This window comes from Schistocerca cancellata, chromosome 3 (genome assembly GCF_023864275.1).
Source record: "Schistocerca cancellata isolate TAMUIC-IGC-003103 chromosome 3, iqSchCanc2.1, whole genome shotgun sequence".
In the NCBI taxonomy this organism is placed as follows: domain Eukaryota; kingdom Metazoa; phylum Arthropoda; class Insecta; order Orthoptera; family Acrididae; genus Schistocerca; species Schistocerca cancellata.
Genome location: NC_064628.1, coordinates 759,410,846 through 759,555,024, shown reverse-complemented (window position 1 = coordinate 759,555,024; position 144,179 = coordinate 759,410,846). Strand labels below are relative to the sequence as shown.

Genomic DNA, 144,179 nt, shown 5'->3' with positions numbered 1-144,179 from the left:
AAATATCTATAAATATTGGCTCATAAAGTATGTTTTTAATCTTCCTTCAATTTGGTGGGGATTCTCAATTTCTTGCTTTATGTTAGATGTGAGCTTGTTAGATATCTTACCACCTGAGAACATAACTCCATTTTGAACCCTGGATAAGGAGATGAAGTCTACATGAAAATCATTTTTGTGTGTTATGTTGTGACTGCAAATTTTGCGGTTCAGTTAAAACTGTCTTTATCACATGCAATACAAAGTATTAAGCAAAAATGTACTGGGAAGTGAATATAATTCAAAGATTCTTAAAAAGGTTTCTGCAAGAAGTGCAGCTATCTACTTTAAATAATATTCTTACTGTTCACTTCTGCTGCTGAATAAACAATTAATTTACTTGTACAGGGGTGGAGAAAAATATGGGAACACCAAAAAACAACACTATAATGTCTAATATAGTGCAGGAAACCTGTTGATATTCATAACAGATTGCAGTCTTCTTGGGAACAGATAGACACAGGTCCCATATGGTTTTCAAGGGAATCTTATGCCACTCTTCCTGCAAAATAGTGGCAAGTTCAGGTAACGATGGTGGAATTGGAAGGAAGGAAGACTAAAGTTTAATATCCCATTGACAGCATTGTTATTAGAAATGAAATGGAAGTGAACATTACCTCATGCCTGTCATCATACCCCTTTCTCTCCAAAGTAGACCACAAAGGCTCAGTAACATTGAGATATGGTGACTGTGCCATCCAGGGCAGATGCAACAGTACATCCTTGTGATCACAAAATAAGTTCTGGACAATGCAAACTGTGTGAACATGGGCTCTGTCATCTTGGAACACAGCATCACCATTGGGGAAGGAACATTGCACCTTGGGATGGACCTGATCAGCCACAAACATCACATAGTACTTGGTAGTAATGGGTCCTTGCAAAGTAACCATGGAACCCACAGAATATCATGAAATGACTGCCAAAATCATTGCCAGACCCCATCATGTTTCCTCTTGGGACATAAACTCAGCCAGAAGTTGGAAACAGTGTGAAACAAGGCTCACCTGACCAAATGACTTTCTTCCATTACTCCACACTTCATATTTAAGACTTTGGCTCCAAGTTTTCCTGTTGTGTGCATTTGCATCACTGATAAGTGGTTTTGGAATTCCAGCTTACCCTGAAAGTCCCTGCTTATGGAGCACCTTTTGATGCTGTTGTGGTGCTGACAGGGTTCACGAGTGTGACATTCAGTTTTGCAGTGACTTTTGCAGCTGTCATCCTCATTTTTGTCACAATCCTCCTCAATGATCATCTGTCACAATCACTCAACACAAAATTTTGGCTCTGTGATTCCATTGCTCCAGTCCTGGGTGGTACTGAGTACCTCATTCTCATTCTTCACTACTTCTCCCCAGCCCCCTACCCCTTGGCTGATGGCTCATATACCTGTAACAGACTGAACAGACTGAAATGCAGGACCTGTTCCATACATCCTCCCACCACCACCTACTCCAGTCCAATCACGAGCATCACCTATCCCATCAAAGGCAGGGCTACCTGTGAAAGCAGGTGTGTGATCTACAAGCTCAGCTGAAACCACTATGTGGGCATAACAGCCACCAAGTTCTCCATCCACATGAATGGCCACTGATAAACTATGGCCAAGAGACAACTGGAACACCCAGTTTTGAAAATGTTGCCCAACACAACCTTCTTCACTACAGTGACTACTTCACGGCATGTGCTATCTGGATCCTGCCTACCAACACAAGCTTTTCTCAACTGTGCAGTGGAAACTTTCCCTGCAACATATCCTATGTTTCCATAACCCACACTGGCCTCAACCTTTGTTAACCCCTGTTCTTCATCCACCTATCCCCTTGCCTGCTCCTACTCTAGCACTAAATAGCCTTCTATTCCACCAACACACCCACAGTCTTTTTCCCCCCTCCTCTACTGCTCCCATTTCCTCCTCCCTCCCCCTTCTAGCCTTCGAACTGTACCTACCTGCCGTCCCCTGCCTTACCATGTCCCTGCATGCTTCCACAAGCAATGCTTTGCCATCCCCCAACCCTACCCTGTTATATCACCCCCCCCCCCCCCCACCCTCCAATGCCTTCTCCTTACACCTACCACCCAAATTGCCAGATTGCTTCTCCTATCATGTACAGTCGCTAGCAGTCTGGCCTCAGTGGCCAGAGACAGCAGACGTGTGTGCGAGTCATGCTTGTGTGAATGCGGGTATGTGTTGTCTACTTTAGAAGGCCTTTTGGCTGAAAATTTAGATGTTTAGCAGTCTTTTTGTTGTGCCTGTCTGTGATTCATCATCTTCTTTATATGGTGAGTAGCAATCTAACCTTTTCATAATGTTATCATAATTACATCTGCATTTAGATATTTATTAATGTGTGCAATGTTTGCAGCCATTATGTGGAAGTAATCACTGAATTTTGAGGACAATAATTTGAAAGTGTCATAACTTCTGCCAGAGCTATTTTCTCATGACTCAGTTTATTTTAATAATTAGCTTAGTTTGTTTCTTGTTTAATAATGTTCCAAACAATTTTTGCCTTATTTTTTGAGTGTGTTATTTTTTGAGCATAGTGCATGAGTCCTGCTTTTTTAATGACAGAGTAGAAGATTTGGCAATACTGATGTTAATGGAGTCTCAAAACTCTTTTGTTGCTTGTTCTGTGAGTTACATAGAGCTTTCTCTTCTTAGCATAAGAAAGAGTTAAGTTTATAGTCATCACTGTCTGCTTTACTTCATTTTCTGTAAAGTATTGAATTGTCCTGGCTACATTGGTCAGAGGAATACTGTTAATAATTTGCCAGAATAAAACTAAGCTCAAATGGAAGGTAGGCAGACCCATAAATGAAGAAACAATTACTGTTGTGGCCTTCAGTCTGAAGACTGATTTTGATGCAGCTCTCCACATTACTCTGTTCATTGTCCCCAAATAACTATTACAACCTATATCCTTTTGAACCTACTTACTGTATTCATCTCTTAATCTTACTCTACAATTTATACCCCCCCCCCCCCCCCCCCACACACACACACAATTCCATCAAATACTAAATTGGTGACCCCTTGATGTCAGAATGTGTCCTATTGACAGATCCCTTCTTTTAGTTAAGTTATGCCACAAATTTTTTTCTCCCCAATTACATCCAGTACCTCCTCATTGATTATATGACATACTCTAGATGTGTAGTTACTTCTGTAGCATCACATTTTAAAAGCTTCTGTTACCTTCTTTTCTGAACTGCTCATCATCCATATCTCACTTACAAACAAGGCTACATTCCAGACAAATACCTTCAAAAAAGACTTCCCAACACATAAATCCATATTCAGTGTTAAAAAATTTCTCTTCTCAGAAATGTCTTTCTTGCCATTACTAGTCTACATTTTATATCCTCTCTACTTCGGCCATCATCAGTTATTTTCTGCCCAAATAGCGAAAGGCATCTACTAATTTTAGTGTTTTATTTCCTAATATAACTCCCTCACCATCATCTGATTTTATTCTACTCCATCCATTACCCTTGTTTTGCTTTTGTTAATGTTAATCATATATCCTTCTTTTAAGACACTGTCCATTGATTCAGCTGCTCTTCCAAGTTCTTTTCTGTCTCTGGTAGAATTACAATGTCATTGGAAAACATAAAAGTTTTCATTTCTTCCCCCTGAACTTTAATTACACCTGCAAATTTTTCTTTGGCTTCCTTTACTGTTCACTCAATGTACAGATTCAATAACACTGTCAATAAGCTGCACCTCTGCTTCATGCCTTTCTCAACCACTGATCTCCTTCCATGTTCTTTGACTATTATGACTGCGATCTAGTTTCTGAACAAGTTGTAAACAGCCTTTCACTCCTTCTATTTTATCCCTGCTATCTTCAGAATTTCAGAGTGTGTATTCTAGTTGACATTGTCAAAAGCTTTCTTCATGTCTATAAAAGCTATAAACACAGGTCTGCCTTTCCTTAACCCATCTTCTAGGGAAGTCATTGGGTAAGTATTGCCTTGCATGTTCCCTACATTTCTCCAGAGTCCAATCTGATCTTCCCCAGCTTGGCTTCTACCAGTTTTTCCACTATTCTGTAAAGAATTTGTGTTTGTAATTTGCAACTGTGATTTATTAAACTCACAGTTCAGTAATATTCACACCTATCAGTACCTGCTTTCTTTCAAATTTGCATTATTATATTCTTCTTGAAGTCTGAGGATATTTTTCTTGTCTTACACATCCTGCTCACCAGATGGAAGAATTTTGTCATGGCTGGTTCTCCAAAGGCTATCAGTAATTCTGACGGAATGTTGTCTACTCCCGCGGTCTTGTTTCGACTTAGGTATTTCAGTGCCCTGATGAATTCTTCTATCTCACTTTCATCTAAATCCTTTTCTATGTCTATGATATTGCCTTCAAGTTCATTTCCCTTGTACAGCCATATTTTCAGCTTTCCCTTCTTTGCTTAGTATCTGAGCTCATGATATACATACAGCTGCTTTTCCTTGTTTTGAATGTTTCTTTTGTTTTCTGATAGGTGTTATCTATCTTTCCCCTAATTATATTTGCTTCTACTTCCTTATATTTGTGCTCTAGCCATCATTTTGCACTCCAGTCAATCTAAGTTTTTAGATGTTTGTATTCTCTTTTGCCTGTTTCAGTTGTTGCATTTTTATATATTCTCATTTCAGCAATTACATTTAGTATCTACAGTGATACCCAAGGTTTTCTATAAGGTCTTGTCTTTTTACTTACTTGATTCTCTGCTCCCTTCACTGATTTCATCTCTCAAAGCTAATCATTCATCTTCTGCTGTATTCTTTGCACCTGTTTCAGTCAGTTGACATGCTCCCTCTTAAACTCTTACAGCTTCTGCTTCTTTCAACTTATCCAGGTCCCATATCTTTAATTTCCTACATTTTTACCATTTCTTAAGTTTTAATCTACAGTTTATATCCAACAAATTGTAGTCGTAGTCTACATCTGCCCCTGGAAATGTCATAACAGTTTAAAATCTGGTCCTGAAAGTCTCTCTTCCCATTTTGTAATCAATATGAAACCTCCCAGTGTCTTCAGGTCTCTTCTGTGTGTAGAATCTCCTTTAATAATTCTCAAACCAAGCTTTAGCAATGGTTAAATGATGCTCTATGCAATTAACTATCAGCTCCTCTTTCATTGTTTTTCCCTAGTTCGTGTTCATTCACTATTTTTTCATCTCTTCCCCTTCCTACTACAAATGCCAGTCCCCCATCACAGTGAAAGTGTCCTCTACTTTAACTATCTGAATAATTTCTTTTATCTCATTACACAGTCTTTCAATCTCTTCATCATCTGCGAATTCAGTTGGGATATAAACTTGTACTAATGTGGTGAGTGTTGGCTTCATGTCTGTCATGGCTACAATAATACATACACTATGCTGTTTATAGTAACTTATCTGCATTCCTATTTCATTATTCATTATTACACCATTCCTACATTTCACTATTTGATTTTGTATTTATAACCCTGCACTTGCCACTACATGCAACTTCAACCTATCCATCTCCCTTTTTAAATTTTCTAATCTACCTGTCCAATTAAGAGATCTAATGCTCCATGCTCTAATCCATAGCTTGATAGTTTTGTTTTTCCTGATGGTGACATCATCTTGGATAGTCCCCACCAAGAGATCCAAATGGAGGCTATTTTACATCTGGAATATTTTACCAAAGAGGATGCCATCATCGCTTAACTAGAGAGTAGAGTTGCATGTCTTTGGGAAAAATTATAGGTGTGGTTTCCCCTTGCTTTCAGTTGTTTGCAGTGCTAGCAGAGCAAGGTGGTGGTGGCTGATGTTACAAAGACAGATAAGTCAGTCATCCAGACTGTTGGCCCTGCAACTACCGAAAAGACTGCTGACCTGTATCATGGGCCACATGTTTTTCTGTCCTCTCAAGAGGTATGTTACAATCATCTGTATTATTGAGGCACTGAAACCATCCAACCACAGAAAAGTCCATGGTTCATGGGGGTGGGTATGGGTATGGGGGGAGTAAGAAATGATTAAGGTCTTTAAATCGTGTCTCCAAGATGTAAACTGGAGGCACATCTGTTATGAATCAGATGTCAGTCCAAATATAATATGTTTAGCAATGGAACTGCAGCAATATTTGAAGATTCTTTTCCAAAAAATGTTTATGGGAATGAGCCAAAAGAAACTACAAAAAGCCTTAGATCACAAAGGGAGTAAGGATATTTTACAAACAAAAATGATAATGGTACATTACAGAAAAAATTCAGGCAACCCTACTCATATAAATCACTTCAAAAAATACTCTAAAATATTAAACAAAGTAATCAAACAGTCAAAAAGTTTATATTTTAGCACCAAAATCAACAAACCCTGCACTAAAATCAAAGCAGTCTGGGACATAATAAGGAGTGAGAAAGGTGCCAACTGTGCAAGTCAGACCAAGGATATTGCCTTAAATATTGGTGATAAAAATATAACCAAGTAAGATATAATTGCAAAAATCTTCAATGGCCATTTCTTAAATGCTGCTGACCAAATCAGTTGCAACTATTCCTTATAAAGTGCCATCCCCCATAGCTAGAAATGAAGTACTGAAAAACATTGCCTTTTTAATAAGCAGAGGGTTATGAGATGTAGATAAAATTTCACATAAAAGTCTGCTCAGACCAATTATACAAGGTTTTGGCTCAAATATTTAATACTTCTATGTATCATTGTGTATTCCCAGAGGGAGAGAAACTTGCTATATTGAAGCCTCTCTAAAAAAAAAAAAAAAAAGGACACAACACAAATAACAAACTATCATCCCATCTCCCTCCTGACAATATTCGCAGAAGTTCTTAAGAAAGTACTGCATTCTAGAATTGTTGAGTACTTCAAAAACTTTGGCATCAATAAAAGATGGTTTGGTTTCCAAAAAAGTATGTTCACAACTGAAGCTATATTCTCATTCACAAACAATGTGCTGTAATCCCTAGACAAAAAATGAAGCCAATTGGGACAGTGTGAATCACAAAATACTTTTCAACAAAGCATGCCAATAAGGCATCAGATGGAAAGTGGGTAAGACCCTACCTCCAAGACAGAAAACGGAAAGTAATTTTTGATGAGAACAGCAAAGCAGGTGAGGGGGTTGAGTCTGATTGGGGCACTGTATTCTAAGGAGTTCTACAGGGATCTATCCTTGGTCCACTGTTGTTTCTCATAAATATAAATGACCTACCTTTGTTGTCCAAAGTATGGAAGTTCACTATATTTTCTGATTGTACTAGCATTGCGATGAACAACAAAGAGTCCACTAATGTCAATAAATTACTTTCACAGCTCCTAACTCAGTTCAAAGGTAGATAGTTAGTTTCACATTCCATGGATCACTTGCATGATAAAGTGTAATGATATGGAATGCATAATTTTATTTACTAATAACAAATTAATTTGTAAACATGGCTACATACTGGCCATTTACAAGTACTTTGTTTTCTTTGCTCTCTCTCTCTCTCTATCTCCCTCTCTGTCTCTCCAGTGAAGCAGAGCAAGGATAAATAACAATAAAATTCAATGAAAGAAACATGTGAACTGGTTTGCATGTTATTTATTCCTAAAGACTAACTACTACAACCAAACATAATGAATTTGGATTTTCAGAATTAAGAAGTGCCCTCACTCTTGGTGGAGACTTTTAAATGGAGCAAGGCATTTCACAGTTAACAGTATTTAGTTTGGCAATGTCTGGTGACTTGGAAGAAGAACAAACACTGAAGGGGAAACATTACTGCAAGGGTATCATTGGAACAAGGGAGGGGAAGGGGTGGAAGGGGAGAAACTGGTTCCTAGATGGACTTCCCCAGTCAAGGGAACCAGTGTGATCATACAAAAAAAAAAAAATCATTTCTGGGTGTGCGTGGCAGTATGGGGTGGGTGCAGCACAAAACCATGGGACCGAGGTGGTGGTGATCTAATGCATGGTGTCATGCTGAATGTTTTGGAGGGCTATGGATGGCCACAGGTGAGAAGGGGAAATTTTGCAAGGAGCTCAGCATATGGGCCTAATATTGTCAGCTGTTTGACAGTGAAACAGGTGGTGGAACATGAACTGCAGCAAACTGACCAACCAGAGGCTATGATTTGCTATGTCAGATAGTAGGCAATAATGGCTGAGAAAATCAGCAACCAGAAAGGAGTCAGTAACATCCTTTACTGTGGAGGTCCACAGGAGTATGTGGTGAAAACATAAGTCAAGCAAGCTGGTATGCACCCCGTAAGTAGCTGAATTGTTGGGAGCAGTTATCAGGAGAGGAGGGGCAGGGCCTGGATTCAGGAGAAATTTGTGGGGAAATATAGATAGGTCAGAACTGGTGTCAGTATCGTAGTGAACAGGAGAAATGTCATCATTCAAATGCCAGGTGAGTAGGTGCAGTGAAGTAGTACAGCAACCAGGTGCACCTTAATTCCAGTGGTGTTTGGGACCCAAGGACATGGGGTTTACAATGTGTGGCATGTTCGGTAGTACCAGCAAGCTGCCGTAAGTTGGCTGTGGTCATTAGAGGGCAGCTAGAACTGCACTAGTGGGGGCGACTGTTTTCACCTGGGCCTGTGTTACGCAGTGGAGCATGGTCAATTCCCCTGCCCCATGATATGTGGGTAAGGTGTAGGAGAGTGATACTGCTGGTAACTGCTGCCACCTCAGAGCTCAGTCATTGTTGAATCTGATAGAGGTTAAGGGCTGTGTGCTGGACAGGAGGTTGTTAGCAGCAGGGCTTGTGAGTGACATGGTGCAAGCAAAGGCTTGGAGTAGGGTGGAGGGGACAAGTGATTAGCTGTCACACTAGCAGTTGCTGCTAGATGCTAATGGGTGCCACATGGCGACGGTGGAACACATCACAACAGTAGGTGAGAAGGAATTCAGAGTCTGAAACAGTTTGTTGCCAAGATAGTTGTGTTGTCTTGTGATAAATAAATGTATGCGTGAGGTAAGGGCAGCCTGTATGGGGGGAGGAAGGTGCATGAGCTAGTAATTTAGAAGCAGGCCTTTGGGGAGGACATGTGGTTCAGTGAGTGCTTGGATGTGATCCAGCAACAGATGGCATATGTCACGGTGCTGCTTGGAAGATAACATATTGCATGTCCATTTCAACACTGAAGGTGTGAAATGATGCACTCTTTTAGTTTAGTGTAGCTGAATGGGGAGAGTGGGTGTGAAATGACATCCTGTACCTGGGTAGCAGAGGTCAGATCAGAGTGGCCAATGACCATCCCAAACGTCTTTGCATTGCTCGTGACAGAACATGCTACAAAAACTGCCTCAATGGAAGCAAACCACAAGTATTGATCCTGTGGGTTGGAGGGTGGCCTCAGTGGGATGCACTGGTGCTAGACCCATGGCCCTAGTGGTTAGCTGAGCCAGGCAATTCTGAAACCTCTAAAGTATTCATCTGTGTCAGGAGGGATAATGGGAGGCTGCCGGTTGAAGAGAACATCGGGCATGACTGTCGCAGTAGTGGGGACATGTGGCAATGACATTGTAACTTAACTGTGTATGCAATGTGTCATGGTATGTGTAGTATGCTGCTGGCAAAAAGTAAATAAATAATACTGTGGAACATGAGCAGGACCCATAAGGCAGGGATCAAGCAAAGATAAAGTTCAGAATGCCGCACGATAAAACAGTGACTGCTCCAAGAGTACAGTACCAGGGTGTGTGGTGACACACTCAACCTACTCATTGAGCAGTGGGAATGAGGGTGGGATGATGGGGTGGGCATAAAGTGGTGGTGCAAGCTGAGAGTGGGGTTGTGAGTGGAGGGTGGTGAGGATGGGGACATGAGCAGAATGTGTCCTGTAGACTTAATGAAAAATAATTGCCCTCATGACCATGTGGACCATGCCGAATGAATGAAGTAAAAACCAATGGGTTTTGGTAGTGAGACTTTGTGCTTGTATTAGAGTGGGTCACCACTGAAGGAATGACTTAATGTTTCCTCCTTCACTCTTTAGGATTTACAGGTTTCCTGGCATAGAAAAATTTGGCAAGAATATATATCTATTAATGAAATGTTCTAAAGGAAACGTGGAGACTGAATACCGGCGCAAAATCCTGCTGTTAACACAAACTCCAGTTAAGCACAGCAGCTAACAACAGAAGCAAAGTTGCACTGTGTGAGACAAGCTATTGAGGGTGTGGAGATATTACTTCATCAAAGCAGGAACAGAGATTGGGCAAGTAATGGAGGGGGCACGTAGGTCCAGAAAAGTTTGATGGTCAAAGATCTACCTACAGCGGAAGTGAGCAGTGTGGTGCTGGAGAAATGTGGTGACATATTGGACCTGCATGAGCTTTGGTGATTGTCGGTTTTTGCCCAGCTTGGAACATCATCTGCAGCTATCAGTGCAGCCAAACATCGGGAGTCACCATGGTGTCAAATTCATGAGCCATAGACAGTAGGGCTAGCTGCTATCATCATATCTTCAAGACCATAAAAAGTTTGTCCTCTGGTACTTTTGCCATTGAGATGATCTCATATATAGGACACATCAGTGTCACAAAGTCAACTTACTTGGGTACCTCCACTCTATCATGTACCATGGAATTATCTTCTGGAGCAATTCGTCCACATCAAAGATGATTTTCTTCTTGCAGAAAAATGATGTCCAAATTATATGCAGAAGATGACAAAGAATTCCTAGTTTCATGTTTTTGTTTTGCCTGAAACTATTTTTGTAAATTAACTTTACTACATTCTAAGTAATTGACATTTATATATTCCATATCCTAGTACTGTACATGCACAGAAGAATCTATAGAATATGTATATAAATAAATAAGTAAACTTCTCTCCAGCTGTCTTGGCAAAATTCCTCACTACAATCTGTGATCAAATCATTGTTTATGATTTTGTGATACAATATTTTTCTTCTGTGATCATTATTGTACTAAACTGATCAGTAAATTCTGTGGTGAGCATTTGAACATCATGGTTAAAAACCTGTTCAGTACTAGTGATTTTAGAGCTAAGTGGTTGCAAGTTGTTGAGTCTAAAAACAAACTGTCGATAGCTGTTGCACTATATCCTCCAATCCTTGTGGAGAATTTTGCTGTGGAAAATAATCTAAAGTTGGTCATCAACTACTCTAGCTGCCCTCAGCCAGGTATTATCTGATAGAAAATCAACATTAAAGTCGCCACAAACAATGATTTTTCCACTTAAGTCTGCATAACATCATTAAAACAGATCACAGCTGCTTTATGAAGTTTGTGATACACCTTACTACTGGTCTGAAAATGGCAGTATTACAAGCTTATGTGTTTTCTGATCCCATAATTGTGGCTAAGTATTCAATACAATACTCATTAATGTGAAGGGCCTGGGAATTAACTCCACTTTTTGAATATATAGCCACTCCCCATTTCTTTTCTTATTGGTTCTACAATAGTATGACATCATCTTGTATCCATCAACATGTATCTGTTCAGTTTTCAGTGATTTCTATGTGATGTTCTGATATGCACAAGTTGCTGGAATTCCATCTTCCTTTTCATGAAATTGTGTCTGTTTTAGCTGTGACTATATTTATTCTTCAGCCCTGTCTGTTGGGTGAGTCTATCATAGAAGCAGGCTAGTGAACACAATGGGGTAGGATGGATATGCTTTGGTCACCTCAGAAGCTTAGTTGCTTTTGGCAATTCACTGTGCAAGTACACTGTTGTCACCCGAGTCAAATGCAGTTAAAAATAAACTCGGAGAGTGTAGAGTATTATACTAAAAATAAATGCAGAGAGACAGCTTACATATACACCCAACAGCATCATATCGATATTTCACCACCATCACTCAGTGAAAAACTATAAACCAAAGTGGAAACATGAAAGTATCTGCCAGGGTGCATTATCAACATCAAAGGGTGCAATACCAGAAAATAAGTGAATTCAAATGGATCAGAGTGATTCACATCTGAGAAATGGGTTTGTCATCTAGTGACAAAACCTCTTTTAGAGGGCTGGCTGTTATGAGAGTGATGGATTGTTTGGAACCAGTAGTAATTCCTACAGGACTGATTTGTAGGGGGCTGAAGTAAGTTTCTAAATTCTTCATTTAATACTGGTTCTTGAAACTTTTAAAGTAGGCTTTCGCAGGATACTTTGTAGCTGTCTGAAAACAGACATTTCTCTCAAACTCTTCTGCAAGTCAGACAAAACTATGGTTATTGACGTTGCCTTTCTTTATGTATGTTCAGTATCTCCTCATAGTCTTGTTTGCTATGGGTTCCTTACACTTGAACAGTATTCTAATATGAAACACACAATTTTTTTGCAAGCAATCTCCTTTGTAGGCTGCCTGTATTTTTCCAGTTTGCTGCCAATAAACCAATGTTTGCTACCTGTCTTATCTACTATGTGATATTTTTATTTCATGACCATATAAACTATTACAGTAAGTTATTTGTAAGTTTTGAGTGATTGCAGTTGTGAAGCATTGATATTGTACGAGGCGTGTTTTTTAAGTAAGTACCGTTTTGAAATTAAAAAAAAAAAAAGATGTGCTAAGATATCTCAATAATTTTATTTTTACATGAAAGCCTGTATCTTAATCTACTTTTCTACATAATTTCCATCAATATTGAGGAACTTGTCATAATGTTGTACCAGTTTTTGAGTACTACCCTCATAGAAGTCTGCCGACTGACTTGTTAACCACTGCACCATAGCTTTGCTGCCTCTCGAACATGGGGTCATGTGTTTGATCCTTGGGCAGGTCAGATTTTACCCACTCTAGGAATGAGTGTTGTGTTGACCTCATCATCATTTCATCATCATTGATGTACAAGTCACCAAAGCAGCATCAAATAAAAAAAAATAAAAATAAAAAAAAAAAAAACTTGTCACAGACGGCCAAACTACCTCAAAAGGGTTTCCTGGCCAGTAATGTCATACAATCATTTCATTCATTCACTAACTCTAATCCAGACTTAAAAATGCACTACAAACAGTAACATGTCATCATAACTGCATAAAAATGTGCTATGTATGAAAAATTCAAAATTGCAAGAACAAGGAAAGGACAATAAGAAGAATTGCTAGGCATGAAATGTACAAATTCTGTAAGGCATGCAGTAGTCAATTCTCAGATGACTGTAGCAGTGAGACAGATAATATGAAATTTGAATCCTTAGCTACTAAATCCAGTGAAATCTTCCAAACAGTAGCTGCAGACAGAGGGATGAAAAGTGGGTCCATTAGACTTGAACAGGCATTGGAGTCTCCACCACCAGACATCAGTTTTGCCTGCTGTTACCACAGAAATGACAATATGATGATTATTTATAATGAAGATGAAACTGAAACAATACTGTGTAAGTCAAACAAGGTGAAAAAAAAGTGCAAATTCCACATAACTGCAAAACAATGAAGCATAAGCTCTTTGAGGCTGTTCACAGATGACACTGTTGCCTAAAGTGAGGTTTCTATGCCAGAAGAACAGCAAGATTCAGGAAAACATATAGAGGATTGAAGATTGGAGAAGTGGCAAGAAGCTGTGAATCACTCCCAAAAAACAAAAACCTCTGATTTCATGTGCTACTTTTAATAGAACAATTTCTTTCTATATTCTGATAAGGAAAGTTGCTACTCACCATATAGTGGAGGTGCTGAGTCACAGATAGGCACAACAAACAGACCCTCACAATTACAATTTTTGGCCTTTGTTGACAATAGACAAACATGCACACACACACACACACACACACACACACACACACACACACACACACACAACTGCACTTTCAGGCAACTGAAACCACACTGGGAGCAGCAGCACCCGTGCATGATGGGAGTGGTGACTGGGTGGGGGTATGGGGGAGGCTCGCATGGAGAGGGGGGGGTGGGATAGTATAGTAGGGTGGTGGACAGCGAACTGCTGCATGTTAGACTGAGGGCAGGGGAGAGCTGGGGAGAGGGATGGGGAAGTAGCAGAAAAGGAGAGAAATAAAAAGACTGGGTGTGGTGGTGGAATGATGGCTGTGTAGTGCTGGGATGGGAGCAGGAAGGGGCTGGCTGAGTGAGGACAGTCTCCCACACCCTCCTAAAGTCCCACTGTCCGGCCACAGAGGAGCATTACCCTTGTAACTCAGTACCACCCAGTACGGGAGTAACTGAATTACATTTTCCGTCAGGGTTTCGATTACCTCTCATCATGCCCTGAAATGAGAAATGTCCTGCCACTATCCTCCGCACCTCTCTCACAGTGGTATTCCGCCACCCATCACACTTACACAATATACTTGTCTATCCTTACATAACCTCTGCTCCCAATCCTTTACCTCATGGCTCATACCCTGTAATAGACCTAGATGTAAGACCTGTCCCATACATCCTCCCACCACCACCTACTCAGTCCGGTCATTAACATCAGCCATCCCATCAAAGGCAGGGCTACCTGTGAAACCAGTAATGTGGTCTACAAGCTGAGCGGCAACCCCTGTGCTGCATTCTATGTAGGCATGACAACCAATAAGCTGTCTGTCCGCATGAATGGCCACTGACAAACTTTTGCCAAGAAGCAAGTGGACCACTCTGTTGCTGAACATGCTGCGAATTATGATATCCTTAATTTCAATGCTTGCTTCACAGCCTGTTCCATATGGACCTTTCCTACCAACACCAGCTTCTCTGAAATGCGCAAGTGGGAACTTCCCCTGCAATACATCCTATGTTCCCATAACCTTCCTGGCTTCAACCTTCATTAGTCACAGCCCTCACCCATTTAGCCCTTTCTGTGTTCCCATTCCAGCATTCCACAGATGTGATTCCACCACCACTCCCAGTCTTTTTATTTCTCTCATTTTCCACTACTTCCCCTCCACCCCTCCTCCCCACATCTCCCCTGTCCTAAGTCTAACCTGCAACCCTTCACTGTCTGCCACCCCCATCATACTACCCCTCCCCCTCCCCACTCCAGCCTCCTCCTTACCCACATCCAACGCTACTCCCATCATGCACTGGTGCTACTGCTCGCATTGTGGTTTCAGTTACCTGAGACTGCAATTGTGTGTGTGTGAGTTGCATTTGCATTTGTGTGTGTGTGTTTGTGTGTGTGTGTTTATTGTTGACGAAGGCCTTAATGGTTGAAAGCTATAATTGTGAGAGTCTTTTTATTGCACCTATCTGTGTCTCAGCATCTTCACTATATGGTGAGTAGCAACTTTCCTTCTGATAATATTGTTATATTCCATCCTGCATTTTCCATTGTTTCAAAGTTTCTTTCTCAGTGATAAGAGCATCTTGTGAAGTGCTGTCCATTTCCATGAATTAAGCCTTAGCTTAGGAAATGCTTTCCATTGCTGTGAGATAGGTAACAAGGAATAACAATGTGATATGCCTACGTGTGCTTTTGCACTTATACAGTGAATAGACACATAGCCTGTTATGCAGTATTGCTTCTGCTATGACAATATGTGTATTTGAGGGTGATTTAAAAAGTACAATTAGAAATCCTCTTTAAGAAAAGTTTTATTTGGAAATAAAAGAAAAGTACATAAAGTTATAAAGGCATTGGCACATGCTAATTTTCCACATGATCACTATGATTGTCTAAGCATTTATTCTATTAGTAAAGTTATCTGTTGAACTCAGCATAAAATATATCAGGTTTCAGGGTTAGGAGCCACTTAACAACAGCCTACTGAATGTAGGTATTGGTTTAGTAATGCCAGCTGGCTACATGTTTCTTTAATGGTCTGAAGAGACATAAACCACTTGCAACAAAATCTGAGTTATATGGAGAATGATACAATACAAATCATTGTAAGTAGACCAAATCATGTGTAACATTTGTGGTCAGAAGTCATCATAGAATGTGACATTTTTTGAAAGCAACACTGATCATTTCCTCCAAATCACCTTCTGCAACTGTTCCAGAGAGGCACAACAACTAGTAGCATATGTGGTTTCTCCATTGGTGAGAACAACCACCAGCAGCACAACTTGTGTGTCCAGAAGACTGTGACCACTACTGTCTTTGACTACACTGTTGTTTTAAACCTCTTATGGGTGCGAAATGAGGTGTGTCTCTATGAAATCAATGTTTTCTTCATCTTAGATGTCACAAGATGCACCTGCATTTCGTTCCCTGTGATGATATACTGCAGAAATGAAACCTTACCTATTGAAACTCCCTGTATTATACACTCATAATGACATGCACATACTAAATTGGTGTTTTGTGACCTGATGATGACCTCATTAATCAAAACTTATAGCACAATATGGGGATCCTCTTTGCAACTGCCAGTGTGCTTTACAACATGACTTCCATAAAAAAATTATAGTTATGGATAGAGCCTATCATTTCTGCTTTCAGACTCACCATGTCACATACTTGTAGCCATGAGGTGCAACGAGACAAGAGCCAGCAAATGAAATCTGGTGCAACAAGCCTGTAAGCTCCCACTGTGCTCATACAACTCTTAAGATGCATTGACACTTATTCTATGAATGCTGACCAACATGATGTACACTCTACTGGAAAGACCAAGAATAAACTGGGGTAGTTCCAGTTGGGTAATTTCAAGATACGTAAAAGGTAAAGTTCCACGCACATTCTGGACCTAGACAGACCACCTGGGCCTGCCTATCATCCTCTGCCAATGGGTCATTGGATGTGGTATGGAGGGGGATGTGGTCAGCACTCCACTCTCCTGGTCATTGTTGAGTTTGTTGACTTTGGAATCACTACTAATCTGTTGAGTAGCTCCTCAGTTGGTCTCATGAAGGTGAGTAGACCCTGTACCTGTCCTCCCACCAAAGAATAATCCCTGGTACTACCACAAATCAAACCTGGGTCTTCCACATGGCAGACTGCTGTGTTATCCACTCAGCCACTGAGGCAGACAGTTTCAAGATACCATTTGTTAAATTTTATTAGAAATTTGTGTAATTTCATATCAGATGAATGAGGTACTGAATCAAATGTTATCAGATTTCCCTTAAATTTTCCTTGTTTGCTCTTACAACTGTCTGGAATACGTATGCATGAATTTTATTTTCATGACTCTCAGGTAAATATTATAAAAACTGACGCATTTCTTTTGGTCATATTATTTAATTAAGCTATATTGGTACCACAAAAGCTAAATAGCTCTGTTATTAGGAAAGGTTCAGGAATATGAACAGCTATTACAGTTAAAAAGGATTGAAACTGAAAATAAAATTTGAGAACATAATTAAAAAGTATTCCTTTGATTTAATTGAACAATTTGAATGATATTCCCTATTTATGGAAGGAATCATCCATCAAATTTCAAATTGGAATCATTGTAGGAATCATAATATTTTCTTTTGCTTTTTTCTTGCCCTCTCATTTCTGAGAAAAGTGCTTCATTATCTTAAATGGATAAGAGAAAAAGAGGGAAGCTTATTTGACAGAACAAATTGTAATTATTTAATGCCAGATAATGGCTGAGAAGGATACTTGTGGTCCAGTAAGTTACATTCAGTGTACTAGAGAGGAATGCAAAGCATTATTGTTATACAAGGGAAGCATCATGGGCATAGTAAGACATAACTGCAAAAATATCTAACACTAGAAAACCTGGCAATGCTTCATAATTGCTAAATATGCATAGGAGTCGCTCTAACCTCCCTCTAACTCCTCTCTCTCTATCCCTCCCCTCCTCCCCTCTCTCTCTGTCAATCACCTTCCCCCTGCTCCCTGTACATCTCTTATCCCACACTCTTACTACTCATCTCCTCCTCCTCATCTCTCTGTCCATATCCTCCTCCTCTATCTCTCCTTTCCCCTCTCTCTGACCTTACTTATTGTTATTGATTGGCAACAGAAGTCAAAATAAATTGGTAAATTGGTTGGAATCATTGGTACATGGGGTGTGAGAGAGATCTTTCCATCAGCTGCATCTGAGAGGATAGTAAATTCAATGACAGTTTTCACACAGTTTTAATCTATGAGCAGGGAGGACTATAAAGTTAGCCACAAACACAACTTTCCTGCTTTCTGTTAAAAAGGCTGCAAAAAGAAATTTTTTTTTGCAAAATATCAGTATTCAATGTGGAGCTTGTTGTTGTTATGAAAAATGCAAGAGCAGAACTGTCAAACTGGATGTCACAATTTTTTCTGTTATGAAAACACAGGACAACAGAACTGTCAAACTGACTGACATTTCTCTCATGGCAATTTTCATACAAAAATACCATCCAAATTTCCCACTTTTCTGGTGGATTTTCCAAAAGTTTTCTTTCATACAAACCTTGTCCTGACGAATATGGAGGGAAAAAAAAGAACTGCCACATTGGTCAAGCCATTCTCAATGTTCACCTTTCAAACATGCAGCAATTGGGTTTTATTTATACAGATTCAACATCCACTAGGGTTTTGAAGAGTGATAAAAAGACAATAAGGAACAAGTGCACCCTAGTGTGACCATTAGATCTACATTCCTACAATGTTGTCAGTGATGATGGGTTTATTAGTCTTTCCAAAGAACTAATTGGGATTGGTTCCAAATATGGTGAAGTGACTGCTCAAAAGATTTTATCGTTTCTGAGAATCAATTTTTGACATATTCAAGATGAAGCCAATGAAATGAGATGTGAGATCTTGCCTAAAGTAAAGGAAGCCATTGACCAAAATGAATTGGCTATAATGTGCAGTCTTTAGACTGACAATTATTGCAAGATACATTATCTCGATGTCGTATCCAGTATTATTGTAGATTTTGAGGACAGGAGTGAACCAAGAAACAATGTGTTCCACAGAAGAAAAATATCCTTATGTTATAAAGTCAAGTGAAAATAGTCTTACAGAGTTATATGATAAAATGTTAGAGCTACTTATGTCTCCTCTGGAACTAAGCAAAATGACATTTGTAATGGATCAAGGGCCAAACATAAAGAAAGCTTTTGAATGCCACAATCATCTGCCATGAGCAGAACACTGCCTGAAGTCACACATTAGAAGAAAAGTTTCTTAAAGAAGAGTTGCCTGAGAATTTGTTATTACAGAAAATAAAACAGGAAGTGATCTCTTTGTATCAGCCTGATGTAATGGATGACATAATTAAATCCCTGGTATCTTTTAAAGAAGCCACAAATAATTTGGAGGGTGAAATGAAACCAACCCTGCCTTGTGTAGTGCCATGGGCATTTAGTTTACTAGAGGAGGAATAGGAGGAGGAGGAGGAGGAGGAGGAGGAGATTAGTGTTTAATGTCCTGTCAACAATGAGGTCATTAGAGACAGAGCACAAGCTCACATTAGGGGAGGATGGGGAAAGAAATCAGCCATTCCCTTTGTCAAAGGAAGCATCCTGGAATTTGCCTGAAGTAATTTAGGGAAATAAATAAAAAAAGACCTAAATTGGGATGTCTGGTTATGAGTTTGAACTATTGTCCTCTCAAATGCAAGTCCAGTGTGCCACTCACTCAGTTTAGTTTACTAGATTCATGCCAAATTGAAAATGACAATGCTGTATGTAAATCACTGAAAGGATGTGCAGAAACCCTCCTAACAAGCTATTGGATTCTCATTACACAGCTACACTTTTTTCATCCATGTTCCAGAAAACCCCTAATTACGTGTGAGGAAACTAAAGAAAATCAACTGCTTATCAGAAGCTAGGGAGCACAGTTGTCATAAAAGAGATGAAAGATCATATCTGCTCTTCCATAAACAAGTTCCAGGACTGGTGTTCATCAGCTTCTAAACATAAAGGTGAATTTTAGAGTTATTTGAGCATGGATTTCCCGCATGATAACTTAAAGAAGGTGATGTGTTGCTGGAAGGTTAATACCTGTGCCTTCCCCAAACTCTCCAAAGTTGCAAAAGATGTCATATGTGTTTGCACCATTATTGCTGCAAGTGAAAGAAATTTCATCATGACATGCTTAGTTGTGTCAGAGAAGTGATGCTGTATTGAGCGGGACTGTGTTAGTAAAATTTTATTAATTCATAGCAATAAGAGAGACAAGTGAATTACTGTATGAAGACAATCATATCTTAAGAGGATGAATCTGTGAAAATAGCCTCTACTTAGATGAAATGAAATGTGCATGAGGCTACAGCCTCCCATCAGGTAGACAGGTTGCCTGGTGCAAGTCTTCTTAGTTGATGCCACTACGGTGACTAGTAGGTCAATGAAGATGAAATGATGATGAAGACAACAACCAGTCCCCAGACAGAAAATATCTCTGACCCAGCTAGGAAATGAACTCAGGCCCCTCACATGGCATTCTACCATGCTGAACACTCAGGCGTGAAGGTGGACTCTACTTAGATGATATAAACTTTGTAGCCAATAGCCTTGTCACATTGGTAACACTGGTTCCCTGCTGATCACTGAAGTTAAGCAATGTTGGGCCTGGCTAGTTCTTGGATGGTGGCCATTTGGGGAAAACCGGATGCCATTAGTTTTCAGGACTCTCAAGTTGCCGAAGCGGCATCTTATTGAAAGACTTGCAATAGGCTGTTGTGGTGCATGACATTTATTTATTTTGCATTATATAAAACTGTTACACATAATTTTTTGTTTTCTAGATACTGTCATGTACTATATTATGTTATCTTGAACGACTACTACATTAAAATGATCCTTTCTCTTTTATGATCCAGTTATCTCATATTTAAAATTTTATTTTTCATTTAAATATTGTAAAATTGTTATTCCTTTCATTGAACAGTCATGAAATGACTTCACAAATTGAGTATGATTAAAGAAGACAAAGTTTTGGTTCTAAGCAGATGATCAACAAATGAAAAGTGCGGCCATTTTATTTTCTGATGCTATGGTTTCTAAAGAGGTGAGCAAGAAAATATAAAAGATCAAAATATTGAAAAAATGAAGTCCCATGCTACTTTACAGAGCGTAGGGGAACGATGCGGGAGACCTGCACCGATGATGAAATAATGTAATCACTAAATGTGTATTTGACATACATGCAGTTTTCATTGCATATCACTCATTATCACACTTCCCTGACTTTGTTCTATCCCACTGTCCACCTTCAACATCATTTCAAAACCTTTGTCACTGAAAAATCAGTTTTCAAATAAAATTTAATAGCTAATCTCTGATCCTTCTCTTAGTACATATCCCAAAACTGGCACAAACACCATATTTCACCATATTTGGTCATACCATATTTCCACACATTTCAGCAACAGTGGTTATATTAATCTCTCTCAATATATCTCTTCAAGATGGTTCAAACTTCACATATCAATACCGCTCTGACAGATGGGGTTCGTTGACTACTCACTGGAATAAAAGGGTATTTTTGAACACAACATCAATGGTTTCTCTTTAAAACTTTGGTGAGTCAGAAAGTAAAACAAATGAACATATTAAGAGGATTTATTTATAAATACTACATGCGCACACTGATTATTTCTCAACATAATTACCATAATGATTTTTTCAAAAAAAATGTTATTGCCCTTTTGTCAAGCCATGTCAGCATGGCACTCTTCGTTTCCTCATTTGAGCAAAGCACAGTACTTCTTGCTACAGTGAGCAAAAATTAATATTGCAGCATACTGCTGTCATATTGTGTGTGTGTTTTGTATTTATACATAAGCCTTTTCTGATATAAGTTTTATTTCCTAATGCATGTACATTATTGAAAAAACAAACTGGGGCTGTTAAAACATTTATCTCAAAATATTTAACAATGTGTGAACTGAATATAGCTGAAAACAGAAAACAACATCTCTCAAATTAACGTTTTTCAGTTTGTTACCAACTCCTCACAATAACTGGTTAGAAGTTCAGTACATCGTAACAGGTGATAATATCTTGCTATTTGCCTTGGAGTATGGTATTAGTATATTCTGAGAATGATGTGCATTGTATGACGCTAACTGGCGAAACCAGATTAAAAAAAAAAAAATTTACATGAGGCAGGAATTTTCAGGCAAAAAACTAACATTAAAAGCTGGCCACATCCATTGTATTTGGATTAGCCTTGCGCAGGTCCTCCACACTGCAGGTCTTTGGACACAGTTCAGATTGCAGGTGTCCACAATCACAAAAGAGTTTTTTCATTCTGGAAGCCATGTCTCCACATGTTTTCTTTGAATCTAGCAACTTTTGAGAATCTTATACGTAAAACCACCAGCACCATCATCATCACAATCATAATCATTAACAGCTAAGGCACAGTGAAGCGCAACTACAACCAAGTAACAGCTGGCAACAGTGCATTGCAGACCATGATGCATGTAACTCACAAAAAAATAATTCACTGTTTGTGACCAATGGTTCTTCAAAGTTTTTTGGTGAAATCCTGAAGTAGCCACTATGTATACATCCCAGAAAAATAGTTTAGTCTTTGGAACTGATATTTTGTCCAGGTGTTCAGTTAATTTATTTTTAAAAACAGTTCAATGGTACTAACAGATAATAGCATTGTAGGAGGACACAAATCAGTGTACAGTAAAGTCAAACATTGTAGTTTACAAGAAATAGTATTAAGGCCCATTAATGTATTATAGGGAATGTACCCTACTGTATATTTCATATAAAAACATCTTCACTGCCATTAAATAACTGGTACTCCCAACAGGTGATAAAATATCCAGCTCTATTAGTTCAGTAACTACTATAAGGAAGATTAAAATAACAGCTTGCCCATACATGAGTCTGGTACCACGTGCCATGGAATTTGAATCCCCACCAGACGTCATGGACGTCGAAGACCCCTAGAGGTCTTTGCACCATCGCGCCGCAAGCTGTGACGGCGTGCGCCTCCTGGCCCCGATTTAGTGTGAGGGTGCCACAGCGGCCAATAGCGGCGTCACCGATAGAGTACTTAAGCGCTTGCCTCTCGCTCAGCCAGCCAGTCTAACTGTGCGTACATCTCTGGACACATCGTCTTGCCTTAGACAGCTTATTTACTTTCTTGTTCTGTGTACAGGTGGACGTGGTTGTTACGTTTTCTTGTTACTCTGTTTTTTCGATCTTGTTGTTGTTCGTTCTGCCCTTTGTTGGTCGTGTCCATCCTCTCCTGTTGTGTTGTTGTTCGCAGGCCACTCCATGGGTCCTGCCGAGTTTTCCGTCACTTCAACCCCACGACTGTTCCGATCACCCTTACAACAATGAGGATAATCTTTCAAGTATGATTTTTGTTACACACACACACATCTTAGTGGTATATGTGTGTGTGTGTGTGTGTGTTATTTTTTTTTTTTTTTTAATTTTGAGGAAATAAGTTTTCATATTGTCAGTGAAATCAGCAGACAGCCATTTGCCAATTCCTATGACACTTGAAAGCTAAATTACACCATTAAGTTTCTTTTTTATGTGTTTACCAGCTTTTCATTGCATCTTCTGAAGTGTGTCTTATTTCATTTCTTCATTCCATTACTTGTGATGAGTATTCTGAGTTTCCCTCTGGTTATTTCACTGATACTCTTAATTTATAGAAATTTGAAAATAGGCTGTGGGAATCAAATATGACATACTAATAACACCACAGAAACTGAATGTATTTCATATTTATTTACAGCAAGTTATTTCATACATGTATGTAAATAACAAAAGAGCATCTGTAAAACATGCCTCTCATCTTGTATGTGATGTATCAATAATATACTGATTCTTTTAGTTGATTTTAACTATCAGATATGTAAAATTACACCTAAGGGAACAACAGAAGTGATGTAATACCTTCAGGACATTGAGTTTTATGAACACAGTTGAATTTATTCATGGCTGCGGTATTTACTGCTAAAGGCACTGTATATACCATTGATTGGAATGTTTTAAGTTTTTATTATTGCTGAGCAGGTTTCCAATGCACTTAAAGAAGACACAATATAAATAACACCTTTGCACATAAGTTACTTTCTGATCAGCTGTCGGATACACTAAGAACAAAAAGTGCATCATCTAACCAGTAAAATGCCTGATTGAGATCTCCTTCACACAAATATGGTAGTCTGCACCATCGTTCAACATGAAAGCCTGCTGGTTCAAATAAGTCAACAATGGCTGATGCTGCCTGCTCCTCAAATGTTTCTCCTTTGATGGGTAACCATTCAGTTGGACGATGATCTGCTTGTCCACCTTCCAAAAAACAGAACCAGTTCTTAATGTTAATATTTTTATGCCAGGGAAACAATGTAAACTATCAAAAATAATGATTATTCTGAGATCATCAAAACTAAAAATAATAAACAATTACAAAAAGAAGCTTTTCATCTTACAGGGCTACAAATTTACAGAATACAGCTTTACAAAAAAGCATTACAGGATCACACAAAGTGTAGAACTAATATATGGAGTTTTATCTAATGAAATAACAGTGAAAGACAGGTGAAATCTCAATAAATCATACACAAAAACAAAATTTTCTTTTGAATGCTTTTATGTTTTGCACAAAATGAACACTCACTTTTTGCTACCTTATTTCTGCTGTGTACTGAAGATTTCCATGAATGATTTAATTACAACTAGAAATTATACTTCTTTCTTTATTTTAACCATTTTTATTTCAATGCAGAAAAGTGGAATTTCAGATAATATAGAAAAACTAATGCTTTTGACATAGTGCCTAAATGTGGAATACTTTTAGAACATGGCACTTTTATCAGAACTGTTGTCTGCACAAAAATGTATTTTTTGTTTTGAATAAATGCAAGGAATTTAAGCAGTAGAGATTTAAACAAATTTTGTATCTAAAAATGGTCTATTATACTTTACCAGCCATTCAGTTCTCTGTTGTGGTATATGGTTATACCGCCACTGAGGGAACAGAGTTTGCAGACGATCACAGCTTACACTGACACAAGGGACATATCAAAATCAAATTAAATGCATAAAAATGAAATGATAGATGAAATTCATAATTTTATTTATACTCTGTTACAAGGTAACACATGCATCTCCAGCAACTCAATACTGGTAACGAAGTTAATGTCAGGTGTGGACACATCTTCATATAGTATAATGGTTTCTATTTAAAGGAATTTACAATATACTTGGCACAGAGTGTGGGTAACTTATACTGATATGACTGCTTGAGAATTTGGCTGCCTGAAAGGACTGTGTTTCCATATTCTCCTTGTAGCTTATTCAATATTGATTTCATATCAGATAGTATTGATTGGGGGCATCCAGAGATTCTGATGTCCAACTTTGGTTACTCCCACACAGTAACTTTACCAGCAAGAATAGAACGACATAGTAGAAAAGTGGCTGGTAATTAATTTCTAACTCCAACTGTCTTTCATAAAACAATTGTGAACACCATAATAAATGGTTTATGTGCACTTGATGGTCAAAAGGCACCAATTCAGCACTCTATCATTGAAGATTAGCTACAGAGGGACAGATACTCCACAATGAATTTTCACTCTGCGCAGAGTGTACACTTATTTGAAACTTCCTGGCAGATTAAAACTGTGTGCCCGGCCAGGAATCAAACCTGGGACCTTTGCCATCCACAGGTGACTGTTCTACCAACTGATCTATCCATACATGATTCCTGACCTACCCTCACAACTTTCATTTCTTCCAGGAGTGCTAGTCCTGCAAGGTATGCCAGAGAACTTCTCTGGAGATTGGAAAGGAGGCAATCATAATTCCAAGAACAGAGCATAACTACTTTGGAGCATTATGAAGTGTGAAATAAATAAACAAGGTAGAAGAAATGATAATCAGGGGAACAGATTCCAATGCTAGGGTTCGCAGATGATGTAGCCTATTTGGCAGCATGTAAGGAAGACTTGGAGACCTATTTAAAGGAATTGACATGATAGTTGGCACAGGATGTGGCTAACTAATAAAAAAGCATAGAGGGAAATTATGAATAATAGCAGAACGGACAGTAATGACTTATCAGGAGTGACACAGAAGTGGAAGAAAGTAAAGAATTCTCCAATACAGGAAGCAAGATTATACAGGATGGTTGAAACAAGGAATATATCATAAGTGAATTAGTATAGGTGAAGAAAACTTTTTTCAATAAAAGAGCTCTTTTGTTATCAGATGCTGATATGGAACTAAGGATGACCTTCCTGAAAGTTTTCACCTGATATGGAAGTCAAATATGTACAATTGGAAATAAGGGAATGAAACAACTGGAAGCAATTGGAATCTATTGCTATCAAAGAATGCCTGAAGGTCTGAAATGAAGTACTAAAATGAATAGGTGAGTACATGACAGAAGTAAACTATGGCGTACCCTCATAAGAGGAAGGGGCAGGTTACTGGGACATCATCTATCGCATCCAAGAATAATTAATGTAATGCTGGAAGGATGATATTTGGTATGGTTTGTGGGGCACCCAACTGCATATTTACCAGCTCATACAAAGTCCCAAACTTTGCATAGTACAGTCATGTCACTTCTCCTGAATGATGATGAAGGGATGAGGACAACACAAATACCCATTCCCGGGGTGGAGCTTCTGTAAAGTTTGGAAGGTAGGAGGCGAGATACTGGCAGAAGTAAAGCTGTAAGGACCAGGCGTGAGTCGTGCTACGGTAGCTCAGATGGTAGAGCACTTGCCCGCGAAAGTCAAAGGTCCTGAGTTCGAGTCTCGGTCCGGCACACAGTTTTAATCTGCCAGGAAGTTGCATTAGGACATTATACACAGCCTTAAATTTCATAGTAAATACGCTGACATAATAGACAGGATGACATCATGAACACCTTGACCAAATGCTGTTGAAATGATACTACAGCACTTCCATGCCTGTGTCATATCTGATTAAAATTTCATCCATATTTTTATCCTTATTATGGTGGAGATCACAGCACAGCATATACACAGGACACACACCATGCAGCTTATCACCATTTTTCAGACGTTAATCCTCAACTCACAAGGTGTGGTCTCTCAGACTGTGCAAAAATTTCCAAACTTGCACTCCAAGGTCAGCTGAGGTGGAATGCTTCTATACTCCAACTACCCTCCTTAAATTGCCAACATTATAGTGTTTTGTTGACAGTTGCATTATTACTTTCTTTGTTTGTTACTGACACATGTCATTGACAGGTGTTAGGGTCTCCTAGACCTGTGAAATACATGCCTGTTTTTTTCCAGTACAGTACCATCTAGTACAAAATGTGTTCACAGGAACTTGTCAGTTTTAACTTTTCCAAATTTAATGAAATTATTGGTTGGTGGACAGAGGGAGGTCTCAAGTGATATAGATAAAGAAATAGATGAAAAAGATGATGATTTTACAATAGGCAGTGATCACAGTTCTGCTATGGAACAACAGCATCTTCAGATGAAGAACTTCAGGACTATTGTGATGGGGATCTGCCTGTTTGTCTAATAAAATACTTAAAATGTTAGTTATAGTCAAATGGGTTCTGAGAGGTGATAAGAAAAATGTAGACCCAAGCACTGAATGTCTGTTTTGCAGACTTTCTTTTTATACTTGTCAAGTGGAACTGAAACCTTGGAATTTAGTTTTATGTGGAAATTTACTCGCTGCAAAGATAGAATAATTTTTTAGAATGTAAAATTCAGTTCTCTAAAAGTCTATGTGTGTGTGCTATTTAAAAACCACAGAAATGTATTTTTTTTGTGTGATAAATAGTCAAATTCTTTTGGCGTTTTTTAGTGCAATGAAATAAACAAGAAGCATTTAAACAATACTTAATTAATTGTAAAAATAGATGCTGTATAATAACATACATTAAAAATTTCAATTGGTTTGTGCCTTAAATCTTGGTTTAAACATAATAGTCCCAGAGAAACCCCTCCCTCCCCTCCCCTCCTCTCTGCTTGTAGTATATATTACAGAAAAGCCACCTCATGATTTAAGGATGAAAAAACACTGAATCATTAGCACAAGGGGGGCATGGGAGTATCATACTGAAATGTCTGACTGGCCCTGATGGATGTACAGATGACGGCTGCTGAAACCTGGGCAGAGATTATGAGCGGGATACCACCACAAATTGTTGGGAACAGATTACTGGTATCTGGGTTTTCATTTTGAGTTTCAACAAGCGATTTACCACTGACACCATACTGCAAGCAACAGTGACTTGCATTGTGAACAGCCAAAGGTAACTGGAATGCTGAGTGCTGTCTTGTGGTGTTCAGAGATGAGTCCCATTTCTGTTTGTGCCAACCAACTCAAGGCAAACATGTCTGTAGACAACCTGCCGAAAGGGCACAGATAGCGCAGCGGCTCTTGAGATCCATACCACAATAACTCCTAGAATCATGGTATGGAGAGCCATTAATATGACAATAGGACTGATATTGTAATTATTGAAGGGAGGCTGAATGATCACAGAGTGTGGCAAGAATGGTAAAACCTGTTCCTGTATGTTTCATGATACCAAATGGTATATTCAACATGACAATGGATGACCCCACACTGTATTTCATATCACAGATCCTTGACTGGCTTTTCTGGTCCCCTGCTTTATCACCCACAGAACATGTCTGGAATGTGATGGTAAGAGACATACTTTCATACCAACCTCCATCCAGCAGTCGTCATGAAGTGACACATCATATGTTTCCAGATTGGCAAGAAATTCCTCAAGATCATATTTGGAAGCTGTTTGCTCCACACTACAATGAACAAAAGAGTGTACTTATGCCAATGGCAGTCACACCTCAGACTGACATTGTTGATAGGCATCAATTATGAATAGAATGCAAGTATAGTAATGTAATACCAATAGTTTGATGAACATCTTCTCCTCGAAGTTCGATAAATACCAAATTGGTGCTTCATGGAGTATCACTTTACAATTCCACCAGTGTAGTAATTCTAGTGTGTTGCACTGAGGCCTGAAACATACAACTGACATGATTCTATGCCTGCTATTCACTTCTCCTTTAAGGTAGTTTGAATATATACTGCCTCTAGTTTAGTTTAGTTTCTTACATGTTCTGCGTATCTTTTTCACAACAAATTGCTATGATGTGGAACATGCCAATAGATTCACAAGCAAGTTACATTTTCTTTGTGAAAACATGGCTAGACACTGGCTATTTACAACAAGGATTTTTTTGTTTCAGCCTGAATCTACAACATAATGCAATAAAAGTAACCCAACCACATACATTGTATCTACTCTGAAATGCATCACTGGAGTAGGTGTGGTCAAGTAGAAATGATTTCAATTTGTTTCTAAAACTCTTATTATCTGCCAGCACCTTAGTTCTGAGGGAGGTAATCAAATACTTTTATGACTGCACACTTTGCTCCTTTATAGGCAAGTGGATATTGGAGGCTATTGTTATTCCAAATGATATACCAGTTAACAGCCTTGCCAAAGCGGTAATAGCAGCTCCTATAAGATCAAGGAAGTTTAGTGCTGTCGGCCTTGGCTAGCACTTGGATGGGTCACCGTCCGGATCTGCTGAGTACTGTTGGCAAGCAGGGTGCACACAGTCCTTGTGAGGAGCTACTTGCTGATAAGTAGCAGCTCCAATCGTGAAAACTGACAGCAGCTGGGAGAGTGGTGTGGCAAACACATACCCCTCCATATTGTCATCCAGTGACACCTATCGGCTGAGGAGGACATGGCAGTTGGCCAATAGCATTGGGCCTTCCGAGACCTGTTCAGGTATAGTTTAGTTTTAGTTATATTTCTTAACACTAGTATTACCTTCAAATAATTGCTGACTGTTCACAGAAAACTTAATGATGGAATAAAATTGCTGTGAATCTGTTGTTAGTATATGTAATATTTTGAATGTCAAGAAAGCCATTATCTATACAGCACAATTAATTACTTTGAAGAGATCTGCTTCAGTTGCACTAATGATTATTCACTGTGACTAGTTTTGGGATGTTAAAGACCCCATCTTCAGGTGTATAAAATTATTATATTTGGTAAAACACAACGCGCAGTCAGGGCAGTCAGTGCAAGGGCTCCAAATCACTGCATCTTGGTGGAAACTGCCGTCGGGAAGCTGCTCGGTATGAACACCAGCCACAACACATACCATACAAAATATGTTATTAATACTTTGTCTACAAGTGGAATTGCTCCAGAAATCAATGTTTCATCAAAGAATGAAATTATGCACTGTCAGTAAATTTTCTGCTGCTTTCATCACCAAAATCAGCAATTACACATATAGGTGTGGTGATACTCTGCCCATAACCTCTGCCCAGATGTCAGCAGTCACCATCTGTATAACCATCAGAGCCAGTCGAACAATTCTATGATCTCCTTGTGGTGTCGTCTTTCTGTCGGCATATGTGTCTACTGTTCTTGCCATAAAATTGTCTCGTCCTTCTTGCCACTACTCAGTGTGCAGTCACTGCATTGTTAGATATCTGTGCAACCTGTCAGTATGATGCTCCCATGCTCCTCATGCTAATGATTCAATCTTTTTTAACCCTTAAATCTCAGGTTTACCTTTCTGTACAGTATACTACAAGGGGGGGGGGGGGGGGGGGCTCTGTGCAATCATGATGTTTAAACAAATATTTAAGGCACAAATCATTTGAAATTTTTAATTTATACTATTATGTAACATTTATTTTTGCAATTATTTAAGTGTTGTTCTATGCTCCTTGTTTAATGAAGCATGCAGCATTTTACTACACTCCTGGAAATGGAAAAAAGAACACATTGACACCGGTGTGTCAGACCCACCAAACTTGCTCCGGACACTGCGAGAGGGCTGTACAAGCAATGATCACACGCACGGCACAGCGGACACACCAGGAACCGCGGTGTTGGCCGTCGAACGGCGCTAGCTGCGCAGCATTTGTGCACCGCCGCCGTCAGTGTCAGCCAGTTTGCCGTGGCATACGGAGCTCCATCGCAGTCTTTAACACTGGTAGCATGCCGCGACAGCGTGGACGTGAACCATATGTGCAGTTGACGGACTTTGAGCGAGGGCGTATAGTGGGCATGCGGGAGGCCGGATGGACGTACCGCCGAATTGCTCAACACGTAGGGCGTGAGGTCTCCACAGTACATCGATGTTGTCACCAGTGGTCGGCGGAAGGTGCACATGCCCGTCGACCTGGGACCGGACCGCAGCGACGCACGGATGCACGCCAAGACCGTAGGATCCTACGCAGTGCCGTAGGGGACCGCACCACCACTTTCCAGCAAATTAGGGACACTGTTGCTCCTGGGGTATCGGCGAGGACCATTCGCAACCATCTCCATGAAGCTGGGCTATGGTCCCGCACACCGTTAGGCCGTCTTCCGCTCACGCCCCAACATCGTGCAGGCCGCCTCCAGTGGTGTCGCGACAGGCGTGAATGGAGGGACGAATGGAGACGTGTCGTCTTCAGCGATGAGAGTCGCTTCTGCCTTGGTGCCAATGATGGTCGTATGCGTGTTTGGCGCCGTGCAGGTGAGCGCCACAATCAGGACTGCATACGACCGAGGCACACAGGGCCAACACCCGGCATCATGGTGTGGGGAGCGATCTCCTACACTGGCCGTACACCACTGGTGATCGTCGAGGGGACACTGAATAGTGCACGGTACATCCAAACCGTCATCGAACCCATCGTTCTACCATTCCTAGACTGGCAAGGGGACTTGCTGTTCCAACAGGACAATGCACGTCTGCATGTATCCCGTGCCACCCAACGTGCTCTAGAAGGTGTAAGTCAACTACCCTGGCCAGCAAGATCTCCGAATCTGTCCCCCATTGAGCATGTTTGGGACTGGATGAAGCGTCGTCTCACGCGGTCTGCACGTCCAGCACGAACGCTGGTCCAACTGAGGCGCCAGGTGGAAATGGCATGGCAAGCCGTTCCACAGGACTACATCCAGCATCTCTACGATCGTCTCCATGGGAGAATAGCAGCCTGCATTGCTGCGAAAGGTGGATATACACTGTACTAGTGCCGACATTGTGCATGCTCTGTTGCCTGTGTCTATGTGCCTGTGGTTCTGTCAGTGTGATCATGTGATGTATCTGACCCCAGGAATGTGTCAATAAAGTTTCCCCTTCCTGGGACAATGAATTCACGGTGTTCTTATTTCAATTTCCAGGAGTGTATTTATCACACAAAAACGTACTTCTGTGTGGTTTTTTAAATAGTATACGCAAATAGATGATTAGAGAACTGAATTTTACAGTCTGAAGAGTTACAGTATCTCTGTAAGAAGTACACTGTGTGATCAAAAGTATTCGGACACCTGGCTGAAAAGACTTACGAGTTCTTGGCACCCTCCATCGGAAATGCTGGAATTCAACATGGTGTTGGCCCAATCTTAGCCTTGATGATAACTTCCACTCTCGCAGGCATATGTTCAATCAGGTGCTGGAAGGTTTCTTCAATAATGGCAGCCCATTCTTCACGGAGTGCTGCACTGAGGAGAGGTATTGATACCAGTCGTGAGGTCTGGCATAAAGTCGGCGTTCCAAAACATCCTATTGGTGTTCTACAGGATTCACCCAAAGGTGTTCTGTAGGAATCAGGTCAGGACTCTGTTCAGGCCCGTCCATTACGGGGATGTTACTGTCATGTAACCACTCTGCCACAGGCCGTGCATTATGAACAGGTGCTTGATCGCATTGAAAGATACAATCGCCACCCCCAAATTGCTCTTCAACAATGGGAAGCAAGAATGTTCTTAAAACATCAATGTAGACCTGTGCTGTGATAGTGCCACGCAAAACAACAAGGGGTGCAAGCCCCCTCAATGAAAAAGACGACCACACGGTAACACCACCACCTCCAAATTTTACTTTTGGCACTGCACACACTGGCAGATGACGTTCAACGGGCATTCCCCATACTCACACCGTGCCATCGGATCGCCAATTGTGTACCACGATTCGTCACTCCACACAACTTTTTCCACTGTTCAATCGTCCAATGTTTCCGCTTCTTACACCTAGCGAGGCATCGTTTGGCATTTACCTGCGTTATGTGTGGCTTACGAGCAGCCGCTCAACTATGAAATCCAAGTTTTCTCGCCTCCCGCCTAACCGTCATAGAAGTTGCAGTGGATCCTGATGCAGTTTGGAATTCCTGTGTGATGGTCTGGCTAGATGTCTGCCTATTACACACTATGACACTCTTCAACTGCCAGCGGTCTCTGTCAGTCAACAGACGAGGTCGGCCTGTACGCTTTCGTGCTGTACGTGTCCCTTGACATTTACACTTCACTATCACAACGGAAACAGTGGACCTAGGGATGTTTAGGGGTGTGGAAATCTCGCGCACAGTCGTATGGCGCAAGTGACACCTGACCACGTGGGAAATCCATGAGTTCTGCGGAGCACCCATTCTGCTCTCTCACGATGTCTAGTGACTATTGAGGTCGCTGATATGGAGTACCTGGCAGCAGGCGGCAGCACAATGCACCTAGTATGAAAAACTTATGTTTCTTGGGGTGTTGGGTTGTTTGGGAGGGAGGAGACCAGACATCGAGGTCATCGGTCTTGTCGGGTTAGGGAAGGATGGGGAAGGAAGTAGGCCGTGCCCTTTCAAAGGAACCATCCACGCATTTGCCAGGACCGATTTAGGGAAATCACGGAAAACCTAAATCAGGATGGCCGGACGCGGGATTGAACCATCGTGCTCCTGAATGCGAGTCCAGTGAGCTAGCCACTGTGCCACCCTGCTCGGTCTTTGGGATGTCCAGATACTTTTATCACATATATTTCCACATAAGACTAAATTCCAGCACGTTAAAATTCCACTCGATAGGTACAAAAAGAATGTCTGAAAAATCGACATTCAGCACTGGATCTACATTTTTCTTATCACCACTCAGAACACGTTTGACTATAAGCACTGGAGATGAGGGGTCGCAAACAGTACTGTGCCAGTTATAAATAAAGTACGGTATGTGTAATTATTAGTGCGTTAACCGCGGTAACTGTTATGTTGTTGGCACACCTGTCTCGACGTAGTGGTGGTAGGGCAGCACGAGCGCGACCAGGGCGCGCCCCCCGGGCCTGAGTGTCTCTCGCAGCTGCCGCAGCAGCGTCAGCGGACGGTCGCAGCGGTCCAGCAGGTTCAGCGCGCTGATCACGTGTGGCCGCAGCTCCAGGTACGGCCACTCGTCCGCCTCCACCAGCCTGCGGACACGTTGCACACAATAATAAAACAAACACAAGGAGGAGGGACGTGGTCTCTTGGAGAGGCAAGGGGCTGGAAAATCATTGTGACCTATTCACGAAGAGAACACGGCAAGTGCCATTTCGCGATTTCTCAGAAACTTCAGTCAGTGGAAGACGGGTCAAAATAACCGAAGGTGTGTCTCTGCTTATTCGTAGATACTCGACCGTTTCTGAGAAAACTACGATCAAAGGCTGACCGGGGCGGTCGAGCGGTTCTAGGCGCTACTACCTGGAACCACGAGACCGCTACGGTCGCCGGTTCTAATCCTGCCTCGGGCATGGATGTGTGTGATGTCCTTAGGTTAGTTAGGTTTAATTAGTTCTAAGTTCTAGGGGACTGATGACCTTAGAAGTTAAGTCCCATAGTGCTCAGACCCATTGAACCATTTACGATCAAACTTTTCGAGGTACTGTGCCTTTTAGAAAGTAAACGCGTCGACCAAAGTGGCTAGCGTCGCGGCTTCATACTTTTGCGCCCCATGTTGAATATCCGATTATTAGTTTTATTTTTGTTTTTCATTAATCTACCCACGTCCGTAGAAGATTACTACACAAATGCTTCCCAGTGTATACTGAAATAACGTTGCCGTTTTCGTCTACTAATTGTATGTCTGCTAGATGAGTTAAACAAATACGATAAATGAATGGAAAAATTATTTCAAATTGTTTTCGGTGAAATTCCTGGAGTGAATTTTGATGCTGCAAGCGCCAGTTTTTGGAAAAGCTATCCGTTACGCGTAGTTTGCCGCGAAATTATTGCCAAAGCGTGAAATCTTCAGCAATGTTAGCGACGTTTCTTTTCAGAGTGAGATTAATAGGAATAAATGTCTCTGTGACAAAGTTGCCTTCTCGCGATGCTCATAGTGTTCGGAATTTCTGTTTCGAATGTTTCTACGATCAATATCACCCAGGCGATTGCACTAAATCTCCCTGAAGAATAAGAATAAAAATAAGAATAAAATATAAGAATTAAGAATGAAATTTAAGAATATGAGGAGTTAAAAAAATGGTAACGCCTGAAAATACAAAAACACTTTATTATGTGATAAACGCATGACGATTATTGTGAGACCCAGTTGTAATTTTACATTTAATATAACTCCCTTGTATCCCTTAACCTGATAAGAAACATTCGTGTAGTAACCTTCTACGGATATGGGTAGATAAATGAAAAAATAACATAAATGAAAACAGTGATGGAGTTTCGAACACGGGACGCAAAAAGTGAGAGACTGCGACCCTAACTACTATGCCACCAATTGGGTTAGCTTATAGCGTGTTAAAAAGCATTTAAGTATTTCGAAAATGTTGACGGTCGTTTTCTCACAAAAGGTCAAGTATTTACGTATAAGCTGAGCCACGTGTTCGCTTATTTTGACTCCTTTTTCACCGAGCGAAGTTTTTGGGAAATCGGGGTATGGCACTGCCGTCTTCTGCTCTTCCGACAAACCCTCTCCACATTTGTCTCAAGCGATCTTCTGTAACCAGTAAAAAACTATATCAGTTCACTGATAGAACTGGAACGAAAAACTAATCTAATCTAATCTAATCTAATCTAATCACGAGGCCTAGCGGGTCAGATTAACCCAACTGTACCACCTTCAGGCATGCAGCTACCAAGAAACACCTGGAGACGCAGCAACCGCATCACAACTAAACATGCAAGATTTGTGTCAAAGCATCCTTTTACAAATCAAATCTTGCACACAGCGCTATGACTGTGTTGCGGTGGAATGAATGACCAACAAGAAGTTTTGAAGGAGACTGAAAGCACTTAATGAAGGCACTCATGTCAATGTGCAGCAGGCCCTTGCAGTCAGAGAAAAAGATCATGACTTTCCCAGGGGTGGCGTGCACGGCTTTGGATTTTTCCTGTGAGGGTGAATCCATGTGTCTCCATGGTTGAATATGACGCTTACTCTCTGGCTCAAAATGATGACGCCATGTTTCATCTCCAGTAACAATACGAGACAGCAAACGGTATTCTTCAGCGTGATACCGTCCCAGTCGCTGAAGTGATGCCGACATTCTGTTTAACTTCTGTTCCTCCGTCAGGCTGTGGAGGACCCATTGTGCACAGATTTTCTGGAACTTCAGATGCTCTTCCATCATGGCATGAGCGGTACCGTGACTGATGCCGAACATGAGCCGAATGTCTTTCGCCGTCGGTCATTTCTGACGGCAGCACCCACCACAGCAATGACAGAAGGGTTAATGACACGACGGGCCTGCCCTGGCCAACTGCTGTCTTTCAACGACACCCGACCTTCTTGAAATAGTTTATTCCATGCAAACACACGGACACGTGACATACTGTGTTCGCCATATACATACATAAGTGTACACGTACCTAAGTGTAATGTGAAATGAAATGGTGTTGTTTACACCGTCTGTTGAATTTCATATTGTTTCCTTATATAATGGAGGCCCGATGATGCCTAGTACGAACAGGTGAAACACGTTTGGTTACAAACAAAATAAACATTTATTACAAAAGATGGATTTGTTCTTATCTATGCAATAAGCATAACAACATCATAATTAACTCTCGTACGGAGCGAAGGAAAGCAAAGTCCCTGTATGTCTCCGCATGCGCTCTAACTTCTTTTTCTTACTATTCCTATTTTTGCCACATAATACGATGCAGGCAGCAGAATTGTTGCACACTGCACTTCGAATATTGGTTCTCCAAATATCCCACCATTTTTCTCTGGAACATATGCCTTTCATTGAACGATTTCTGAGTATCCGTACCACACTTTCGATGAGACATACCGACCTGTTCGATCCAAGCCTTCCGATCTCTCGATCCTCTCGACTTATGCCGTCAGGTCCATCTGATAAGGACTCAATACACAGAAGCAATATGCTAGAATAGGGCACACTCAACTAGAGTCTCGTAATGCAGCTTTCGAACATATGTGATAAATTGCTAACTACTTCACCCTTGCCCCACCTCCTAATACTTATTTCATATGTTCATAGTTCATACCGCTCCGTTGTTTCTCTGGACGACCTTTGCCGCTACGGTGGAAAGGCGAACACAATAGGCAATGAAAGACTGACCAGACTAGCATTAATGTCAAGTCTTCACTCGTTTCATTGTAGAAAACTGACCACAATGACACAAGTGAAGATTTAATTACAGAATACAATGGGCAATGAAAGACTTACAAAACTAGCGTCAACATCAGTACATAGTCTTCTTCCTTTTACAACAGAATATTTAAATGTCATTGCAAGAGGAGGAACAAAACAAAGATTTTACTATAGTTATCAAATGAAGTTTTGTGTTGATTATACTCATACATGCACATAAATAAATTTAATGTTAATTAAGAAAAGTAGTCCCAAATTTGAATTACATCAAATATATATTTAAATAATTAATTATATAAGAAGTCTATCTTTCATGTAAAACGAATACCTGTTTAGATGATATATCTATCTAATCTTCAATGAATACTCTGATTTTATGTGACATGGATAGCATAAGGGAATAATATTTTCATTTTGTTGTGCTACATTAAAATATTTTAATTAAACAGGTTAACTCATTTTACAATTTGCCTGCTGCCTTCATGTGAAGATAATTGTTATATAAATCATTCACATAACGATTATTTTTACTCATGTCCTTTTGTTTAGTAGTTTTTATTCTTTTTCAAATGTTCTATAATTGCCATCAAACAGTAATTTTCTAATTTTTAGAAACAATGATATAAAAATTGTTTTCATTACTTTTGTAACAGTACTTATCTTGAGTTTGGGAATATTTCTATATTTCTTGGCCTGACAGTATTTAATTTTAATGTTGGTTTGAGGAAGATTCCCAATATGCTTAGTTCAGTGATATTTACATCGAATGGTGGCTAGTGATCAACAATATGTACTATGCATCTGTGCATAAACAGTGATATATCATGACTTCAAGTTTTATCAGAAGAACAATGTTCCACTGTGAAATGTCTTATTCATAATACCTTGGAACAGTGAGTCCAACCATCACAACCACAGTGGATTTCTGAATGAAGAACATATAAATGACAATATATGTTGTATTGTAGAGGAGTTTATTAGCATTAAAGAGTGTATAACTAGGATATTACGAATAAATACAAACTCTTTATGAGGTCGCTTATATCAGAAGTCTAGTTGAAATCAACTTGTAAAGCAATGTTTAAGATCCTAAAACTGTAGCTCACAATAACTGTGTATTCAGATTTAAATAAAATTGATTGCTATAGTTTCAATCTCACTTTGAATCAATAATCTTGTTCTTGATCACTTAAAGAAACTGAAGAATTTTGATTAAATGAAAGATACTTTACTGAAATTTGATGTTGAATTGAGGAACTTGAGAAGCTTTGATGTGCTGAAGGAATTCTGACTTGGTTTTATGTAAGCTTTAAATTTAAATACAACATTGTAGTAGGAGAAAGATAGCTATTGTCAATAGAGTTTTGGACCCATTTAACTTTACAAGTTATTCACACAAGGTCAAGATTCTTGTCTGTTATAGTGAGTCTTGTATTAGAAGATAGCTGTGTTTTGTTAGCAAAGAGGCAATACTTTATATTAGAAATCAAATTTGTCTGGCAATAGAGTGAAATTATATTACCAAATAAAGAAATATTTACCTTTGCATTGGGGTATTTGTTATATATACGAATACATGTCACACTTTCTTAAGAAAAGCTTTTCTTGCTTAATTTTATGGACGAAATACTATCTGTATGAAGTTCTTCCAAAAGCAAATCGTCTGCAGAAAATTAAGAAATAAATAAATATGTTTTCAGAATAAACAAAAAAACATGAGCCTATTTAAAGTCCTCTTTAAACCTTTGATAAAATCCTGGATACATACTTCGCTTACTTCTGTACATAATTTTAATAGTCACTATACAGAACACGTCACATGAATCAACACTATATTTACAAAGGCTACTTCTACTACGAGCAATGGCAGCTAGTATCGAACATTCTGGAACGGCACGACGTCAGCCGACTTTCACTGACCAAAGAGGGTCAAGTTAAAGAGTGCAACTAATAGTCTATCTGTATGGTATTAGCCATATGGCATAATCAGTCTGTCGTCAGGTGCCAAAGGGGTCACAAATGCTTTGGCAACATCAGCAATTATTTATTTTGCATAAAAATGGTTCAGTTCATATTAAATGTTGGTATAAGAACGGAATAAAGCGACGAAAAGTTTTTGAACGTTAAATACTGCATTTGGCGAATCTGTATGAGTAAAACAAAGGTTTTGAAGTGGCGTAAGTGTTTCGAACAAGGCTGTTCATGGAGATCACGAGTGCCCTAAGCTTTCCAGCACATAATCTGCTAATGAAACTGTGGAAAAAATGAAAGAAATGATTATTAACAGTCACTGTATCAAAATCAAAGAAGTTCTGGATGATGATCTATATCTATTGGTTCATGCCGTGAAATTTTGTCGGAAGTTTTGGGCATGGAGGATATGAAAAAGTTAGATTCGAAATTATTGAAGTTCGAAAAAGAAACCATCGGAGAATGAAAGTTGCTTAGCTAACAACGATGCAGAATTACTGAAACGTATCATGAACGTAATGGAACATGGGTTTACGGATAGTCAGTCGATACTAAGTCTCGATCGTCAGAGCGCAAGCATTTTGGATCGCCAGGATCGAATAAGCTCGACAGGGTGAATGTGAAATGTTCAAAAGAGCTCGGCAGCTGCGGCGAAATGTGAAACGCTCTTCGATTCTAACGGCTTAGTGCACCACGAGTTCTTATTATAGGGTTGAAAGTGCAATACGCAGAGCTACCTACAAGTTGAACGCCCTTTGCGTGAAGCAATACGAAAAAAAAGACTGGATTTGGAGAAACAATTCATACTTTTTGCACCACTGTATTGTAGCTGTTCACGCTGCTTGCTTGTTAGTGAATTGTTGGCCAAAAATATAAAATTAAACTTTACAGAATTAAACTTTACAGAAGCTCTCCTCGCAGGAGATCGTCTGTAAAGTTTGGAACGTAGGAGACGAGGTACTGGCAGAAGTAAAGCTATGAGGACGGGACGTAAGTCGTGCTTGGGCAGCTCAGATTTTAGAGCACTTGCCCGCGAAATGCAAAGGCCCCGAGTTCGAGTTTCGGTCTGACACACAGTTTTAATCTGCCAGGAAGTTTCAGTCTACAGGGTGATTCAGTTGCCCCTTCCGATCAATTTTATGCAACCCGCAAAGCATTCAAAAACCACACGCGAAATTTTGATATACCCTCGCTAACTACGTGCTAACTATTAGTTCTACAGAAAAAATGAACTGCATCTTTTTGTAGGTAATTTAATGTGGTTAAATTGTGTACTGGGATACGTTTTCACTGGAGAACATGGTTTTCGAGTTATTCACGAGAAACGTGTTTGAAGATCACTTTTACGCGTTTTTATTGGATAATTCGAAAACCACGGCCTCTAGCGAAAACGTATCCGAGTACGAAGTTTAACTACATTTCATTTCCTACAAAACAGTCCTGTTTATTTTTCCTGTAAGAATAATAGATGAGTATAGGACAATTTCAACAGCAGCAGAAAATGGTTAAACAGGATAAGGATTCATTACGAATAGGAAGTAGTTCAGAGAGTAAGTTCCCGTGACCAGTTCTGTGAGAGGGTTATTCTCGTCATAATAGACAGCAAACCAGCAACGACAATTTCTAGTATACATGCCGACGTCAGAAGCAGAATATGAAGAGACAGAGAAAGTATATGAGGATATTGAACAGGTAATACAATAAGTAAATGGAGATGAACATCTGATAGTCATCGGAGATTGGAATGCGTTTGTAGGGGAAGGAGAAGAAGAGATTGTTACAGGAGAATATTATCTTCGTAGTAGGAATGAGAGAGGATAAAGACTTATTGAGTTCTGCAATAAATTTCAGCTAGTAATAGCGAATACTCTGTTCGAAAATGCCAAGAGGAGGAGGTATACTTGGAAAAGGTCGGGAGATACAGAAAAAATTCAGTTAGATAACATCATGGTCAGGGAGAGATTCCGAAATCAGACACTGGATTGAAGGGTGTACCCAGGAGCAGATATAAATCCAGATCACAATTTAGTAATGAAGACGAGTAGGTTGAAGTTTAAGAGATTAATCAGGAAGAACGAATGTGCAAGAAGGTGGGATATGGATGTACTAAGGAATGAAGAGATATGCTTGAAGTTCTCTAAGGTTAGGTACTGCGATAATGAATAGCTCAGTAGGCAATACATCTGAAGAGAGCTCTAAAGAGAGCAGTCACAGAAGTTGGAAAGAAAAACATAGGTACAAAGAAGATAACTGCGAAGAAACCATGGGTAACTGAAGAAATACTTAAGTTGATCGATGAAAGAAGGAAGTACAAAAATGTTTAGGGAGATTCAGGAACACAAAAATAAAAGTCACTTAGGAATGAAATAAATAAGAAGTGCAGGGAAGCTAAGATGAAATGGCTGCAGCAAAAATATGAAGGTATCGAAAAAGAAATGATTATCGGAAGGACAAACTCAGCATACAGGAAAGTCAAAACAACCTTCGGTGACATTAAAAGCAAGGGTGATAACATTAAGAATGCAATAGGAACTGCACTGTTAAATCCAGAGGAGAGAGCGGATAGGTGGATAGAATACATTGAAGGCCTCTATCAGGGGGAAGATTTGTTTGATGTGATAGAAGAAGAAACAGGAGTCGATTTCGAAGAGATAGGGGATCCAGTATTAGAATTAGAATTTAAAAGAGCTTTGGAGGACTTCAGATCAAAGATGGGATCGATAACATTCCATCAGAATTTCTAAAATCATTCGGGGAAATGGAAACAAAATGACTATTCACGTTGGTGTGTAGAATGTATGAATCCGGCGACATAACATCTGACTTTCAGAAAAGCATCGTCCACACAATTCCAAAGACAGCAAGTGCTGACAAGTGTGAGAATTATCACACAATCAGCCTAATAGCTCATGCATTCAAGTTGCTGAGAAGAATAGTATACAATAATGAACAAGAAAATTGAAGAACTGTTAGATGACGATCAGTTTGGATTAGGAAAGGTAGAGGCACCACAGAAGCAGTTCTCACGTTGCGGTTGAGAATGGAAAGAAAGGCTAAAGAGAAATCAAGACTCGTTCATAGGATTTGTAGACCTGGACGAAGCGTTCGACAGTGTCAAATGGTACAAGATTTTCGAAATTCTGAGAAAAAGCGGGGTAAGCTATAAGGAAAGACGGGTAATATAAATATGTACAAGAAACAACAGGAAACAATGTGACTGAAAGACAAAGAACGAAGAGCTCGCATTAAAAATGGTGTAAGGCAGGGATGTAGTTCTTCGCCAGTACTGTTCAACATTGCTGTCCTCAGTGAAAAAAAGAAGAATTACAGATTCTGATGAATGTGATGAACAGTCTAATGAGTACATGATATAGATTGAGTGTAAATCGAAGAAAGACGAAACTAATGAGAAATAGTAAAAATGAGAACAGTGAGAAGCTTAACATCAGGGTTGGTGATCACGAAGTACATGAAGTTAAGGAATTCTGCTAATTAGGAAGCAAAATAATCCTCGGTGGTCGTACCAAGGACGACACAAAAAGCAGATTAGCACTGGCAAAAAGGGCATTTATTGCCAAGAGAAGTTTATTAGTATCAAACATAGAACTATAGAACTTAATTTGAGGAAGAAATTTCTGGGAATGTACGTTTGGAACATTGCATTGTATGCAAGCGAAACATGGATTGTGGGAAAACCGGAACAGAAGATAATCGAAACTTTTGTGATGTAGTGTGGACTGATAGGATAAGAAATTAGGAGGTTCTCTGCATAATCAGCGAAGAAACAAATATATTAAAAACACTGACAAGAAGAAAGGACGAGATGGTGGGATATCTGTTAATACGTCACCGAATAGCTTCCACGATACTAGAGAGAGCTGTAGAGGGCAAAAACTTTAGAGGAAGACAGAGACTGGAATACATTCAGCAAATGATTCAGGACATATGTTGCAAGTGCTACTCTGAGATGAAGAGGTTGGCACGAGAGAGGAATTCGTGATGGGCCACATGAAACCAGTCAGAAACTGACGACTCAATGAAAGGTTCGGGCATAGCAAGCGAAAGAATATGAAAAACTCGCGTGTAGTATTTGAATGCGTCGCAGGTTGCATAAAACACAACAGTAGGGGCAGCTGACTCTCACTGTAAGAAAGGTAGTAGGAGTAATCTACTAAATTACAGGCCCATGTCGTTAACGTCGATATGCAGCAGGGTTTTGGAACATATATTGTGTTCGAAGATCATGAATTACCTCGAAGACAACAGTCTATTGACACGCAGTCAACACAGCTTTAGAAAACATCGTTCTTGTGAAACACAACTAGCTCTTTACTCGCACAAAGTGTTGAGTCCTATTGACAAGAGATTTCAAATTGATTCCGTATTTGTAGATTTCCAGACAGCTTTTGACACTGTACCTCACAAGTAGCTTGTAGTGAAATTGCGCGCTTAGGGAATATCATCTCAATTTTGCGACTGGATTCGTGATTTCCTGTCAGAGAGGTCACAGTTCGCGGTAACTGAAGTAATTGAAGGAAAGTCATCAAGTAAAACAGAAGTGATTTCTGGCGTTACCCAAGGTAGTGTTGTAAGCCCTCTGCTGTTCCTTATGTTATAAATGATTTAGGATACAATCTGAACAGACGTCTTAGGTTGTCTGCAGATGATGCTGTCTTTTCTCGACAAGTAAATTCATCAGAAGATCAAAACACATTGCAAAACGATTTAGAAAAGATATCTGTATGGTGCAAAAATTGGCAACGAAAAGTGTGAGCTCATCCATATGAGTGCTAAAAGGAATCCGTTGAATTTCTATTACACGATAAATCAATCAAATCGTAATGCCGTAAATTCAACCAAATACCTAGGAATTACAAAAAAATTTAAATTATGAGGAACTCAAAGCAAATGTTGTGGGGAAGGCTTATTGACAAGACACTTAGAAACTGTAAGAGATATACCAAAGAGACTGCCTACACTACTTTTGTCCGTCCTCTTTTAGAATACTGCTGCGCGGTGTGTGATCCTTATCAGAAGGGGTGACAGAGTACATCGAGAAAGTTCAAAGAAGAGTAGCATGTTTTGTATTATCGCGAAGTAGGGGCGAGAGTGTCACTGACATGTCACAGGATCTCAGGTGGAGATCATTAAAACAAAGGCGTTTTTCGTTGCGGGGGAATCCTCTCACGAAATTTCAGTCACCTACTTTCTCCTCCGAATGCGAAAATATTGTTGACACCGATCTATATAATCATCATAATATAAGGGAATCCAGAGCTCGCAAGGTAAGATATAGGTGTTCGTTTATTCCGCGCGCTGTACGAGATTTGAATAATAGAGAATTATTGTGAAGGTGGTTCGACGAACCCTCTGCCAGGCACTTAAATGTGATTTGCAGAGTATCCATGTAGATTTAGAAAATGACAGTTTTTCACTCTGGTAGGCCGCCAAATTTTCTGCTTGCCCGCGCACGCAGTTACAGGTCCCTTCCGCGCAGCCCTGCAGGTTTCACGCGGCCAGTTACCGCGCACCTTCGGAAGGTAGAAGTTTGGCCCGCTCAAGTCCGCTAAGAGCACGAGCGCAACTCTGGCAGTAATTGTCGCAACTGGGGCGACGCGAGACAGGAGACAAGACGGCGGCCGGCCGGACCTGGCGTGCATTAGCGCTGATTGGCCGGCGCGGGCCAGCCTTCGTTACTGCAGTAGTGGGCCCCGCGGGGCGGCTTAATTTGATGGCAGCGCCTTACGCGGACAACTTTAGTGCGCGGAGGAGGCGGCGCGCGCATTAAGACAGCCGCGCAGTAAAACCTGCCGGGAGGCTCCGCCATCTAATATGCCTGCGACGGTGTAAACACTTTTAAGGCCGGAGGGTCTCGCCTGCATGTAAAACGCAGCCTGGCAGCTACGCCGCGCCGCCCTCGCCCGAGGCGCTGTTGCTTCTGCTTCACGATAGCACGGGACCGCGACCGTAAATTACGTGCGCCTGTACTGACGTCAGTTTTGTTCGCTTCTGCCAACAGACACGACAACACAGTGCGGGAATTTTGTGGACAAATTCGAATACCAATAAACTATCTCTCCGAATGTCCTTTGTATCCACTTTTAAACATGTACGAGGTGTGTGAGGAAAGTAATGAGACTGATTTTTGAAACTGAAGAGCCAGAAAAACTGGTACACCTGCTTAATATCGTGTAGGGCCCCCGCGAACACACAGAAGTGCCGCAACACGACGTGGAATGGACTCGACAAATGTCTGAAGTAGTGCTGGAAGGAACTGACACCTTGAATCCTGCAGCGCTGTCCATAAAGAGTACGAGGTGGTAAAGATCTCTTCTGAACAGCACGGTGCAAGGCATCTCAGATATGCTCAATAATACTCATGTCTGGGGAGTTTAGTGGCCAGCGGAAGTGTTTAAACTCAGAAGAGTGTACATGGAGCCACTCTGTAGCAATTCTGAACGTGTGGGGTGTCGCACTGCCCTGCTGGAATTGCCCAAGTCCGTCGGAATGTACAATTGTCATGAATGGATGCAGGCACATGTCACCTGTTAGAGTCGTATCTAGGCGTATCAGGGATCCCATATCACTCCAACTGCACACGCCTCACACCATTACAGAGCCTCCACCGACTTGAACTGTCCCTTGGTGACAAGCAGGGTCCATTGATTCATGAGGTTTTCTCCGTACCCGTACACGTTCATTAGCTCGATACAATCTGAAACGAGACTCGTGCGACCAGGCAACATTTTTTCACTCATCAACACTCCATTATCGGTGTCGAAGGGCCCAGGCGAGGCGTAAAGTTTGTATCGTACAGTCATCAAGGGTATACAACTGGGCATTCGGCTCTGAAAGCCCATATCGATGATGTTTCGTTGAATGATTCGCACGCTGACACTTGTTGATGGCCCAGCAATAAAATATGGAGCAATTTGCGGAAGGATTGCACTTCTGTCACGTTGAACGATTCTCTTCAGGCGTCGTTGGTCTCGTTCTTGCATGATCTTTTTCCGGCCGCAGCAATGTCGATTTGATGTTTTATCGGATTCCTGATGTACATGTGTGAAATGGTCGTACGAGAAAATCCCCATTTCATCTCTACCTCGGAGGTGCTGTGTCACATCGCTCGTGCGCCTACTGTAACACCACGTTCAAACCCACTTAAATCTTGATAACCTGCCATTGTAGCAGCAGTAACCGATCTAATAACCGCGCCAGACACTTGTTGTCTTATACAGGCGTTGCCGACCTCAGCACTGTATTCCGCCTCTTAACATATCCCTGTATTTGAATACGTATTCCTATTCCAGTTTCTGTGGCGCTTCAGTGCATCTATTACAGTTTTTATTTTTTTTCCAAACAACAATACTGTCCTCTTCAAAGTAGTTCTCTTCGGCAGGTATACACCAGCAGAGTCGAAGTTCTCAGTCTTGGTAGCAGCGCTGAAAAGCTTCAACTGGAATAGCGTTTAACATGTGGGCCACATTCTTTTGAGAGTTCTCCAGACTCCCAAAATTACGCACTTTTAAGACATTTTTCAAGTTCAGAAAAATGAAAAAGTCACAAGGGCTCAGACCAGATAGACATGAGAACTGTGGAACAACGGGTATGCCTTTTGAAGAAAAAAATTCCGTGACGTAAATTGCCGTGTGACATGAGGCGTTGTCATGATGCAGCAACCACTTGTCTGGAATGTCCAGTCTCACTCTATTGACCTCCTTTTCCTGAGACTTTCAAGGACAGAATGCAAACCACTTGGTTGACAGTCTGTCCTGGAGGAACAAATTCCCTATACACAACACCCCTAGTATCAAAAAAGCAAATCTCCATTGTTTTCAGTTGTTCATTTGAGCTTTTTTCCGTCGGGGAAATGTCTCAGTGCGCCACTTCTCACTTTGCCACTTTGTCTCAATATCGTACTGTAAATCCAGGATTCATGACCTGTGATCACATGCGTGAACCATTCGTGGTCATTATCAATCCTCTCAAGAAGATCAACGCACACGTTTTTTCCCTTGTCCTCCTTTTCAGTTGTGACGTTTTTCGGCACCGTTTTGGAACAAACTTCTTCGCATGTTCAAATCTTCGATAAAAATTGGATGCACGGCGAAAGTGTTAAACAAGTCACCCATCATCCGTATTGTAAAACGTCGGTTTGATCTCACGCGAGCACACACACTTTCGACGTTTTCGTCGGTTTTTGAAGTTGAAGGTCTCCCAGAGCGAGTTTCATATGCGTTCTCGGACTTCCAAAAACGATTTGTGCCAGCGAAAAGCTTATGCCATTGATTCGCAATGTTCCCCATAGGCCTGTTTCAACTTTTCAAAGAGCATACTCAAGAATTCTCAAAGTTTAACACGAAACTTTAGTGCATAACGTAGCTCTAAATTACGCTGTTCCATTTTTGCAACACAAAACAAAGACACAGACTCATTGATGGAACTCTCAAAAATCACGTGATCGCTTTACGGAGCTGAAACGTGGACTGAGCATCTGGAAAGGATGAACACACCGGTCTACACATGTAGAACAACACAGCGTTGCCAGATCGCTCACAGTGTTGTCACTCATTACTTTTCTCACACACTTCATACTCACACATTTTATATGCACACGGTAGCCTGGGATGAATTTGGAGTAGTTAACAGGCAGCCTCACCACTCCCAAAGACATATTAATTTCGGTCAAACAGTTTTTATTTTCTTTTAGAACAATCTTTCTCGGGCATATATTTTGAAATAAACTTAATTTCTTACTGCGTTTGCAGAAGCACTGATTAAGAGACTGTAGTTGTTTCAACAACTTCTAATTCAGTTTTACATTGTTCATCAACAGTAGCTAAATTTTCTGCAGAATTCTAAGGGGCCCATCAAAAAGTTTCCTTTCGATGGCTGTACAATCCAGAATCGCTATGCCAGTCAGACAAAACTGCTGTCAGCACTGAGGCAATTATCCAACCACCACAAGATATCCTTTTGGTGAAACACAATGTCATACTGAGTGAAGAATTTCATAGCTGCTTCCAGCACATCCTCGTCCAACAGGGATCGTCGACCCTCCAAGATCTTTATAAGGGGCTGAAGGCGCGATAATCGCATGGAGACGTATCAGGACTACAGGGGGGGATGGGTGTTCGATTGTCTCCCCCAGATCGAGCAGCGCCTTGTGTTGAATTGCGACCAGCACGGAATTTGGCTCACCATTCCACAATGGTAGTTTTCACCAGACAAGCTACCCCATACACATTTTTCATTCTCCGATAGGTCTGCTGGTATGTAAGCTTGCAGGCTTTCGTGACCATTGTCACTGAAGTTAAAATCTTCTGCCATCTCATATTTCCTCTAAGACAAACGATGTTTCGACCCCTCTGTTGGGATCTTCTTCAGGATCTTCCGCTGTCGACTACTGCTAGAACACTGTCAGAGACCAGCGTCGCGTTCTTTTATAAAGAGGAGTTTTCCCGCGTTTGTGCTGGAGAAGTGGTAGTATTGGTTAAAATTCTTATGGCTAACATTGGTGGGCCATCGTCATAAGCTAATGTTTCCGCGCTGATGCAGAATAGGGGGCGTTATTGGCTAAACTCTCGTGGATACTATTGGTGGACCATCACAGTAGGACGAATTTCAAACAATAACCCTTCTCCAGTGTAAGTATGGAATAGTGCCTTTCTAATCAATGACGAAGGGCCACCAATAGTATCCACAAGAGTTTAGCCAAGAACGCCCCCTCTTCTGCATCAGCGCGGGGATATTATCTATGACGATGGCCCACCAATGGCAGCCATGGGAATTTTAACCAGTACTACCACTCCTCGAGCACAAACGAGGGGAAAACTCCCGTTTACAAGAGAACGCGACACTAGTCTTTGACAGTGTTCTAGCAGTAGTTGACACTGGAAAATCCTGAAGAAGATCCCAGCAGAGCGGTCGAAACGTCTATTGTTTTAGAGGAAATAGGACGCGGCCTAATAACCCAGAAGATTTTAACTTCGGGTCTTCTGGTGTTTTACCTTCGGCAGTCAAGAAAAGAATAACAGCACATTGGTCTTGTCTGAACGCGTTTGGTAACGACATCGTCATAGTTCAAGCTTCTGCATTTACTGCACGCATGTCGGAGAGACGTGAATATCACACTCACCCCTTGGCTACATGTCGGTGCTTATACCCGCATCGCAGTCGTGCTAAGTTGCATATACGCAGGAGCAGGTCCCTTAACAGGAAATTTTTCCACTCTTGAAGCAAGGAATAAAATTTCTAGGCATTAGTGTGGCAGAGAATGAAATTTTGGAAAAAAACCGTTGAGTTTCATATGCTTTGGGTAACTTTCAAATAGCATATTGTGATCGCTCACAACAAGGTGAGACTGATTTATTCCTTGCAAAAGTGTTAGTTTTTGGAAAAAGCTCCACGAAGATTGATGGAAAACATAAATCCTACTCAGAGGAGCAGCTGCTTGCGATGGGCTACAGAAGCGACTGAAAATCCCAGTATAAGCATCAGAGATCAGAGGTACACCCAGAAAATATGAATTAAAGAAGGACTTATTTCCTCATCGCAGATTCTACGGCTGGAAGCAAGCCACTTATTCCAGAAGATAAAGAAGTGGAATTAGCAAACTCAGGGAAATGTATCACCAAACGGGGATTTGGACTAACAAAAAAAAAGTCAAAGACATTAAAAAATGTATGCGAGTGAGCACAAAATTAATATTCCTTTTACCAAAAGCAGACCACGAGACGACCCGTTCCAAAACTTTAAGAAGCATCAGTCCATAAGTCAGAGTCCTTACCGAAAGATACAAGAGATGACACAAATGATCCATTTATAATTAACAGCTTTTATGCTTTGGTGAAAGAAAAATGAAGTGACGTGGTACAAAAGACGATCCAAAAGGTATTTACAACCTTTATGAGACCAGTTACTGCCTACAGCTATGTAAAACAAACGAAAGATGTGATGGAAGTTGAAATGAGATTTTTTAAGTGATTCCGAGAGGATAGACACTCTTGGCCACTGAAACAACTAACTGAAGTTGTTGCAAAAGCCTCCTTGTTTTTTGGGTCAAGACAGTCGAAGAACCCTTTTCATGTTCAAACCATTGATTACGTAAAACACTCTACACAAATTTCAAAAATTTACACAAACAGCTCTTTAAAGTTCAAAAAAGTTAAATTCTTTTTCCGACTGGTGACTAAACAACAAAAAACATGGAGTTTCATTGTTCTATTCTAACTCACCGAGTCCAGAGTCCTTGATACAAATAAAGAGAAACACATATATACAACATACTTGTTTTTGAGAGAGATATGCTCCCTAAAAATGGTAGCTTGAAATGCGTTGCTCATCAGTCAATCTGAAACGGCCTGTGGTAATGCAACGGTAACTGGCATACGGCCGTATGTTACCAAGACACGTCACTCTTCACCGAGTTACGGAGACTACAGCTCTTCGTGAAATGAACAGGGTTTACACCCTGAACTCAATTAGGAATTAGTAATCCTGGATTCGCAGCAAGATTACACGACATGTTAAGCAAACATCAAGCAAAAAGCAATCTAAAAAGGTCGCTTTCGTGGTAGACGCTGATCCTCATCGTTAAAACAGAAACCAAGCTTTTTAGCTGCAAAGCGAATATCTGGGAGTCCTGGAGATAGGAAACATGCACCTGCATTTCCATCTCAATCGTTTTCTTGCGTTTTCGCTGTCTTTACATTTCTCGAAATTACGTCGTGCCTTCTTCAACAAGTTATAAATCTTTTACTTATTGTATTTATTTTATTTGCTGTCTTCTTTCAGCTCATACCATGGATGTCTAAAAGAGTTCAGAGAATGTTAGGATAAAATACAGGAAACAGAAGAAACAAACAAAATACTTTTGCATTCGCGCCTTCAAATTCATCTCGATTGGTCACAACAGTTTCTTGGGAACACTTAGCAGGCGTCACATTTCGAGACCGTTCGTGTAAATCTGATGCCGTCAGCCGAGTACTGTGAGTGAGTTGGCCGCCTACCCTACACACTGCTACAACGTCTCATCTCCTATAATGATGGCCTGCACCGAAGATTGGTGTCGGCCCCATGTGTCAACAAAATTTTGAGCATGTTACATCAGTGTTGCCTTATACTCGTCAAACTGTGCGGTACAAATCAAGAATAAATGCGTTAACATCCTCCTCCTGTCCACCCCCGTAGCTGAGTAGTCAGCGCGACAGAATGTCAATTCTAAGGGCCCGGGTTCGACTTCCGGCTGGGTCGGAGATTTTCTCCGCTCAGGGACTGGGTTTTGGGTTGTCCTAATCATCTTCACTTCATCCCCATCGACGCGCAAGTCGCCGAAGTGGCGTCAAATCGAAAGACTTGCACGCAGCAAACGGTCTATCCGACGGGAGGCCCTAGTCACGCGACAATTATTTATTTATCCTCCTCCTAATCTCCAACCTCACCGATCTTAACGTCAGAGAGAGACGCCAATCTTATGTAAAATCTGTCTCACTGCTGTTAGGCGTAATGACAGTTGCCGCGAACCTGGCACATAATCAGCAGTTTCTTTTCGGCATCAAAAATGCCTGAATCAGATGTAAAGACATTTTCTCCAAACAGCTTCGTTTCCGTCCACTTGATCCAAAAAGCAAGTATGTATACCGCCTATTTTTTGGAGTTTTTTAAAATAATCTGACACCTCTTGAACATGGGACTTTAAAATGATAGTTTACCTTTGTTTTTACACTTTGCACCCATTACAGTCGCCTCTGATCTGCAACCGAAATTTCCATTTTGTTGTTCTTTAAATGGCTGACACATTCTCAATATGAAATATCTGAAAATATCAGAAAAATACACCGGCTGTTTCAGATGCTGATGATGATGACAGAAGTTTTCATGGGTCATGGACTCTTGATGTGATCTTGATGAAAGTTAGGATGGGAAACGTATTTATTATTATTATTATTTCTTTACTTCTCAGACGTTAAGTCTGGTTAAAAATGGAAAGTGACGCGGACCTTGATCAAGCGTCACTTCCTTTTAACTGTACGGTATATGTTATATTGCATTTAGGAACTATCGGGTAATTGAACATGTATCAATAATTACGGATTTCTGTAGTTGTGTATATAAGTTTGGATGTAGCTGTATTGCGTTGATATACTGGTGGATATTGTGCGGTATGACTCCTGTAGTTGATAGTATAATTGGTATAATGTCAACTTTATCCTGATGCTACATGTCCTTGACTTCCTCAGCCAGTTGGATGTATTTTTCTATTTTTCCTCCTGTTTTCTTTTGTATATTTGTTGTATTGGGTATGGATATTTCGATTAGTTGCGTTAATTTCTTCTTTTTATTATTATTATTATTCCTCTCCGAAGAAACAGGATTCATTGTAGCAATACAAGTGTACGAGACTCGAACTCTCAGTACGGGCAGACTTCTAGCCGCTGCTCCACGGCTGGCGCTCCCGGATAGTACTGTACTAGACAGGGTCGTAGAGCTTTCAGTCTCGATTTCTCTTTGACGCCTGAGAAGGGCATTGTACTAAAATAGCATTAGCTTCTAAGTGCGTACTAAAATCGAGTGAAATACGAGCAAAATCGGTGACCTTCGTCTCTGAATTTAAGTGAAGAATTCACTCAACTTTACTGCTATAGGACTAGTGAAACGGGTTATGTATGGAAAAGCACTGAGCTCGCTTAACCACAGATACTGGTTACATTCACCTCTCGTTACGAATAATTAAACTACTTCACCAAAAATTCAACATTTAAACACCGTCATCCAATAAATTTATTTGCCATGCTAACATTCACATAAACGCGCCTGTAAACGATCAATCTTGTTTGTGAAATTAGCTGTCTGTTATCCACGGGCTTTCTCAACCAAGCGCGCAGACCTAGCAACCAAGTTTGTCAAACTTAACTTCATTTTTGAAGTAGTTGTCACATGGTGTTTATCGTGTCACGAAGTATCCTGACATTAGCGGGCGATGTATGTGGTGCAATGCAAAGTATAAACTTCTGTATCTTCGAAATCTGCTCCAGTTAAGAGCTATACATTACAGTTCCACAAGAAACCAGCTAGTGTTTTATAAACGCATACGCAAACGATCACAGTTGTTTCTCAAATCGGCTGTCATTTAGAATTTCTTTCAAACAATATGTTTGACAAACACGTAAAGCAATGTAGCACACTGACAAATAATTTGGCAAACATATTAAGTTTGTCAAATTATTTTGTCGCCTACGGGGGCCTTAATCTACGATCTTCAAAATTGCTCAGACTCGCGGTTCTACACCTTTTTACTGCACATAATGACTTCGTTTGAATATTAAAGCACAAATGCTTCTAGTTTTAGCACACTTCAGAATCAAACTTTTGTTCGCAGCTCTGGGCTACAGCCCATGTAACAACACCGACAGACACTTTCACCACTCGAGAGCTCACGCCGTCTTCCGATGATCCGCTACCTGTAACGTCCAGACCTTCTACAGCACCAGCGATATTGCAGGCACCACAAATGAGCTGCTGCTATCGATATTTTCATACGGGTATCGATAATGGTGCCCTTACAACAGGAAAGGAATTCATGGCGGATCGTATCAAACCCGTCAGAAGAGTGATGACGCAGCTTCCCCCAAATAATAATAATAATAATAATAATAATAATAAACTGAGTGTCCACATTAAACCTCCGTGATTTTCAGATCCGATTAAAAAATTACGAGACACATGTACCTGCGGTTTGCGTCATCATGTGAAGCATATTGCGTGGCGTGGTACGCGGAAAGGAAATCATCCATTGCTGTCCAAAGGAATTTACGATGTGAATTTCAAAAGGAGTCACCATATCTTAAGACAATTAAGGCTTGGTATGACATGTTCCTAGTCAGTGTGGTACAATACACAGACAGACACGTTCTGGCAGAAAACGAACATCTGATGAACTGGTAGAGGAGTTCAGGGAAACCTTCCAAAGAAGCTCGTTGTAGTCAATTCGCCGAGCATTACGAGAGCTAAATATCCCTCGCTGAATAACCAGAAGGTGCTGCATATACTACTTCGTTTGCACGCAGTTCACATTGTGCAAGCACTGAGTAGAACCACTTGCAGCTTCGCTATGAGTTTGCTATCGCAGTGTTGGACTACATCGGACAAAACCCCCAACTAAGTATCTACGAAATGTCGTTTTCTCTGACGAAGCAACCTCCCATAACGTAGGAAGGTTAATCGGCGCAACTTTCGCACTTGGGGTTCAGAAAATCTGCTCAGTTATCGGGAACATGTGACAGACAGCGAAGAGCTGAATGTGTGGCGGCTCTGATGAAATACAACATAGTTACCCCATTTTTCTTCATCAAGCAAACAGTAACAGGGACCGTTTATCTGGACATGCTTGCGCAATTTACTGTTCCTCAACTTCTTCCGTATCAACCAAATGTGATCCTCTGCCAGGATGGTTCACTGCCATGTTTGCGACTTTCTGGATCGGACATTTCCAGAGCGATGGATATGACGTGATGGACCAACCAAGTGGTCACCGCGATCTCCTCTGGATTTCTTCTTGAGAGGTCTACTGCTCGCCTGTACGTGAGCTTGGCTATGTAAGCAGGAGAATTTTGGATGCAATAACCTCCATCACCCGCAACGATTGTTGTGCGCACAGAAGTTGAGGCAGAGTACCGTCTAAACATTTTACGAATGCAGAAGTAACAATGTATTATTTTTTGTACAAAACGTTTTGTGTTACTTCACATGATGCTGCAAACTGCAAGTATGTACGTTTCGAAGCTAGTTCCATGTCCCTTGGACCATTCGCACGATAAATCGTAATGATATGGAAAGAAATGATTTTATATTCATATCACAAATTTCTCTATAAGTGTGCCCGCATGCTGTTCATTTACAAGCTTGGCTTTTTAATGAACATAAAGAATTGTGTTAGTAATTGCTACCCACCACCCCTCACGCATTACAATAACAGTAATTCTTCTACGGAATAAGAGTTCCCAAGGAGAAACTTTTTCAATTTATTCAAATTTTACTTTCGTGTCTGACATTTTATAACACTGAGTAAGTGATCAAAAATTCTGGATGCAGCACTGTACATCCCTTTTTGTGCAAAAGGTAATCTTCATGAATGTCACTTTTCTTCTGGTACTGTAATTATGTATGTCATTGTTCCTTTTGAATTGCAGTGGATTATTTACAACAAAGTTCATGAGGGAACAAATATATTGTGAAGCAGTACGCAAAATGACTAACTCCTTAAACAGGTGTCTTCAAGATGATCGTTGGTGAGCACCACACATTATTCCTGCAGCACGTTCTTGAAAAATGAAGACTTTCTTTGTTAAAGATGAGTTACCTCAGAACATTATCCCAGATGCCGTTATTGAATGAAAGTATGCGAAATATGTCAGCTTACTCATTTGTCTCTCCCCAGGATTCATAATGATTCAAGAAGAAATGTAGCTGAAATAAGTTGTTTTAGGAGTTCCCGAATGTGTTTTTTCCAGTTTAATTCTCATCAATATGGACAGTTAAGAATTTTGAATTTACCACACTATTTATTATCCTCAACATGTGTTACCCATATCATTGGTGTAGTATCCCTAGGTTTGCAGAACTGAATATGTTGTGTCCTTTTAAGATGAGTGTGGGACCATTCGCAGAATACCAGACAATGACACTTTCAAGCAGACTGTTGACCATTTCTTATGTTGCTTTTGTGTACCTGGATTGAGTACAATTCTAGTGACGACCGCAAAAAAATATTAAGGTTACAGAAAAATTGGGTGATTTATTCACGAGGAGGAGCTTCACAAACTGAGCAAGTCAATAACTCGTTGGTCAAACTTTGGTCCTGATGCAGGCAGTTATTCGGCTTTTTGATTTTCAAATGCAAGTAAAAACACAATGAAATCCGGGGACATTACTCCAACTGGAGAGGAATTACGTTTGCGATTCCACAAGGAAATCATTGCTGGGTCCACCATTCTGCCTCGTATACACTCTAAGAGAAAAAAGACGACGCACAACGAAGGAGTGGGACGAAACACGGTCGATGTGATGTACATGTACAGCAAACAAATGATTCCAACTTGAGAAAAATTGGATGATTTATTCAAGAGAAAGAGCTTCACATAATGACCAATTTAACAAAGCCTTGGTTCACTTCTGACCCTTATAAAAGCAGTTATTCGACTTGACACTGAGTCATAGACTTGTTGGATGTCAGCCAGAGTGATATCGTGCCAAATTCTGTCCGACCGGCGCGATGGATCGTCAGAATCCTGAGCTGGTTGGAGGACTCTGCCATCATACTTCAGACGTTCTCCATTGGAGAGAGATCTGGAGACCTTACTGGCGAAAATAGGATTTGGCGCGCACGAAGACAACAGTAGAAATTTCCGCCATGTGCGGGCGGGCATGATGCTGAAATGTAAGTTCAGGATGGCATGCCATGAAGGACAACAAAACGGTGCGTAGATTATCTTCGACGTACTGCTGGGCCGTAAGGGTATTGCGGATGACAACCAAAGGTGTCCTGCTACAAAAATGGCACCAAAGACCATAACTCCTGCTTGTTGAGCGGTATGGCAGACGACAGTCAGGTTGATATCCGACCACTGTCCAGGGAATCTCCAGACACGTCTTTGCTGTCATCGGGGCTCATTTCGAAGCCGGACTTATCACTGAAGATAATTCTATTCCAATCAATGTGACTTGCAGGCTGAAGGCTTCTTTGTTTGTCATCCACGGCACCCGTACAGCTCAGAGGTACGTCGACGATATTCCACGCCTCGTTTTGTTGCCCTTTTTGGCAAGCCATCCCAGGCTTACATTTCAGCAACATAATGGCAGCAACATAATGCCCGCCCACACACGGCGGCAGTTTGTACTGCTTGTCCTCGTACTTGTCAAACCCTGCCTTGGCTACCAAGGTCATCAGATTTTTCCCCAGTTGAGAACGCTTGGAGCATTATGGACAAGGCCCTCCAACCAACCCAGTTTCAGTGGTGTCTGGCGATTGTCCGAGGCTGACATCGCTCATGCCCTCTTCGTCTTCATCCAGGATATCCATATTAGCAATTAACAGCCCTTTGTTAATCCTATGTCCTCTGCACCAAAATAATCTGTAGAAACCGGTACCTTCTTTTCAAACTTTATTTCCTCTGTGCGTACAGTACCTCTTTTAACTAAGCGACCTAACAGATCTCCCAACAGAGCCAAAATTCCTACCATCAAGCCTGACTCAACGCTGACCCAAAGTCATTTCACAGTACCCTTGTAAGCACGGTCGTGAGAATCAAGTCTAAGCGTGGTTAGTTCGAGGTTTGATCGGTTCGTCTTTAGCGAAAGGCTCGCTCCACGACACCGCATCCCTGGTAATGACTTCATTTAACTGAAATATTTTTCCATCAAGTTCCAACCTGTGTTGCCGAAGATCGAATGTGGCACATTGCTGATACGAGAAAACTAACCCCAGATCATGTCGTAGCCCCCACTCATGTGTGGCATAATCTTTACACATTGTTTAAACTCAACCATATCTAGGCAAGTGTCTATGTCCACCGATCGTATATGAACCATACCATGTCGTAGCCCCCACTCATGTGTGGCATAATCTTTACACATTGTTTAATTCAACCATATCTAGGCAGGTGTCTATGTCCACCGATCGTATATGAACCATACCGGCTTTCGTCCTATCAGTTCTCCACTGGCGATCGTACTCTTCGGCGCTCGTGACGCGGTCGCGAGATGGCGCGGACGAGAGGGGTGATGGGGCCAGCGAACGTGCAGGGTGAAGGGTAGTGGGCACGAGGGGCAGCCTTGGGAGCGAACACCGTCGCTATCAAAGCGTCCGTTCGGGTCGGCGTCGGCTGTATTGAGCGCGTTTGGGGATGAACTGCGTAGCGAAGAAGTTTGGTGGTCGTTAGCCGATTATACACTGAAGTGCCAATAAATGAATAAATAAATAAACTAAAATAAAAACAGGTATAGGCACGCATACTCAAATACAGAAATATGTAAAAAGGCAGAATATGATGGGCTAATTGGACAGAATTCAGCATGATATCACTCTGCCTGACACCCAACAAGTCTATGAAGCAGTTCCAAGCCGAATAACTGCTTGTATAAGGGTCAGAAATGAACCAACGCTTTGTTAACTTGCTCAATTTGTGAAGCTCTTTCTCTTGAATAGATCGTGCAATTTTTCTCAATTTGGATTCATTTGTTTGTCTGCACATGTACATTGCAACGACCGAGTTTCGTCCCACTCCTTCGTAGTGCGTCGTCTTTTTTTCTCTTACAGTGTAAATGAGGCACAGTGGTGGACCCAGCAATGAGCCTTGTGGAAGCCCAAACGTAATTCCTCTCCAGTTGGGGTAACGTCCCCGGATTTCATTGTGTTTTTACTTGCATTTGAAAATCAAAAATGTGTCATATGGACATGCTGTAGTAACTCTCATGTGTGGTCCCAGCGTTGTGCATGCCTTCTAATACGATGTCGGCTTGCGTATCGCCGTTGCTGGCTGCACCTCGGTCCACCTTGTCGTACAGGAGCCCCAGCACCGTATCCAGTTGGTCACGAAGGCGCTTGCGGCAGTGGCAGTTGGTCACGAAGGCGCTTACGGCAGTGGCGGAGACTTACTGGTAGCCCCTCCTGGCGAGTATCCAGCGCATGGGCACAGAGACCTCGGTGACGTAGACCTGCGAGAAGAGCGAGGCGATGGCGCTGGTGGCGCGGCCGTCGCCGGCGCCCAGGTCGAGCAGCACGCCGCCCCACAGCGAGGGACCGGCGTCGCCCACCAGCCGCTCCAGCTGCCGCCGCGACACCACGAACATCGAGCCGCGGCCCAGCAGCCTGCCGTGCAAACACACAGGGGTCTCAGTCGTCTGGCCTCGGTCAGGCAAACGTGTTCACAAAGCATCCCTAAAGGCGTGACAAAATTAGAATAGTACAAGTAACACCCCAAATTAGAATAAGTAGAAGTAGCATCAAAATGTGCCACATCAAATACAGCCAATTAGCACACCATGAATACATAAAAATAACATACATAAACATGACATAACCATAACTAGTAAACCCCTCACCGTGGATTATTTAAAGAATCGGACTGCGATGTATGAAACAGCTTCAAACTTACGATTTCTTTACAAATGAGTTAATGTGTTAAATACGATGGCGTTCAAAAAGTAATGCAACCCTTTTTCCTGAAAGCAGGTGGGGTTTTATTCACGATTCCATTACACCATATTACAGTACTGGCCATTAAAATTGCTACACCACGAAGATGACGTGCTACAGACGCGAAATTTAACCGACAGCAAGACGATGCTGTGATATGCAAATTATTAGCTTTTCAGAGCATTCACATGAGGTTGGCGCCGGCGGTGACACCTACAACGTGCTGACATGAGGAAAGTTTCCAATCGACTTCTCATACACAAACAGCAGTTGACCGGCGTTGCCTGGTGAAATGTTGTTGTAGGAGTAGAAATGCGTACCATCACGTTTCCGACTTTGATAAAGGTCGGATTGTAGCCTATCGCGATTGCGGTTTATCGTATGGCGACATTGCTGCTCGCGTTGGTTGAGATCCAATGACTGTTAGCAGAATATGGAATCGGCGGGTTCAGGAGGGTAATACGGAACGCCGTGCTGGATCCCAACGGCCTCGTATCACTGGCAGTCGAGATGACAGCATCTTATCCGCATGGCTGTAGCGGATCCTGCGGCCACGTCTCGATCCCTGAGTCAACAGATGGGGACGTTAGCAAGACAACAACCATCTGCACGAACAGTTCGACGACGTTTGCAGCAGCATGGACTATCAGCTCGGAGACCATGGCTGCAGTTACCCTTGACGCTGCATCACAGACAGCAGCGCCTGCGATGGTGTACTCAACGACGAACCTGGGTGCACGAATGGCAAAACGTCATTTTTTCGGATGGATCCAGGTTCTGTTTACAGCATCATGATAGTCGCATCCGTGTTTGGCGACATCGCAGTGAACGCACATTGGAAGCGTGTATTCGTCATCGCCATACTGGCGTATCACCCGGCGTGATGGTATAGGGTGCCATTGGTTACACGTCTCGGTCCCCTCTTGTTCGCATTGACGGCGCTATGAACAGTGGACGTTACATTTCAGATGTGTTATGACCCGTGGCTCTACCCTTCATTCGATCCCTGCGAAACCCTACATTTCAGCAGGATAATGCAGACCGCATGTTGCAGGTCCTGTACGGAAGTTTCTGGATAAAGAAAATGTTCGACTGCTGTCCTGGCCAGCACATTCTCCAGAACTCTCACCAATTGAAAACGTCTGGTCAATGGTGGCCGAGCATCTGGCTCGTCACAATACGCCAGTCACTACTCTTGATGAACTGTGGTATCGTGTTGAAGCTGCATGGGCAGCTGTACCTGCACACGCCATCCAAGCTCTGTTTGACTCAATGCCCAGGCGTATCAAGGCCGTTATTACGGCCAGAGGTGGTTGTTCTGGGTACTGATTTCTCAGGATCTATGCACCCAAATTGCGTGACAATGTAATCACATGTCAGTTCTTGTATAATACAGGGTTATTACAAATGATTGAAGCGATTTCACAGCTCTACAATAACTTTATTATTTGAGATATTTTCACAATGCTTTGCACACACATACAAAAACTCAAAAAGTTTTTTTAGGCACTCACAAATGTTCGATATGTGCCCCTTTAGTGATTCGGCAGACATCAAGCCGATAATCAAGTTCCTCCCACACTCGGCGCAGCATGTCCCTATCAATGAGTTCGAAAGCATCGTTGATGCGAGCTCGCAGTTCTGGCACGTTTCTTGGTAGAGGAGGTTTAAACACTGAATCTTTCACATAACCCCACAGAAAGAAATCGCATGGGGTTAAGTCGGGAGAGCGTGGAGGCCATGACATGAATTGCTGATCATGATCTCCACCACGACCGATCCATCGGTTTTCCAATCTCCTGTTTAAGAAATGCCGAACATCATGATGGAAGTGCGGTGGAGCACCATCCTGTTGAAAGATGAAGTCGGCGCTGTCGGTCTCCAGTTGTGGCACGAGCCAATTTTCCGCGGGCTACGCGTGAAACTTGCCCGCACGCGTTCAACCGTTTCTTCGCTCACTGCAGGCCGACCCGTTGATTTCCCCTTACAGAGGCATCCAGAAGCTTTAAACTGCTCATACCATCGCCGAATGGAGTTAGCAGTTGGTGGATCTTTGTTGAACTTCGTCCTGAAGTGTCGTTGCACTGTTATGACTGACTGATGTGAGTGCATTTCAAGCACGACATACGCTTTCTCGGCTCCTGTCGCCACTTTGTCTCACTGCGCTCTCGAGCGCTCTGACGGCAGAAACCTGAAGTGCGGCTTCAGCCGAACAAAACTTTATGAGTTTTTCTACGTATCTGTAGTGTGCCGTGACCATATGTCAATGAATGGAGCTACGGTGCATTTATGAAATCGCTTCAATCATTTGTAATAGCCCTGTATATTTGTCGAGTGAATACCCGTTTATCATCTGCATTTCTTCTTGGTGTAGCAATTTTAATGGCCAGTAGTGTATTCTCCACTCTTGATTTAAATAATGAAAACTGCGCAAGTTAATTATGTAGACTTGAAAATGAGAATAAATTCTCGAAACGCGTTCTGCTAAGCACAAAAACGTAAGTATCTGGCGCGTTTTTCATTATCTAAATCATGAATGACACAACTGCAGACTTCCCTCAATCATCTAATATGATGAACGACATTAAATTCCCCACTCTTCTGGCTACAAAAACTTGTTTTTCAACATAATCTGAACTTGAGCCTGACGCCTAGGAAGGCCAGTATTCCCGCGTAGAACCACTCTGCTCGTCGACGTCGGAGACAACGTCTTGCTGCATTAATAATCTTCTCGCTCAGTCTCTTAATGCGCAAGCAATTCCGCACAGATGGCCGTTCGTTGCTCTTTATGGTCTTCGGTTAGGCGGTGACGAACCCAATAGGCACACATCTTTCAGTACCCTAACTAGTGGATTTTATTTATTTATTTAGCGTATGGCATTTAAGTACATTTCATTATTAGATCATGTTATTCTAGATTACGTAAGATTACATATATTCACAGACAAACATCTAGTCCTTGTACATATTCAATGGATTTTTGGGATGCCATGAGGAATTCTTCAAAGTCCCCACTGAACGCTCTGGCACTGCATTCTTCTCTGATGTGTTGGATGGTCTGGTTAGGCGCGCCGCAGTCACATGCTGGCCAAGGCAGCAGTCCCCTTTTGAAGAGTGAGTCAGTAGGTTAGGTTAGGTTAGCACATCTTCCATGTCCAGTTCTTAGACCAGATCTTGCGGGGCTGATCAAACCCAGGAACTGCCTCAGTAATAAAAGGCATCAGATGGCAAGTTGTTGGGGCATTTTGGAGCCATTCTCTTCTCCAAGGGTTGACGTCAGCCCCTGTGAGGCTGTCGAGAGCAAGAGGAGGATGTCTTGAACGAAGCCTCTTGAAACTAAGATCAGGTATATCGATGTGTACCGGTAGTTCAGGGTTTGCTTCGATCTTCTTGTATTCCCTGACCAAGGCTGCTTCTCGTCGTACTTTGGGGGGTGGTATATGACTCAGGACATGTATCCATATGTTAGGTGTAGACCTAACCGTTCCTGAAATAATGCGCATGGCGTTGTTAAGTTCGACATCGATTTTGTTCACTGTTTAGCCATACTGGTGCACAGTACTCCGCCGCAGAGTATACCAGGCTCAGCGCAGACGTCCTCAGAGTTGTTACTGTGGATCCCCAGGTAGTTCCGCAGAGTTTGTGGATGAGGTTGTTTCTTGTTCTCACCTTGGCAGCTTTTTTAAGGTGTGATTTAAATGGCAAGGTTCTGCCTAACGTGACCCCTAGGTACCTTGGCTCCTTGTTGTGGTTGAGGCGTGTGTCGTCAAGGTATACTTTCAGAGCTCTGTCGACTTCTCTGTTATTGAGGTCGAAGCAAGTTAGGCCTAAGCCTATACAGGGTGTTACAAAAAGGTACGGCCAAACTTTCAAGAAACATTAATCACACACATAGAAAGAAAATATATGATGTGGACATGTGTCCAGAAACGCTTACTTTCCATGTTAGAGCTCATTTTATTACTTCTCTTCACATCACATTAATCATGGAATGGAAACACACAGCAACAGAACGTACCAGCGTGACTTCAAACACAATGTTACAGGAAATGTTCAAAATGTCCTCCGTTAGCGAGGATACATGCATCCACCCTCCGTCGCATGGAATCCCTGACGCGCTGATGCAGCCCTGGAGAATGGTGTATTGTATCAAAGCCGTCCACAATACGAGCACGAAGAGTCTCTACATTTGGTACCGGGGTTGCGTAGACAAGAGCTTTCAGATGCCCCCATAAATGAAAGTCAAGAGGGTTGAGGTCAGGAGAGCGTGGAGGCCAAGGAATTGGTCCGCCTCTACCAATCCATCGGTCACCGAATCTGTTGTTGAGAAGCGTACGAACACTTCGACTGAAATGTGTAAGAGCTCCATCGTGCATGAACCACATGTTGTGTCGTACTTGAAAAGTCACATGTTCTAGCAGCACAGGTAGAGTATCCCGTATGAAATCATGATAACGTGCTCCATTGAGCGTAGGTGGAAGAACATGGGGCCCAATCAAGACATCACCAACAATGCCTGCCCAAACGTTCACAGAAAATCTGTGTTGATGACGTGATTGCACAATTGCGTGCGGATTCTCGTCAGCCCACACATGTTGATTGTGAAAATTTACAATTTGATCACGTTGGAATGAAGCCTCATTCGTAAAGAGAACATTTGCACTGAACTGAGCATTGACACATTGTTGGATGAACCATTCGCAGAAGTGTAACCGTGGAGGCCAACCAGCTGCTGATAGTGGCTGCACACGCTGTTCATGGTACGGAAACAACTGGTTCTCCCGTAGCACTCTCCATACAGTGACGTGGTCAACGGTACCTTGTACAACAGCAACTTCTCTGAAGCTGGCATTAGGGTTATCGTCAACTGCACGAAGAATTGCCTCGTCCATTGCAGGTGTCCTCGTCGTTCTAGGTCTTCCCCAGTCGCGAGTCATAGGCTGCCATGTTCCGTGCTCCCTAAGACGCCGATCAATTGCTTCGAACGTCTTCCTGTCGGGACACCTTCGTTCTGGAAATCTGTCTCGATACCGCGCCACGGCTATTGCCCCGTGCTAATCCATACATCAAATGGGCATCTGCCAACTCCGCATTTGTAAACATTGCACTGATTGCAAAACCACGTTCGTGATGAACACTAACCTGTTGAGGCTAGGTACTGATGTACTGTAGAGCAATGAGTCGCATGTCAACACAAGCACCGAAGTCAACATTACCTTCCCTCAATTGGGCCAGCTGGCTGTGAATCGAGGAAGTACAGTACATATTGACGAAACTAAAATGCGCTCTAACATGGAAATTAAGCGTTTTCGGACACATGTCCACATAACATCTTTTCTTTATTTGTGTGTGAGGAATGTTTCCTGAAAGTTTGACGTACCTTTTTGTAACACCCTCTATTTACGGAAGTAATCTGCCAGAGCAGGCAGATCGGATGTCAGGTTTTCTTCCATTGTTTCAAGATCGGCGTGCCTCGTTGCAATGCCCCAGTCATCAGCATAGATAAATTTCGTACAAGCTGTACTAGTGGATGAATGTGTCAGCATTACCAACAGAGACGTCCAGTTGAGTAATGAGCTGCTTCATAGTGATCTGTCGATCACCTCGAGCGAGACTGTACGCATGTTCCTCACAGCTGTGTTCGGCCGTCTGGCATATGGGAGATCGGACACGTTTCGCGCGACCTTGTTGCGATGATGATAGATGCCTCGCCCAACAACCCACCGGTGTTTTATTCACCGGCAGGTCTCTGTAGACATTCTGCAACCGCCAATGTGTGTCTGCGATGCTCTGGTTTTCCACCGAAAGAAACTCAATGACAGCCATCTTCACGGAATGCACATCCGTTACAGACGCCAATTTGATGGCCACGTACAGTGCTGCCACCTTCGGAACTTCACGAAACTACAGGGGCTGAAGCGGGAATATTCCAAGATGATCCACGACAAATTAAACATTCGTTCAACCGAAACCGGCCGAGGAAAAAAAATATGTTGCGTTATTTATTGAACGCCCCTCGACGAAGAGCCACAACCCCTGGAAGCCATTAGATTGGTAACCAGCAACTGGGACTTCGCCCTGTGTTATTAGTTTAGTAATGCTGATTTAGCGTTAGTAGTGAAAAGTCTGTAGAAACACATGACTGTAATTTTAGATATGAATTGCATTCTATGCCGCCCTATAGCCACAAACAAAGGGGTATGCAGCATTTCAAAAATGTTCAAATGTGTGCGAAATCAGTCCCTAAGCTTCCACAGTACTTAACGTAAATTATTCTAAGGACAAACACACACACCCATTCCCGAGGAAGGACTCGAACCTCCGCCGGGACCAGCCGCACGGTGCACGACTGTAGCGCTTTAAACCGCTCGGTTAATCCCGCGCGGCTATGCAGCATTTTACCAATACTTTTTAACATTTATTTCGAAGAGGTAATTCGGAAATAGAAAGAGATTAGGACAGCGGAATTAAGATAAACAGTGATTGCCGCTAAATTGTCTTATTGAGATGTGTACAGACATTCGCTGACCCTTGTCATCTATGACAACAGGTCCCTCAGCGTCTGTTTTGGATAGGGTCTTTTGCCATGGACGCTGTACTTTAACCAACGTGGCATACAGACAGCTTACGAACTTAGCCGTTTCGTAAATGCTCCCACTCTTGGCTCGAAAGCCAATGATCATGAGCCGGCCGCTGTGGCCGAGCGGCTCTAGGCACTTCACTCCTGAACCGCGCTGCTGCTGCGGTCGCAGGTTCGAATCCCGCCTCGGGGATGGATGTGTGTGATGTCCTTAGGTTAGTTAGTTTTAAGTAGTTCTAAGTCCAAGGGACTGATGACCTCAGTGTTGAGTCCTATAATGCTTAAAGCCATTTGAACCAATGATCATTCCCTTTCGACGTCAGATAAACCGCTCCGTTTCCGCATTCCGACAATGACTACACTGTTTTCCGCGTCCCTCCGACATTGTTTGTATACCGTCCACTGCTGTTGCTGGCACCTGCCGTCTGCGAGTGGTGATTGCACGTTGATGTCGAAAATAGGCGGCAATCAAGTCAATGTGAGTAGACCGTGTAGGTATGTTTCGAAAGAAGGTCTTAGATTACGATATCCAGTTGTAATATCTCTTTATATTCGATGAATTATTCTGATACAATTCTACCCTTGAATGACGTTTACTAATTTTCTACCTTCATACTCGCAGAATCCATACGCAAAGTAGTTTCGTACAATAGCTATGCCATGAGCGCATAATTATTCTTTCTAGTACTCTCTCTGGGGGTTGTTAGAAAAAAAGCTTCCGAGATTGCCTTCGTGCCGATTAGCATGATCATTGTTTGAAGAATTGTAATCTGAATATTGAGATTTTTGACAAAAGATAACTGATACGAAACTGTACGATTAAAAGGGAAATTATATATATATATATATATATTGCTCCTTCATACAAAAGGTGTGTAACAATTTACATTATTTGACATTTGAGAATTAATGATATTCATCGATATATTGCGTAGTTGTTAACCAGAAGGGAACTTCCGAAAGACTGGATACGAACCAGCATTTAATAATCTAAGAGCTCCATTACTTCTTCGGAAGGTTAAACTTCATCAAAGCCAAATACGTGCTTGATCTGAGGTTTCCCGACTGATTATACAACGCTCCCAAAATTACGAGGCATTTTCTTTGCACAGATTAGCAGACTGCCGCAAAGCACGAGCCTGCAGAGAAGAAGAATCATCGCCTGACTTCATTCTAAGAAGTAAAATTTCTGAATCATTTTGAATGACTGAGTCATGACTGTGTTCCCTATTATGAATGGTTGATTGCTCGAACGAATTGAGAACTCCATAACTACATAATTACATAGATAGGAGGAAAAAATTACACAGTGAAAGCCAAAAAAGCGAAACTGGTTCAAAGTGAAACTTCCTGGCAGATTAAAACTGTGTGCCAGGAAGTTTCATATCAGCGCACACTCCGCTGCAGAGTGAAAATGTCATTCTCGTTCAAAGTGGTCAAAAGTTCGAAAACAGTAGCACTCAGATGCAAAAGCGGAAGTTAAATCACGAGTAGTTACTTTCGGGTTCCTTAGGAGGCTCAAATCGACAAAAAAAAGGGGGGTAGCGGAGAGAAACGAATTTTAGTGTAATCATGAATAGGTATATCGAGCAAGGATACGTGCAAACTGAGTGTGTTTATTCGATGTATCTTAATAGATGCAGTGTTTGGAAGCTACGCAGGTACGCAGCGTCGCGGACTAATTTATGTAACGGCACGCGCCGTGTAAGCACTCGCGGCCGATAAGCTGTTTGCTCTCAGGTATGCAGAACTTCATCTGCGAAAGCAATCTGCCCGCGCGGCGCGGCCGTAACGATCCGGCCCGTGTCCCTCCAGAGAGGCCTCGCGCGAATCGGCGAATACGGAATGCGACGGGATCGCGGGGGCAATAAAACCTTTTTAAAGAACGAGAAAATGACCCTGGCGCGCACGCTTATAAGGGAGGCGCGCGAGGCGCGAGCCGGCGACGGCGCATTTAAATTTGCTTTTGTTCGCAGTTCTAAATGCAAATGACGGCACGGGGAGGGCCAGCCAGGTGTCGGCTGCCCCGGTCCTCCGGGTCCGCCAGCTCGCCTCGGCTCATTGTCCATTCTCGCCGGCGGTCGCCCGGCCGGCGCAGACCCCGCCGTCATTACCAGCGCAGGGTCTTCAGTCCGAGCCGTCGATAACACACAGCTATTCAGCGCCAAGGAGCGTGCTGAGATTTTTGTTTCAGTACTTCTGGGAAGAATGTAACAAATGAGAAACTGGAAATGTGGATTCTGCAAGAATATCTACACCCATTCTCTGCCAACCACTATGAAGTCCGGCGCGGATCCAAGGAGAAGGGGTCGTACCCCGGCCCCCCCCTCTCACCACCCCTCCACCTCCCAGCGAGGAACATTTCAGAAAAAACGTTTATATTTTTACGTATATCAACTAGCTACCTACCCTGGCTTCGCACGGGTAGCAGCATGTGTCCACGGCCGGACGACTTGTCTGCCGTAGCGTTAATCTATACTACTATATAAAGACAAGTCCCCTTTTAACGTTGTGCTCAGTTGGAAACAGACCTGGTGGTCAGTTAGGACAAGGTAACATATCGACACTCTGTAGAGCATGTTGGGTTACAACAGTGATATGTGAGCGAGCGTTATCCTGCTGGAAAGCACCCGCTGGAAAATATTCGCTGGAATCCTGTTCATGAATGGCAGCAGAACAGGTCGAATCAGCAGACTGACGTACACATTTGCAGACATGGTCCATGGCATAACTACGAGAGTGCTCGTGCTGGCATATGAAATCGCACCCCCGACCATAACTCCAGGCCCACTGTGTCCAGCACGCACACAGGTTGGCTCCAGGTCCTCAATTGGCCTCCTCCTAACTAAAACACGGCGATCATTGGCACCGAAGCAGGACGATCTTTCATGAGAAAAGACACCAATTCTCCACCCTGCCCTCCAATAAGGTCTCTCTTGACGGCATTGAAGACGCAAATGGTCATGGTTTGGGGTCAGTGGAATGTACGGTACGGAGCGTCTGGTTCAGAGCTGTCCTTGAAGTAACTGATTTCTTAACAGTTTGTTGTGTCAACTGCTATTCAGATGGCTGCTGCAGATGCAGTACGGTGCGCCAGAGTGACACCAGTGATACACCGAAGACGACGGACTTCCCTCTCGGTAGTGCCGCGTACGGAGCCCCGCCTTCTTGAGACCGCATATTCCGGTGACCACTGCTGCCAGCAATCAAATAGAGTGGCTACATTCCTGCCAAGTCTTTCTGCAACATCGCAGAAGGAACATCCAGCTTGTCGTAGTCCTAGAGGACGACCTTATTCAGATTCAGTGAGGTACTGACAATGGCATCTTTGTCGTCTTAAAGGCGTTTTTAACTAACATCAACCCACTGCGTCGAATCTCGAGGGCAACAAACGCTTACGACCGTTACAGCGCTTATTTAAAGCAAAGCTGATTAGCATCCTCACAGCGACGCTACCAGCACCACTCTTATGCGACTGGTGCGAAATCTGAGTAGGCATTGTCTTTCAGATGTAACATCACGCCTACCAGCTTTACGTCGCACAACTCCTTCTTCAAGCTGTGATTTTTTTTCCGTCAGTGTATTTTATACGTATTTACTTTTTTGATCTTCGCATCGTACGCTTTGAAAATTGTACCAACAGAAATGAGAGTTGCTCTGAAATTATTTGTGTTTTAATGTATTCCGGTCCATTTTCAGATTCCAATACTAAACGCAATAGCAGCTGCGAATTTAATCTCCTGTTGACAATTTATTCAATGCCTAACTCCCAGAAGCTATGGAAAAGTCTGAGTTGCCGTTCTTCATGCATTCCAAGAAATTATTTTTCACTATCGGTTTGAGTGCGAATCACCGCTATTTGGAATCTCGGGACTGTTCTCCTACCGTGGTAACGGTATTTTGTGACTGAACAAATTCTGAAATAAAAGAGTCTCTTGAAGACGGAAATTAGTTGGGAGTTAGCGTAGCTATTGTAGTCGACGGCCACTACAGGCTGTAACAAATATGTACGGCGCAAATTATAGGACACATTCTTCACACGCAGACGAAGAACTTATATGAAATGGGACGGGAAACGCTTTGTTTCCATGTTACAACTCATTTTCTCCAACCCATTAATCATGGGAAACGCACACGAACTGAACGCACAAGCATACCTCATGCAACTCCTTCTCACAAGAGATGTTCAGTGTGCCCTCCGTGGTCACTGATACGTGCCTCGAGCCGCCGTCATAGTGAATCTCGGATGCGCTGATGTATCTCTGAGGTATTCTGTGTAGTTCGCAGCCTTCCGTAACCCGGGTACGGAGAATCAGAACATCTTGTACTGGGGTTCCATACACAAGCGCTTTCAAATGCCCCCACAAAATAAAAGTCCAGTGGGCTTAGGTCCGGAAAGCGCGGAGGCCACGCACTTGGTCGATCTCTGCGTATCCACCCGTCACTGAGTCTGTTATTTACAAGCCGACGGACGTTAACACTATAACGAGGAGGTGCTCCATCGTGCATGACGCCCATATTTTGTCGCACAGCTAAAGGCACACCTAACAGGTCACGTAGATCTCAATTCGAAATTATGATAACTTTGTCTGTTGAGCCTGGGTGGAAGAAAGTGAGGCCCTACCAATAGTGACCACCAATGCCGGCGCAAACTTTGACACAAAATCTTTGTTGATGACAACCTTCAACAGTTGAGTGAGAATTGACGTATGACGTACTTGCCGATTGTGAAAATTTGCAATCCAATCTCGTTGAAACTCGTTGGAGGAAATGAATAATAACATGCAACCAAAGCGTTTCGAGACAAATGTTTAATAATTTCTTCGTCTAGGTATGAGGATGTGTCCTGCAGTTTGTGCCATACATTTCTGTTACACTCTTTGTATCTACCAGCACCTTCAGTGAACTATTCGAATTCTGTCGACGCTGATCTTTGAGTTCTAACTCGACAGCCTTTACTATTGAGGGATGAACGGTGACTGAGTACCACGCCGTTTAATCCAAGAACAGAAAGCTTTGCGTTTGGAACTACCGTAATCGGTGACTAAACGTTGCTATATACCACGAGACGAGGCGGCAATTGTAGGCCTGTGTCTTACCATTCTTGTTGGTTCAAAAAAATTGAAGAAGTAGAATTTGAAGTACAAAGAGTCTTTCTGTGGTTGAAAATGGACTCGCTTGAACATATGAAAGTAACGGCAGGTTCGTATGGTGGCGTATGCTTTATCGTAAAAACCCTAGAAACGTGTTCAAAATCAGCTGGTGCGAGGTTATCTCCCATGACAAAAAATGCTCTTGTTACCACACCTGGAAAAAATTGATACTCGTACGGACATTCCTTACAACCGCCCACTTCAAATACTTCCCAATCCATGTTACATGGCACGTCTGGTGTGATACGCCTTGTTAAAAGTAAAAGGAACCAACGGTGGGCGCTGAATGCGGCGCTGTCCAGTGCAGGAATACCTTTGAGAAAGTGGTCTAGGAGGATACATCAGCTCATAAACCTTCGAAACGTGTACTCTAAAACAAGTATAAATCTGGCTTTTAGGAAAAACATGAATTATATTACTTTATCCAAACTAGCACTGTTCTTTGTATATTGAATGTTGAATGCGCCACAGTTTACGTATTGTTACCATTATCTGCACCAGTAGTCACCAAACGAAGTAGCGCAGCGCTTAAAACGCTCGATTTACGTCTGGTGATCCCGATTCAGATGTGCTGTAACTCTGCTAAAACGCTTTAGGCGAATTCTTATTCCATGGCTGATTCTTTTCCCCTCCTCGAGTACCCTCGTCACAGCGCGTCCTTTAATAAATGGGGTTATCCTTTCACCGAAATCATTTTTGTTGCGTGATATTCGCGCCTTGTACTGAGCACAACATTCGAAAGTACTATTCTTGTCACCTTCCTGGTCCAGTCGCATCAGTACTTCGTCTGTCACGATCTGTACATCTATGAAGCTATTTTTTTTTCAACCTCTGATCGATCGCAGAATTGAAACCATAGCGAAAATCTGGCGAAGCAGATGTGTTGCGCAGTGTCTCTTGTACCCCCGTCTATCGCGTCGCTCTTCTTAGTTCAGAACGCACAGTAAGCACGCAAGGATGCCTAGAAAATAGTGTCTCCCGACAAGTGTGAAATGAATGTTGGAACGTTTCGCCTGATTTCATGCACCCCACATAACACATCTGTCATGCATTTCCCTCTCCGTGACAATTCTCGGCCGCACACCAATGTTAGTGTAACGAAGAAGGTTCTGCAGCGGTTTCGATGGGAAGTGTTTGATCACCTACCATACAGTCCAGACTTGGCTCCCTCTGATTTGCATCTCTTCGTTCACATAAACTACTGGCTATGAGGACAGTATTTTGGCACAGCTGCAGACCAGCGAAGGGTATTGGTGGCAATAACAGGTTGCTGCATTTAATGACGAGAGTATTGGAAAGTTGGTGCCACGCTACGACAAATGTCTAAGTCGCACCGGTGACTATGTAGAGAAGTACCTGTAAGGTGTAGCTAAGTGTTGCTAATAAAACATTTTTGATTTTCGCTATGGTTTCCATTTCGCGACCGACCAGGGGCTGAAAAAATAATAGCCGTCGTAGCTATGTACTCAGCAAGACATTTTACAGTGCATGCGGAGTGCAGGTAGTGCCAATATTACTGATTTTCTGCCCTGTTCCATTTGAAAATAGAGCGAGAGAAAAACTGCTGTCTCTACGCACCCTAATCTCTCTAATCTTGTCCTCACAATTCCTACGCAACATATACGGTCGCACAGTCTTCTGGAAAAACACGTTCTCTAAAATTAGCTATTGATGTTTTGCGAGAACTAGGTCTTTCTACCGAAGACTCCCTTTCAATGTCCCCGAACATTCCTGTCACATTTTAGTGAGGGCTGTACCGTCCTCTTACGATTCTAGTAATGCGTCTCTGAATTGGATATCCGTTCTCTTGCCTACTTGATAAGGACCCCATGCGATTTCTTGTTCAGACAAGCTGCATTTTCCGTGAACCCTACAACAAAACCTAAGTCTTCCATTCGCCTACTCTGATAACTCTCAGATCTGTTGCGGCGTTCAAACATTGCTTCGGCAGTACCCTCAAGAGTCGAGACATTAATCTCTGACCTAATAATCTTAGCTCTTTATTTGTATTTCGAGCTTTGCTTTGCTCAAAAGGGGCAACAGACTATAGGTTCCTGGTGTTTTCCGTTCCCTATCTGTGTTACACTAGTCAAAACTAATAGTTTTCTTGATGGTACAATACAGAACAGGAAAAACGAGGCAGGTAATTTTATATTTCTCTTGCTCTACACTTACTTGATGTCGCTCATTACCGGACAGTTGCGAGATTCTCCCTCAGCCAGGCTTCGCATCGTTCACAGGAGAGCGCGGGAGACACCGGCAAGCCGACGAAAAACACGTAATTTTCTTTTGTACCGTACATAATTCCAAAGACTCCTCTTTAATGGAGGAAAAGAGACAAAGACGTCACGTAATTTAGAAGGTAACAATGGCGGGCACGTGTTTGACGGATATGTGTAGCAAATTCGTAATTCGTGCCGGGTTTTGTACGACCATCAGGGCTATCCGGGACCGGTTTTTAATTCCATTGTCGAAAAATTACTGAAAAAGCTGGTATATCCCGAGGCGCGGCTATCGGAAGTAAAGAGCGGCAGGTGGAAGTGGGGGGGGGGGGGGGGGGGGGACCGTGAAAGAGCGTTAAGCACAAGAGCATTACGTCTGCGTGACAACATAATCTCCCGCTACAATGGAGTCGTCCGGGCCGGGCGTCCCGCCTAGAGTCGACACCATGACCGCCCAAAACGAGACTCCGGTATTGTGCCTATACAGATAATGGAAATATGTGAAGGCAGCACTTGAGAAACTGATGTAACATTGCCAGAATATACAAGTTATGGTGCCACAAGCGTTCGTATTTTGCACGGTCAGTACATGTTAATACAGCAATCTGTACACCTGGAGGACAAAAAGGAAAATAACTCTTGGGCTACGTACAAGTCATCAGCGCAAAAGAGATTCACTCAGTCGCCTAGTTTAATAGCGCCATCCACCTCTACCGTTTATTAAATTTTTAATTTCTACATACGGCGAAAAACTTTTAACACGTAACATCTTAACACAAGAAATCAGCTGACGCGAAATATTACTTAGGTCCAGGCAAAATACTATGCAATTTGTTACATTTTTTTCTTTAAAGGCAAAACAGATATTAATTTATACGGAAAGATTTAGCTTCTCGGATAAGCAAATGTAAATGCTCTCTGCAGACTCTAACAACCCTACCACAACAAAGGTCAGCATTTAATAACGATTGTGGTGTTGCTCACGCTGCATTATCGGGCAACAAGTCATATTATGTGGCAGGTGTCATTAGAGCACAGTTAATAAAGTCATTTCATGTAATAATAAAAAAACTAGGCACTCATCTTTTTGTGTTTCCCACGCTGGTCTCGTATTATCATGGCTCAATCGTTGAAAATCTAGGTGGTTATGGTTCCAAGCTCGGATGCAAAGAGGCCTAGGTTTTATTCTGCTATATTCAAAAGTTTTGTAGATGCGCTTCACAAATCATTCTTGAAGATTACACTTTTGCAGGACAATTGTTATGTAAAAAAAAGCAATCAGCACTCCGAATTTAAGTTACACTTCCTTTTAATTGCAATATCACGTGACACACTAAACATAACTTCACAATACAAAACATACTTGAAAACATCTTCCTCACAGTCACTGTTAAAGTTCACATTTTATAAGCGGACTACAATACGCGTCTTTCCTACATGACGTCCAAGACTTGACTTTTTCAAGGTCCGACTCTCTAACAAGTTAACAACCAACTAATAATCGCTTACGCGCCCAAAAATCAGAGTTACAAGTACGTCAAAGATCATAGCGACAAAAGAAAGAATACACATAAGAATAATATCATTGCAATATAAACATATCGATGTATCACAAATGAAATCAAATCTGAATGTTGTCTCAGAAATATGTTAAGTAGTTAACAGAAACACAGTAGAATATTACTGGTATCGAGAGGTTCAGATGAGGTGCCGTAATGGTTACGTAATTCAAGTACCATTACAAGACGCAATGTCACAGAGATTTATCGGTTTATTTATTTTTGCTGCACACAACTAGTAAACAAGCGTTGCTACTGCTGTTTTACATTTTGTCTTTGGGGACTGCCATAGCCAAAACATCCCAATAGTTTTCGAATTCGATGTTGAGTGTGTTGAATTCGGTGAATTTTGTGTCGAAATCATTGAGTTTTGTGTCTAAATTGTTTTGTGTTATGGCTTTTTTTACTTATTTCTGCATTTATTTCACTTGGCACGATTCAAAAGTAATTTTGTTTTAAGAAGTTATTCACGAAAGAAAGTTTCGAACTACAGAACAGTCAACTATAAATTTGAAAACTATTTAAATAACCAATATTATAATCTTAACATGCTAAATTTCAAGTTTCTGAAAATATATAATGCTCTCAAAATTAATTTACTATTTATAAAATTATTGTAATTAAAAAGTTTATGTTTCTAGAAGCAAGCACGCTAATTCTTAGTTTGCATTCTTAGTTTGACACTGTCTTCAGCACGTAAACACGACTGGTGTGTCATTTTGACTTGTAAAAGTGTTATGTCTTACCTCAGAATTGTAGTTTTGTTCTACAGACATGGCGTGATAATCCTTATGGAAAGCTAAGCCGGCGTGAATAAATGAATAATCAAAAATACAAGTGTTTCAATCACTACATAACAGACCATATCTTGCACAACGAGTTGAAAGCAAAGGAGAAAGATAAGGAAAATCGTAATTCATTTGCAATTATTGTTCCTGTTCTTAATTACATAGTTCAATAATGGTGAAAACCTAACCTAAAATGCACTTACTGTGACGTTCATTATGGCTTATTGATGTAGGAAGAAATATTACAAATGTGTTGCTCGTCTGAGATTAAACATTACAATTGTTTGCGTTTTGGGAAGATGAATCGCAAGCGACACCTTTCAAATGGTGCGAAAGTAAACTTTCTGTATCGATGTATAAGTTAAAATTCACACAAGTTTTTATTTTCATTCATCCAAAAGATATAGATTTATGAAATCGGATGGATATTTTTGAAACACCTAGTTTATCACTCGTCTTCCTCTGTGCTTCATTCCAAGTCTTAGCACCGTTTCCAATAGCTTCTGTCTCGCTCGATACAGTGCACAGAGTAACGGAAATACGACACGCGCATTTCGACAGTGAAGCTACACTGACGCGCCAAAGAAACTGGTATAGGCATGCGTATTCAAATACAGATATTTGTAAACAGGCAGAATACGACGCTGCGATCGGTAGCGCCTACTCGTAAATCAACAAGTGTGTGGCGCAGTTGTTAGATCGGTTACTGCTGCTACAATGGTAGGTTATCAAGATTTGAGTGAGTTTGAACGTGGTTTTATACACTCCTGGAAATTGAAATAAGAACACCGTGAATTCATTGTCCCAGGAAGGGGAAACTTTATTGACACATTCCTGGGGTCAGATACATCACATGATCACACTGACAGAACCACAGGCACATAGACACAGGCAACAGAGCATGCACAATGTCGGCACTAGTACAGTGTATATCCACCTTTCGCAGCAATGCAGGCTGCTATTCTCGTATGGAGACGATCGTAGAGATGCTGGATGTAGTCCTGTGTAATAGCTTGCCATGCCATTTCCACCTGGCGCCTCAGTTGGACCAGCGTTCGTGCTGGACGTGCAGACTGCGTGAGACGACGCTTCATCCAGTCCCAAACATGCTCAATGGGGGACAGATCCGGAGATCTTGCTGGCCAGGGTAGTTGACTTACACCTTCTAGAGCACGTTGGGTGGCACGGGATACATGCGGACGTGCATTGTCCTGTTGGAACAGCAAGTTCCCTTGCCGGTCTAGGAATGGTAGAACGATGTGTTCGATGATGGTTTGGATGTACCGTGCACTATTCAGTGTCCCCTCGACGATCACCAGTGGTGTACGGCCAGTGTAGGAGATCGCTCCCCACACCATGATGCCGGGTGTTGGCCCTGTGTGCCTCGGTCGTATGCAGTCCTGATTGTGGCGCTCACCTGCACGGCGCCAAACAAGCATACGACCATCATTGGCACCAAGGCAGAAGCGACTCTCATCGCTGAAGACGACACGTCTCCATTCGTCCCTCCATTCACGCCTGTCGCGACACCACTGGAGGCGGGCTGCACGATGTTGGGGCGTGAGCGGAACACGGCCTAACGGTGTGCGGGACCGTAGCCCAGCTTCATGGAGACGGTTGCGAATGGTCCTCGCCGATACCCCAGGAGCAACAGTGTCCCTAATTTGCTGGGAAGTGGCGGTGCGGTCCCCTACGGCACTGCGTAGGATCCTACGGTCTTGTCGTGCATCCGTGCGTCGCTGCGGTCCGGTCCCAGGTCGACGGGCACGTGCACCTTCCGCCGACCACTGGCGACAACATCGATGTACTGTGGAGACCTCACGCCCCCCGTGTTGAGCAATTCGGCGGTACGTCCACCCGGCCTCCCGCATGCCCACTATACGCCCTCGCTCAAAGTCCGTCAACTGCACATACGGTCCACGTCCACGCTGTCGCGGCATGCTACCAGTGTTAAAGACTGCGATGGAGCTCCGTATGCCACGGCAAACTGGCTGACACTGACGGCGGCGGTGCACAAATGCTGCGCAGCTAGCGTCATTCGACGGCCAACACCGCGGTTCCTGGTGTGTCCGCTGTGCCGTGCGTGTGATCATTGCTTGTACAGCCCTCTCGCAGTGTCCGGAGCAAGTATGGTGGGTCTGACACACCGGTGTCAATGTGTTCTTTTTTCCATTTCCAGGAGTGTAGTTGGCGCACGAGTGATGGGACACAGCATCTCCGAGGTACCTGTGATGGGACACAGCATCTCCGAGGTACCTAAGAAGTGGAGATTTTTCCGTACAATCATTTCACGAGTGTACCGTGAACATACCAGGAATCCGGTAAAACACCAAAACTCCGACATCGTTGCGCCGGAAAAAGATCCTGCAAGAACGGGACCAACGACGAATGAAGAGAACGTCACAGAAGTGCAAACCTTCCGCAAATTGCTGCAGATTTCAGTCATGGGCCATCAAAAAGTGTAGGCGTGAGAAGCATTCAACAAAACATCATCCACACGGGCTTTCGGAGCCGAAGGCCCACTCATGTACCCTTGATGACTGCACGACACAAACCTTTCGCTTCGGCCGGGCCCGTCAACACCGACATCGGTGACTGGAAACATGTTACCTGCTCGGACGAGTCTCGTTTCAAATTGTATGGAGCAGATGGACGTGTACGGGTATGGAGACAACCTATTGAATCCATGGACCCTGTATGTCAGCAGGGGACCGTTCAAGCTGGTGGAGGCTCAACAGTGGTGTGGGGCGTGTGCAGTTGGAGTGATATGGCACCCCTGATACGTCTAGATACGACTCTGACAAGTGACACGTACGTATGCGTCCTGTCTGATCACCTGCATCCATTCGTGTCCATTGTCCATTCCGACGGACTTTGGTAAAAATGAAATGAAATGAGCATATGGCATTGGAGACCGCGAGGCACCATTCGGGGAAGTTCGGCCGCTTTTTCATCGACTCCACATTGGGCGACTTGCGCGCCGGTGATGAGGATCAAATGATGACGAGGACAACATAGCACCCAGTCCACGAGCGGAGAAAATCTCCAACCCAGCCGGAAATCGAGCCCGGGCCCGCTGCACGGGACGCAAGCACGTTACCACCCAGATAAGCAGGCGGACGGACTTGGGCAATTCCAGCACGACAATGCGACATCCCACACGTCCAGAATTGCTACAGAGTGGCTCCAGGAACACTCTTCTGAGTTTACACACTTCCGCTGGTCACCAAACTCCCCAGACATGAACATTATTGAGCATATCTGGGATGACTTGCAAAATGCTGTTCAGAAGAGATCCCCTTCCCCTCGTGCTCTAACAGATTTATGGACAGCCCTGCAGGATTCATGGTGTCAATTCCCTCCAGCACTACTTCAGACATTAGTCGAGTCCATTTGTGATGGCCCGCATCTCGTGGTCGTGCGGTAGCGTTCTCGCTTCCCGCGCCCGGGTTCCCGGGTTCGATTCCCGGCGGGGTCAGGGATTTTCTCTGCCTCGTGATGGCTGGGTGTTGTGTGCTGTCCTTAGGTTAGTTAGGTTTAAGTAGTTCTAAGTTCTAGGGGACTGATGACCATAGATGTTAAGTCCCATAGTGCTCAGAGCCATTTTTTTCCATTTGTGATGACCACAACCCACCGGAAAAATAATTATCAAAATCTGAACTGAGAAGTCATCCAAAATTCTAGTTGGAAAACCACACTCTTTGTTATACTTCTCAATTGGTCACGATCCCACTTTGTTTATGAACTGAAAACTCTAATATTCACGAGAAACTGCTCTGAAATTAACCTGAACCGACAAAATTGTGTATATATTCTCTGAAACTTCAGAAACATCTAAGACAATATCTGAAAGGAATTAGAAAAAGTGACAAAATTTCGTGAATCATACGCAATACTGTTAATAACTGCATGAACCCTGGGGGTGTTTCACCATACATCTACCCACTTTTGAGTATAACCAGTGTCTCTTAATACTACGACTCGTAGCAATACAATATCAAAAACTTTTATTACTGGGTAAACAGTCCCTACGTGATTTGACAGCTGACATTTATAATTCACGCTCACGTCAGAAAATGCACCAATACGGGAATAGCAGCTTTTACGTTATTGGTCAGAACGCAAGCAATTATGGCGGTCGCCGTACTTTTCGCGCGACGCCATATTTTGCTACAAAATACTCTTATTAGTCACTGTCATATATCTAGTCTCATAACAACACATAAAACTACATAAAATAACAACAATAATATTGACATACAAGGAGAATTAGTTCTAATGAGAGGAAGAAGTTTATATTTACTGGTATTTCAACAATGACTACCAGGCAACTTTTAATTCACTGATAGTAATTTTATTTTCGTTAGCAGAAAACAAACAAACTAAACAAAGAATTTATTTGAACAGAGTCTGTAATTCTTATACTTTTAATAGAGAGCGAAAGTTTCTAGGTCAGGGGATAGCGTTCGGCGAAATCTCTTAACTTTTTGTTGCATACAAAGCGTTGCGTTGGGCAGCACGATGTCGGCGGGTTACGATGATGAGAGCAGGATACAGGCAGTTCCGCTGGTTAATCTTCTCCGGCGAAACGCAAATAAAGTTCCGGCACAGCTGTTTCATTAATCCCGTGGTGATTAACAAACCACAAGACGCCAGTATACGACCGTTGTTGACATGTCCTCTCTTTCACAGTACATTACGTAGACATCGCTCGTTTTTACACTTCATGCACTGTCCGTGACGCTATCGTCCATAATTACACAGTTCGTCACATTCATATAGTCTTAGCCACAAATACACGGTTCATAGAATTTTTCTTGTGTGTGAAGCAAACCGTAAACAATGTCCACTCTGTTCTCGCATTTCAAACTTCGCAACGCCACTGAAAGTCATTTATATTGCACAGTTAATTAAAGTCTTCACTTTCACGGCTTGATAGAATGTGAGTTCGCTGGCGATGGCATTACATACCGCAGTGGTAAAGAGAATTAACAATCTGATAGTTCGGTATCACTATCCATACAATTACGTATGCTTTTCATAAAACACTACTATTTTTCCGCGCACGCTTCACAGACACACCATCCACCATCCCCTCTACTACACAACAACCTTTCGACTATCGATATCGCCGGCCAGTGTGGCCGAGCGGTTCTAGGCGCTTCAGTCTGGAACCGCGCGACCGCTACGGTCGCAGGTTCGAATCCTGCCTCGGGCATGGATGTGTGTGATGTCCTTAGGTTAGTTAGTTTTAAGCAGTTCTAAGTTCTAGGGGACTGATGACCTCAGATGTTAAGTCCCATAGTGCTCAGAGCCATTTGAACCATTTGAACTATCGATATCACTATCGCTGCCCCTGTCTATAGATGTTATATCGTTATCGTAAATTACATAAATCTTTATAAATGCTATCGACTGCATTTTTCACAATTCCAAAAGAGAACTTTACAAACTTTACCACAGGTACAAAGCAAGAAACATATTTATCCATTGGCAAACGAAATAATCACAATTACATCTTTACATTTAAAAACCACAGTAGAATGTTACATAATCACAATTAGAAATGCCCATATGAACAAAAGAAAAAGAATAGACAACTAAAGAAAATCACGAAAAAAAATTTGTATGCGTAATTAGCAATGCCTTCACACATTCCATGTCGTGTTGCGACACTTAAGCGTGCTCGAGGGGGTCCTCGACGATATTAGGCAGGTGTGGCAGTGTCTTTGGCTCTTCAGTGTAAATCACAATAACTCTGTGCCGTTCGATACGAAGGTACCTAATGTAGAGGGTGACAGGGTTAAACACACGAAATATAAAATGTCGTAACTTGAAACCTATGTATGTATGTATTGAACTGGGGACCTAGAAGCGACGTAGCCCTCAGTGGTACACAACCCCACAACAGTCTACACCAGTCCACTCACCCCACCGCCGCCCCACACCGAACCCATGGTTATTGTGCGGTTCGGCCCCCAGTGGACCTCGCCGACATAGTGTAACTGAGGCGGAATAAGGGGAACCACCCCGCATTCACCGAGGCAGATAGAAAACCGCCTTAAAAACCATCCACAGGCCGGCCGGCACACCGGACCTCGCCACTAACCCGCCGGGCGGATTCCCCGCACGCCTTCCCGCTCGGGAAGCAGTGCTTAGACCGCACGACTAGCCGGGCGAGCTACTTGAAACATAACAGAGATACTTATTGGCGATTTGCTGCTTCAAGCGTGCTAACTCATAGTGTTTTCTGTGTTTGCTTGCCGCGAATGGTACAGCGTGTGCATGCGCATAACTGCTTTGATCACGTAAACGAACGTCGGTAGCAACTTGGACCCGACAGCAGAAGGAGTTCTGTGTGCTTCCTCTCACGTAGCTGAAGTCAGTTATAGTTGAAGTCTGTTACACTGGTACAACGTAGTTTTCGGAATGAATATGGACTGCGTCAACTGACGATGTTGTCACTTGCGTAATAATCGGGAACTGAGTTTCGCTTTCGCTGTCCGTTCACTACGCCAAGCACTCATTTCCTGAGGCTGCTGTTGAAATACTCCGCACGTCCTTCCAGCGAAGCCGTCGGAAGTCAGTACGACAGTATACGATGTCGTCCATAAAACGTTGCGCCAACGGGCGTACAAACTTTGTTACAAAATCAGGCCTGATGGCAGGTCGCGACCGAAGGTATTCTCGGAAACAATTCCGGCAGAAACAGATTACGCCATTTGATATTTACTGTGGAGGTTTATCAAGAACCAAGTATTACAGCCACCGGTTTGTGATCCACCACACCTGCGCCATCGCACTCGTGTAACTATTGCAAATATTATGCCTGCAACGCTGCAAAACACTTGTAGATGAGTGGTATACAGATTAGATGTCTGTCACGCCACTAATGGTGTGCATATCGAGGTTTATTAGGTATGCAAAAAGAAATTTTGAGTTTACATACTTGTAGAAAACATACCGTCAATAAATACCTCAATTACTTCTCAAGGTATTACATTTTATATTATTATATGTTTAACCACGATACCCTGTACTTCGACAACAGAAGAAATATTCAACACCAAATGGTTGTAGAATGTATGCTAACGTACTCGTTTAAATTTCGAACACTCTCGACGCGTACTTCACAGCGGTGTTTGTCTGTTAGTTAGGTACTCTTCAATGGAGTAGGTTCAGTGTCTGCTGACGATACCACACCGGTTTATTACTTAAAGGGCAGCTCTTTGCAACATAGTAAAGCCCCAAATTAGGCTTCCTTACAAATGTGAAGCGAATGATAATAGCCAATTCTTATCAGTTCTAATGTGCTGATCGCGAATATCACAAAGACAATTCAAAATTAGCTATAGTTTTTAGTTTACACAGTTTTTTTTACGGTGAGATAATTATATACGCATTTTTATGTGAAGTTTAAAATCAAATATTATAATGGTTTATCAAAGTCATAATAACTAGTAACAATGCATTATATTATTGTTCCTGGTCTTACTTGTGTGCAATATTTTGGATATAAATATTTTGATACCAATTTTAGTGATCTTTTTGTCTCCCTCCTCTTCAAGTTCAGTGACTTTATTAATGCATGTAATAATGGTGACTTGAAAGCGGCTGCACTGCTATTTGGTATGCAGTTCGGGTGTACTAAATATTGCTGCTTTCTCTGTGAATGGGATAGCCGAGCTCGTGCATCTCACTGCAGTAAACATGAATGGCCCACCAGAAAATCTCTTCAACCAGGTATAAAGAACATTAAGAGTGAACCTCTAGTAGACCCTCTAAAGATTCGGCTGCCGCCCTTGCACATCAAGTTTAGTTTCATGAAAAAATTTTCGAACGGACTGAACGTAGATGGTGACGCGTTTAAGTACTTAAGGCAAAAATTCCCTTACTTAAGTGATGCGAAAGTAAAGGAGGGCATCTTTGTATGCCCACAGATTCGAGAGCTTTGCGGAGACCATACCTTTGATGGAGTCATACAAGGTGATGAGAAGTATGTATGGGAATGTTTTAAGACAGTCTGTTAACAGTTCTTAGGGAAGAAACGAGCAATAAATTACAAGGAGGTTGTAAATAACATGTTGTGATCTCATGAAAAACTTGGTTGCAAAATGTCATTGACAAAGCGTTTCTTACATAGTCATCTTGACTTCTTCCCCAAAGATTGTGGTGCAGTAAGTGATGAACATGGGGAGCGATTTCATCAAGATATTGCCACACTTGAGAAGAGGTATGCCGGAAAGTGGAGCCCTTCTATTTTAGCAGATTACTGCTGTACTGTCATAAGGGATGTTCCCAAGTATGTGTATAAATGTCAAGCCAAGCGAAAACGGTCATCTTCTGAATTTATCTCCGAACAAAATATGTAATTGTATATACTGTACATACGGACATTTAACATTTTTAATCCTTTATATACAATTGTGACCAGTTAATTTATATATTTTCTTTTGTGCTTTACATAGTTCTGGTACAAAATAGACTTATAAAGTATTTTATTCATGTAATATTATCTTCATTTTTTCTTAATATTTTACTTTTGTACTTCCAGAATGGCACTGAAATTTATCAATGCATAACAAATAACATAATTCAATTAATTATTCATTTAAAATTTGTTATGATGAATCTTGGAACAAGAATGTGTAGTTAGTTAGTTACCTATTTATACGAAAACGTAGATTACTTTTTTAAAGAAAAAAATACTAGAGCTAAATATTTATGAAGATGATGATTTTGTATCATTTTATACGAAAATAAAACAACTAACTCAAAATCATTCAATTTACACACTTTCACTTCAAATTTGTTGTTTAGTGTTATTATAAATTAAGCATCTGAAAATTATGAGTGAGTATGTTATTACTATCATTAGAGCGTTTCGAATGTTTTCACTTGCTGTTACTTTTATCTGCGTGAAAAAAACCAGTTGCACCTCCTTTCCAAGGCTTGTGTGATACAAGAGGAAACTGTCTTGTTATTTCACACAGCGTCTGATTAGCTAGGAAGCACTAGAGTATCGAGGCCTCTGAGCACAGAAGCAGTTGTGTGGCGTCTGTCACACAATGTTGGCAGCATTCACCTCTAAGCACTGTGGACGACGCTACGGAGAGAAGGTGAAAACGGCCTTTACGAACGGCTTTTAGAAGCAGATCGAAAATATTAATGGGAAAATTATAGCGTCAGCAGCTTCTGTGCGGCGTCTTTACGCCAAGTCGCCCGCTATCACAGACTTCTCCCTAATGGACAGGTTAATGGAACTATGAGGAATCGATGGAGCATAGTGCAGTCATCTCTTTGGCAGCCGGCGGCCCAAGTACTTTAATAAGAAATGGGGGAAGCCTGCGATTGACCCCAGGCGCCACCCCATCACTTCCACAGAATCTGTTGTTGTTGCTCGCGGGGGTGTGAAGTCTGGAAAAACAACCAATCTCTTCCCGCTTCTAGATGAATTAAAGGAGCGTCTTATTAAAATCTCGCCCGTCACGACGCCAGTGATCGCTTCGTCAACCTTCTCAAAACAGAGCAGCAACGAATTAAAAAAAGGAAAAAAATGCTATCAGCCATTATTCGCGCATCATTCCCGCGTAAGAAGCGTTCCTGGAAAAATCCATTAATTCTGAATCAAGACAACACCTTTGTCTGTACGTCCATCGAAAATCTCCTACGTTTGAGGAAATTATAAGAAAATGATGCTGTATAGAAATCTTACATGTTCAGAATCATTACACAGGATCCTCTAATCTAAAATTATTGTCAGTCAAAATCACACGTTATACTCGGACCACCCTCGGAAACGTTATTTACAAGTTACGTAGGAGTCATGAAAATTCAATCAGATCGAATCTGTTCCTGATTATCTTGGTGATGGATGTGGTAGTGGTGATGACGATGATGATGATGATGATGATGATGATGAACACCGTTATTCAAGATGAGCCACAAATGTTCTGGCAAATTTCACTTTTTGATGAAGACACCAGTTTACTAGAATCATCATATTATAACTGGAAGTTGTATTTATTGACAGGCACATAGGAGGTGTGATCAAAAAGTAACGGGAATTTTCGTTTTTCTCAAAGACACCTTATTTATTCATCAACATCCCCTTCACAGTGATCTCCTTCAGATATAACACACTAGTGCTAGCGGTTTTTCCAATCTGTTCAGAGGTGGTTTTCCAAGCTCGTTTAGGCAAATGCTGGTTTTGTCCCCAATCTACGTGTAAAAAAAATACATTAGGTATAGTGTTAAAATACGATATCACAACAAAGTTTACACGACTCACGGGCAGATAGCACACACTTATTCCCTCCCTCAGGTTACCTACCGACTATAGTTCGAGGAAGGGCATCCAGCTACAAAAATTAACAAAATAGGTTTGTTGAACCATGTAAACAGCGGGCCTCGTACTACGGGATTAACGTTATGAAAGAGGGAGATCTCTACGCAATGATTAATTCTTGAAACTTTCTGGCAGATTAAAACTGTCTCTCCACAATATCTTTTCTTCCAGGAGTGATAGTCACGCAAATTTCGCAGGAGAACTGCTGCGAAGTTTGGAAAGTAGAAGAGGATGTACTGTCGGAAGTAACTCTGTGAGGACGGGTTCTGAGTCGTGCTTGGGTAGCCCAGTTGGTAGAGAACTCGCTCGTGAAGGGCAAAGGTCCCGAGTTCGAGTCTCGGTCCGGAACATGGTTTTAATCTGCCGCGAAGTTTCATATCAGCGCAAACCCCGCCGCAGAGTGAGGATTTCATTAATGAATTCTTGTTCCAATACTCCGTCTGAAAATCGCCCAGTTACCGTCAAAGAATACAGAGCAATGTTCAGCACACCACAAGGATTTCTTTCATTTCCTCTGATAAAACATCTTTCCATGACAACCTCATTGATTGTTGCACTAGTGTAATAACATTCAGTAATTTTCTCTTCTGGCTGTCCAAGACATCTTTCCCTAATTACACACATTCATAACGGCATACCGCATAAAATATGACACGGACAAATACTTTTTTATCTTGAATTGCGTGTGACATATTCAAGTTTTTGTATACATACATCTATCACTTTGTTTGTTACAGGGCCCAGTGATGTAATAGCAGAATCGAACACTATTTGTAAACAACACGTACTCAAATCAGAAGAAATCCCTATGTGTCCTCTGGTATCACGAGACACAGTCACCAAAAACAGTCCAAAGAAAATTCCGGACGGCATAGCGTAAACAGCCACCAGAGGTTAAAAGCATACAGGTGTGATATGCGAAGTTTAAGGAAACAGGGAGCGTCTTTGATGTCTCTGCAACAGGCAGGCCTGAACGTAGTGCGCATACAGTACAGACCGTGAGAGGCGGCTTTGTGAGAAGTCTCGAACAGCCAGTCCGCAGAGCCTCGCGTGAGTTGCAGAATCCGCAGACATCAGTGTAGCGCATCCCGCATAAACAACTTCTCTACGTCGTGCATTCCCTCCAACCAACGGATTACAGTGCTCGTTAAGACTTTGTTGTTGCCATGCTGGCTGAAAACGAGGAAAGTACTGACTATCTGAAATGCGTCCCTTCCTCAGATGAGGCCACATTTCATTTGAACGATGTTGTCAATCGACAGAATGCTAGGACCTGTGAGTCCGAGAATCCCCACGCAGTGCGTGACCGTCAGAGACAGCCCTAGACGGTCTTATACAAATTAAAAATTAATGGACATTTTTCTTCAGTGAAACGACGATCACAGCCAATACCTATCTTGATATTTTGCGTTTATTTGTCATGCCACTGATTCAGTACATTGCGGAACTTAATTTTCCAACAAGGTAGCACGCCTCCTAATTTGGTGTGGGGGGGGGGGAGGGGGTTGTAGATGTTCGCGATTACTTGGATAAAAAGATTCCAGGAAGATGGATTGAGTGTGGTGGTCCCGCCGGCCGATGTGGTCGTGCGGTTCTAGGCGCATCAGTCTGGAACCGCGTGACCCCTACGGTCGCAGGTTCGAATCCTGCCTCGGGCATGGATGTGTGTGATGTCCTTAGGTTAGTTAGGTTTAAGTAGTTCTAAGTTCTGGGGGACTGATGACCTCAGAAGTTAAGTCCCATAGTGCTCAGAGCCATTTGAACCATTTTTTGTGGTGGTCCCATTAACTGGCCTCAGTGATCACCCGACAAAACACCCCTGGATTTCTTGCTTTGGTGTTTAAGACACGGACCAGGTTTACTAAAAACCAGTGAACGACATCGCAGCATTACGGCGCAGAATACTGACGTTATAACACACACCATAACGAAATATAGACGAACACTTGGGTGGAATTGGAATATTGTCTGGATATCCTTTGGGCAACGAAAGAATGACACATCTAAATTTATTAATTGCATATGTGTGTACACAGAAACCTGAATATGTTACCCGCACTTCAAGATAAACGATGTTCGTCTGTGTGTGTCTTATTTTCTGCCTTATGCATGTCTGTAACCAGTAAAACACTACTGAGACACCCGGTATATTTGTTGTGATCCACGCCGGCCAGTGTGGCCGAGCGGTTCTAGGCGCTTCAGTCTGGAACCGCGCGACCGCTATGGTCGCAGGTTCGAATCCTGCCTCGGGCATGGATGTGTGTGATGTCCTTAGGTTAGTTAGGTTTAAGTAGTTCTGAGTTCTAGGGGACTGATGACCTCAGATGTTAAGTCCCATAGTGCTCAGAGCCATTTGAACCATTTTTTTGTTGTGATCAAAATTTCACGATCAACGTCGTTCGTAAAAAAAGTACTGTCAATACTTTATTTTCACTGTTGGTCGAAGACTTTGATAAACAGTGGAGCACTGCTAAAAAGAATATGAGAACTTGATGTGGACACAACCACGATCACCAAACATCTTCCATTTGCATGCAATAGACTCCATATTATACACAATTTCTTTTCCTTCGCCAACTTAAGATTCTCTGACGCTTCGATCACGGCAAAAGTTAAGGGATGGAACGGGAAAGGAAGATTGAGGTTTAACGTGCCGTCCACGACGAGGTAATTAGGAGACGGACCATAGACTGAGATTGGGAGAGGGAACTGGCCGTGTCCTTTCAAAGGAATCATCGAGACATTTAGCTTAGGCAATGCAGGAAAATCACGAAAAACTTAAACATGGATGGCCGGACGAGGATTTGCACCGTCGTCCTCCCGAATACGAGTTCAGTACCTTATCACTGCACCACCTCGCTCGGTGGACTGAGTTCTTTCTTGCTCACTCATCAATAAACTCACTCTGTTCTCAGTATCCTTCGAAAGCCACTTCGCGATATCTCTATCAATTAGACGTCTTCTACGTGACTTCATCTCGCAAGTGAAAATACACAATTCGTTGCATTTTCTTAATCATCAAGCTTAGTATTCATACAAAAGACAACGTGGGGTAAATGGTGATCAGAATTGATAATGATCATGATGAAGTCCCATACTTCTTTACAGAGCGTAGGGGAGCGACGCGGGAGACCCGCGCCGCCTTACTAGGGAAGGTCCTAGTGGAGGTGGTTTGCCATTGCCGTCCTCCGACCGTAATGGGGATGAATGATGATGTTGAAGACGACACAACACCCAGTCATCTCGAGGCAGGAAAAATCCCAGACCCCGCCGTGAATCGAACCCGGGACCTCGTGCTCGGGAAGCGAGAACGCTACCGCGAGACCACGAGTTGCGGACGAATTGATAATACATGGCGAAATATGTTGAAACAGCCTGTGACTGCAGACGAGGCAGGCAAGGCAACAACAACGGTGCACTTGTCGTTGCCTGGACTTGATCATGTTTGCTCCTGTGAAATAGATCTCATCTAGTGAATAGTGCTCACAGCTCCTAAGGTATGCATTTTAGAGCCAATGTTTACTTGACATTTTTTTCTTGTTTTGGTCCATACTACCTCTTCCCCAATGTTTACTTGACATTTTTTTCTTGTTTTGGTCCATACTACCTCCTCCCCAGGATACGGAAAGCAAAGAGCTAGCAGTAGAAGACGTCCAGTGTCAGAGGCATCTGAACGTTTTTCGCTTATAATGTTCGACTCGGTCGTTTCCAGACCAGGGTCCCTTAACTAAAATTGACACATTTACCCTTCTCCAGCACCCATGGAAGATTGTAAGATCATCACAGAATCACGCTGGCATGTGCCAGTGGAACGTGTGTCCTGAAGTGGATCAAGTACACTGAGATGCCAAAAGTCACGGGACGCCTCCTAATATCGTGTCGGCCTTCCTTTTGCCCGGCGTAGTGCAGGAACTCGGCGTGCCATGGATTTAACATGTCGTTGGAAGCCCCCTGCAGACATGTCGAGTCCTGCTGCCTCTATTGGCGAAAGCTTTACTGGAGGACGAACTGACCACTCTATAAAAACTAAAAGCTAAACTCCGCCCGAAAAGGCCATCAAGGCCCAACGGGACGGACCGGCCGCCGCGACATCCTCAGCCCGCAGGCGTCACTGGATGCGGACATGGAGAGGCATGTGGTCAGCACACTGCTCTCCCGGCCGTATGTCAGTTTACGAGACCGGAGCCCCTACGTCTACATCTACATCGACAGTCCACAAGCCACCGTACGGTGCGTGTCGGAGGGTGCCGTGTACAACTTGTCATTTCCCTTCCCATTGCAGGGCGAGGAAAAAACGAATGTCTTTATGTGTCCGTATGAGCCCTAATTACCGGCCGCTGTGGCCGAGTGGTTCTAGGCGCTTCAGTCCGGAACCGCGCTGCTGCTACGGTCGCAGGTTCGAGTCCTGCCTCGGGCATGGATATGTGTGATGTCCTTAGGTTGGTAAGGTTTAACTGTTTCTAAGTCTAGGGGACTGATGACCTCAGATGTTAAGTCCCATAGTGCTCGGAGCCATTTGATTTTTGAGCCCTAATTTCTCATGTATGTTATCTTCGTGGTCCTTACCCGCAATGTATGTTGGCGGTAGTACAATTGTTCGACAGTCAGCTTCAAATGGTGGTTCTCTAGATTTTCTTAACGGTGTTTTTCTAATCACCTGAGTACAAATGAGACTTCTGCCAATGCACCGCTGTTTATACCTTCTCAACCAAGTAGCTCCTCAGTTTGCCTCACAAGGGCTGAGTGCACTCTGCTTGCCAACAGCGCTCGGCAGACCGGATGGTCAAGTTGAGCCGTGTGCGGCTCGCGTTGTTGCCGTTCATAGCTTGGCATCTTGTAATAGCGATAGTGGCGTCTCGTTTTCTTAGTGTGTTCACTGGCGCCACTAAGTTTGCGCGTCTTGTCTGTCCGTGAGTGGCAGCAGTAGCGCTTTTCGATAGCGCGTACTGTGGTACCATCTTTGGAGCGGCCTCTAGTATTTCCGGGTCGTCGTATGTCGAGCGAGTTGAATTGCGACGGAGCAGCAGTGAGGACCGGACAGCCAGTACTCGCCCGACCGCTAGCGACACAGATGCACTGTCTGACGGAAGGACGTGGTCGCGAGAGTGCACGACCACGTCAAGGACCGGATATAGTGAGTTTTAGTTGAATGGACCGTGATATTCGAGTAGTGCAACTTTCACCTGTGTGTGTGTGTGTGTTTGTGTGTGTGTGTCCGTCGAAGTGACCTCAGTTGTCAGTCGACGATTTATACTGGGATATTTCCCGTGCCTGACTTGAGTGGGGACGACCGTTGGTTGGTCGTTCGGTCGGTCGTCGCACCCGACGACGTGTGTTTGGTCTTCCGACCGCTTCTGGTTTCTCTGTGTTTGTGCCGACTTATAATTCGTCCGTCTTTTTTCACAGTGACTGGTTTTAGTATTGTGACTTATTGGTGGAATTCTTTTCCCGGATCCGTGTGTATTTTGTACTTTGAATGAGCAGTTATTAAAAAAACAAAAAAACAAAAATGTTCTTCTGACTTCTAATTCAGACCTTCAGCCGTTTGTTATTTGAAGTTGTGTGTGGCCTTCAGCCGAGCAATAATTTCACTTCTTTCATTATAACGCCTTCACCCGTGTTACAGTTTGTTTTAAAACGACGTATTTATCTTAATATGTGCTATTTGGAATTGTTCTTCTGACTCCTAATTCAGGCCTTCAGTCATTTCTCGTTTGAGGTCATTGTTGGTGGCCTTCAGCCCAGAAATTGTGGATTTTTCCCTCCTGTGATATGGCCTTCAGCGGTCATACATTCAATTGTGTTTTTTAAGAGACTGTTTTAAAATTTTAATTTCTTTAAATAATGTTTACGTATTAGTTGTGCAACCGAGAGTAACTCATTACGGCCCCGTCCACAATCGTAACCTTATCCTGCCCCATCCTGAGAAACCAGCTCTCACAAGTATCCAAGTGCTAGTCCAGCCCGACAGCACGTAACTTCGGTAATCTGACGGGAACCGGTGTTACCACTGCGGCAAGGCCATTGGCGACCTCTCGATTCTGTACCATAAATGTTTGATGGGATTCATGTAGGGTGATCTGGGTGCCCAAATCATTAGCTCGCACCGTCCAGAATGTTCTTCAAAGCAATCGCGAACAACTGTGGCCCGATGGCATGGCACACTGTCGTACATAGAAATGAAGCCCATGAAGGCTTCAAATGGTCTCCAAGTATCCGAACATAACGATTTACAGTCAATGATTGGTCCAGTTGGACCAGAGCACCAGTCCATTCGATCTAAACGCAGACCACGCCATTATGGAGGCAACATCAATTAGCACAGTGCCTTGTTGACAACTTGGATCCGTGGCTTCGTGGGGTTCAAATGGCTCTGAGCACTATGGGACTTAACTTCTGAGATCAGCAGTCCCCTAGACTTAGAACTACATAAACCTAATTAACATAGAGACATCACACACATCCATGCCCGAGGCAGGATTCGAACCTGCGACCGCAGCAGCCGCGTGGTTCTGGACTAAAGCGCCTAGAACCGCTCGGCCACAGCGGGCGGCTGCTTCGTGGGGTCTGCGCCACACTTGAACCCTACCATCAGCTCTTAGCAACTGAAATCGGGGCTCATCTGACTACCTCGAGGTTTTCCGGTCGTCTAGGGTCCAACTGATATCGTCACGAGCAACGGGGAGGCGCTACAGGCGATGTCGTGCCGTTAGCAAAGACACTCGCGTCTGTCGTCTCCTCCCATAGCCCATTAACGCCGAATTTCACCGCGCTGTCCTGACGGCTACGTTATCGTACGTCCCACATTAATTTCTAGGTTTACTTCACGCAGAATTACTTGTCTGTTAGCAGTGGCAACTCTAAGCGAACGCCGCTGCTCTCGGTCGTTACGTGAAGTCCGTTGGCTAATGCGGTGTCCACGGTGAGAGGTAATGCCTGAAAACTGTTATTATGAGTACACTCTTGACACTGTTGATCTCGGAACATTAGTTTCTCTAACGATTTCCGAAATGAGATGTCCCAACTACCATTTCGCGTTCATAGTCTGCTAATTCTCGTGGTACCGCCATAATCACGTGGCAGACCTTTTCACATGAATCACCTGAGTACAAATGACAGCTCCACCAATGCACTGCTGCTGTTTTATACCTTGTGTACGTGATATTACCGTCATCTATATAAGAACATGTCACTGTCCCATGACTTTTTCATCTCATTGTATGTTATACGAGTAATCAACATTAATTAAGTGCAGGCTGTGGAAGTCTGAACTCTTTCGCATATTGAAAAACAAACTGATCTCCTCTAAACATTTCGCGTTAGTAGTTAACAACCACGCTATAGTAATTCAAAATGGTTCAAATGGCTCTGAGCACTATGGGACTTAACAGCTGTGGTCATCAGTCCCCTAGAACTTAGAACTACTTAAACCTAACTAACCTAAGGACATCACACACATCCATGCCCGAGGCAGGATTCGAACCTGCGACCGTAGCGGTCGCTCGGCTCCAGACTGTAGCGCCTAGAACCGCACGGCCACTCCGGCCGGCATTAGTAAATATCTACTTGCTACAGTTACCACTTCAAACGTCACCCGCCGAAGTGGTCAATGTAGCAAGTAGATATCTACTAATACCAGTATTGCTGGCCGCTGCGTCGACCACAAGCGAGGTAGATTATTCCTACACGTCGGTCAGGGGCCTGAAGATGGCGTAATAAAGCGCCGAAACCGATTGCCTAATAAAATAAAGTTGAAAGGTGTTTAATCTAACGTCACCAATCGAACAGCCGAGTCCCGCGACCATCGCTAAACAGATGGACATACAGAGACGTAAAATACAACGGCCGCGAGGTGATTTGAAGCTCTCCCCTCCTGCACACGACAGTTACGTCTTAACCACAACGGTATCTCTCTCGATCTGGAGAAGGATATTAAGCGTAAACGTTATGAATGTTTTCGCTTTCCTTGCACATACGGAGGTATTCCGCGGGAATGGGAAAGTGCAAAGGGGAAAAGGGCTGGGGGTTGGCGCGGAAAGTGCGCGCGAGGTGCCGTGCGCTATATTTCAGGGAAGGGTGGAGGGGAGGCGTGGATAGAAGGCAATCACGACGCAGCCGGCGGGGACGAGTCGCGACAATCCGCCGAAAAACACGCGCGGAGCTGCGGTGGCCGCGGCGACACGGCAAGGGCTGGGGGAGGCAGGGTCGCGATGAGTAAGAGCTGATAAACCGCCGCGATCCGACAAAAGATCAGCGGGGCGGCCGCGGCAGAGGCCGTTTTAAAAAATTTAGGAATCCGAAAGGGAGGCGAGCGAGCGGCCTGCGCCGTGGAGGCGGGGCGTGACTCAGCCGGTGATGTGGGGTGCCCGCCGGCCGCCACACAACGGCGGCAGCTCCCCAACACTTGGCAAACCAACAACAGCTCCAGCTGCTAAAAAGTTGTTTACCTTAGACCACGATCGGTTTCGGATTTCATCCTGAAGCTATTTTCTAGTGGAATCTGAAACTGACATCCACACCTCTCTACTCCGAAAACCACATTACCGCTAGTGGCGGATGCTAATTGGTACACAATTCCTTAACAAATACGATGTTCCTTCGAACTTGCATGCATGTCCATCGACATTCTATAGGATTCAGGCCAGTCCATTACAGGGATGTTATTGTCGTGTGACCACTCCGCCACAGGCCGCGCATTATAAACAGGTACTCGATCGATTTGAAAGATGCAATCGCCATCCCCGAATTGCTCTTCAACAGTGGAAAGCAAGAACGTGCTTAAAACATCAATGTAGGCCTGTGCTGTGATAGTGCCACGCAAAACAACAAGGGAGTGCCCATACCCACACCTTGCTATCGGATCGCCACATTGTGTACCATGATTAGTCACTCCACACAACGTTTTTCCACTGTTCAATAGTCCAATGTTTACGCTTCATACACCAAGCGTGGTGTCGTTTGGCATTTACTGGCGTGATGTGTGGCTTGCGAGTAACCGCTCGACCATGAAATCCAAGTTTTCTCACCTCCCGCCTAACTGTCATAGTACTTGCAGTGGATTCTGATGCAGTTTGGAATTCCTGTGTGATGGTCTGGATAGATGTCTGCCTTCTTTTCCTATCATTTCGGCCTGCTATGGACCACGAAGATTTTTATCTCTTCCCTGATTGTGTTTTCATCTTTTGCCAGTCGTTTTTCATTTTGGCTGACTGTGCTTCTTTTCTCTGTTTTGACAATTTGCAGGGAGGACGTACAACTGGCGTAGTAAGCGAAATAAGGTTTTTAGTAATTTTGGCTTTTTCTCTGAAAACGTCTCAATCCTGAATGTCATCAAATCAAATTTCAGCTTCCTGTCAATCCTTTTCAACTTGGCTTGCCCACTTTGAATACGATTTTGTTTTTGAAATTGATGAATGTATGCGATGAGTAAGTCTTTGGGGGTTCATTTTTTCCAGATGACCAAAAAACACCATTCTCCGTTTCCTCATGCTGGTAACAATGTCTTCTGTATGTTCGTATAATTCACAGTTGTGTCTTCGGCGGAAAACTCAGTTTTCTTTGATAGGGCCAAGGATTTTCCTCAAAATTTTCCGGTCTTTTATTTCAAGTTTTCGTAGTGGTGCTTTCTTCGTCGTGTTAAAAAATTCTGATGCATACAAAGCTGACGATCTAATTACGATGTTATAATGACAAAGTTTTAGGTTTAAAGATAGGCTTTTGCTTTTTTATATGTCTGCCTATTACACAATCGACCCTCTTCAGTTGTCGGCGGTCTCTGTCAGTCAACGGACGAGATAGGCCTGTACGCATTTGTGCTGTACGTGTCCCTTCACGTTTCTACTTCACTATCACATCGGAAACAGTGGACCTAGAGATGTTTAGGAGTGTGGAAATCTCGCGTACCGACGTATGACACAAGTGACCACGTTCGACGACCGTGAGTTCCGCGAAGCTCCCCATTCCGCTCTCTCACGATGTCTAATGACTACTGAGGTCGCTGATGTGGACTACCTGGCAGAAGGTGGCAGCACAATGCACCAAATATGGAAAACGCATTTTTTTGGGGGTTTCCGGATACTTTTGATCACATAGCGTATTGACGATTATTTCGGTTTAGTTACAGTGTAAACAATGTAAAAATAATAAGTAAAAAAAGCGTATGGACTCGACCTCACGACCCTCGTATTACCGTTCTGGATTCATTCAGCTGCGCCAAACGCTGGCTAGGATCTACGTTAGCAAAAATGACTTATGCATCACCCAATACTTGTCAAAAATGCTATTTTTTATAAACTATTGGCCATCTGGCGCACTCACTTCTATCACTTAGACGTGTGCCCATACAATAAATTAGGATGAAATCGGTGAAGACAAGTAGGCGCGGTCGCCTTGACAGTTGGCAGAGCGCTAGGCTGCTAAAGACAAAGGTCACAGTTTCGAGTCCCGCTCCGGTGCACAGTTTTTATCAGTCAGGAAATTTCATATCTGCGCGCACTGCGCTGCAGATTGAAGAAATTAAGAGGTGGTATTTTTCTGACAAGAAAGAAACGTGCATTAGTACTTGAGTGTTATTCACCAAAGGAATTGAATTAATAGTTTTACCTGCCGGCCGAAGTAGCCGTGAGGTTCTAGGCGCTGCAGTCTGGAACCACGAGACCGCTACGGTCGCAGGTTCGAATCCTGCCTCGGGCATGGATGTGTGTGATGTCCTTAGGTTAGTTAGGTTTGACTAGTTCTAGGTTCTAGGGGACTGATGACCTCGGAAGTTGAGTCCTATAGTGCTCAGAGCCCAATAGTTTTACCTAACGTGAGGCGAACACAGTTCGAGATTATATCAACAGTAGTGTCATAAAATATTTAAGCAACTTTCATACTGAAGCACTTTCAGTAGTTCAACAATCTGAATTTAAAAATCAAATACTTCGTTCATAAGAAATTTCTGCTACTTCATTCAAAATTGTTCGTTTGCGAGTTATTTGCGAATGTGAGCTTATGAACCGCCGCTCTCTTCAGTATGAAATATTCTTCTGATTAGTAGGAATGTATTTGGAGTGTAAACTTTTGGATCAAGTCAACAGCTAAAGTGGGCCCACCCTAACAAGAAATACAATACTGCTTCAGCATGTTGCACGTTACAGTTCAGTGTACACGAGTACGTATCTGTAAAAAGAGGTGAACCACGTGTCGTCCTCGCATTTGGAGGCAGTACTGTTCTCTTCTCTAGAGCGAGTTACGATTTCTCTCGATCACAGTTGGATCATCGCGAACATCTCGAGAAGATTACACATTGTGGTGCTTCAGTTCTTCAATAGTAGCGAAGGGAGTGCTGTACACTTCAGTTTTGAGATGATCCCACACTGAAAAATCCATAGGGTTGAGGTGTCGTGAGCTTGCGGACCAAAGTACAGACCCCGCTCAACCTTTCCATTTTGGACCATACTGGTGCGTGAGATGTTGCCTCACGTCAGCAGCTAAATTTGCCGATGCCCCAGCATGCATTTGCCACATACCTCAAGCATGGGCCATAAGCGAAATCTGAATTAGATGGGGACGTAATAGACAAGTTTACATTTCAAATATATTTGTACTAACTGGAACCATATTTCATACTGAAGTCAGTGGCGACTCGAGCCACACATTCCCAACCATCTCGCAAACTACTCATTTGCAGAAGCGTATTCACTAGAACGTTCTTGCTCCTGTTGTCGTATGCCTTCACTCGCCTCAGTTTTGGATATTAATTATGGTACGTCCCGTATAATAGAAACTCGTGGCCCAGGCGTGCCGGCTGGCGGAGCTTTTACTTGCCGGCAGTTTGGGCTCGTTTCGCCGCTGGAGGGAGCGGGGGGCAGTCCACGCCGCGAGGCAAGCTGGGACCGGGGTTGGCCCCGGGTGCTCGCATAAACTTAAATCTCGTCGCTGATCTTGTTTAGAGTTAATGGCCAAGGGGGAGCCGCTGACGTCATGTCCCTTGTTGACGTCATACGGAACGGGATTTAAGCCGCGCGCACAGTTACCAGCGACGTTAAATCCGCCGTGCAGGCGAAAGGTTTGTAAAGGGATAGAATTTTATCTGTAAATAAATATGCTATTTCGTTTTATTAACACTCTTGACAAGGGCTGTTTTTCCGCCAACATCGAAGCCGCGTTCCGCAGCTGTTTTATTAAACACGTGTCACCAACTTTCAGCGTTACACACTTCATAAGTCTATCTTAAAATCCAAAAAAAGCGTGCAAAGAAAGCAGGTATAATCTTTGTGTGTCCGATACATCTCAAACTCGGAGCGGTAAAATAAAGGATCTGGAAGAGGCACTAAGTGTAGAAATACAGGTCTGGCGCGAAGCCGGTAGCACCGCAGTCGTAAACTATAATGAAAGTGATTGTTGAGTTGAATGAGCATCTAAATAACAGTGTCAACTGAAACACGCGACTGCGACTGCATAAGCATGAGATTCATGGTAGAGATGCTATGGTGAAATCTGCTACATGGCTCCATTGCTGGAAGGAGACCAAAATTTGAACCCACTGATCCATGGAAACACGAAATGCCGTGCAGTCAATCTACTGGTACGTTATTCTCCACCACTGGACGAATTTAGTTACGGCAAATGTTTGCCCACGGGAATAATGTCCCCAGTGAGAAAGACGTAATGTCTAAGGTTGGTTAGATGTGCACGAGGATTAAATAGCACGCCATTCCTGATCTTCGCAGTTTTCGGACTGAAATACTAACAACCCGTTGAGATTTAATTATACTCCTTAAATTGTCGCAACGATTTGGGATAGTTTTTTAGTGTCAAAGCCGTGAAATATCATCGACGACCATCAGGAGCAACAGAAGCTATTTCTCAGGATTCTAGATCTCTTGGATACCAAACACGGACGGTGTCTTTGTCGTGCACTCCGGATGGTATAGCAAAGGAAGTGGAGCATATCTCGATGACAAAGCCCGCTCTGTCGTGGTAACATGACATCTGTCGTGTTCACATGACACGGAGGCAACAAGTGTTTCTTACAGACAGAGAACACGGGACTGAGTAAGACATTCGACTGGATTATAGAAGTTTAATGCCTGGTAATGGTAATGGTAAGGTAAAGAGCGATAATCCCTCCATTGTCGAGTGTGGAACACTGTTGAAGTTAGTTAGTTAGCTGGTTAGTATCATGTTCCAAAGGTCATTAACCATGACAAACGTTACGGTGGGGAAAACTTTTGTGTTAGCAGAAGAGCCAACACCGTGTTACGAGTTGGAGGCCGAAATGCACGAGTTTTAGCTCACGCAGGCTGGCGTGAGGAGGGAAGAACTGTACTGAGGTGAGGTCTGGAACATGACAAGGAATGAGAATTCAGAAAGCGGACGTAATTAGTTTGATACTTAACTTTAATCCATCAATGACGAACGTCGCTCTTGACGGTACATGATTCACAATATGATGTGTTCAGAATATATTCTTGAAGATAGTAATTATAGTAACTGAATATGGCGCCTTGCTAGGTCCTAGCAAATGACGTAGATGAAGGCTATGCTAAACTGTCGTCTCTGCAAATGAGAGCGTACGTAGGCAGTGAACCATCGCTAGCAAAGTCGGCTGTACAACTGGGGCGAGTGCTAGGGAGTCTCTCTAGACTAGATCTGCCGTGTGGCGGCGCTCGGTCTGCAATCACTGATAGTGGCGACACGCGGGTCCGACGTATACTAACGGACCGCGGCCGATTTAAAGGCTACCACCTAGCAAGTGTGGTGTCTGGCGGTGACACCACAAAAACCTCAGTTGAGTAAAATATCGCACAGACAATCAAAAACTATACGTGGTGTCTATTATTTCGGACATGTGTGGAAGACCAGACACCATGTATATATATAATTAGGGCGAGGACGGCCAACGAATCTTCAGTGCGGATGAACACCAGATTCGAACTCTTACGGGAATCGGCGAACTGTCGCGAGTAATGAGGGTAATGGGCAAGGGGCACTACGTCAGTAGTATGTGAGTTAGTTGAGAATCTGGGTTTGACTGGAGGCGTGCTAGGGTAGTACGTGCAGCTGCGACGGCCACTGTGCCCGGATGGCGCAGTGGTCAGGGCATCTGCCTAGTGAGCAAGAGAGACGGGTTCGAATCCCGCGCAGGCACATTGATTTAAATCAATTTCCACTCGCAGCCAATGTCTGTAATTCCTTTGTGTATTAAAAAATATACATTCAAAAGGCTAAATGGGACCTATTTGTAAAAGACTACTGATTTCTGCTGGAGAATTCTTCTATAATACAGGTGAATGTCTTGAAGAAGAGATGAGATTTATAGCAGTGTATTTCATCCCTTTCGTTGCTTAAGTCACAATAGCTAGAGGGAAGATCCGACTGTTTTTCTTTCTGCTATTGTGATTACCCTTAACTGCAATTAATTACAATTCTAATCGCTTTGTTTTGTGCAATTATTCCTTTATTCCAAAGTGAGGCGTTACCCCAGAATATTTCCGCCTTAAAACATTACAGTGAATGATAATATGCAAAATATGTTAACTTATTGACTCATATAACACCAAGGTTGTCAATTTTCCTTGTGGCAAAAGTAACCGAACCTAAATGTTTAGTACGTTGTGTTCAAAAAGTCTCTCCGCAGTGCCGTATGATTATTAGCCGCGCGTGCCGTATGCCGCAGTGAGTACACCGAAATGAAACTCAGTGAAATACAAGTTATTAATTTATTGAATACTCATTTTTACTTACAAATTCTCACATTAAATGTTGAAAGTGTTCCCCCTGTTGTTGAATACACAATTCAATTCGTCTAATCATGTTTCCAAACACAAGCTGTAACATTTCTTCTGTTACAGAAGCAGTGAAAGTGGATACTGCAGTTTTCAATTCATCGATGGATTTTGGACGGTTTTTTTATGGACAGTTGCTTTCGCTGCACCCCAGAAGGAGAAGTCAGGTGGTGTCAGGTCAGGCGATCGTGAAGGCCCAAGTCCCTGTGAAATTATGCGATCACCAAAAACATCAGAAAGCATTGAAATTGAAACGCGAGCTGTATGCGCGTTTGCACCATCTTGTTGAAAATAACCGTTCAGTATTTCACTTAACACATGTTCTCTTATGAAGGGGTACAGAATATCACTGCAGTATCGTTGTGTGTTTACTGTTTCGTTGAAAAATATGGGACCCACAATCGGACGTCTAGAAATTGGAAACCAAACTCCTATTTTCACAGAATGAAGTGGTTCCTCACGAATACACAAAGGATTTGCAGTACTCCACATACGATAATTTTGCGAGTTCATGTAGCCGGACAAATGAAACCACGCCTCATCAGTGAAGAACATTTCATTAAGAATATCCCTTCCATTTTGTTGAACGAAATTTTTGAACCATTGAGAATAATGCAGTCTCTTGCCTTGATCAGTATTTTTCAGTTCTTGCACGACTGTCACTTTGTGTGGGAAAAGTTCTGATTTCTTCCTTACAGCTGTTTGGGCCATTCCGACACTAACATCGATTTCCTGAGCGAGTTTTCTTACTGACTTGTTCGGACTCATGGACCCTTTATCGGAAATATCGAGTAGTTTATCCTCAGTTAAAACGCTAGGACGACCACTTGTCGGTGCATCTGTCACTGAACCCGTACTTCCAAATTTGTTAATCAAATCTCACACAGTATAGCGATGTGGGAGTGTTGTCTCCGGGAAAACTGAATTAAATGTTTGATGAACTGAAACTGTGTATTTATCGCCAATTTTGAACGCTTGTTCGACTAAAAACACACGTTCTTGAATGGTTAGCATTTTAACAGTGACAAAAACGAAAGAAACGAACAAAGGAACTAAACTTAAACGTTCACGTCAACACGTAACGACACACACCAACGATACTACTGACTCTGGCAGAGTCAGTTGAATCTTGGGAGAGTCCACTTGAAGGGAAGTAACCCAGGCAGGCGAACAATCATATGGCACGCGCGGCTAACAGTCGTACGGCACTGCGGAGAGACTTTTTGAACACCCCGTATATAGTTGGATATGGAGCACATCTGATAGGAAAAAAGCACATGATCTATTTTTGTACTAAGTATACAGGTAATCCATTTGAACAAACAAAACGTTAAGAAAAACGTCATTTATTGCTTCCCCTGTTGATGCGTCTTGCTCTTCTCGGGAATAATGCTTGGATCATCTGATAAAAAAAGATGAAATCTTCCTCGTATTGCAAATGCTGTAAAATGGTAGATAATTCACACAGAGCACCTATAGCAATACACTGAGTTGACAAAAGTTATGGTGTACCTCCTAATATCGTGTCTGACCAACTTTTTCCCAGAGTAGAGCAGCAGCTCGTCGTAGCATGGACTCAAAGGTCGTCCGAAGACGCCAATAGGAACACTGAGCCACGCTGCCTCTATAGCCGTCCATAACTGTGCACGAGCTGACCTGTGGATTGCGTCCCATAAAAGTACGATGGGATTCATGTCGGGTGATATGGACGGACAAATCATTCGCTCGAAGTGTCCAGAATGTGACCTGGTGCAAGGCGCATTCTCATCCATAAAAATTCTATCATTTTTTGGGAACATGACGTCCATGAATGACTGTAAATGGTCTCCGAGTAGCCGAACATAACAATTTCCAGTCAATGATCGGTTCAGTTGGACCAGAGGAACCAGCCCATTATATGTAAACACAGTCCACACCATTGTGGGGCCACCACCGGTTCGCACAGCGCCTTGTTGACAACTTGGGGACACGGCTAAGTGGGGTCTACGCCACTCTCGAGCCCTGCCATCAGCTCATAGCAACTGAAACCGGGACTCATCTCACCAGGCCACGGATTTTCACTGGTCTACAGAAATCTGCTGCCATAGCCCGTTAACGCCAAACGTCGCCGCTCTGTCCTAGCGGATATACGTTCGCTGTTTCGTTCCACAATGATTTCTGCGGTTATTTACTTTCAATTGTCTGCTGGCACTGAGAACTCTGCGGAAACGTCGGTGCTCTCAGATCCTGGGCCACTGCGTTGTCCGTGATGTGAGGTAATGCCTGAAATTTGGTATTGTCGGCACAATCTTGACAATGCAGATCTCGAAATATTGAGTTACGTAACGATTTCCCATGGAATGTCCCATGCGTCTAGCTCCAACTACCATTCTGTGTTCAAAGTCTGTTAATTGCCGTCTTGTGGCCATGATCGCCTCGGAAACATTTTCTCATGAATCATGTGAGTACAAATGACAACTCTGCCAATCTGCATATGTGCACATCGCTCGCCCATGATTTGTTACCACAGTGTAGGTCCATGATCGAATCCCGTGAAACCCCAATTGTGATTTTTTCCCATTCTTATGATGTGGCGTCATAATATGCATGCCTCTAACATCCCTGTGTAACTTTCTACATGCTACCTCTTAACTGTTAACTAAGCCACAGATGTAGTTCACCATAAATCACACGAAAGGTTATCTTCTGTAGAAGAATATTATCATTGACACAGTCAATTACCTTCGATAGGCGCAACTAGTCACAGTCTATCATTTATACAAAGTAATGATATTACACGCTGAGTGATACTCGCATAGCGTAACGCGCAGTGCGCTTGCCCGCGAGATTGTGGGGTGAGTCAGACAGAGACAGAATTCGCGCGGCTGATTCATGACGGTGGACCCGTACACCGGCTGGCCTGAGAGTGGTTTTTTGGTGATTTCACACGCTCGGTCTCCAAATTCCGTATCAGAGAATACGATTCACAAAGAATTAAAACACGAAACAGGCGTAGCAGTGCTGGTGAGAGTATTGGCGTGATGTAAATGGGTGCAACGCGCCGTTTTGACAGCTACAAAGGTGCATGTTTTCAAGATGACGCTGTAATGTGTTTGCCTAGTGTGAAGACACTGATGCAGCGAGCTATTTCAATGCAATGAGCATTACTCCTGTGTTAATGTTTTTGTACTGAACAGCAATAGACGGACAAAAAAAAAAAAAAATGGTTCAAATGGCTCTGAGCACTATGGGACTCAACTGCTGAGGTCATTAGTCCCCTAGAACTTAGAACTAGTTAAACCTAACTAACCTAAGGACATCACAAACATCCATGCCCGAGGCAGGATTCAAACCTGTGACCGTAGCGGTCTTGCGGTTCCAGACTGCAGCACCTTTAACCGCACGGCCACTTCGGCCGGCAATAGACGGACATTACGCGAAGTTTTTGTCTGTTACTTATAAGTTCAGGATCACGTCACTGATGAAATGGACATGTGGACCTGCAACCCTGGACAAATCAAAGACCAAAAGATAGGCGTGTCCATGGGAGCTGTGGATTTGCGATTCTACGAGGGCATGCTGAAAAGTAATGACCCCGATTTTTTTATATCAAAGCTCGTAAAGTTTCTTAAATAATACAAACGTTATTAATATTGCACATCTTTAGTCATCATGTCGACATATTTATTTCTCAATATTCACACTGGCGACGAACACATTTCTCCCGACGAGAGACCAATTTGTTGACACCGTCACTATAGAATGTTTGACTTCGATGACGTAGCTATAGCGTCATCTCTGCTTGCACCACTTCATCACTACCCTCGAAGGTCTTCTTTAAGTTCTGGAAACAGATGAAAACAGGATGGGGCCAAGTCGGAACCGTATTGAGGATGATCGAAGACAGTGAATCGAAGGTGCCAGATTGTTGCAGATATGGCAGCGATTGTGTGTGGTCTGGGGTTTTAACGCTCAAGGAGTGGGTGCTACATGTAATGGACGAACTTTCTGAGGATATCGGAGTACCTCGCAGAGTTTATCGTGTGTTTTAGGCATGAACTCCAAATGCACCACACCTTGAACATCCCGTAACACTGTGAGCGTGATTTTGCCTGCTGATGTCATTGTGTTAAAGTTTTTTTTGCGGCCGGTGAACGTCTGTGGCGGAACTCCATTCATGCACTCTTGTTTTCGGCGTCAAAATGGTTAACCCAGCTTTCATCAGCTATCACAATGTTGTCACGGATTCCATCACCCTTTCGCTCAAAATGATCACCCTTTCGCTCAAAATGCAAAAGAAATTGCTGACAGATGTTCAATCTCCTGTGCTTCATGTTAGCAGTGAGCATACGAGGCACTCACTGAGGATTCCTGTGCTGCTTTAGCCCCTCAACGCCAAATTACACCGCAATGTCCCGACGAATACGTGCGTCGTACGTCCCACATTGATTTATGTGGTTATCACAGACAAGTCTACGCAAACGCCGCTGCTCTCGGTCGTTAAGTGAAGGCCGTCGACCACTTCATTGCCCGTGGGGGGAGGTAATGCCTGAAATTTGATATTCTCGGCGCACTCATGATTTCGGAATATTGAAACCCATAACGACTTCCGAAATGGAATGTCCCATGTGTCTAGTACCAACTACCATTCGGCGTTCAGAGTCAGTTACTTCTCGTCGTCCGGCCATAACCATGTCGGAAACCTTTTCACATGAATCATCTGGGTACAAATGACAGCTCCGCCGATGCAGTGTCTTTTTATGCGTCGTGTATGTGATACTAAAGTCATTTTTATATGTACGAGGGTGAGTCAAATGTAAACCTTAATTGTTTTTTAAATATTATTTATTGTGCAGAAGTGGTAGAAAGTTGTATCATTTTTCAACATAATCTCCCCCACGCTCAATGCAAGTCCTCCAGCGCTTACAAAGTGCATAAATTCCTTTAGAAAAAAATTCTTTTGGTAGTCCGCGCAACCACTCATGCACCGCGTGGCGTACCTCTTCATCAGAACGGAACTTCTTTCCTCCCATTGCGTCTTTGAGTGGTCGAAACATATGGAAATCATTTGGTGATGAGGAATGGCGTCATTCCTTGCTCGCTCTCCTCGTTTCCGGTTGCTGGAAGTGAACCAGGTTTCGTCCCCAGTAACGATTCTTGCAAGGAAGCCGTCACCTTCTCCATGAAAGCGTCGAAGAAGTTCTTCACAAGCATCCACACGTCGTTCGATGTCATTCAGTGTCACTCGGCGGGTTTCCTTCACTACGGCTTCAACTGCTGCAATGTTGTGAGCAGTCACAACTCGTTGTGCCTGACCTGCACGAGGAGCATATTCCACTGCAGTCACACCATTTGCAAACTTCCTACTCCATTCATAGACTTGCTGCTGTGACATACATGCATCACCATACTGAACCTTCATTCGTCGATGAATTTCAATAAGTTTCACACCTTCAGGATGGAAAAACCGAATAACAGAACGCTTTTCTTCCCTGGCGCAAGGCGCAAGTGGGGCGGCCATCTTCATACTGGTACAGCAACGATATGTGTGCATCTGCACTATGCTGCCACCTACAGGCCATTCCGCACGCTGTTTGTTGCACGATTACCAACTTACAGGATAACGGCGCGAAATTTCGATTTGTTATTAGAAAATTTAAGGTTTTTTATTTGACTCACTCTCGTACATATCGCGGCTGTTTGTGACCTCAGTGTAAGTTGGGTTGCCTGTTCTAAGGCGCATGAAATATTTTGCGGTACAGATTTTTTTGCTCACCCTGTGTTGTGTACATAGTTCCGCGAAGTCAGCGCGTACACAACTTCCCCAATAGAGCGCGCCCCGCTTAGCACAACAGCGCAGGCGCAGCACTCCTCCGTCTCCGCACTACGAGATGGCGCTGACATAGAGACGGACCAAATTCTGCTTCCGCCGATCCGCGTATTAATATGTAACGCAGCCAATGAGATTGCTCCTAACATAGAACCTTTTCTCCTCGCGGATCACACTCGCGCAGTGATACCTGAACGCTCGAGGTATTACAACGAGTGTACAGACCTCCGATTAGTCACTCTGCATTTGTCTGTACCAGTCTGCATTAGTCTGTACCAGTCTATAGTCAAGTTTCAGTCTGCGCCTAATAAGATTACCATATTCCTATACATAGCCATGAAGATAAATGTATAGACACTTTGCCAAGTATCAGAGATATGTGAGAATAAGATTAACGTACCAAGACCAAAGGAACTTCAGATTGTCAATTGTAAACAGCATCCAGAATCAAGTTACGTAATTTTTATGCTTGTTATTAATAAATGTGTGTGAAAATTAATGAAGTTCTGTTTAAAGTTGGCCACCGTCAATCTGCTACTCTAAGCGTGCAAGTGGCATTTCTATCGTCTGACCTAACGGCAGAAGATAAAGACGCCACGATAAGACCACGATACATATTGCTGACATTCGCCTACTTCGTTAGAGCGACAAGTCAAATAATCTGATGGTGTGCGTACCGAAGGTCATACAATACGCACAACACACCCTGTATGCCGTAGGACACGGTACAGTTAAGGTTCTGCAGAATTATACGGCGGCTGCACCGTTGCGGTCTCGCACCGCAGCAGCGTTGGCTACCCGACGCGAGTGGTTTGTCGCGGAAGGGCCAGGTGGATGTGACGAGACAGAGGAGCAGTCGGCCTGAGATAGAGCTATACGACATTAGCAGGCCCATCCAGGGGCCAATCGAGCGTGCGAGAGGAAACTGCGTGACAACGGAGACAGGAAGGCGGGCAGCGGCCGGGACGGGCCGCAGAGAACCCGAGGGCGGCTGCGAATAAAAGCGAATAACGGGGGAGGAGGAAAGGCAACGCCATAATACAAGAATGATGCAGCCACCTGGGGATTGAAGAGTCCAGTCCATGCGGAAGAAATGTCGCCATCGGAGCAACTGTAGACACACTCGGTGCGCAGCCGCGCGGCGCGCCGGGAGACGGCCGGGCGCGGTGGAAAGAAAAGAAATGTTAAACGAGGGCGCTGCGGGGGTGGGGGAGGGGGTGGAAGACAGGGGCGGTGGAGGACGCGCCGGCGACAGCCGCCCGAATGGGGGAGCGGGGAGGCCCCAAAATCTCCTCTATTGAAAAAAACAAAATGTTTTCACACTCACTGCAAATGCATTAGACTTTCAAAAAGTACAGGACGGCGGCCGATGCGGAGGAGACGGCGGGGGGCGGCGGAGGCGGCGGGGGAGAATGTGCGAGGGCCGCGCAGCGCCGGAGGTTACCATGGAGACGCCGAAATGGCTATTCGAGATATTCCGACTGCAGGGGGCCGCGGGCAATTTAATAAGATTTGCCCCTCCCGCCGCCCGCCGCCCACGCCTACTACCGCCACGTCCGACCTCCGCTCCGGTACAGCGCCGTGGAAATGGGAAAGGTGACAAGCGGAGCGTGCATATCTGCGGCGCCGCCGGCCACGGGCCACGGCGGCGGCTCGCGCCCCCACCACTGTGCTGCTCGGCGGCAATTAGCTTCGACACTCTGCAGTAGCAGATTTACGGAATTCCCTGATTTTCGATTTACGATTAGCTGGTTTCAGACCTATTCCTCTAGGTTACGTGGTACTCTAGAATTGCTAGCTACTAACGCAACTCAATACCACACACCTATTTATACGCGTAGAACAATACTGACCATACCAACATCCGTAGAAGAGGCACTATACTGTGACTTAACCTGTTCGAATCCTGGTGGTGGTCCGAATGTTCACTGCCAATACTTGACTGGCAAGGAATGGAGAGGTGGTAACGTAAAGTTCCTGACAGCCACTGCCCTGAATTAAGTTCCAAACCTCTCCACAGTACCTCATGAACTGAGCGCATGACACACAGAATGAACTCCCAAACTGCAGTAATGGTTCCGCATCAGCTGTAGAAAATTTCAGAGCAACTGAAAATTTGTGCTGGGTCGGGACTCGGGCTCGGATTCCCCGCTTGTCGCGTGCGGACACCTTAACAACTTTGGATATCGGAGCACGCTGCTAGGAGCAGCCCAAAGCTCTGTTAGTCCTGTTGTCTACTCTCCCTTGCACTATATTACCGTGGTTCCCGCACAGTGACAAGCAGGAAATTCGGATTCGAGTGCCGGTATGGACCAATTTTTGACTTTGTTGTGGGACAACGGCTGACATGTATTTCTTGATGCAATAATTTACCAGCAGCCGTATGTATTGTAAGAATTTATTTTATGAACTTCTTAAGTGCTACCAGTTTCGGCATTACATTGATGCCATCTTCAGGCCCCTGTACAACGAATAGAAGAAATGTACTATAAAAAATACAGAACATACGTTAACAATTGACAGGTATCATGTTACTTATGCAAGTGGTTCAAAGAGACATATCGTATATCATTAAAACTGTATGTAACATTAGGGCAAATATGCTTCTGCCTTTGTCATGGTATTGTTAACAATTTTCTCTGTTTTACTCGAATATAGCATAATAGATGAACATATGTATATGCTATTATTCATAAATCCGTACCACACAGTTGTAATAGGCCATGCAACACAACAATCAAATGTACTGCATACAATCATATGTCCAGTGGAAGAATATTTTTAAAATAATTAACTAATATAAATAAATAATAAAATAAATTAAAATACAAGAAAATGTGACATAACCATGTCAGAATACATGATTTCATATTTGTAGCCAAGGTAGTGTTATGTGTGGTACGACAAATAGCTGCCGCAATATTGACAATAAAAAGCATAAAAAAGCTTGTCTTAAAACCCAATTGCATTCACGAACTAAACCAATGCAATCGTACTATCAAGATCATCATACACCTGGTTCGTTGATTGTTGTGTTGCATGCCCTATTACAACTGTGTGGTACGGATTTATGAATAATAGCGTATACATATGTACATCAGTTATTAACCACAGCATGACATAGGCAGAAGCATGAGAGGTGGCAGAACCCCCCTCTCATATTTCTATCTTACTCTGAGTAATTCGATTTTCCTCTCTAATTGCATACTGTGAAAAGTTACTATTCCTTCACACGCGGACTTCCCACGCAGCGTCTCTCGTCACCCAGGTGGTCCAGTGACAGGCGGGCTCTGCGGATCTTGAAAAGGTTAAGCCGACGGGTGTGAGGGAGTCGAGTGGATGCTTTCCAGACGCCGACATTGTCATAATAGCAGTGGAGACAAGCCCCCAGGGGCCTGAAGGAGCGGCTGGACTAGAGATTCCGTTACTTCGCAGAAACTTAGCGAAAACACTTTCTGGAGGGCTACCAGCGAGGCGTGGGAATGACTTGTGTTCCCATGCAGTCTTGGCGGGCAACTTCACGCGTTTTCTGCAAAATTGTAACTGTGATTGGCTTGCTCAGGGGATAGCTCCGTGACGCAGAAAAATCGGCGCAGAAATTGGCGCCAAGAATCTCCATTGGTGGAATGGTAGTGCTTCGGCAATAGAGTGGAATTTTCCGCCGGTTTTCGAGTTGCTGATTGGAACGTTTAATCACGACCACTGTCGTGGGAGCGGGAATGTTCTGTATTTGGTTTGTATGGGTGCTCTTGTGGGAGTCGGCTCTCGCCTTTCGGTCAGAGTAGGTTACAAGACTGAGCTCTCGCTGCTCTGGACAGCCTGCCTTCCGTTGGCTGTCTAATATACTTTTATTAAATTGTAACTGTTTGACGAAGTTGCTGAAGTTTCGACTTCAACGTAACTTTCCGCGTACAGTTGGCAATTGAGCATTCTGCGTACAAGAGGCCTATGTTGTCTGTCTTGAGCAGTTTTGGCTAAAGTTGACTGTATCGCAGTTACTATGTGACTTTGCTTGTGAAAATCAATCATTGTACCGTCAGTGATTGTGTGGCGAGCCTTCTTCGTCTCCCTCAGAGGCGCATTTGTATTGCTAGGAAGTCTTTAGTCTGGAACAACCAGACCAGGATAATTTGTTTCGGGCTATACTCGCGACATTATCATCACCACGACGGGACGTCGAAGCAACCAGCCATCGCCTCCGGTACGCCAGATCGTGTCCTTGCAGTTAAGAAGACAGCTTGGTAATGTACGTCCGCAGCACCGGCAAAGCAGGCAATTTTGCTAGGTGATAATCAGAGCTCAGCAGAGCGCGCCTGTTCGTCTTTTCTAACTTTGTTCTGTCTTGGATGTTCATTGTCTGAGTTCTCATTACTGTAGCAGCAATTAATGTTCGGTTGGCTGTGTGTTTCTCTTAAGATTTGAAAAAAAAAATGGCTCTGAGCACTATGGGACTCAACATCTTAGGTCATAAGTCCCCTAGAACTTAGAACTACTTAAACGTAACGAACCTAAGGACACCACACACACCCATGCCCGAGGCAGGATTCGAACCTGCGACCGTAGCAGTCCCGCGGTTCCGGACTGCAGCGCCAGAACCGCTAGACCACCGCGGTCGGCTCTTAAGATTTGAGTTGCAAGGAATTGGCTCCACATACCACTTCGTCATAAATGTCACAATCTAGTTTAGGGACAACTTCACCTTCACAGCATTTATTTGAGTATCCAATTTGAGCCAATTTGATGTATTGTAAATGTTTCATGTGTTTTGTTTATTACTTTGAGTTTAGTAATAATAAATCATATTGTTATTTTGGACAGAACTTTCACTCTGTTAATCGGTAGAGCAACCCTTTCATTTCTCACTACGTTAATGAAATTTTCCTTTATTTAACTTATTTATCAAATTAAATTATTGCAGGTGCCAAACTCTTTTCTACTCCACTTGCAGGGTCGATTACAGTCAGTTCGCGTTTCTTTTTAATCCATGTGCAACAGCAAAAGTCGGAGTTAGAATGGGGGGGAGGGGCTTAGAGTATCATTTATATATGAAGAATACACTACTAGCCCCGGCACCTCGCAAACATATTTGCAATCAGAGACATGAAGGCGGCAGCAAAAGAGCAAACAGGTGTTGTGCGTTTTCTGACAGCGGAAGGAGTAGGACGAACGGACATTCATCGACGAATGTCACAAGTGTACGGCGAACACTGCATGTTCCTTGCAAGGGTCAAGGCGTGGCACAAGCACTTCAGCGAAGGACGGGTGTCGTTAGCCGATGATGCACGTTCTGGAGCACCACACTGCATTACCGATGACATCGTACAGCTGGTGAATGCACTCATTACCCACGACCCCCGAGTGAACAGTGAAAGCCATAGCCGCCGTCGTCAGATTGAGTGTCGGAAGTGTTCACACTATCATGAAGGAACGACTGCACATGTGCAAAGTGTGTGCCCAGTGGATGCACCACAGTCTTCAACCACACCAGGAAGCATGACTAATGGCCCACTGTCTTGCTCATCTGCAGCTCTATGCTCGGGAAGGGAATGGGTTCCTGGCACGAGTGGTGGCTGGAGATGAGTCATGGAGTCATCACTTCGAACCATAATGAAAACGATAAAGTCCCCAGCGAAAGCATCCAGGGTCACCACCACCAAAAAAAGCCAAGACCATCCACACGAATGCAGGAAAGGTTATGCTGACATCCCTCTTTCATCAACATGGCTTCCTTCTGATTCACTTCCTGCAGCACGGGACAACAGTGAATACCCAGCATTACTCGCAAACCTTGACCATCCTTCGCCAAGCGAACAAATCAAAACGATCAGGCAATCTCACCAAGGGGTCATTCTGCTCCACGACAATGTAAAACCTCATACGGCCAACACAGTCGCGGCACTCCTGCAGAAATTCAAATGGGAGGATCTAGGCCACCCTCCATACAGTCCGGACCTCTCTCCTTGTGATTAGGCCATTTTTGGTCCCCTTAAAAATGCTGTAAGGGGCAAATGATTCACCTCGGACGACGATGTCCAGTCGTACGTGTGGAACTGGTTAACATGGCAGCCACGGGAATTTTATGAGACAGCCATTCACCGCCTTGTGTCACAGTGGGACAAGTGTCTCAACAGCCAGGGTCAATACTTCTAACATGCGGGTACTGGTTTCTGTAATTATGCCTCCGGCTCGTTTCGCTTTGAATGCCCCTTATGTGATGTGGTTCGAAGAAATTAAGCAAAACGTGTAGACACTGTCTAACACAGGTCACGGTAGTGAATGGAAAATTGTTTAGAGACTCGCTGTCCGCTTCAGGCTGTTGTAGGACAGTTGTTCCTAACATTTGTGAGTTGAGATATTAGCTAGTACCCCCGTTCTCCCCCGCCACAGTCATCTACACTAGATCCTAACTAAACTTTAGAATGGAAAAGAAGAAGAATTTCCATTCTTAAATGACGAAAGATAAATAGTATTTACTTTTAGGAGGCGTTTAATGAAACCAGTTGTTCTCAGAAAAAGCTAATTATCCGCACTGAAGGTAGACACTTGTTACAGAACATGCTTGCTCGGCATCAATCCTATCCCAGCGACACTCGCTTCACCCATACCCTGCACCCCCATATAAAAGCAATTAATTTAAAATGTGTGCTCTGCACTTAGAACTACTGTTTGTAAATCATTTGACTGCTGGTCTCCTTACTTCTGAACTGGCAGAAATTGGAAGACTTGGGTCTTTCAATGCTTTGTGTCTGGCCACTGCCTCTTCTGCTACCATCGCTAGTACTGCTAATAGTATTGGCCTTACAGCAGTGTAGCAGCCAATTCATGGTTACTGTTGTGTAGTGCTATCAACGGGGTTGGTTGTTGTTGTGAAGTGATTAATGAAGCAATTTGTAGCCTATTGTGGGAACTATCGACAACATTCAGAAGGTACGCTATTTTGTCGAAAGTCGACATGTTAAGAAACGTGGCTGTTGTACTTCAGGTTTATAATTTATATAAAAAACAGCTACCAGCCACATGTATGGTTTAAAAAGGACTGCACCATGAGACGTCCTCGTATAATAGGACAAAAATTACAATGCATACTCACTGAGCCATGCCGGCTTTGCGGCTATCGATATTTGTTCAGAGATGCTAACCTTTCGGCGCTTGTGAGCCCGTCGCGAGGTGGCACGGCAGCGAGTGGATCGACAGGCGAGCGCGAGTGAGGTGAGTGCTGAGGTGGAGAGAGGACGGCCCGACTGCCCAAGGAGGGGAAGTACCCGGGTAGGTGAAGAGGGGTTTTGAAAAGGCATTGTACAGGCGACAATTGTAACGGCTGTGTCTTGAGATGGTCTGAGCAGCCAAGCAGTTGGTGGCGGTTAACCGACGACATTTTATTGGGAGATTGTAGTGACGAACAACTTCTCTGATGCTGTTGGACGATTATTTCGCTGAACTGATAAGGTGACATCATTCTATTTCTTTCACTGGCCATGCACTTTCTGCCTTCCGTATTGCAAGTCCTGATACAAACTAGTAGCGAGTGCTCACTTATGAAAATATTTTAGTAATCCATGTTGGGGTCGGAAGCTACGCAATTTCTTGCACTATTCTGGTCGAACTGTTGTTGCTTGGTGTCTAGTAGCGTCGGTATTCTGCCTTATATAAATACCATCCAAGCCGTGGGGCTTGTTGTGTATAATGGTCTAAAACTGAGTGTTTAGTTTGATCCAGACAATATTGTGCATCTTGAACTGTATGATGTACCGAAGTACGCTAACTCCACGAGACACTAGTGCGGTGGTTTGAATATTGGCATCCGAGAAGTGAAGTCGGACGCACCTGCTGTACTTCGCGCCCTCGGTAGGGCCGATAAATCGGGTCCGAGCGGCACAACCAGGTGTGGCCCGTGTTGGCTGCTCCGCAGGACTTTCAGGCCCGCACTTGGCCGATGCCGTGAGCTGGGAACTATTTGTAAGAGAAGTGTCTGATATAGATTATTGCCTGTCTGGTTGAGAGTCCGTCTGTAAGGCTATTGTTTCTTTTGAACGAATATATTTGGGTAAGGGCTTAAAACTGTAAGTGAACTTGTGGACGTGCAGTGTTTTCTATTTTCTATACAAAGGTATTACCTTTCTCATTTGAAAAGTTGTTATAAATTTATTAGCAGCGATAGCCTTCATGTATAAATGTTCTCTGGCTGGGCATTTATTATTATAAATGTTATTTCTTCACTATTTGTTAATGCAAAATAGTTATTCACAGTTCATGTGTAAGGTTACTTTTTCTTTTAAATGAGTACATTTGGGCAAAGTTTTAAAACTGTAAGTAAACTGTAAGTAAACCCTTTAGGCGTTCAGAGTATTTTTCTTTTTAAATATTAAAAGGTATTATCTTTCTCATCTGAAAAGTTGTTATACTTGCTTTGCTAGCGAAAGCTAACCCATGTGTTTCATGTACAAATGTTCTCACTTGAAGTTTGACAAGTGTTTTCTGTTGACTGACTTTAATAAATATTGTGAACAATAAAAGGTAGCCGCGTGGTCTAGGGCGCCTTGTCACGGTCCGCGCGGCTCCTCCCGTCGGAGGTTCGAGTCCTCCCTCGGACATGAATGTTTGTGTTGTTCTTAGCGTAAGTTAAAGTTAGATTAAGTAGTGCGTAAGCTTAGGGACCGATAACCTCAGCAGTTTGGTTCCATAAGACCTTACCACAAATTTTGCAATAAAAGGTGAATGCTGCTCCCACCTTAAGGTCCAGTCCTTCCGCTTAGTCCTTTGGGCGTTTTATGATACGCCGAGGTAATTCCGGTTTCACTCACAATCCCTACATATAAACTTAAGAAAGTAACAGGATAGCAGACAGAGTCGAGCTCTGAAATCAAGCGTTGTCCATTGCTGCTTATAAACTCTGACAAGGATCACAGCTTTGTAATTACTGAGTCACCTTCCCCACCATTGGTCAGTCATATTATTACTAGCGTCTCTTTATTTTCGTATCCACATGTGACAAGTATTTGTCTGTTAAAGGTGACAGAACACAAAAGCAAATTGCGTAAATAAAAGAGCTTGATTTGTGTAAAAATTGCCATGATCGAATACACCAAAGCTGTCTGGCCCATTATCTATATGATCGGTTTAACGTCTCACTTTATGTTCCTCCACTTTCAACAGATGGTAAGAAAAAGACTTGTTTATTTACACACCCACTAGCTCCTACCCTGCGCTCACACAGGAGTAGTTTTGTTATGAGGAGTGATGGTGAGTCAGTAAGCTAATGTGCGTGCAATGACGTCAGCTGCCCTCACATCTCTGCCTGTTCAGATAAGCATAACTCGTGATGTGTTCCCTCCCCCACCCCCTCCCTCCAATTGCACCAACTGACGAAGACGCGGCGGCATGCGTAGCATCGTTGACCAGCAGCGTGTGCCGAGGCGCTTGGGCAGGAGTCCTCATCTATGCATCGTTCTGTTGAATTAGCTACACATTATATACTATGTACATTGTGCAACAAATTTAATAGTTTTTAGCATGGTTTATGTTTAAAGATGGCAATAAAATGTCCCATTCCGTACTTTACCCTCTCTGGGGGTAGATTTTTTTAAATTATGTAGCCTATATTCTTCCCAGTTTCAAACTATCTCCAAACCTGACTCGAAGGAAACTGGTTAAGCAATTTTGTCATCAAACTGTAACAGACAGAGAGTTACTCTCGCATTTATAATATTAGTATTGATTACAGCATATTTTTCAAATGAAAGTGGAAGAAAATACAAAAGTTGTGTGATTAGACGATATAAAATTCTCTAAACGTGACAGAAATGGGATTCTCCCTTTTTTAAAAAAATACTTAATTGTCTTTGCTTCCTTTATCCAAACTTTGTTTGCAAGTAGATATGTCTCATTATGACCAGTATTTCTGCCAACACGGTCAACTGACGTGAAGTATGGTCTTTAAATTTGCTACACATGTTAGTACACTGCCGTTATTCAATTTCTATAATAGTCGTAAGGAAGAGGGTCTTGGCTTGTATAGGTATAATATGCAACAGTCGTTTTATGAAATTCATACGTATTTTTTGTAACGTTAACTAGTTTTCAAGCCACTGCAAGCGCGTCATCAGATGGAGGTGTTATAGGAATATTATACTGCCGTCCATACACAATTACACGCTAGGGTCGTCTTCTCTGCACTGTCTCGTGGTATGCATAACACACTCATTCTGATAATGTAAAATATAGCGCGCACACACACACACACACACACACACACACACACGCACACGCACACGCACGCACGCGCAATAATTTTTTCATAATGTGGGGCCACAGTCATAATATATTTCTTTTAAGTCCGTACCGCCATTAGTGTTTTTTATTTGCAGTGTTATATTTACACACTCATGATTTCGGCTTAAAATGCCATTATCAAGTGTTTCAATGTTATACAGTGCCTAAGATGACATAGTGTCGCATTTAAAATACACTATTGGACACATTGTGTAAGGGTCAGTATTTCTGTATAACATTAAAACACTTGATATGGCATTTTAAACCGAAATCATGATCGTGTAAATGTAACACTGCAAATGAAAAACACTCTAATGGCGATACTGACTTTAGAGAAACACACAAAGTATTTTGGTGAAGCTGATTTCACAAGAGATGGCTCAAATTGCTCTAAGCACTATGGGACTTAACATCTGAGGTCATCAGTGTCCTGGACTTAGAACTAATTAACCATAACTAACCTAAGGGCACCACACACATCCATGCCCGAGGCAGGATTCGAACCTGCGACCGTAGCAGCAGCGCGGTTCCGGACTGAAGCGCCTAGAACCGCTCGGTCACAGCGGCAGGCTTCACAAGAGACAAACACTGTACGTAAGTACAAAGAGTAAATGGACACTCCTGGTACTTGGTTCTTCAATGGCTGTATGCGTATGTATGTATGTTGAGCTGACTAAAATATACATTATCGGTATGAATTTATAATGGATACTACGAAACAGTCCAATCACATGGTTCAAGAAATAATGTTCCTGTAACAGTTTCACCTGATTATGAGCATGGAGTGGCTAGAAAACTACTAAACAGTACAATATATAAGTTTCAAACTCAGAAATAATTGGTTGCGTAGTATACCTAAGTATACCGATAATTTAAAATATAGCTGTAGTTCTTCATTCACAATTAATGTAACGTAGTCGTAGTATTTGCTACCTCCGGAGGAAAATCTGACATTGCATGGCTTTCGTAACCATGTAGGTGTTAGCATTCAGCCTCCTTTCTGGTGGCGATCGAGAATTCTGTTCCAATATAAAAACAATGCAGCAATAATTTGAAAGAAAAGAACGTTGCAGATTGTGGAGCTATTGAAGGACTTGCAATGGTATGGCAGCAAACGCGGATGAAATTTCTCGGAACAGTTAATATGGGCGCTAGAAGCGAATGTCATTCGCTTTTCACCTGTGTTAAGTGGCGCCCATGACATCGTAATAATTGTAAGCTGCAAGTCCCGTGTGCCTGGACCGGACGTTGCTAGATTCCGGCTCGAAACTCGGCGGGAGATGGAAGCGATGATGAGAGCGTCCCGTGTCACAGATGAGTTTCCATTACGGGGCCGCTACTGAGATCTATAGCCTTTCCCAGAGGCCGGCCACCCCCAGGCAGTGCCATTGCAGCTCTCCCGAGCGCAAAATGCGTATCGCAGCAGGCATCGAGAGAATTCTCTCATCGGCACGCGGGAGACCTGCCATTCTGGCCGCCTGCGACGTTTTATCTCATCGGATGCGAAAGAAGAGAAAGGACACGAGGAAAGCGCAGGACCCGCCACCCGTCAGGAGGCGAGTTCTGCCTGTAGACGTTCGCACGATAATACGCCGCACAGTAGAAAGAACCTTAGCGGCGATGCTGGAGTGCTGACGTAGACAGTCGTCTGTCCTCTCTTCGTTGCACTTGACACTTTTTGCCCTTCATAATATCGCACTTTACTAATCCGTTTGTAGCAAAATAAAGAGAAAATTACGATACAAACCTATAGCTTGCAAAAGTAACAATAAGTGAAATGATATAAAAATGTAACAGCATGTAGAACAGCTACTACATGTAGAAACTGGATAGAAAATTGCTGGTATGAGGCCCGTCATTCCGAGCCCTGCCCCTCATTCCAGCACATACGCCGGCCGCAGTGGCCGAGCGGTTCTAGGCGCTTCAGTCCGCAACCGAGCTGCTGCTACGGTCGCAGGTTACAATCCTGCCTCGGGCATGGATGTGTGTGGTGTCCTTAGGTTAGTTGGGTTTAAGCAGTTCTAAGTCTAGTGGACTGATGATCTCAGATGTTAAGTTCATACTGCTTAGAGCCATTTGAGCCATTTGAATTTGGTAAAACCTGAAACGGAAGACAGACTGGAATGTATACAATAAATAATTGAAGGTTTTGGGGGAAGTTGCTACTCTGAGGTGATAAGGTAGGCACAGGAGAGGAAGTCGTGGCGGGCACCACCAAACCAGCCAGAGAACTGTTAAAAAATAAATAAATTAAAAATTTAAAACTGCATCTTCGGTATAATTATTCTATATGTCTAAAAGTACTTTTCTGTAACTTACTTTCTCGGTATTACATTCAGCACTACAGCTGCAAGACATCTCCTCCTAAGACGACGCTGCTGGATGCACCTGTTTACGGAAAACTGACTCTTCTACCCGACGGGAAATCAAGTAATTCAAGTAGGGGCTTTAGTGGACTCTTACGCGACCCTTTATGAATTGCGGAGTTCGTGTCTGCCCGAATTGGAGAAAGGTGTCTGTTGTTCCTTCAGAACTGTGATGTAGTGTAAACATGTCTGTCGAACATTCACTCTAACTCCATGCCTAAAAGATGGCATGCTCAACAGTTCATTCAATGGCTGAAAGACTCACTACCACGATTCGCAGGGTGACTGGGAGTGTGTCTCCTCATCATAAGGAGAACGTGTTTTCTTGGTTTAAGGAGATAGACGGGGAGGTAGGTATGTAGATAGATAGATAGATAGATAGATAGATAGATAGATAGATACACTCCTGGAAATTGAAATAAGAACACCGTGAATTCATTGTCCCAGGAAGGGGAAACTTTATTGACACATTCCTGGGGTCAGATACATCACATGATCACACTGACAGAACCACAGGCACATAGACACAGGCAACAGAGCATGCACAATGTCGGCACTAGTACAGTGTATATCCACCTTTCGCAGCAATGCAGGCTGCTATTCTCCCATGGAGACGATCGTAGAGATGCTGGATGTAGTCCTGTGGAACGGCTTGCCATGCCATTTCCAACTGGCGCCTCAGTTGGACCAGCGTTCGTGCTGGACGTGCAGACCGCGTGAGACGACGCTTCATCCAGTCCCAAACATGCTCAATGGGGGACAGATCCGGAGATCTTGCTGGCCAGGGTAGTTGACTTACACCTTCTAGAGCACGTTGGGTGGCACGGGATACATGCGCACGTGCATTGTCCTGTTGGAACAGCAAGTTCCCTTGCCGGTCTAGGAATGGTAGAACGATGGGTTCGATGACGGTTTGGATGTACCGTGCACTATTCAGTGTACCCTCGACGATCACCAGTGGTGTACGGCCAGTGTAGGAGATCGCTCCCCACACCATGATGCCGGGTGTTGGCCCTGTGTGCCTCGGTCGTATGCAGTCCTGATTGTGGCGCTCACCTGCACGACGCCAAACACGCATACGACCATCATTGGCACCAAGGCAGAAGCGACTCTCATCGCTGAAGACGACACGTCTCCATTCGTCCCTCCATTCACGCCTGTCGCGACACCACTGGAGGCGGGCTGCACGATGTTGGGGCGTGAGCGGAAGACGGCCTAACGGTGTGCGGGACCGTAGCCCAGCTTCATGGAGACGGTTGCGAATGGTCCTCGCCGATACCCCAGGAGCAACAGTGTCCCTAATTTGCTGGGAAGTGGCGGTGCGGTCCCCTACGGCACTGCGTAGGATCCTACGGTCTTGGCGTGCATCCGTGCGTCGCTGCGGTCCGGTCCCAGGTCGACGGGCACGTGCACCTTCCGCCGACCACTGGCGACAACATCGATGTATTGTGGAGACCTCACGCCCCACGTGTTGAGCAATTCGGCGGTACGTCCACCCGGCCTCCCGCATGCCCACTATACGCCCTCGCTCAAAGTCCGTCAACTGCACATACGGTTCACGTCCACGCTGTCGCGGCATGCTACCAGTGTTAAAGACTGCGATGGAGCTCCGTATGCCACGGCAAACTGGCTGACACTGACGGCGGCGGTGCACAAATGCTGCGCAGCTAGCGCCATTCGACGGCCAACACCGCGGTTCCTGGTGTGTCCGCTGTGCCGTGCGTGTGATCATTGCTTGTACAGCCCTCTCGCAGTGTCCGGAGCAAGTATGGTGGGTCTGACACACCGGTGTCAATGTGTTCTTTTTTCCATTTCCAGGAGTGTAGATAGAGAGAGAGGTGTAGTACGACATCGTATCCGAACGTATATTAGTGGACATTAATATGAGATGCCTCTAACCTTTGCCTTTATGACGACTTGAGCTCTGCTGGGACCACTTTTAGTGATGTGTCTGAATGTCTGTGGAGGAATGGCAGCCCATTCTTTCTCAGGAGTGGGAACCACAGAACGTAATGCTTTTGGACGCTGGGATCTGGAGTGACACTGACGTTCTAAATCATCGCCCAGTGGTGTTTCATTGGATTCAGGTCGGGACTTCGGTCAGGCCAATCCATTTCAGGAATGCTATTGTCCACAAACCATTGCCTCACAGGTGCTGCTTTATGACAGGATGCATTGTCATGTAGACACAGACATCGTCTCCTGACTGTGTCTCTACTGTACGCAGTACATACTTCTGTAAAATGTGTTCATATTCTTCCGCTTTTGGCGTTTTCTTAAGCGCAATAGTGGGACCTTAACCTAACCACTTACCACAACCTACTGCGGACTTCACTACAGGCGCTACACACAACAGCAGGTTAAGTTCTCCAGGCATTCCCAAAGCCCGAAACCCTACCATCAGATCGACTCAGGGTCCGGTGAGATTCATCACCACAAATCACTCGTTTCCAGTCATCCACCGTCCAATGGCGTCCCTCTTTACACCACCCCAAGCGTCGTTTACCATTGACTACAGAAATATGTGACTTACGAGTAGCTTCTCGACCACTGTTCCCCATTCTTTTCAGCTCCCTACGCACAGTCACTAGTGCTAGCTGGACTGCTCGTATTTATCCGCCAACACCCTAGCAAGCGACTTTCAAGTAAAATATCTCCCCTATACGGGAATATACAAAACGGATGTACGATTACAGATTGTAGGCACATGGTCGACGACGTATGGAAGCTTGGGTCTGGTCGTGAGTCACGCTCGGATAGCTAATAGTAAGGCGACCACTCGCGATAAGCGGGAAATCCGGGTTCGAGTCTCAGTCTGGCACAAACTTTCACATTCGTCATTCCATTATACAGCTAATGGTTGTCCATAATCACAACTGCGAATACATTTCATGATCTAGCTGTGGTCGTTCCTTCACGTTCCCACATCACAATAGCATCGCCAACGGTCGACCTAGGCAGCTTCAGAAGGACTGAAATGTCCGTGATGTGTTTGCTACTCAGGTGACATCCCATGGGTACGAGGGGCGTTTGAGAAGTCCGTGCAAAGTCCGAGAGATGGCACCACCGGAGCGTATCGGGGTCATGTTTGTTTAGTAGCATCTTTGAAAAGAACGTACACCAAGTTTCAGCCATATTGGTCTATTTCTTTGTGTTTGGCATTCGTGTGAATCAAGGAAGTCAAGTGACTGTCAAAAAAAATGGACGAAAAAGAATTTCGTGTGGTGGTTAAACATTACTTTATGAAAGGCAAAACGCCTGACGAGACTAAAGAGAAGCTTGATAAACATTACGGTGACTCTGCAACTTCGATAAGAACAGTTTATAAGTGGTTTCAAAATTTTTGGAATGACCATATGGGCATAAGTGATGCTGAACGTTCTGGACGCCCTGTGGAGTTTACGACTCCAGAAATCATTGATAAAATCCATGATATGGTGATGGATGACTGAAGAGTTAAGGTGCGTGAGATTGCTAGTACTGTGGGCATCTCGAATGAACGAGCACATAATATTTTGCATAAACATTTGGACATGAGAAAGCTATCCGCAAGATGGGTTCTGCGATTGATCACGCCTGACCAAAAACGGAATCGTGTGAGGTGTTGCAAGGATGGTTTGCAGCTGTTCAGGAAGAATCCGCAGGACTTTAAGCATCGTTTCGTCACTGCGGATGAAGCATGGATACATTACTATACTCCTGAGACCAAACAACAATCTGAACAATGGGTTGCCAAGCGAGAATCTGCACCAAAAAAAGCGAAGACCAGTCCTTCGGCCAGGAAGGTTATGGTGACTGTCTTTTGCGATTCGCAATGGATAATCCTCATCGACTATCTGGAAAAGGGTAAAACTATTACAGGTACATATTATTCATCGATATTGGACCGTTTGAAAAGCGAGCCGCAAGAAAACTGCCCTCGATTGGACCGCGAAAAAGTCATTTTCCATTACGACAATGCACCAGCTCACACCTCATCAGTTTGAGTCGCAAAATGACTGGAAATAGGATTTCAACTCGTTTCACATCCCCCCCCCCCCCCAATTCTCCAGACTTGGCTCCCTCTGACTACTATTTGTTCCCCAATTTAAAGAAATGGCTGGCGGGACAAAGATTTTATTCAAATGAGGAGGTGATTGCAGATTCTAATACACACAGTCACAAAAGTATTCGGACAGCACGTAACGGCGCATAATTTTGCAGTTTGCCGCATGAACAAATACAGAAATTGTACTTTGTAATGTATTTGGGACTCTAGGTACGATGTCGCAACGTGAAGCACGCGTCAAATACGAAGAAATGTTGTTGGACATATGTCTGTTACGTAATATTTCCTGAAAACGGCATGGGAAGGTGCAACAAAAGTATTCGTACAAAGGGGGACACCGTGAGAGAATAGTTCATTCCGAGACGCACAGAGGGTGAAGCGACTGCAGTGTGTCCGACATTTCCGCGAGACGATAGCGATGACTAGTAAACACGTATCGCGAGCCTGTGCAGGTGGACAATGGGACGCAAAGGGAAGTGTTCTGCGTTCGAACAAAGGCAACTTGTCGTTTATCATCACGCGAAGGGGAAAACCTGCAGGGAAATTGCCGCAGTAATGAACATGAAGAAAAGTACAGCTCACGACATTATTAAACGGTTCGAGAAAGAAGACCGATTGGAATTCCGTTGTAGTACAGGACGGCCACGGACATTTTCACAGAGATATGAACGTGTGATTGTGCGAAAGGTACAACAGAATCCGAAAATATCTGCCACACGAATTTCAAGTGAGGTGGAGGGAGACCATGGTATAAAAGTTCATCCCGAAACCGTGCGGAGAGTACTACGGCGAACGCAGTACCATGGTCGAGTGGCACGGCGAAAGCCGTTCATAAATGCAGTGAACCAGAAGAAACGTATGCAGTTTGCGAGGGAATACGCCGAATACGATCAGGCTTGGTGGAATCAGATGATACTTTGCGACGAAAGTAAATTTACATTATGGCAAAGCGACGGAAAGGCATACGTGTGGCGAAAGACCAATGAAGAGCTGAATCCCAGGAACCTCAAACCAACAGTAAAGTTTGGAGGTGGGAGCATCATGGTGTGGGGATGCATGTCCGGCAGTAGTGTGGGTGATTTAGTGTTCATTGATGATACGAAGATCAAGGAAGCGTACTTGAATATACTGCGAGGACATTTGAAGCAGAGTGCACGACATCTAGGTATTGTGAACAACTTTCATTTTTATCAGGATAATGATTCCAAGCATACCGCGCATATTGTCCAAATGTGGTTGCTCTTCAATTGCCCGAAAGTATTGCACCCCCACCCCCCCTCCCCAATCACCAGACCTTAACCCAATCGAAAATTTGTGGGATAAATTGAAACGGATCCTCCGCGCGGACAACATCTATACGAAGGAGGCCTTGAAAGAGAAACTGGGCCAAGAATGGGCAAATATAGGCCCAGATTTCACGAAAAAACTCGTGGAACGTATGCCTAGTGGATTGGAGGAGGTATTGAAAATGAAAGGTGGACCCACAAGGTATTGACATTTTCGTCGTACAACTTATGAACATTTATTGGACGGTGTCCGAATAGTTTTGTAGCAGCAGGGTGTGCAGGAAGTTTAATTTTTGTTGTTAATTTTTCTGTTATTTATGTTTTGGAAACGAAATAATACAATAATTCTTTTGTAATTAATGTTGTTACGCATATATATTGCTAATAAATATGTTTGGGTTTCATAGTCAGTGTTTCTAGAGTACTCATTGTGAAACTTCCAACTGTCCGAATACTTTTCCGACTGAGTGTAGCTATTTTGCAGACTTGGGCAATTCCTATTATTCGGAAGGAATCAACAAATTAGAACAGCGTTGGACGAAGTGTATAAGTCTAAAAGGAGACTATGTCGAAAAATGAAAAAGGTTTACAGCAAACATGTAAGTAGTTTTTGTTTGCACGGACTTTTCAAATGCCCCTCGTAATCCACGTTCGAAGTCAATGAACTCTCCGGCCCATCTGCTGTTACTGCTTGTCTGCTGTCGACACAGTGCTCCCCGCCTCCTATTATGATGGCTGGTCCGGCTCTCGTGACATCTAGGGGACATTTCGCATTACACAAGGATTTCCGGATACTTTTGATCCGCCAGTGTATGCAGGGGCCTTGTTGAAGAAAGTATGAAAAGTCTTAACCATGTTAGTCCCCATACGAGCCCAGGAACGATGTGAAGGTGTCGTTGCTCGGCTGCTTGCACCTTATTACCGCCTGGCGCAGAGTTGGCCGGGCGCCTGGACGGGACGGCGCACGAGTTGTCGGCCGGTGTGTTATTAATGGTGGGCCAGAGGCGCAGTGTCCGAGCGGCTCCGCCATCAGTCAGCCAACTAAGAGCACACCGGTGTCGTTATTACTAGTGGCGGCGCGGCGGCGGCAGAGACGCAGATAAGGCGGCAGAGCCGCGCTCTGGATGGGCGGGGCAGCTCGCCGCCGCCTCCCATCCATCACGTGTGTATGCAGCGCGCCTTATCGGCCGGCGTGTTTACAAAACGGACGCTGCCGTCGTCGCCGCCGCCGCCTGCGCGACACTCCCGTCTCCCACGGAAGACACCTCGCGTCCCCCTTGGAGCGTCCCTGCCTCCTACCTATCCACATCAACCGTCCACTGCCGCAGTTCGCATTCGCAGGTACAATCTAAGCTGGCTATTTCAAGGCACAAAAGTAAATCAACGAATTTATACAGGTACAGCACGACTACTGATACGTTGTAACGGTCCGACTATATGTGGCGTATTGTGCTTTTTTACCCCCTGGCAAAGTGTTAGCAAAAACCTTGGAACTGAAAAGACGCACTAGAAATGTTTTCTGAATAATGTACACTACTGGCCATTAAAATTCTTACACCACGAAGATGACGTGCTACAGACGCGAAATTTAACCGACAGGAAGAAAATGCTGTGATATGCAAATGATTAGCTTTTCAGAGCATTCACACAAGGTTGGCGCCGGTGGCGACACCTACAACGTGCTCACATGAGGAAAGTTTCCAACCGATTTGTCATACACAAAGAGCAGTTGACTGGCGTTGCCTGGTGAAACGTAGTTGTGATGCCTCGTGTAAGGAGGAGAAATGCCCACCATCACGTTTCCGACTTTCATAAAGGTCGGATTGTAGCCTATCGCGATTGCGGTTTATCGTATCGCGACATTGCTGCTCGCGTTGGTCGAGATCCAATGACTGCTAGCAGAAAATGGAATCGACGGGTTCAGGAGTCTAATAAAGAACGCCGTGCTGGATCCCAACGGCCTCGAATCACTAGCAGTCGAGATGACAGGCATCTTATCCGCATGGCTGTAACGGATCGTGCAGCCACGTTTCGATTCCTGAGTCAACAGATGGGGACGTTTGCACGACAACAACCATCTGCACGAACAGTTCGACGACGTTTGCAGCAGCATGGACTGTCAGCTCGGAGACCATGGCTGCGGTTACCCTTGACGCTGCATCACAGCGATGGTGTCTCAACAACGAACCTAGGTGCACGAATGGCAAAACGTCATTTTTTCTGATGAATCCAGGTTCTGTTTACAGTATCATGATGGTCGCTTCCGTGTTTGGCTACATCGCGGTGAACGGACATTGGAAGCGTGTATTCGTCATCGCCATACTGGCGTATCACCTGGCGTGATGGTATGGGGTGCCATTCGTTACACACCTCGGTCACCTCTTGTTCGCACTGACGGCACTTTGAACAGTGGACGTTACATTTCAGATGTGTTACAACCCGTGGCTCCACCCTTCATTCGATCCCTGCGAAACCCTATATTTCAGCAGGATAATGCACGACCGCATGTTGCAGGTCGTGTACGGGCCTTTCTAGGTACAGAAAATGTTCGACTCCTGCCCTGTCCAGCACATTCTCCAGATCTCTCATCAACTGAAAACGTCTGGTCAATGGTGGCCGAGCAACTGGCTCATCACAATACGCCAATCATTACTCTTGATGAACTGTGGTATCGTGTTGAAGCTGCATGGGCATTTGAACCTGTACATGCCATCCAAGCTCTGTTTGACTCAATGCCAAGGCGTATCAAGGCCGTTATTACGGCCAGAGGTAGTTGTTCTGAGTACTCATTTCTCAGGATCTATGAACCCAAATTGCGTGAAAATGTAATCACGTTTCAGTTCTAGTATAATATATTTGTCCAATGAATACCCGTTTATCATCTGCATTTCTTGTTGGTGTAGCAATTTTAAGGACCACTAGTGTAATTAGGGCAGGAGGTGGTGGATAATTTTATTCTTAACTGTTTTGCAAAACAAGTTTTTTCTGAAATCAGAATGGTTTTATTCAGGAGTCCAATATACCACGTTATTTCTCACTCTTTCGGCTACAAAACGCTATTTTTCAACATAATGTCCGTTCAGTGCCAGGCCTTAGGCCACCTTACTGACAGAGCCTGTATGCCCATATGGTACCACTTGTCGATGTACGAGCCAATGTAGTACTGCATCAATAACCACCTCATCATTCACGTACTGTCTCCCGCAGAGTGCATCCGTCATTGGGCCAGACAGATGGAAGTCGGAAAGTGCAGATCCAGGTTGTAGGGTACATGGGGCAGGAGAGTCAAATGAAATTTTGTGAGCTCCTTTCGGATTCGCAGATTTGTTTGGGCCTTGCCTTGTCATGGAGAAGGAGAAGTTCTTTTGTATTTGTGTGGAGACGAAGTCGTTTCCTCAATTTCCTGATGGTAGCCCAGTGCACTTCGAAGCTGATCGCTCCGCCGCGAGGGAGGACATCAAACAGAATAAGACCTTCAGGGTCCCAGAAGACCGTCACCATGACTTTACCGACTGCGGGTGCGTGGAGTTACGCCATAAACTGCCGTTTTGTTTTGCCGTTCGATGTAATGTTTCATCGTCTGTGACTATGTTCGAGCAAATATTGTGACGATCAGCCTCGTAACGCGCATACAATTCAGCACAGACGGACCTTCGTTGCTCTTTGTGTCTTTTGTCAGTCGGCGAGGAAGCCAGTCGGCACACACCTTCGAGTAACCGAACTAATGAACGTCTGCGACAGCACTACCGACAGAGACGTCTAATTGAGCAGCGAGGTGGTTGACAGTTTCCGTCATCACCTCGAATGAGAGTGTCCGCACGTTCGAACACTGCAGCTATGTGCGGCCGGCCGACACGCGTGAGATGGGATAGGCTTGCGCCACCTTGTTGCGATGATGACAGACGCCTCACCCAACGACTCACCGTGCTTTTGTTCACTGCCAAGTCTCCGTAGACATTCTGCAAGCGCCTGTGTGTATCTGTAATGCTCTGGTTTTTCGCCAAAAGAAATTCAATGCCAGCTTTCTGCTTGTAACGCACCTCCGTTACAGACGCCATTTTGAAGGCTACGTATAGCGCCACCACCAATTGTAACTTCATGAAACTATAGGGGCTGAAGTGGGAATATTGCATGATATCCCACAAACCAATTCTGCAATTTTTCAACCGTAAATGGCCGAGAAAAACGTGTTGCATTACTTACTGAACGCCCCTCATCACATTATAAACGATTAAGAGACACTGAGCCGCTATCCAACTGCACCCAACTATGTGGACGGCGGATGCAAGTAAAACATGGGCAGGGCAACACGGAGCCTGTAGAAGCTATTTCCTTGCCACAAGATTCGTTAAAACTTTATAAAACGTCACTCATTGCATTGTGGCTCCACCTTCGTTGCATAGTGGTCAGCGCATCTGGCTGCCAAGCGGAGGACCGAGTTCAATTCCCCGTGGCACTGGGGGGACGACTGGTATGGTGTGCACTCAGAATCGTAATGCCAGTTGAGAAGATACTTGACTGAAAAGTAGCGGCTCCGAGGTCTACAAAGTCGACAGCGGCCGGGAGAGCGTTGTACTGAGGCCACACCCCTCCATACCAGATCCAAATACCACCTCAAAAATGGTTCAGATGCCTCTGAGTACTATGGGATTTAACATCAGAGGTCATCAGTCCCCTAGAACTTACAACTACTTAAACCTAACTAACCTAAGGATATCACACCCATCCATGCCCGGGGCAGGATTCGAACCTGCGACCGTACCGGTCGCGCGGATCCAGACTGAAGAGCCTAGAACCGCTCGGCCACACCGGCCGGCGATGATACCTCGCTGAGGATGACACAGCGGTCGGTCGCTCGAGGTTGGCGGGGTTTTAATAATGAAAAATATTGTATTGTTTTCCTTCGTGACTGGCGTGAAAAGAATTGTAGGAGGCCGGATTATTCGATAATGTATGGAGTTAGCATTGATTACCTTCCATTCAGAAACATTAGATATCACAAGGCGCAACAAATGTAAATGTGTTCTCAGAATACATGCTCAGACTATTTTATTCAAGTAATTCTTTGTTTTTCTTGATACACTAAGAAGATATGAGTGATTTTATGAACTTTTATTTCGAACTGAGTTCAGTATAAGTTTCCTTTTTATTTAATGAATATTACCTGAAGTAGGGAGATACATTTATTCCTTGATTGTGGTGAATTACTCTTTGCAATGTTATATCCACAAGCGTGGAGCAGCGTTACTTTTACTTAGAAAGGCTACACAGTCAGATAGCAAATTTACGATCCTAGAAGGACTTTACTGGATTCATTGCTAAAATCGGGAACTTTTACGGAAATGTTACGCACACGAGCTAAATTAGCAGAACTGGTATTTTGTGTAAAGTTAGCGTACGGTAGTTGAAGGTAGGAACTGCTGAAATCAAATTCAATCTTTCAGCATACATAAACAGAAGCGCCAAAACGTTTTACCGTGTTTGGGTAGTAACAGACACACCAGAGCATAACAGCATCCAGTCGATTATTTTCTTTATCCAGCCGATACCACTGCTGAGCCGCAGGATACGATACTCATTTGAAGCGTGTCACTCTCCTTGATCTGTAAGTCGGTCCGAAATTCATTCAAATCTGCGACACGGAGAAACCAGGGATTCCAGCACCTAAACCTACACCTACATCTGCATCTACGTCTACATCCCTGCGCTAGAAGAATGATTGTCGTTAAACCTGCGTGTAAACTGTAATTTCTCTCATTTTCTCTATATCCGCGAGACGTATCTCGGGAGGAAGTAATACGTTGCCCCACTCTTCGGGACGTACGCTCTCCGAATTTCAATAGTAAACCTCTTCGCCATGCACAAGGGCTCTCTTGTACTGTCTGCCACTGAAGGCTGTTGAGCAGTTTTGTGACACTCTCGCGCAGACTAAACGACCCTGTGACACAGCAAAAAAATGGCTCTGAGCACTATGGGGCTTAACTTCTGAGGTCATCAGTCCCCTAGAACACAGAACTACTTAAACCTAACTAACCTAAGGACACCAAACACATCCATGCCCGAGGCAGGATTCGAACCTGCGACCGTAGCGGTCGCGCGGCTCCAAACTGTAGCGCCTAGAACCGCTCGGTCACTCCGGCCACCCCTGTGACAAAACACACTGCTCTTTATTGGATCCCACCTACCGTATCTTTTCTAGAAATAAAAAATGGCAAATGTCCCAGACTGACGAGTACTACTTCAGAAACAGTCGGAAACGTGTTTTGTAAGCCCCTTCTTTCGTAGATAAATTGTTTCCTTAAGATTATTCCAATCAATCTCAGCTAGGCACCTGCATTTCATACAGTCCTTTTTAATGGTCAGTTCACTTTACTTCGCACTCAGTTTACGGTTTTCAGTGGTTTGTCGTCAAAAGATTTAACGAGCAGTATTAGGTATCTATGCATATTTGTGGGCAACACGTTGCATTTATTTACGTCCAGGGACAACTAACGGTCGCGGTACCAATCAACGATCCTTTGCTGGTCTTCTTGTAATTCGCTGGTCCCCTGACGTTGCTACCTTCCTGCACACAACCACAGCATCGACTGCACACGGCACCATGGTCCTTCCGACGTTATCCACCAGATCATTTTATAAACAGTAACGGGCCTATAACGCTTCCTTGGGGCGCTGAAATTACCTTCCCACCTGTCGATTTCGTTTCATTAAAAGCTACTGTTGTCACAGGAAGCCCTGAACCCGAACACATTACTCTCCCGATACTCGGTATGCTCGTATTTTATTGACTAATCGACTGCCTACCTGAAGTCAAAAAAATATGCTACAACTTGGGTGCCTGTATCTCAGGGACAGAGAGACCTGTGCTTTGTAAGATCCCTCTCTGTGGAATCCATGGTAATTTCTATAGAGGAGATTTGTTCTTGTTTTTATTATCCCGTTTTTTTCTTTCTGGCCAGCCATGGACAACGTTAATTTAACCAAGTGTTTCTTCGAGCTTTAATTTGCACCCAGTATTATGTACTTTGTTTGCTTTAAGCATCCATTCCTTCAGTTCGTTTTTTCTCTATGCATCTTTTTTAAATACCGGTACATTTCACGTTTCTTTTTGAATAGGTCACAGTACCGAACATTTCCATTTGCGATAACCACTTCCTGAAGATCCCAATCACTATCAGTGAAGCATAGGACCGTCCCCCCCCCTCCCCTATCCACTGTGCAGAAAATAGCTAAAATCCATTTGGTTACTCTTTTCGGGATCGTTCTTGGTATGTTTTCATAGTAGCTAATCCTCATTTTCTAAACTGCCTTTCCAGAATGCACCACCAATTGTACTCCTGTACGAAAAACACCTTGTACTGATCTACAGATCTATGATGTTTCTATTGTCACCGGGAATGGAATGAACGTTGGAATCTACATCTGCCGTCCAAAGGCTACATAGTTCAAAAGTCAAAGAAGAAGGCTGCCGCTTCACCTTCCTCGTGGTAAGACTCAGTTGCATGACCACAAAATACAAAACCCAAAGGAGGTTGCGGGTTTCATCTCCTCAGTCCTGAAAGGTCGATACTCAACCTCATTCCCTACTAATTCAAAATTCCTAGAATGACGTTCCTCGGTTTGACTATCACAATTGTTAATTATCGAGACTCAGCCGCCTGTCAACGTAATTGAAAACCTAATAAAGGAGATCGCAGGGTGTGATCTTCCCAGCGTAAATGGTCGAGACTCAACTGCATTCGTGCGAAACATGGGGGAGGTGATCACATGTGGAGCAAGCGCAGTTAAGGTTGAAAGGGCTGCATGGAACTGTGCCACGTAGGAACAGACGATAAGATATACTACGGAGAAACGTCCACCGCATGAGCTTATAGGTAGCCTGAAAGACTTCCTTGACGTAACACCGAGGAGTGATGTCGTCTGGTTGCCAAATATAAAGACTAATTTGTCAGTACATTGTGTACTAAACTTACGGCACAACATAGTCACCCCACTAAAAGAGCTCAGTGGTCGCTCTAGAGCGCTGTAGATGGTGTAGAACTGGCACCATGTGGTCCTAAGTGATGGCAGTGAAGAGGTGTGTACGAGGGTGGTTGGATAAGTCTGGTACAAAGCAAGAAAAATGTTTTTTTTTTTCGTGAACAACTCACCCTATTTCTCGACATAGTCTCACACTCGGTCCATCAATCCTGCAGTTTTTTCATCCGTCGGAATAATAGGTTCTGTCAAACTCTGCAAAATACTCGTAGACTGCATCCACCACTTCCTAATTTTATGGAAATTTCTTCCCAGCAAGCCAGAGTTTAAAGTTAGGGACCTAGACTGGTAAATATGGTGTATGAAGAACCAGTTCCAGGCCAAATTCGTGCAGTTTCGCCATTGTTATCGCTGATGTGTGGGATGGTGCGATATCCTGGCGAACAAGCACTTTTTTTGCATGCTAACCTTGGTGTCTTTCCAGCCAATGCAATTTTCAAATGATCCAACTATGAAGCATAATTGCGTCCAGTTTGGTTCTGCTTTTTTCGAAGTAATCTGTGAGGATTATTCCTTGGGCATCCCTAGAAACAGTGGCTATCACTTTACCACATGACAGATTGGTCTTTGTCTTCTTCGGTGTATTTTCACCTGCCTTTGTCCATTGTTTTGAACGCCGTTTCATCTCTTCTGTGTAATGACGTATCCAGGTTTCAACAACAGTCACAAATCGGCGCAAAAAGAACTGCAGATTGCGATTAAATATCATCAGCCATTGTATTGAAATGTAGTGCCGGATGCGCTTTTGGTCGACTGTGAGCAGTTGGAGCACGCATCCAGCACACAGCATCTTCATGGCCAATTCTCCGTGCAGAATATTATGAATTCGCTAAGTTGAGATGTCGACTGTCTCAGAAGTCTCACGAAGTTTTACTCAGCGGGCTTGCGTTACCATATCATCGATTCTGTCAATGGTTTCCTTTGTGGTGACCTCAATCAGACGGCTAGAGGGCGCACTTCATCTTCGGTGCTTGTTCGAACGTTTAAATTCATTAATCAATTGTAAATATTATTTAGTGATGGTCCAGTCCTTCATTCAGATTATTTTGATTTGGGCGGCAATCCATCCCTCCAAATGAAAATTAATAACGGCATGAAATTCGTTTTTTCTTTTTTTTTAAAATTTTCAAACGCAGTCGGAACATTAACCAATTCAGACGGCTGTCAAAGATCAGCTGTGCGCTGTACATCTTTGAAAGTTTTGATACGGTCCTCGGAATAATCAAGTTTAGCAACCACGAATGCGCAACTAAAATGTTCCACTCTTTCATGGAAATTTACCAGACTTATCAAACCACTCCCGTATGTGCCAGTCGGCGCAATGACATGGATCGATATTGACACGTGGCACAACGGCAGAAAGGAACTACCGTGTTTGGACGTGTCCACTGTCGTACCGTGAATACAATGCCCCATACATGGAGCAAGAGTATATATATATCACTCCGAGGGACCGAGCGAGGTAGCGCAGTGGTTAGACAATGGACTCGCATTCGGGAGGACGACGGTTCAATCCCGCGTCCGGCCATCCTGATTTAGGTTTTCCGTGATTTCCCTAAATCGTTCCAGGCAAATGCCGGGATGGTTCCCATCAAAGGGCACGGCCGACTTCCTTCCCCGTGCTTCCCTAATCCGATGAGACCGATGACCCCGCTGTCTGGCCTCCTTCCCCAAAACAACCCAACCAACCAACTCCGAGGGAGGGGTCCGTCGTAGGCGCTTGTTCACCTGCTCGTTTCAGAGCTAAGTTGTTGAGCCAGGCGCAGTCGTGGAACTTGCAGCAGTCCTTGACGAATCTCCTCCATCTGTTACGGGCTTCGGAGAGCTCCTCGTATTTGTCGCGGTCAGTATTAAGTGAGTCACATCGCGCCTGGCACAATCTTTAAAGCGCAATGCAGATCTTACAGGAACTCTTCTGGCAAGTGCTCGCTTCAAATGTGTGTAAATTCCTAAGGGACCGAACTGCTGAAGTCATCGGTTCCTAGACTTACACACTACTTAAACTAACTTATGCTAAGAACCAAACACACACACACACACACACACACACACACACACACACACACACACACGCACGCCCGAGGGAGGACTTGAACCTCCGGCGGGTGTGCCCGCGCAATCCGTGACATGGCACCACATTTCGTAAGCACTGCAGATGGAAGGTATTGAGTTTACGTTCTTGTTTACCATATCATGTCCAGATCTCAGCACCACACAAGAGGATGGTGAGCGCACATGGTCTATAGAGGATTATTTTTGTGCTCACCGTATGGTATTTGTTGTCCCCATACTCTGGTTCAAAAATGGTTCAAATGGCTCTGAGCACTATGGGACTTAACATTTGAGGTCATCAGTCCCCTAGAGCTTAGAACTACTTAAACCTAATTAACCTAAGGACATTACACACATCCATGCCCGAGGCAGGATTCGAACCTGCGACCGTAGCGGTCGCGTGGTTTCAGACTGAAGCATCTAGAACCGCTCGGCCACCCCGGCCGGCCATACTCTGGTGCGGAGCTTAGCAAAAGTATTCGCCACTCTGCCACTTCTCGCGATTATTTCGTTGTCCAGAGAGAGATCTTCTTACACCATCGAGGATTTGTCGACTACGTTCAACAACGAGTCATCCAGACTTATGGCAGGCGCATCCGTGAATCCCTGCACCCTAATCACCGTCTTCTTTAGAGAACAGTTTGCACCCACCAAAAATTTTGTCCATGAGCCTAGGTCTGCAAGTTGAGCAAACAATGAGTCGCTGCACCTAGAGGTTGCATAGAAGAAGAAACTTGTGGACACCTTATTGCCGAATCAAGCCCATTATCAAGGGTAGGCCAGAGGCCGTGTTACATACAGGGTGACAATTATTGAACTATATGAAATAAAATCGTTATTACTTCTGAAAATTTTGCATTAGGACGTTCAAAGCGCACAGTTGGCCGCCGGGCATGATGGTAATTAGTATGCGTAGTACGGTTTGGTTTAGCGACGATGCCACTTTCATTTGGATGGGTTCGTTAATAAGCAGAAGTGGCGCATTTGAGGAACTGAGAACCCGCATACCGCGATCGAGAAGTATCTTCACCCTCAACGGGTGACTGTGTGGTGTGCAGTGTCCAGTCATGGAATAATAGGAGGTGCGATGTTTCTTGATGGCACGGTGGCTACTGAACGGTACGGGAAGATTTTGGAAGATGATTTCATCCCCATTATCCAAAGTGACCCTGATTTCGACAAGATGTGGTTTATGCAAGACGGAGGTCGACCCCCATCTTAGCAGGAGAGTGTTTGATGTCCGGGAGGAGCACTTTGGGGACCGCATTCTGGCTCTGCATTGACCTCGGTTTGCCGCCTTATTCTCCGGATCTTAACACATGTGACTCCTTTTTGTGGGGCTACATTAAAGACAAGGTGTACAGCAATAACCCCTAAACCATTGCTGAGCTGAAAACAGTCATTCACGAGGTCATCGACAGCAGTGGAGTTCCGACACTTCAGCGGGTCATGCAGAATTTCGCTATTCGTCTGCGCCACATCATCGCCAATGATGGCAGGCATATCGAACGTGTCATAACATGTAATATATTTAGTGACGTTTATATGTTAAATAAAGTGTGTGCACGCCGTAGTTTGTAACTAATTTACGTCTTTTTCATATAGTTCAGTAATTGTCACCCTGCATGAATACAAAGCAATTGTTATGATTTTGTTCCGCTGTTTTCATGAAAACCTACGGCATGGACCCGAACTGAGCCCACAGAATTTTTCCACTATTATTTTTCATTGTGTGGCGCTACATACCATACGCAAAAATGTACACCGGACGAAAAATACAGCGTAATTTGTCAGTCTCTCTGATACAATGGTTATACAGTTTATGTTTGCAGTATAGATAAATCATAAATCTTGACTATCGCTGGCGGCTACATGATGATGTACCAGCTACGTAATCGCTTTGCGCTGTTTTTTCATCTCCTTTTCGACGCAGCCATAGCTGTTGCATTTGCTTGCCACTGGACTTAAGTACTTTTGGTTTCCTTGAGATGTGAGCTTTCCTCTGACTTGCGTTTTCAGCTATTCCAAGCATATTTATGTCGTACAAGACGACATCTTTCACTGCTTTGTAATTTTCTATTTAATCCTTGTTTTGACTCACATTTCGACGGATTTTTATACTGTTTCACGTTGGATCTTAACAGTGTTCCGCAAGTTCTTGAAAATGACATCCGAATCAAGGTCCTAACTAAATGCGTTTTCGCGCTACATCAATTTATAACTTCATTCAAAGTTAATTCCTAACAAACATGCGCATGTGGCTACACCAGCGTTTCCGGAGTGAATTTTCGAAATTTTCCCAGAGCAGACCAAAAAAAAAAAAATCCCCAAAATGATACCATTTCGACAGCTTTTCCCCAAACATCTTAAACCTGCCTATTCCTTTAAACTATTATTTGTAATCACTGGTGGCAGCTTGAAGAGGTTGAAATGTGTGTTCAGAGCCGTAAAATTGTTGTACATCTAAAAAATGATAGTACATGAACTACAATTTTTAATTTGTAAATAAAAACGGTAAACTGACCAGAAAATTTTTAAAAAAAGTGCTTTAGTGGTGGCACATTGCTTTCTTCGCGCCTCTTTCACTGTTTTGTTGATTTCCCGTTAGCGCACGACCTATATCTCACTTCGCAACTCGACACCTCTATCCATTACGTTACTGTGAACACACAGAGTCCATGCCTTTGTTTCTTATTTACAACTCCCGAAGACTCTTAACCGCTGATTTTTCATTACCGTACCTCTATCCACTACGCTACTATAAACACACAAAATCCGTGCCTGTGGTTTTTACTTACACCTCCTGAACGCTCTTCACCGCCGATCTTCATTATCTTATATTTGGTTATAACAAATCATGCCAATACGAACACGTTTTCGAGAGATCTCAATATTTCAAACAGCATATACGAGTACAGAGGATGTACTTTACAATATAAAACCAATACAATAAAAACTTCAATTAAAACGACGAAATCTGATATGGCGTCTTCTCAGAAATCAATACGATCACGAAAGTCGATAGACCTACCAAACGGTCGAAAATGGACATGTACACGTCACAGTGACGTCATGGAGAGGTATCACAGCAGCGAGCCTCGCATCTCCCAAAAAAGGAAAGATGCTCATATTGATTTGAAGAATGATTGACATCTAGTGAATGCCTAAAAACTAAGAATATGTTGTTTGAACTAAAATAGCAGAGATGGTATTACGCTAGACTACTGCTAATCCGACCATTTCTTGCACATCCTTGTGCCGGATTAGCGGAAATGCAGGATTTTGAGTGTGTCTTAAAATTACTGTAAATGCATAGGGCTTATTCTTTACTGAATCCAAAGATGCATTCATTTAACCCGTCAGTACACGCAGTTGGTCTGTCAGACCAAGGAGAATATTTTCATATTAATGCAATGTCTGAAAGTTGTTTCCAAGAAGCTATCTTGTCAGTAATAGGAGTCGTTCGGTATTTCAACAACAGCACTTCCCGTTAGATCACAACAAAGAGGTCTAGGGTCTCACAGGCCAGCCGCGTGCATTGGTGTCAGTTTAGCCAAGGTTATTCACGCACGCACATGTTTACGGTATCTGCTTAGTTTAGTGGTACAACAGATTTTTTCGTGCTTTGTACCTTATTTTAGTGTGTTGTAAGTGTTGTAACTGCATCATGGCTTATTTTTACGAGGCACAGGAGGAGAGAATTTGGAACTTAACTGAAGAAGTAATGGCTGAAAGTGACGCTGGTGACTCTGAAGATGGAGAAATGACTTTGAAGAAATCCAGGACCCAGAGTGGAAAAGTGATTCCGGCACCGAACAAAAACGTCGAGTGATGAATCAGTGATTGTGGTGCTGACAGTGATGTGTTTGTCGGTAAAGACGGAACAGTATGGAACTCACGTGCTCCGCCAAAGGACTCCCGCACACGTTGTCATAACATCATAATTCATTTACCAGGTGTGAAAGGTGCTGCGAAAAGTGCTACAAATCCTCTATAGTGCTGGGAACTGTTTTTTCATGGAAACATTATACACATACTCGTTGACTGCACTAATAGGTACATTCAAAGTATGGGAAACTTTTCAAGGAAAAGAGAGGCACAACAAACTAATAAAGATGAAATAAAGGCCTTACTGGGATTATTGTACTACGCTGGTGTAATGCGTGCCCATCGACTAAGTCTACAAGATTTGTGGCGAACAGATGGCACAGGAGTTAAAATATTTCATCTCACAATGGGCATAAACAGATTTCGTTATCTCCTTCGATGCCTCAGATTCGACGATAAACAGACGAGAATGGAAAGGGAGAAAACAGATCACATGGCGGCGATAAGACAGGTGTTCAGGCTAATTGTTGAAAACTTTAAGAAGGCTTATACAGTTTCTGAATACGTGACAGTTGATGAGAAACTAGAAGCATTCCGTGGAAGATGCAGATTCCAACAGTACATGCCAAACAAGCCAAACAAATATGGAGTAAACATTTTTGGAGCAGTGGGTGCCAGAATGTTTTACACATTCAACATGGAGGTATATGTTGGGCAACAACCTGAAGGCCCTTACAGACAGGACAACAGACCAGTTGAACTTGTTCAGAGACTTTGCCAACCTATATCCCCCTACAGGCCGCAACATGATTTGTGACAATTATTTTACGAGTTACGAGCTGGCAAACACATTGATTACCAAGAAGACGACCATCGTTGGTACCATGAGGAAGAACACGAGACAAGTCCCAGGGGGATTTATTAACACTAAAAACCGACAAGAAAAGTCATCTATGTTTGTGTTTCAGAAAAATTGCACTTTAGTCTCTTATGTGCCGAAACGAAATAGTGGTATTACTACTGTCAACGATGCACCACAATGGAAATATTGACGAAAATACAGGGAATGATAAAAAACCAGAAATTATCACTTTCTACAACCTTGCTAAGGGTGGAGTTGACGTTGTTTACGGAATGAGTGCAACACATAATGTAGCTAGAAACCCAAGAAGATGGCCACTGGTTGTTTTTTATAGTATCATGAACACAGCTGCGATAAATGCTGCTATTATTTTCAACTCAAATCAGAAAGAACAACTGAGAAGAAGAGAGTTATTGAGGCAGCTTTCTTTTGCGCTTCTGCATGATCATCTTCAGAAAGGAGTAATGTCAAAAATATTGCCAAGAAAGATAACTGAGATAACTGTAGAGCTTTGCAGTGCGAAAATTTCTGAAGTGGAATCAACTGCGACTTCACGAGGACGGTGAGTGGACTGCAGAATCAAAAACAGAAAAACAAAATATGTTTGTAAGAACTGCAAGAAATACATTTGCCTTGAACATTATGTTACTGTGTGCCAAGACTGTATCGACAAAATATCTGATTGAATACATGCATTATTTTGATAACAGCTAAATTTTATGTATCTCCATTTGGGTAAATATTTTTGGCCAAAATATTAAATTTATCCCTTAAATATATTAACTAAACTGATTTTTAATGATATTACTTCATTTAATAACGCTTCCCTCCATAATATACATCTAAATGCAAATTCAGAAAGATAGAAACTGCAAGGGTCTGTGAGACCAGCTGCGTTACTGCCGTCCTGTTTCCAGGTGCGTGCACCGCCGGGTTAAATTAGCTCTTGAGTGTGTACATATATAGTAGTACCATTCATTATGAAACATATCCCAAATTTTTAGATGTTGCGATGATGATACGCAAATGTAGTACGTTTTACCACTCAGCTTCTTTGCAAGCATTGCATCGGTACTGCACGTTTCTGATTGTTGCACAATGTACTCCAGGAAGACGTCTGCAGCTTCAGCATCTGCAGTGTGAGATATCTTCACGTTCTCTCCTCCTACCTTTTCTCCTTCATCTCTGTCATCACATGTTTCCTGTAGACTTAGTTATCTCTTCGGCTGTTAAAGTTTGGTAACAAATAGTTGCTCGTCCAACAACTTGCTCACCAATAATGGCTTTCTGTGAAGAACCTCAGCCCATCTTATCTCTCATTTCGAGTTTCTGCTTGAGGTCTAGGATAACGTGTTTCCTTTCAGAAGCCATAACACTGAACCGTAAAGAAAGCCACAATTTGAAACTTCGGTATACCATTGCTTAACATTGTAATTAACTGAAAACATTGTTGAACAAAAGAATTCATTATTGAATGTGACATTTCTGCTTGAGTGACTGGACGCTGGATGTGGGCCGGTTCATTCAGAGGCAGACTACTGTGAGCCGGATTACCGAACGTTGAAGGTAGTAAGTAGTAAGGGTAGGCAGATAAAATGCGTCCCCGATTCCACCGGTACCGAAGTTTACTGCTCCAAAAATTTCCCCAAAAGTTCCCTTAAAAATATTTTCCTTCGAAATTACGAAAAAGTGCAAAACTGGAAACGCTAGCCTACGCTGGTACGATGACGTCACAGGCAAAATAAATGGTTCAAATGGCTCTGAGCACTATGGGACTCAACATCTGAGGTCATCAGTCCCCTAGACTTAGAACTACTTAAACCTAACTAACCTAAGGGTATCACAGACATCCATGCCCGATGCAGGATTCGAACCTGCGACCGTAGCAGCTGCGCGGTTCCGGACTGAGCGCCTACAACCGCTTGGCCACCGCGGCCGGCGCAAAATAAATACTGCGCAACTAACTCGTACAGACACTATCTATCAACTGTCAGCTCAACCATTTTTATGCACTATTAGTGTCGTAGTTATTAGTGATTCAGGTCTGACGCTATTTCGTCACACACTTTTAATCTCAATAATAACGGTTTTCACAAATGGATGTAGTAGTTAATTCCCAGTATAGTGGCTGACGCTAGCAGAATGCTAGGATGCGTAACGGGACGTATTCGCCGCAGACGGTGGATTAACTGTACTGTTTACGCGTGGGAGCGCTGTGTTGCCCCGGTCGCCGCATACGCACACAAAACAGTCGCGGCGGAGTGTCTCAGGAGATGCAATTAGCAGCGGCAAACAGCAGCGGTCACGCCACCCGTCTCCAGAGGGTTAATTACTCACAAGGCTGCGGCCTGCGCGCACAGACAGCAGGTATACACTCGCGCTGTATAGCTATAGCTGCGGCTGCGGCTACCGCCGCTGCCGCCATCGCTTCGCATACAACATTTATATCATCCCTAATATTGATCTAGCTCACGGCCAAAAGGTAGTCGGAGGGGGTGGCGACGGCTGGCCGGGGGTGAGAAGATGGAACAGCGATGGAAAGCGGGGAGCGGGGTTTGAAGAAACTGTGGTAAGGGGACCGGTGGAAAAGGAAGAAAGGAAAAAAATACGCAGGGGGGAAGGAGGCGGGTGGGACGGTGTGGGGAAGGGGAGGGGGGGGGTGAACTAAGAAGGGGAAAACGACGCCGGGAGGCTGCCCGCCCGAGGACGCCCTCGCCTCCTTCGGCCGCGTCGCGTCCGACGCCAGGCTGAAATATAAATTAGAGCAGAGGCCGGCGCGTCTCGTGCACAATTAGGGGCGAGCCTTCTCGCACTGCGCGTGGCCAGTTGGCTGGTCTCGTCAGTCGCGGGATTAAGAAACCGCGCCGTGCGAAGGTGCCAACACTGTCGGTTACAAATTAACCACGGCACACTGTGCGTGGTTATTACAGCCAGACAGCTGCGTTGTTGCGGATACCACAAGCAACCACAGCTTGAGCAAAATAAAACTTGCCCAGGAAAATATGTCATGCAACTTAAGATAGGCAAACCAAATTGGCCATAGCTAATGTAAGTTGGGTAGACTACCCTAAGGGGCATGAAATACGAAGGCTATTGGTAAAGTAAGTTTCGATCGGTCGCGGAATGGAAACCACTGTGTAAAACAAATATGTTTTATTTGAAATAGTTACTGTCAGATAAAAATCGCTATGTGGAAAAGAACCACCTACATATCGTAGGCCGCGCGGGATTAGCCGAGCGCCGGCCTGAGTGGCCGAGTGGTTCTAGGCGCTACAGTCTGGAACCGCGCGACCGCTACGGTCGCAGGTTCGAATCCTGCCTCGGGCATGGCTGTGTGTGATGTCCTTAGGTTAGTTAGGTTTAGGTAGTTCTAAGTTCTATGGGAATGATGACCTCAGAAGTTAAGTCCCATAGTGTTCATAGCCATTTGAACCATTTGATGAGCCGAGCGGTCTAAGGCGCTGCAGTCATGGACTGTGCGGCTGGTACCGGCGGAGGTTCGAGTCCCTCGGGCATGGGTATGTGCGTTTGTGCTGAGGATAATTTAGTTTAAGTAGTGTGTAAGTTTAGCAGTTAAGTCCCATTAAGATTTCACACACATTTGAACATATCATAGTTTAGGAAGTCTGGCGTCATTAAAAATGACGTGCATAAAAAGCTGTCGCATCATGCATGACAAATAAATTTATTACTTCTGTGCTACATACTCCTATCGCAATAAATTTCGCAGACAGTATCCAAAGATGCTGCTTAACGTACCTACAAAAATACTGTATATCATTGTGTGACCCATAGGTTAACAGATATAATATCATAAACGCAAGTGTGGGTGGAAAAATGCCGCAGCACGCATTAAGTCTTAATACATTTATTCTTTATTACTAAGACACTCCTACAGTCGTGTCAACTTAAGGAAATCCCTGACACATGGCAGCACTTTTAGCAGCTTTTAACTGCGAAACGCAAACGGTTGTAGACGACATCTACCCCCGTCTACCAGAGCTGTCAAGAGGCGTTGCCATAGAGATGTTTACAAAATGGCATTGCAGATACGAGAAGCAGCTGCGCCCAGCATACGGAAACTACGTTTCTAATAGAAAATCTGCAAAATGAATACCCGCAATATCGGATTTTTCAGCTATTAATATACACTATCTAATGAAACATATCTGGACACCTGGCTGAAAATCACTAACAAGTTCGTGGCGCCCTCCATCGGTAATGTTGGAATTCAATATGGCGTTGGCTGACCCTTAGCCTTGATGACAGCTTCCACTCTCGCAGGCATGCGTTCAATCAGGTGCTGGAAGTTTTCCTGGGGAATGGCAGCCCATTCTCCACGAAGAGCTGCACTGAGAAGAGCTATCGATGCCGGTCAGTGAGGCCTGGCACGAAGTCGGCGTTCCAAAACATCCCAAAGGCGTTCTATAGGATTCAGGTCAGGTCTCTGCGCAGGTCAGTCCATTACAGCCACAGGCCGTGCATTATGAACGGGTGCTCGATCGTGTTGCAAGATGCATTCGCCATCCCCGAATTGCTCTTCAACAGTGGGAAGCAAGAAGGTGCTTAAAACATCAATGTAGGCCTGTGCTGTGATAGTGCCACGCAAAACAACAAGGGGTGCACGCCCCCTACATGAAAAACATCACCACACCACACCATAGCACCACGGCCTCCGAATTTTAGTGTTGACACTACACACCTGGCAGATGACGTTCACCGGGCATTCGGCATACCAACAACCTACCATCGTATCGCTACATTGCGTACCGTGATTCGTCAATCCACACAACGTTTTCCACTGTTCAATGGTCCAATGTTTACGCTCCTTACACCAAGCGAGGCATCGTTTGACATTTACCGGCGTGGTGTGTAT

At 43.5% G+C, this 144,179-nt stretch overlaps 1 protein-coding gene across 1 annotated transcript; it reads right to left on the bottom strand.

Annotated features, from left to right (window-relative positions):
• Nucleotides 1–23,500: 23,500 nt before the first annotated feature.
• Nucleotides 23,501–141,728, bottom strand: LOC126176554 (protein-L-histidine N-pros-methyltransferase-like). The gene is made up of 4 exons (XM_049923713.1): nucleotides 141,641–141,728; nucleotides 58,786–59,035; nucleotides 33,838–34,019; nucleotides 23,501–24,087 (listed from the first exon to the last, which is right to left on the bottom strand). The coding sequence occupies exons 1-4, from the start codon at nucleotides 141,726–141,728 to the stop codon at nucleotides 23,873–23,875; spliced, it is 735 nt and encodes a 244-aa protein (XP_049779670.1). The 3' UTR covers nucleotides 23,501–23,872.
• Between the last annotated feature and the right edge of the window lie 2,451 nt (nucleotides 141,729–144,179).

What these genes read in the sequence shown, in the direction of transcription:
- LOC126176554 (XM_049923713.1), bottom strand. Translation starts at nt 141,728, where the DNA reads ATGGCGGCAGCGGCGGTAGCCGCAGCCGCAGCTATAGCTATACAGCGC. An exon ending in TGCGCGCAGGCCGCAGCCTT is followed by an intron (nt 59,036 to 141,640) that starts GTGAGTAATTAA and finishes TGCCTGACCGAG; the next exon opens with GCCAGACGACTGAGACCCCT. An exon ending in CCACCACTACGTCGAGACAG is followed by an intron (nt 24,088 to 33,837) that starts GTGTGCCAACAA and finishes GTTTTTTGGAAG; the next exon opens with GTGGACAAGCAGATCATCGT.